Raw genomic sequence first — 121,896 nt, 5'->3', positions numbered from 1 at the left:
CAGCCTGACCTTGGCTCAAATTAGGACAGTTTGGGAGCTCTGCTGTGATACCTGCAACCTATGTTTTAAATGCTCTGTTAATCTCAAACTAGTATAAATAAAGACCAGTATGCTTTTAGCTATTCTTATGATGAGTTTGGACTCATGTTTGTTGATGTTTTAAACGACTTGCCTGAGGACAGAAAAATAAAATCAATGTTAGAAAAAAATTATTTTCCCAATCCTGTGCTTGGGGCACTAGCAGAATGATTTAGCTTTCTTTTCCACACTGTCAGGCTGGTTTCTGCAGACATTGCCAAATTTCCAAATACCTTGACTCAAGTTCATAAAAACTACTTCTCTTGGGAGAGAAAATTGTAGGGCAAGAGTTTTATTAGACCAGTTGGAAAAGCCTACAAGCTTTACAGCAAAGAGTCTCTCATTTCTCTTGCTTGTGGTTGTTGTCTTTTCCCTTCTTTTACAAGTACCTCTGCGAAAGGAGGCACTTAGCCGCAGTCAGTCATGCAGTGTAATGCTGGGAGCTGATTCCCAGCAAGTGCCACAAGGGGATACCTCAGCAATGGCATTTCTACCCGCTTGTATCTCCTCAGGTGTGGGGAAGAATTCATTCCCCTTCATTTGAATTTAACCCAATCTCAATGTTTTTACTTTTTACTGAGTGTATCTGTTCTGGCGCTGATGTTCCCTGAAGACGGATACCTTTTAACATATGTACCTGTAGGTATAAGTACTATTTTAAAATGGTTACTTATACTCCATATATATCTTTGCTAAGTTAATACACATGTAATTACAATTCTACCTGTCTGCCCATCTATCTATCTGTCACACAGGGCATACACAGTTTAAATGCTTTTTGTATATGTTTCACAGCAGATTTTCTTTACAGTAATTGCTATGTACTGCTCTTCGCAGCATTACTCACAGGTACCTGGTGATGCGTTTGTATGTAATGTATTTGTATGCATTTCTTGCAGGACTGAGAGGATCCTTACACAGATGGTTTCAAATGTTTCTATACTAATCAGACAAGGGGTGTCTGGTGCAGGAGTATTTTTAGGTAAGTGGTGTGTTCGAGGGAGACAGTCATGTTGTTGCTCTGGATGAAACCCAGTGTCACTGTCAGCTCCAAGCAATTTTTAAGATTTGTTTCTTACACAGCTTAACTAGCTCACTAGCTGAGGGCCAGCTTTCTTCTGGATAGTCACAGGTTGTTGTTTCAGCTGTACCATGTTCTTTCTTTCCTTACAGCTTTGGGAATTGGTGGGTGGAGTGTCTCCTACAACAAAGTACACTGGTTTGTATCAAAAGATGTCTATGTTTTTAGTAAATTTTCAATGCTTTATAGATCGTGTGCTTTTTTTCTTAAATATTTGTAATATGAACAAGAAGGTGCCATATTTTAATCAGTGCTTTAGTATATGAACCATGCTGCGCAATGGTGTGAGTGAGCAGTTGGCAAGATCATCTTCAGTAATGGTAGTAAGAGATTTTAAAAAGCAAAACACTTGCTTAATCTTTCTGTGCTTGGTTAGGTGAGTGCCTTCCTCAAGAAGAGAAGTGGTGGGATTGAGTTCAGCCATGCGAAGGTGGTAATCTGATGTTGCCCTGTGCTCCTGCCAGCAGAATTACTTCTAGTCCAAGGCTCAGATTTAGACTGTGTTTTCTTCATAAGTTTGGTCTCTTAATGATGCAAAAAATTTTTGGTGAAGTCATCAAAGTCTCTTAATATGAGTTTTGGGAATTGTACTACTCTGCCCACAAAGTGCTGCTTGTAACTGTACTAGGAAAGTTTTATTACATGAGTATTGTTCTTGGGATTATAAATAGCAGCAAGTTGAAAAAGGTTGGTTTTGTCACAGTATGTGTAGATCAAGTGTGTAGTTCTACAAAACCATTTGGATGGTATGTTTTAATGGAAAAATATCTGCTGGAGATTGGAAAGCAATAAGTCTGCTATTCCTGCACTTCTACTAGTCTAAACATGGGCAGTGTGATGGGGTGAGCAGTGCTGCTGAGTTCAGCTCCATTGCTGAAAGACAGGTTATCAGCACTCCCAGGTTTTGGTAAAGAGTCACAAGGACTTTGGGAATAAGGGCTTCAGAGCTGCTGAGGAGCAGCAGACTGACCTTCGAGCTGTGCAAAGAGAAGATCATTCAGTCCCACAGGAGATTTCAAGAACTCGAGTATTGTTTCCATTCCAGCTCTCAGCCTCCAAAATGTCATTTTTCTCCACAAAAGAAAATAAAGGCAGGGAGCAATCTGGGGTTAGCTCCAGAGCCGTGAAAGAGTGACATCCTGGCCAGGCTCTGCTGGCACAGGACACTCGCATGCCGGGCTGTGCAGGGGCTGTTCACCCTCCAAGGCCCCTGCAGCTCACCAGAAACACCAGTGAGTGTCAGCCCTTTTACCAGACCCACTATAACAAACCTCTGGCTTTTCTGAGGTACTGCAGTTTGTCCAAGTCACTAGATGATCCTGCTGCTTTGGCTTTTGGCTGAATTACTGGAATGATCTCAGCCGACCCCAAGTTTGAGTTCATTAGAGCCTGTTTTTCAGTTTTCTGTCTGTGCCTGTTTGCAGCAAGAGGAGCAGGGAGCTGGATAGAGGAAGGGAAGGTGTGCAGCTCTTACTGACAACAGCCTCTGAGGTGCACACATACTTCCAGCTCTCCTTCCCTCATGGCACCTGCATCCAAGCTGGCTGGGGAATCCTATTTCTGCTTGCTGTGCTGTACAGCATAGCATGCTGTATGGGGTATTCCATCATCCTTCCCTATATAACAATATCCCATGTTGTGTAGAGGCTTCTAAAATGTTATCAGTACCATCCTTCCCAAACTGAGACATGATGCAGTACTTTAAAGTGAGTATTTTCCATTATTTTGTATGAACACTTGTACTGTGCATGTTATAGGAAGCACTAGTTAGACTTCAGTGACCACTGTTGTGGTTGAAAGGCAGCAATTCTCCTACCAGATGTGTAATTCAATCATTCTTTCTGAGAGTGAAGGTGTTGTGTGAGCTGGTCATGTTGACATGATTGAAACTTTGTCTCAGGGTTTCTGTTATGTAAGAACAGAGTATACAGTCTTACAAGAAAATGAAGAAAAAAGCTAATTTTAAGAAACATCCTTCATTCCTTCTTTGTCCCTGCCCCCAGAAAACATAAACATATTCTTCCTAAGGATCCTTTAAGGATCCTAAGATTCCTAAGGATCCCTTCTTTAACACACAATTTTACGAAGGTTGCGTCCCCCCAGTTGAGTTCTGAGGTCACAACTTCGGCCTTGAGAGATATCGTGCACTTGCAATTTCTCTTTAAATTAATCCACATCCACTTGTAGGTGTTAGGAAATTTTTAAAAGAGAATCTAACCACCCACCATGTCGCCATTTTCTATTTTGTCATTCATCTGAGTTTGTACCTTTGAAGTTACTGCTATAATTGGAAGAAAAGTCAGGCTAATCTATTCCCTTTAAAAATTATTTTCATTTCACCAGTACCTAATTATTGTTTTTCTCTCATTTCTTATGATGTTTTAGGTGAAAGTAATTTTTGGTACTTATCATTTTTTAAGCGTTTTCTTTTCTAGAAATTGTTTTGTAGTTTGATGGATTCCTCACATCACAGTAGGTGGTGATATTCTGGAAGCCCCAGTGATACTTGTGAAATATTTTCATGCAAAAGCCTAAAAAGGAAGCATTGCCAATTTCCCTTATGTACTAGTTTGATTGGTTTTCATAGGATTAATGTCTAATTTCTGTTGAGTGCTAGGCTCTTTTTCGTTTAAACATGAACAAAACACGCTTCAAACAGCATAACTTCATTTTAAAACCTATTTCGCATGGCTCGAAGCTTTCAAGGGCCAATACGACTTCTTGTGGAGCATGACTTTCCCGTTTTGGGTGCTATGCTGTTTCTCCTTTCCATCTAGATTTGCAGGGGAGTGGGGATCATTCCTCCCGAAGCATCTTTCTGATCCCCGCTTTCCTGCCGCCATGGCGGTGGGGCTGGCGGTGCCCGGAGGGGGGGGTGGACGCCGCGGCCGTTACGAGCGCGTCGGGGACCGCGTGGCCGAGCGATGGTGGCACCGGGGACGGGGGTGCCAAGGGACGCGGGTGGGGGGTTGAGCTCTGCGACTCCCCATTTCCCACTGACAGAGCAAAAATATCTCTCCCGCCGGGGGCTCAGCCGCCCGCCCGCCCGCGGCACCCCGCTCTCACAGTAAGCGAAGAGGGGCCGCGAGCTGGGAAGTCGCGGCGTCCTCCCGCGGGCTTCTTCCACCGGAGTGAAAGCTTCCGCGGGGCCGGTGGGGCCCCCGCCAGCATCTTCCCCCGTCCGGAGGAGGGTTTTCTCCCGTCAAGGCGAGCTGCGAGCGCCTCCGCAGGAAGCCCCCGCGGGAGCCCGGCGGCCGCGGCGAGGGCACAGCAGGTGCTGCCGGCGCGACGGGGGCCCGGCCCGGCCCGGCTCGGCCCGACGGGCGGCGCGGGGAAACCGGGGGCGGCCGCCAGCGCCGGGCCGGGGCGGGGAGCGAACAAAGCGGCTGCCGAGGGCGCGCTGCCCCGACGGGGCCGGCCGGCACGGGGCCGCCCGCAGCGGGGGCGGGGTGACCGGGGCACCCGGCCCCCCCTCTCCGCGCACACACACGCGCAGCCAGACACTCACGGGCGGCAGACACGCACACGCCCGGGCGCAGGCAGAGCCACGGGCGGCCGCCGGTGCGCGGCGGGAGGATGCGGCGGCTGCGCCCCTGGGCGCTGGTGCTGGGCGGGCTGCTGTGGGCCGCCGCCGCCGCCGGGCCGCCGCCGCCGAGGTACCCGCACAGCGCGGTGCTGGACGGCGCGGCCGCGTACCGCCTGCGCTGGGGCCGCCGCGGCAGCGCCCTCGCCTTCCGCCTGGAGGTGCGCACCCGCGGCTACGTGGGCTTCGGGCTCTCGGCCAGCGGCGGCATGGCCTCAGCCGACATCGTGGTGGGGGGCGTGGAGAGGGGCCAGCCCTACCTGCAGGTAAGGCCCGGCTCCTTCCCTGCCCGCCGGCCGCGGCACCCCGCTCCCGGCATCCCGCCCCGCGCCCCGGGTCCTCTTTATCCGTCCGCCTTCCCCTGCCGTTTCTTTCTCGGGACGCCCCTCTTTCGCTGCTCCTCTTCCTTTTGCAGCCTCCTCGCCCCTCATCTCCGTACCTCTTTGCTTCTAACTTCCAGCTTTTGGGTTATCCCTATTGTTCTGCGTTCTTCTCCTCCCGGAGGAGCTCTTCCTTTTCGGTCCGCTCCCTGCCAGCCTCCTCTCTAAACTTCCCCATGGGTTTCGGCAAAGGTGTCAGGTTTCCTTCCTCCTTACCCAGAAAATGCAACAGCCCTTTTCTCTCTCCTCTCTCCCTGCCGGACCCCGAGCCTAGACCCGAGGGGGAGCGGGGAGGGATGGCGGAGTCCCCTCGTGGCGAGGTGCGGCACCTTTCCCCTCACCTGCCAACAAGTGACCGAGCTTGGCCGTCCTGGTGCCGCCCGAGCTTCCTCTTTGTCACCCCACTGCCGTGAGGGCACGATCCCACCAGCTGCCCAGCCTGCTGCCGCCCTCGCCTGCTGGGGCACAGCCGGTGCTGCTCCTGTCCTTGGTGTTCCTCCTCTCCTCACCTGGAGGAGTTTTGACCCAGATAGTTACAGAGTAACCACTGGGGCTCCTGGTGCTTCTCCTTGGTCTGGCAAAGCAACCTCAGAGGAGCCCGACCATACGGGTGTAGTTCTCTAGGTGTGTTCCTGTAGTTGTCTACAGCCGGGGCTACGGCTGGGAACAGGCGTGTGGGCCATAGGCTCCGCCGGTGCTTCCAGCCAAGGGTCCCCTCCAAGAGGCACCGGTGGCCGGTGGGGTAGGAGGAGACGTGAGAGGGGAAGGGACCCACACCTTCCGTCCCCACTCAGCGACCTGAGATCCAGCCTAGAGGAGCTGCTCTGGAGCTGGGGGAGTAGGGACAGCTCGTCCCACGGGTGAGTGAAAGGGGAATCAGGCCCGGCATCGCATCTTGTCACCCCCGGTTGTCTGAATAATAACTTTTAGAGAGGCAATTTAAGAGCAGAGTAACACCCAGTTGCTAAGAGCACAGTCTAGGAGTTGTTCGTCTTTTCTTCATTGTGTTAGAGCTAGTTGATCTTTGAAGCTGCTGCTTAAATTTTGAGAGCTTTTTCTTTAAGAATACAGATTTTTATTAACATTTCACCATAAGAAAACTAAATGCTTAATATGTTCTCCCTACTATTAAGATTTTATCAAATCAAAACTTTTCCAGAAATAGGGAGCTTTTAGCATAAAAATCCCTCCCCACCTTTTTTTTTTTTTCTTTCCCTTTTTTCCTGTTAGTTTTTCAATATGAAGTTCAGGCAAGTATTTGTCTTACCTAAGTTCAGACTGATGATTTTCAGGATATTTTTTCTTCGTATTTCAAAATTAAGATCAATTTTCTGAAAACCTCAGTCTAAATAAAACACTAATAATAAAAAACCCTATTCTGTTCATTGAGCAATGAGCTCTTAGCTCACAGAATGTGAGTCTTTCTGGAGCCTTACACTTCAGACAATAAAGAAATTCAAACTTTGTGCTTGGTTAGTTCATAGATCCTGTTAGGGTAAAGCAAGCCTTTTAGAAAGGCATCCAAATCTAGTGTAAAGACATCCAGTGATGGAGGATGCATCGCTTGATCGTTTGTGGCAATGGTGAGTCTGTGCTGTTCCTGATTTCCAGTATTAGTTTGGGCTCAGGTTCCAGCTATGTATTTTCTCTACTATATTAAAAACTCTACTCCCCCCACCATCCCACCTCCATAAAGTTATTTATATGCCGTAATCAAGTCACTCCTCAATTTTCTTTTTCATGAAATAAACGGATCGAGCTCTTTAAGCATCCTACTCAGGACATTTTCCCCAGCACTCAAAGCACTTTTGTGGCTCTTTTCAGTATCCCTCGCAGGTTTTCAGCATCTTTTAAAAGTGGCCCCATACAAATTCTATTCTTATTCCAAAGATTTTATTCACTGGCATCCCATGACAAATATAACTGAGATAGAAGAGGGAAGGACTGTAGCAAGTGCCTCCTGTTACAGAACACCTGATATTTTTCCTGAAACACTGATTTAGCACATAAACATCTGCTACGCTAAGTGCTATGAGTTATTTTGTTGCACTTTTGAGTAGGTAAGACACGGAATAAATACTTGCCTTAAACTGGCTTGTAACATGAGGTTTTCTCCATTCCAATTCCTTCTTCAGTTCCAGGCAGCAAGGTTTCTTTAAAACTGGACTGAGGTCTTTTAAGAAGTTGTTCTGTTAAAATATTTCCATACTTACACCAACAAGGAAAGGCCAGAAACAAAGACAATGAAGGAACAAAATTTGTCCAAAGGCTTTTTCTGGCCACTCAGCAGGAATTGCTATAAAATGTTCTAGAATGCTATTTCAATAATATCTAATTCTTCCCTTTACTGGACACAAAGTTAATATTTTAAAAACACATTCTGTGTTAAGTATATATCATCATCATTTACATTATTGACTACTGAAAAGGAATTTTTCATAGATAGTGTCCTTGAAAGTATGTGGTTTTATGCCTAGCTGCACTCTATAAAATATGTACACCCTATAATGAAAGAACTTACTTTTCTTTTTGGTTTTAGAAATATGTTTTTATTCCATGATCATCAGTTGGAAAATGTGCATCGTGGTCTAAACTCTTAGGAGGGTCATTTTTTGGTTTCTTTGAAAGTTTTGAGATGCTTGTTAGTGGCCTGATTTTCAGAAGATGTTCTGAAACACCTTTGTAGCCTTTCAAGTGGGCATTGAAATTGCTAGTCTCTTGGGAGATTTTAGCCTCTTTCCCCCCCTTAAATTCTCTCTCCTCTTTTAAAAATAGAAAGTGTTCTCAGAAGGGAAGAGTCCTCTTCTGGGAGCAAACATGTAAATGTAGTTAGACCACAGCCGTCAGTAAAGGTAAAAGCAGATACTCCTTAGTCTGTGGAAGATCCGTGTATCGAGGTAGAGGAAAACCTCCAGATAGTTTTCAGAGAAGAGAGAGAACATTTCCTCTGGCATTTATTCTTCATCCTCTCAGAGCAAGTAGATGCTTGCAGGCAGACAGTGCCTGCCTTGAAAAAATCTGGTGACTCAAAGTTCTGGATGTCTGAGATTGGGTTTTACTTTCTCAGTTTTTAGGTGTATCCTGAACTTGAGTTATTTGTTTTGGTTTGCTTTTCCATGTTTGAGCTGTATTTAAGTTAAAAGGCTGTCTGGTATAAGTAAAGACTAAAATGATTTGAAAGTCTGAGGTTTAGTTCTCTCTAAATATATCAAGGTGAAAAGTGTTACAATGTCATGAGAGAAGAACGAACCTTCATGGTATACCAGCGTAGTTTTCTGGAGAGCATTTGAATGATCGGAGAATTACATATTTACTATCCTAACATTTCAGAAGTTCAGTATTTGGAATGGGAACCTAGATGTATTTTCAGAGGATGTAGAGGACATAACATGAATACATATATACATACATAGATATTTATTGTTGTGAGGGAGGCACCTCTACAAAGCAGAAGGAGAAAAAGAGGAAGACGAGTGAACAAATTATTCCTTCATGTTACTGAGAGCCATGTGGTGACAGAGCGGCGTATTACATGGGGTTTGGGTGAGCATGTTTGAGAACAAGTAAAAGATACTAATGGGGGTTGATGTTGGAAAGCTGGAAGCTGCCTTTGTCTCTATAGGGAGGGGGTGGACTCAGAAGGAGAGTTCATAATTAGGAAAATGTTACCTTGAAATATTGTCATGGTCACTTGCAGCACGTGACACTCTTTGTGAAAGTTTTTGGGGCAGCCTTAGCTTTTGCATCTAGTTTTTTTCCTCTTTATTTATTTAATGTTTTTTAAATGCATCTCTTTTGTGCTTATGAATTGACACAGCATGCATTTTCATGCTAGACCCATGCCTTTTCCTTGGTCTCCACCCCTGTCTGGAATTGTGCATCCCCACCCACAGCACGTAGCTGCTGAGAGCCCCATTTTGGGGACAGTAATCCTCCTTGATGAATGCCTATTTTGTGCAAGTTATACAAGAGGGTTGCATTGTTAGAATCTTCTGTTGAACTTGCACAAAAATAGTCCCTGCTCAGGGTGAATAGGGACTGTGTGTCACTAAAAAGCACTTTATTATTCATTACAGCCTTGCTTGTTAACTGTCACCCAAACTAAAGAATATCTGTTATCAAATGTATCCCATAGAGTTAGCTTAATTGCTCATAGGGAAGTACTTGGAAGAGATTTTAAAGGACAGAAAACAGTGAGCATTCTCTGTACTTAACGATATGCTGCTTTTAAGTGCACTCATGCCAACAGCAACAAAAGAAGTGTTTAGAAAACAACTTGAAAGGCACCAAGAGAGAGATGCAAAGTGAGTGCCACACTGACATATCTCAGTTGGTGCTTTGTTGGAGGTATTTCATGCCTTTGGGCATTGGGGCAAAATCTCCAGATGACTAATGAGTCCCTCTTGGCTTCGGTGTGGGGCATAAAGAGACACTCCAGTGTACATCTCCACTGGCTGGGTGCTTTGTAGTTCCCTTTCAGAGGTACAATAGTTAGGACAAGGAAGCAACAGTTGGTGAACAAAAGATGAGAAGAATTCTGTAGCTCTTGTATTTTGCAGGCTTTGGGGGGCTGTTTTGCAAGAGCTTTTTGTTCTTTATGGTATTTTTCTTGTCCTTTGGATTTTGGAAACACCAAGAAAAGGAAATTTTCTTACAGCTCAACAAAAATAGGTACCTGGGGCAGCACGGAAATGTAGCCACCATGAGTGATGCAAAGGCTTAAAATAATGGGGGAATTATTTAATTCTCATTATAAACAAGTATCTTAGAAGTAGGAGAGGGAAGAGGTGAGATTTTCTAAGGCACATACAGAAATTTTGGGAACAAGTATCACTAATAGTGGTGCTTGAAAATCCCTTAAAACTTCCTCATAATTTAAGTAATTAAAGTAATTAAAACAAGAAAACTTGTACTGGTTAAATGTGGCTTCTGTGTAAGGAATGTTCCTTGTGATAAAGTGCAGTTGTAAGATTGGATTGTGCAGTATCTCCTACTTACAGATTTTCTTTCCCTTAAAATACTTTGCTACATGTTTTGTCTAGTCTGTTTGTGTTAGGACAGCCTTTAATCTAGCTTTATAGCTTCTGTATAACTGGGATATAACCTCTTAAATCAACATTTATTCTTGATGTAAAGACTCAGATAGGTCCTTGGGACTCTGCTGCTAAGTCAAATTATCCATGCCGATAAGCGATGTCGTATTTCAACTTCTAACTGCTTGTGCTCCTTACACCTTTGTGTGGTAAGTCAGAGTGCTTTCCACATTTCAGTGTTCTTCATTTGTGTGTGGAGAAAGTGATGTTTTCACAGCTCCCAGGAACACCACAGAAACCAAGGGGTGTCGCTGCTGGCTGTAGGCTACTGGGAAGCCGCCCTGGGCAAAATTTAACTAGATATAAGAAATACACTGAAGTGTATTCAAATGACTTATAATCTGAATGAGGAAAGACATGTCTCTAAGTAAATAATTGTGTTTCATGTATAAAAAATACACATCCTCTTTTTGCAAAGGAAATATATGTGTGTGTACACACACATACATGCATTATCTGTTTATGTAAATATACAAGTGGAAAATGTGTGTCTGTGTATATGTGTATGTCTGCATTTAAATTGCAGACACACCCACAATTATTTGTTACAGATAAAAGTTTTATATCCTTGTCAAAGTTAGTAGTACACCTGGAGTAAATAATCTGCATTTACTCCTGTGTAATTCAGCCAGTTTAATTGGAATTGTACCAGGAATTGTGTGCAGCTTCTTGAGACTGCCCGCATGAGTGAGATCCAGGCTTCCTATCAATGACTTCATGCTAAACTGCTGTGTAGGTAAAAAAAATAAATAAATTGGTAAATTAATTACAAACAGACTGCTCATAGGGCAGCAGCTGAACTTACTGATCCCAGCTACTTTAGGAACTTCTTGCAATCACTTGATTGCTGTCACTGTACCATTTCTGTGGATATTTTTTCATTTGGGGCCAGTCCCAAGACTGGATCAGTCAACTGGAATGCTCTCAAGGTGTTCTCATAAGGAGCAGTGATGCTTTCAGACTCCTGCTTTGTGTTAGTTTTCTGTGGGTGGGCTCTGGTTTTCCCTAACATAAGAGCATAGTGAGATCTTTGCCTGAAACTCAAGCTGAAATTTATTTGAGGTTGCAAAAAAGTTTGGTTTGCTTATTTGTAAACTCATGGTCTGTTTGCTTCTTGCCAAATACAATGTAAAACCAGCTTCTTTTTGGTGGTAACATCCAGTGTGCGCTGGAACCATGAGCAGCAGGATTCCATCTAAACTGAATGCAACAATAAAAAAGAGAAATGTTAACCACAGTTATTTTTTTGGAAACCCAGAAAGGCATAGCTTGGTGCTTATTTCAAACAAACATTTTGGTTCAGATCTTTTGCATACTGTAGCAATTTATCCATCTTATTTATACTCAGATAGATGCTCTCCTGCACCAACTTTCATCTTGGTTACAGCTTCCTGATTCCTTTGCCAAACTTGTCTTCAGCCCTGGTCTTAGACGTCAGTTTGGGTAGTTTGGGAATGTTCAAAACTCCATGGGTTGGCTACAGACCACAGGTGAGGACTAGTTTCAACATAGCTTGTTTTTCCCTCATTTCCCATTCCTGGCTTTTCCCTTTACTCAATTGTAAGTGTTAAATCGCTGCTGAAATGACAGCGATCTCCTGGTTAGAGAAGGACAGCATGTATAAATCACAGCGGCAGAGCTGCTCACAAGCCGAGCCCACAAGGCGATTGCTGGATGGGACCACAGTTTGAGAGTTATTTTAATATCCTTGAGGTTGAAAGGTGCTGTATATAATTTATGATGGGAAATGCATATCATAAACAAAACAATCTTGCACATTGTAAAGATGTGGGGAGAGAGTCCCATAAACACCTGTTCAAGTCTGCGATGACAGCTGGTGGTGCTTGTGGGGTCAGGCTTCCCTCTGCAGCTGTGCTTATGTTCTCAGAGGAGAAACGAGCCTCTTTTCACATCCTTAAGAAATTATTCTCCCTGACTGTTTGTAGAGCAGCAATCAGAAACCATATATGCTGCAGAACATTTGTTTTTTTAAGAAAGAGAGAGGTTAATGGATCTGAAAAACAGGATAACATGATTGGCTTCGCATCTGGAAAAGAACATAAAATAACTTGTACTGTCAGGAATATTTTTCATTTTCCATATGTTGTTTCAACTTCTAGGTAACATGAGGAAGGAGATACCTAATTATTTGATGGATCACACAACTTAGTCCAGAGTCTAAAATGCCATTTTATGCAATATTATCAAAGAGAGTGCAGGAACTTTCAATGTTTCACATGTAAACAGTTTACATAAACAAATTCTGAAATAAAAATAGCGTATTGATTATTATGTAGCATGAACAATAACACTTCTGAAACTTTGTTTTAAACATTTATTATTTAACCAAAAAAAGTTATTCATACTAGAAAAATATAGTCGTTTCAGCCTTATTTTCTCTTTCTGTAATGCTTACACTTCTGCAAAGCTGATGTGAAACTTGAAAACTTTATCTTCATTTAATATATGATATATACTTTTGTGTGTATAAAAAAACCCAAAGAATCTGTATGCGAGTGCTGAATCAGTACATAAATTCATGTTGTCAGGTTTGTGCTTGTGGGTGTTTCAGAAATTCAGTTTTAAGGACTTGATAATTATTGTAGAACTCTGTGGGACTCCATGAAATTCAGGGGGACTTGTATCAGTATAATCTATCCTACAAAAGACACAGGTTTTCTAGCTAACTGTATGGGATGGCAAAACCAAATCTGTGTAAAAGAGGTCACCATGTTAGAGCCTTCTCCTACCTGGTAGGAAGAATAAACTGGTTCAATACAAGACACATTTCAGACTATCTGTGATAGATATTGAAGCACTGTAATTCTGCTGATGAAAATGTCTCACTCCTTTCTCTACAGAATTAAATGAGTGAAACTTACGAATTTAGGTGAGTTTTGTGTTACAGTTGTTTGCCTCTGAGAGAGTTTTGAACTGTATTTAGATATCCTCAGTTCAGCTGAAGCCCAGATGCCGAACGTCCACTCTCTGCCATCTGGTGGATCCCTCCTCCATGCTGTCCTCTGGCCTTATAAGTCACTTTTCAAAGGCCTTCAGAGGTACCCAGCTTTCTCCTTTGACTAGATACAAGGACTTAGATGGAGTGGAGGCTGTCCAGATGTGGTGGTTTTGATTGATTGTGTTTGTACCATAGGAGCAGAACTTTAATTTATTCTTATTTTTCTACTCTGAAAGGAAGCATAGAAGATGTATAAAGATACAGACATATATCTATAAGGATATATCTACAACTAACTTTTTCTTACTTTCCCAAGATGCTGCTGAGATGGATGTGGCATCACAGTTTGACAGTGTGTCTTCATTTTTGATGACCTCATCTTGTTCATTACGTTTTATACACAAACACATGCCTTAAAGACTTTTAAGCTCTGATGAATAAATTGAGCACAGTATGTGCAGTTTGACTTAAAATCTCCTCTGTGAACAGAAAGAGATCAGTATGTTTCCTTGGAAATGTGGCCTTATTTTGTTTTAAAACTGGTAAACAAACTGTTTTCATGTGAGAGGCTGAGCAATGAAATTCTGAGCTGTTCAGAAATTTTTTTGTTACATTATTTGATTTTATTTTTGTGATGAACATCTGGATAATTTTCAACAAAGGAGATAAAAATAGTAATAGAGTCAGTTCTTTAACTCCTGGCAAGTGTACTCACACTTGATTCCTCCAGGGCAGTCCCACTGCACTCTGGAGTTGTAGGATTTAGGGAATAAATCGCCATCTTTGTCTTCATGGGCACCACATACATTTGCTTCTCAGATATTCTCAGCACCCCGATATTCAAGGCTGTTTCAAGGTGGCATGTATCAGGCAGAGGAAGTAAGTAGAGACAAGGAATTCATTACTTCACAGAAATTTTCACATGGGAAAGATTAACATTAGTTGGTCAGATTAGCATCTACCCACAAAATAATTTAAAGTGAGTCACTGAGCAAGATGTTGTTCAGTGTTTAACAGCAGGGCTAGGCAGCGAGCGTTCGGGCAGGCAGGTCTGCAAGTGCCCAACGCAGCTCTCCAACAATTCAGCTCTCCAACGCAGCTCTCCCCCCGTGGGGAGCTGCATGGTCCTATCCTGGGGCCTGGGCTTTGAGACCACCTTCCCCAAAGCATTTGCCAGCAGCCACGAAACAAGCCCCACACAGTGAGCCAGAGCTGTGACCTGTCTTTGACTGTCATCCAGGCGAGTGAAATAATTACACTGACAATCACATTATCGAGGCACATCTGAACTAATACCTTAATTACACAACTTCTTCTAGTTATTTTTGCATTTTCCCTGCAGGCTCATGGAAGTCAAGGCTATACCTCAAGAGGTCTTTTTGGTTACAGCTGTGTCCTCTAGAGACTTGCTAAGAAATGGGGAAGTTCACCAGCAAAATATTTAAGTGCACATCTAACTTTGTTTCTCATTTCTGAGCTTTCCTTCACAGCAGTTTCAGGCAAAGACTTTCAACCTGTTCACATGAGGAAAAGCTATTCTTGAATTTGTATTCCTCAATAATTCAATGTGTGGGTGCTTATTCTAATACAAGGGTACCTTCCTCCAATTTAATGTAACATTTCAGCAAATATATCACACTTCAGTAAAAAAGCATCTTTAACAAGATTAAGTTTCTCATCCAGACGAGCCCTTACTATTTTTAAGATGGAAACAGATTCCATAGAGGAGTGTTTTCAGAGCAGGGATGGTATCGCTTATAGATGTACAGTGCGTCTTTCCAAGCTCTGATGCAGGGTTAAAGTGGAGCATTTTGGTCCCATAAGTACCCATCTTCAAGTACCATCCCAGAACAGGCCCATTTTTTTCCTCTAAAAAGCAAATCCCAAATTCTTTCTCTGAACAAACAGAACTCATCAGTTCCCTTTCTTCCAGCATACAATTTCAGGTCCCAGAAACCTCTTTTGCTGTTTTTTGGTGATTATTTTTCCATGTGTGTATTCTTTAACATATGTACTCATTCATTTGTAGTCGTGAGAAGTGCTGACAGGAAAAGAAGGACTCTTTTCAGTACCTTTCAACATTTTTGAAATTTAGATTTGTTCCACAACTGAAAAAATCCAAACTGTTTCAGTAGTTTTGGCAAGACAATTAAATCTGAATATTTTCATACTGCTAAAAATCAGTCAACTTTTTACCCTTTTCTTCCTGGAAACTGCATCATGACAGATAATTTTATACAAATTTTCATCCAAATTAATATACTTTAATGAAATATTTGGGTGTGCAGTTATATGTAGATGTATAAAAGGCAGACCAGCTTGTGAATTCGGACTGGTATACATGTGCTCTCTTGCACACACACAGATTTCCAGGAGGTGGGTTAAGTTTAGGATTACAGATGCTAAATGATCCCTTAATGGATTAATAAAGTCTCTCTAAAAGTCAGTGAGGTCCAAAGAGCTACAGAAGTAAACGTCTTCCAGGAAGAGCCAGTGCTGCATTGTTTTGTGAAGGACACCACACAATTAATGGTGTCTGCCTGTAGCCTGTTCGGCATGAGAAATATAACTATTAGTTAAGATCCCTCCTCCCCATCCCAAACCCGGCAGAAATAGCCTAAAACTCAAAAGGAGGGCGACCAGAGGAGGTGCCTCTGGGGCGGTGGCCAGCCCTTTCCAGGTGGCCAGGGTGGGAGGAGAGGGAGGGCCGGGTCCCAGCTGCGCAGGGCCGCAGGAATTTGGGGTGAGGAGGTTAATGACCCGGCATTGCTGCAGCCGCTCCTCCATTGTACTGTGCCTCTGCTGAACCCCAGAGGGGGAGTGTCATTCTTACAAACAGCTCCACCCCGCCAAAACCCCAACCTAACCCCAACTCAGCACCTTTTGTAGGAACTGAGTACTTTTTGTGCTAGTTGAGCCGTAGTGTTTCTGGTTCCAGTCTATGTTCGTTCAAGAGATCTGCTTTTTGTGGGGAAGAAAAAAACAAAAAAGAAATTGGGAAAAGAGGGAACAACAATACCGTTGATGTGAATATTAAGTGACATTCGTTCTCTTTGTAATTTCTCCCGAAGTTCGCAAGAATTGTTATAAATTAGGCTTCCTGGTTTCTGCAGTTATGTACAGGCAGAGTGTTCTTAAAGTTGCTCAAGACACTCTTTAAGCTGCTTATCAAGGAGACTTGCTTTCTTGGAGATTTTTAATAAAAAAAAATTCAGTGCTGCCTCAAATTTTTCATTTCAAAGCTCTGATACTTCATTTGACATAAAGATGTCTTTTAAGCCTTTAGGGGGCTTCGGTATTGGACATAAAGTTTAATTTTTAATTTAGTATTAGATTTTCATAATGGGCCACCTTTTTTTTTTTTTTCAACAGGATTATTTTACAGATGAAAACAGAGTACTAAGAAAGGACCCTCAACAGGATTACCATCTGGAATATGCCATGGAAAACAGTACACATACAATATTGGCTTTTAGCAGAGAACTGCACACTTGTGATGCAAATGACAAGAGCATAACGGTGAGAGGCTCTGCCTATATGTAGAGAGATGAAGTAATTAATGCAGGCCAAATGTATACGTGGTTATGAAGCTGGTTATTAAAATCTCATTTTAGTAAAAGGACAAAATTAGAGAAATTCACTTTTTAAAACATCTGTTTGGTAAACTTAAATTAACCAGGTAAAGTACTTGTGTTAATTTTATTAAGCTCTTATATTTTAATTTCAGCTTTCTTTTTTGTTCTACTTTAATGCATTATGTTCTATAATTTCTAACACACCAAGTGAACACAGGATTGAAACAGGTACCTCTGGGCCATCAAGTCCTATCTCCCACAGTTACAATCACTCAAGAGTTGCCAACTTGAGAAAAACTTTTTAGATCTTACATTAACTTGTAATTGATCTTAAAGACAGACTTTTTTAAAATTTTGGACCAGATATATTAAAGTATATATTTGCTTTATTTCTTTATTCAAAATCAAGAAGTTGAAAAGTTTTATGATAAAACTCTTTCCGCGGTAAAATACTTTTAATGGTAAATTCTGTTACCCTGGGGACAGCTGTACTATTTCCTAAACATAATTTTAAATTATATGAAGTTCATTACTTCTATATTGGAAATGACAGATAGGTTAGAGACATTTGCAAGGCTTTCTATTCTTTGGCTTCTTTACTAGTCATTTCGGAAGAATTGCTGTATTAGTTCAACACGATTTTCATTATCTATGTTTTCACAATATACGTAATAATAACAACATGGGGAGCTGAAAGATGCAGGAAGCAAACCACAGCTGTATAAAACACCAGATTTCCAGGCAGTCAATGGACCTATGGTTTTCGCACCTGCTCCAAATTCTCAGTATAATTTAACATTCTGGGAAACTTCAGGATTTATTAGAGTACTTTGTCTCAAGAGAGATTATTGTAATCTGAGAATGGTTTACAGAGAACTGATCTATGCTGTGGCTGCAGATTGATTTTTAAGATGTAAATCTGTTCTGTAATTGAATGTCTGTCTTCTCTATCATGTAAGGACAGCAGTTCACAGAAGGTATCCACATCTTTACAGAGCTGAGCCTGGAAAATGTTTTGGGGGGAAACCTGCTGATTTCTGACCAAATAAAAGACATCTCTAGGAAATTTTTTTTTTCATGTATTTAGTTGGTTATCTCTTTGTGAGTTTGTTCTGTTATTTGCAGATATGATTTAAATTTATGACATTAATAAAGCAATCTATCAGGGAGAGATTCAACATCTGCGTATCGTCAATGGATATACCCTATGAGTATAAAACATTATTAATTTTAAAGGCAAAATTGTGTCAGTAGATGACTGCTCCTCTGGTGTACATTGTCATTGTTCAAATACAGCAACACTTACATCATATCTATTGTAGGAATTACGTGAACTATGTAAGGAAGATATTGTTCCTATTCCTTATGGACTATTTGGTTTTGGGTTTTTTTTGTTTTGTTTTTGGTTTTTTTTCTTTTTTTTTTTGTTTTTTTTTTTTTTTTTCTTTTTAGGAGAGCACAGTGCGGGTAATATGGGCCTACCACCACAAAGACATGGGAGAAGCAGGTCAAAATTACCATGGGTTGAATCGTGGTACAAAGAGTTTACGTTTACTGAATCCTGAGAAAGAAGAAGTCTTATCTGCCTCTTTGCCGTACTTTGACTTGAGAAACAAAGACGTAAGTTACTCTGGGTTTTGGGTTTATGTGAAGATGGGGATAAGGTGGTAGCCAAAGCTTTGGACTTACGCAACAGGGTAATGTGACTTTTATAATATTGTGTTCTTGCCCTTTTTATTAAGACAGGTGCCTGTACCAGACAAGGATACAACATATTGGTGCCAAATGTTTAAGATTCCTGTACAACATGAAAAGCATCATGTGACAAAGGTGAGTGATTCAGACTGAGCAAATTTAGAGGAGCTCAGATAATGATTACACTTCAAATCAATTCTTACACTTTCAAAATTTGTTTCATTACTTGCTGGAGTGAAAACAAGACCCTCTTGTCTGTCTTCACAAACATGGGTCAAGTGTATTGTGTACATGTGCCCAGGACCTGACTCTGGTGTGCCCTGATAACCAGCATGCACAGTGACAGAGCCCCATTCTTTCTCTTCTCCTGCATCCTCTCTCCCTTAAGAAAATGAGGTTTACAATTATTTCTGCCTGTAAACATTTCTGGCAAAGACTAAGTAAAATTCTCTAAAAGCATGCACCATCAAGTTTCTACTTTTATATGGGAATTTAATGAATTTCTTTTAACAAAGAGTAATTTTAGATTAAAAAGTAATGGAATGGTGAAGTTTGTTCAAATAAAGGGCCAGGTTCTTATTTGATTCCACTCACCTCTCTTGCAATGACCACAGTGCAGTTATGCCTTGTTACATCACGTGAACACAGACTCCATTATCTTCGGCTGTGTAAAAGCCAAATATTATGAAAAAAGAGATGGATGTTGTACTTTATTTAAAAATTAATGAAAATGTGTAAACATCCACGCAAGGTTCAGTGGGATCCAAGGTGATTTCAAAACCCACATGCATAAACGTGTTTATAACCCATTTGTTAACTTTTCTTTCAGTTTGGAAATGAAAACTTAAGAGTGCTGGGGGAAGATGGTTCTTACATTCCTTCTCAGGAGCAATGTACTGAAGATCTCCTAAAAGAATAGCTTATCATAATTGTTCTAAACTGCTTAAGATAGCACAGTGAGATAGCTCTGGCCTTCATTTTTATCTTTCTGTGAATCCATGAATACTTTTAAGTATACAGTTCTATTCCATTTTCTGGATTATTATCAGTCATATTTGTCACAGCATTCACTAAGACTGAAATTTTAAGTTAACTCGGAGAACTTAACATGTGATCTTCAGTGTAGGTCTGAGAAATACCTGTAGTTATTCTGAAATACTGTGGGTTTCTGTACTTTATCAGAATGAAGAATTGCAAGGTCCAAATTTCTGCCTTCAGGTACTTGATCTTTAATCACATTTGAAATTTTGACCGCTACTTTTACAGATTTGTATGAAAAGCAGAATTTGCTTGTAATACAGTATACAGGTCAGCTTTCTGCTTTCAAGTGAGAGCACTTCAAAATGGTAGTACTGGAATCATGCCTTCCATGTTAAATTTGGTGGAAATTGTAGATATCCTTTTTCTACTAAAAAGTTATCTGGGACTATTTATTATTTATATTTTCTGAATTTATTTTTTAAATGTTTTGCCTGACTGCATATAAGATTACTCTTTTTAAAAAAAAAAAATTGGTTGAAACTAAAACATTATTTTAGCTCATAAATGCACTAATTTGTCAAAATAGTTTTATATTCTTTATTTTTACAATTATGTATAAAGAACATTATAATTTAGAAATTATATTTTGAAATCAGCAATTTCTTTTTTTTTATAAAGTTAAAAATTAGACTAGCATCCTCAGCTATTTTCCACCTTCAAAAAAGCAAACAAATTTCATCTTGCCACTTAAAAAATGTTTAGAGAGAGAAAAATTATTACAGAAAAAGAGAAGAATTGTGTAGGAACCCTTCCATAGCATTTCTTTTCAGGGGCACAACTTATATTTTCATATACATGACTTTTCTAGATGGCACATAGAAGGTTGTGAAATTGTATCTATGCTTTCTTGCAAACTGATTAAACATTTCCCAAAGCCTACTGATACAAAAAGGATGGGGCTTATGGCTACTCAGGAGGATATTAGCTATGCAAACAAAGATTGAACTTCACAAAGGGGAGGACAGAGGAATTATTTGGCCTGATCAAACTGTCTGTGTTAGTTAAATGCTTACATAGATGTTGATTCTGTATTCCTTCTGTAGCACCATTTTCATACAAACCTACATATCTCATTTTTACAGACAGAAAAAAAAAAAAAGAGTTTAGAAGATGTTACACGTTCATCTCTGGTATAATTCAGTCTACTTAAGCAGTGTATACATGAGCTGACTGGCCATTTGTGTCTTCCTGTATGATTTTGTGGACCACTGAAGCGCAGTGCAGCTCTTGTTGGACAGTGTGTGCCACCAGCACCATGGAAGTGTGTGCTTAGCTGTGCGTATGTGTAAATCTGTTGGTGATTTGGAGTCTCAAGTAGGTGCAACAGCCACAATCAGAATTTTTTTCATACTGTTTTGCTATTCACTGTTGTTCCTTTCTTCTTGAAAATCGCTCTGAGAACTTTATAATCATGTATGTTTTAAAATATCACTTTCATCAGGAAAGCACAATATTTTCATGAAGGAAACTCTCTGTGAAAAAATTAGACCTATCATTAAAGGTAGAGGTCAAGACTTTTAATCACCTCTGGTTAATGAATGCCAGATTCTGAATCCAGATTCCAAATTAAAAAATATTTTTTAACTTCCATTGATCATGCATTATTTTAAAAAACAGTAACTATATGTTGTCGAGCAGAACATATTCAAAGCATTTACAAATGTATTTCATAAATACCATCTAGTGGTACAACAGCTGGGTAAGTGATAACTTGGTCCTGGAGTGTGTCTACAGCAGTGTTTTAGTTTGGATGAGAAGCACACTTCTGAAGTGAATCTTCAAGTTATTCTTGGTTATTTCGTCATGGTTACTGCCATGGAGCAGTCATGGAACTCATGAACTGAATGCCTTTGGGTGAAACTCAACAGGATGGTGTTCACAAGGAGCACGACAGAAGTCCCCCAGGTGGAAATGGGCCGTTGGTCCATGGGACCAGACCAGTGCTTGTACCAGTTAAACATTTCTGATGCTGGGTAATGAGTATGTCCAGAAGACATCTTTTTCCTCTTTCGTATTTTTTCTTCTCACGGAATAAAAAGTCCCCCAAGCTGAATGACTCTCTGGGCAATGAGCAGCTTTTTTTGCCAGTGTCCCAGTATGCTGCCTTTGCCTTCTGGGTAGCTCAGGCATGGTCCTCCACCTGATTGCTTATTGAGCAAGCTTTTGATTTGAACTGAATCAACGGGCTCGTTTGTGTTCTTCTGTTAGCACAAGATAAAGAAATAATTAGCATAAAAGATCTCAAAATCAGTTGAAGGTAAATTATGTAAGACTTTATGTCTTTTCTTTCTCTTTACATAATATTTAGGCTACTTTCCAAGAACCTCAGGGAGTGAGAAACAGCATATTTTCATTGACTGTTCTTGATCAAGCTGCACTGCATGACATGTAAATTGTGCAAGATTGTAATCTTGTGGCCATCTCATAGGTAGAAGAAAGTCATAGATAAGTAATTTCTCCTTATGCTGTATTTGCCAATGAAAAACAGAGGTTCACTGTGATAAGGGAGCACCCAGCCAGAGTTAAGACTTCTCTTTTTAGTCTTCTTTTCTTTCATATCTCTTGAAACTTATTCCCTAGGGAAAAGACTGTGTCTTCATACATGTCCCTACAATGCCTTCTGTTACAAGATCTCTGATGTCTCTGGGAACTCCTGGAGAAATAACTCATAATAACATTATGCCTGCTAAGAAGTAAAATAAAATAAGATTATTTCTCATAGCTGGGCATAATAATGATAAGAGTTACCCAGATTACAACCAATACCAGGCACCAAACTGGTTTTGTGACTCTGATGGAGTACATCACTCCTCAGCTTCAAGCTGCTTACCTGACTGGGTGGTGGCTGCTTGAAAATTTGTTAAACTTCTACAGGTTTTCCCTCCCATGTGTTTTTTGTTAGTGGAACCAATTACCAGGGTAATATGTCAATTTTGAAAATAACAATATGCAGAACAGATGAGAGGGATTGCCTGGAGGCAATAGCGGGCAACCATCTTTCTCCAAATCAGCTGTTTGCAGGATGGCTCCACAGTGGTCCTGGAGTGGTGGACCCTGGCTGCTCCTCATGTGAGAGAGCGCACATCACTGCCTAGATGCAAACTCCTCCTGCAGCTGTGTGTGCATTGACCTGTTTTGCTGCTTTGAGCTTCAGGCTATGATATATGCCTCAGGCTTACTGCCATAGGGATTTTTACTTTTCTCACATACGGAAGTTAGCCAGGAGCTTTCTCAGAAGGAGCTTTCTTAGAAAAAAAAAAAAAAAAAAAGGCATTCCATTTATTAGCCCAGACTTTCCAGAGATGGATTTAAGGTTATTTCTTGCTAGGATTTTTGCAGTTCTCTGTAAATATCATTACTCTGACTGGTCCTGAGTGTGCCTCTTAATTGCATCCCTAAAGTAAGTTCTCTGGTTTCACTGACTGGACCTGGGTAAGGACCTCTGCTCTGGCAGGACGTCTCAGAGGGAGGGAGGGAGGGATCCACTGGTAGAACAGGCACACAGGCATGTCCATGCACCGACCTCTGCATGGAAAGGTTTCTGTCTCCCGGGTGTGGAGAGCCCTTGCAGGCACAGTTACTGCCGTGCCAGGGTTGGGAGTGGGCACTTGTGGAGCCAGAGGTGCTTACCCAAAGGAGCACACACTGAGAAGAGGAGTCTCTGCAGCACCCTCCCTCTTGTAAATCACCTGTTTTAAAAGTCTCTTATTGCTCTTTTTTTTTTTTTTTTTTTTTTTTAAAATGATTCGGTGGCAGCACACTGGAGTTTCTGAAATCCTTTAATTCTTGTACTCTCAAGATGTCTGATTTTCATGATTTTCAGTGTGTGTGGATATGTGTGTGTTGACACGTCTCTCTACTTTGACAGAATGTAAGAGTATTTGTTGATGACTTTTTTTCTGCCTATTTTCTGAATTTATTTTTTGCTTACTGTGAGCTGGCATCATGCAGATGCTTACCAGTGGCATGAAAGTGAAAATTTGTTCCACGTTCATGCAGAACACCTCCTAGTATTTCAATAAATACAGCTTTTGCTTTATCTTCAAAGCTTGTTTTTACTGCTCTTTCTACTTATGTATCTTTCTACATATCTACCGATACAGCTCTTTTTTATTACTGTATTTAGTTTAAGTTTCAATACTCGAAGTCTTCTGTTAGTTTAATTCAATTATATTGCTAAGAATATAACTGCATCTCCTAAGGATTCATTACTTTGACTTCACATCAACCGCAGGTCTCCCATGTGCTCCACTGTTCTTTCTGCTGCAATTAAAAAACCTTAAGATACAGTATTTCCCCTACTTTCTAGATTTTCTGTAAATTCTCTATACCTGTGGTGTCCCACTACACCTTACAAATTGTTTAATGCTGTGTGTAAACTTTTGAAAATTTACAGTATATACTGGTGAAGGAATGGTATGTATATTCTACATGCCAGACGTGCCATAATCAAGCTTTTCAGCTTCAGTGTACAGCATGTCCATGCTAGTTTCAACTCTCTGTAAATTTTTCCTCTGTATTTTCTTAATTTCTTTGAAATATACTGTGTTTTCCTCAGGGAAAGTAGTTCCCTGGGCTTCAGTAGTAATAATCCCATAGACAAAAATATGTCAGACATTGAATTTCACTAATAAGAGCAGGAAAAACAGTTTATGTAAAATAACAAATACAATTAGGTAGTAGGGTCATTTAGCTGTATCTACATGTATTTTCTCTAAGAATTACTCATTTTCCTATACTTCCAAACTTTCTGGGGTTTTTGAAACTAGTATAGTCAGAGAAATACTGGCAGAGACTGTAATGTGGCTGTGCTCGAGAGCATAAAATACTTCAGATTCTGTAAGAGAACTTTTTAATGGGGCACCCAGTTTTGGAGGGCATTTGGTGTTGGAAGGGAGGATAGTAGGTTGCATTTTGTAAGCTTTTAAATGTTTGGATTCCTGTGTAAAGCACTCCTTTCATGTGCATTATTTGAACCTGCTTATGAGAATGGAGCGAGCAGGTTTAGCGCTGCTGAAATGGGGAAGAAGCCCCATGCTGGGGATTAGGCTATGTGGTCAAAATTCAGTATCTCTTAAGTACACCTCATGAATACTAAAGTAAACTCGGGCAACATATTAAAGACAGTAAATTTCCAACCACAAAGATGGGCTTCCTCTCATCTAACTTGATTTATCTACAGGTCTGAGCCAGCTGCTTGAATGACCTTACAGTGGCAAAAATAGCCATTTGTATTATACGAGAGGAGGTGTCTGAAATACATGAGCTCAAGCATCCCCTGTATGGTTCAGGCTCTCCCTCTCCATTGACAGAGGAGAGAACCCAGATAACCAGCCTGCATTAAATATATAGCTCTCAGATGGATGAATCAGGGGAGACATGTCCCACCAAAAATGGTCAGGGGAGAGAAGAGATTGTGATAGGAGCAAAAATTGCAAAGTAATACTTTTTTTTTTTTTTTTCTTTAATTTGCCTTTAGGAAAAATGGATTTTTCTCAATCACAACCCTGTGTAAGTTTTTGGCACTGAACTTAGGATGTGACTAATGAACACAGGCCAAGCATATCGCCAGAAAAAACTTAATTATTTAACGTTAGCTGAGAAGAGTTACATTGGGCATATTTTTATATAAGCACCAAAGTTTTCCACTGTTGATCTCCTTAGAAAAAGGGAGCCTCTTTTCAATTAAAGAAAGGCCTATATTAGAGCACACCAGCAGCTGCTAGTTAATCTTCATGTTCGGTTTCGGGGCAATCTCTGATAAGGAAGTAAAAACTCCAAAAAAACTTGTTGCCAAGGGTAACTCTGCGTTTGGACAGTGGAATGCTTTAGTAATACCAAAGACCCCAGTGTGAAAATACAAAGGGACTCCAGTTTAAGAGACTGACTGATTGAAAGCCAGAAGGGCAGCTTGTAGCCTTCAGTACCTAAATGGGGGCACTGATTTTTAACTTGAGTGATAGCAGACAGTAACTGCTTGTTGTTCTCTGGCTTGAATTTTTATGTTTTGCTCAATGTGATAACTCTAGCAAATTGCATCATGCAGCCTGACATAAATAAAGGTTCTGTATTCTCCTGTATGTTGCCCTGCAAAGCAGTTTACGCCTCAGTAAATTAGACTGGCAACAAAACGATCATCTTACGCTTGCAGAGCTTGTAAGCTATCTGCCCTTTGATCTGAAGGGCTGTCTCTCCAGCGCAAGCCTGAATTGGCCCATTAGGCTTTGCCATGTTAAAGAATCACATAACTGAACTGGCTGGAAATTAAAAGTTTCCCAAGCAACTGTCTCAGGAAATAATAGAAATACTGCCTTCTCTCATATTCTGCTAAATTATTTCATACATTATTTCATTCTGTGATCAAAGATGAAACTACATATGAGCACAGATTTTACTGGCACACCAAACTTTATATTTCTTAGTGGAACATATGATTTTGCGGTAGTCTTCTTTCGTTTCCCTTGCATATCTTTACAATAAGAATACTTAAACTATGCAGGTATTGCTGGATTATTTATTCCATACTTAGTATGCAAAAATAATCTACCTCATTTCTGTCATCAGCAAACTTGAACATCTCATTAATTTAATCCAATTTCTTTGATTTATCTTTTTTTAAATTTAAACAACATTCATCCATTATGGCAATGTATTGACTATGCCAGCACATGGTTGAAAAATATGTATTTTATGTGATTTTTCTAGTTAAATGGAAGTCAGAAGTTATGTAAATTCTAATTACATACAAGTGTTAGATGAAAGCAGCCTTAACTTAAAATATGACCAACAGTGAGCATGGAGAAGGGGAGGGCACAATTTTTGTGAAACTCTGAGTTTCACCTCCCAGTTCTGAGGTCTTTGTGGTGATCTTCAGGAGAGGATTACTATTGATTGAGCCCATTTTGTCTTGCCCCATGTATTTGTTTCTTCTGCCTCATCCTTAGCTTTGTGTATGGTTTTAGAGTAAGCCTGTGATTAGGTAGTGCACTGAAAAGATAAGAAAAACATATCTAGGAATTGTCTGCAGTTAACCAATCCACACTTCTTGTAGCAAGCAATAAAATATTTCAGAGTAGAATTGGGCCTTAAGTGAGCAATTATACGCCATCTTTTGTGCAAATACCAGAACAGCAGGTTCATGGGTAGTAAAATCTGACTTGATGGGACTTGCACAGTGTGAGACAAGTGTCTGGATGGATCACAGAACAAATCTACCTCGGTCCTACTGACTTCCTGGCATTGCTTCTTAAGATCAACTTTCTAATTCAGACAAGTCACATAGTAGCATCTTAAGCAACTTTTCTATAAGGCCACATTTAATTGCTCCAACATCATTTATATGGAGAAGAAATTTCATTTCCTATCTAACTGGTAAAAATATTTCTTTTCAATACCCACCTCTCACTCTGCAACCACAGCATTAGAGAATGATGTTATGATAGAAACCCTCTCCATCTCTGCTTCCACTTGCAATGCACAGTAGTTGCAGCTATATCCAGAGCATAGATTCATTGACTCCCAGGGGTAAAATAGAAGGAAAGAACATTAATAACAGTGGAAAAATACATAGACAACAGACAATATCACTCTACCACTTCCACACATAGCATACATGACATCAAAATTCACACAGATGACAACTGAACCATAGGTAGATGGTGAACAGTTTCTCTTTGCACCAAGATTGAAGTCAAGTTTTACCTTGTATGAAAATAATTTACATCTTGGAACTAACTAAAATACAAAAAAATACCCCCAACCCCAAAACCCCATAACCTGGGAAAACATAAGTATCTAAGCAAATTAATGCTCTTCAGTCTCCTTTGTCCATCCCCTCAGTTCAGTAACCCTTCCATTACTATTGCTAAAGTTGCTTGGACTGGAACTGTGTCTCTGTTTTACGAAGCGTCAATTACACTTTTGGTTTCTAGAGAATTAATACAGTATCATTTTAATACATTATTCTCAAGTGACTTCAAAAGAACCATGTTATCTAAAAATGGCCCTTGTTGTGTAACTTCGTGGATGCTGTTGAGGGGTGTTGGAGCCCTACACGAGGGTACCAGAATCTGGCTTGGGGTGAGAAAATGTGGAAATCATAGTATTAATGTAGGCATTACCTAATCACACTTATTTTGTAAACCATCTCATGTTTGTATATTAACCCTGTAAATATAAATTTTCAGAGGGTTATGAGCAACAGTTCCTGAGATTTGTTCTTCTGACTCAGGAGGCTGTGTCATGTCAAAATTGAGCCTTGTGCTTATTTATCCCATGCTTTCCCTTCAGCAAACTTTAGGTGTAGGAGAGTCCAGATTGGTGACTCCTGTAGAAGCTCAGTGTCCAAATGACTAAGGTATTTCTTGTGTGTGTTCCCTTTTGTAATTCTTCACAGAAATTTGCTTTTCCTTGTCACAAAACATTTTTCCTGACAGTATACCCCAGTATGTGTGAAAAAAAGAAACAGACACCTTGTAAATTCTCACACTCTCTGTCTTTGGGCAAAGCTGAGTGTTCACTCCCAAGCAGGAGGAAAAAAAGTATAATGTTATTAAGTGACATGATGGAAGGGAACGTTTCACAGTTATACAATAGACTTAAAATCTCTTCCATTGTCATCTCAAAGAAATTGATAGACATCGCTGTGCATGAATGGTGATTTCATGAACTAAAGAAAGTACCTTCATTGACTTTATTATTGCTACTATTCAAATTATATGTTCCTCTTGAATAAATATAAACTCTTTGTAGAGTACCCATTTTGGCTTTAGATCTGAAACATACTTGGTTACATAGGACTTTATTACAATATTGTTTTCACAAGAAGCTAATGATGTTGCTAATTAATTGCTGATTAATTCTGCTTGGAGTGTGTCAACTGTGCTGAGGGACTATGGCAGTACTGAATACCACAGCCATTCTGCCGGCGTTTCTGCTGCTTGGGAGTGCAGTGAGTGTATTGCCAGGAAGCGTAACTGAATGAAACATGTTTTTTCTTGACCTGAGCTTTTTATCAGATTGCTCCTCAGGGTTATACTTTTTAACTGTTACTATATGCATTATCTTAAATCTTCAGACATACCTCAGGCAGAAACAATGTTTTATGAATATTTTTTTGAGGTATACTTCTTTTGGATTTAGTCTAAATTACTGCATGCCTTTAAAGTCTGAAACTTTTTATGAGTGGCGGAGTTCCAGGTGATTAATTAGGAATGGACTTGATGGCAGAGAGAACAAGAAGCCCTAAACCCATTTCTAGTTCTCATTTTTAAATGTTTGGTTTTACTGGTTATTGTGTTGTTTGATTCCTCTTTCTTAATTAAAATATTTAAGTTGTTCTGCACACTGACCTATAGAAATTCTGGACGTATAGTGTAATCATTAGCAGCAGTATGTGGGGATAGAAGGGTTTGTGTGAATTTAGATATATAGCCTCTTCTCCAAGCTAACAACACAGCAACAGTAACTTTTACCTGACAGTACATATTCTTTTCCAATAAAAATTCTGCAGCTTAAAATGGAGGTATGATAATTACTTCTTAATGCGGTATACTAATAAAACTTAAATAAGAGCCTTCAGTGAACAACGTAGTCACTGAGTAAACAAATTCTTTCTTTACACCAAGAACAGGAAATATCTGTGCCTTGAATAAGGTTTTCCATTTATGTGGTAAGGACTTTTTCTCCACAGTGATGTTAGAATTTTTGTTATGCTTTTTAAAATATACCCAAAACCAGTTAAACCCAAATGCCAACAATATAGCTTAAATAAATAAATAAATAAATAAGCACTGTTATTTCAACTTGGGATTATGTTCTGTATTTGAATCTCACTTTGGAAAAAAAAAAACCTCCACACATATTAAGGACAAATCATGCGAATTTCAATGCCTTAAGTTGTATGCAACCTCTATTTTTGGTCTGGAAAATTTCCATCCTCCAAGGAAACCTTACCTAATCACATTATAAGATTGGGGGTGGGGATGGTTGCTGTTGCCTGGACCTTTTTCTCATCTCCATCTCTTTTTTATTAAAATACGAGAGTCAAGATATGTCACTAACTGCACAGGTTATATTTTTGTCCAGTGGGAAGATGTGAAAAATGTATATGAAAATAATTAGGGTGAACATTTTCATGTTTGAAGGACAATTCAAGTTAAGGAGTAATGCTGTCTGTTGTACATAGATGACCATCAGTGAATGGTGGCTTTGCTCTGCCTCCTGTAATTCACTCACCAAAATATACACCTTTCTAAGTAAGCGGCACAGTATAAACTCAGAAACACTTGGGACAGAGTGCAATTTAAAGGACTTCGTTAGTAATGATGACTGAATTTAGGACCTGGATGGTACAGTGAGGAATGGGCACTTAGCTGTGTACGTGCAAATGATACTGCTGATCTCAGGAAAGATTATGGCAGCTAGTCCATACTAGACTGCAGCCAGCTGAGCATTGGAGTATCTCTTTCAGCTCTAACTATTTGGTGGCATTAATTTAATGCTTTCTGACAGATGGGGTGGTGTGGGAGTGCTGGGAGTATGGTCCCTGCCTGACCTTGGGATGCCTGAACTCCAGGCTGAAAGTCTGCAGCAGATTAGTGTCCCAGATGTGACACTGGCCTAGGCAGGCTTTTGTACTGACATGAGAGAGCTGTTAGGATGTTAGGGTTAAAATCCTGGTCTGCCCTGGGGTCATAGACTTAAACACCTACCCAGCTCAGAGGCATATTTCCAGCTCTTGAGTTTCTGCGCAGCACACCTCTGGGTTGTTAGGCAGCAAATGACTGCTGTTTTTCTTTCAGAATATTTATATGAAAATAAACCCATATTATTTATTATTGAGTTCTTTCTGGAATACATGGAGTTTTTTGCTGAAAAAGACCCGGCTTTATTAAACCAAGTATCCTAAGTATTTACTTTTCTGAAGAAAAATCTAAAACCTTAAAAGAGATGTTTTAGATAAATATTTGTTCATTCCACAACTAGAGTTTTGAAAAGAAAAAAAAAAAAAATCTGAAAAAATCTTGATGATTCCTAGTAAGAATGCATCATGTCTACCTTTAAGAACATTTCTAAGTCAGACAAATATTTCAATATATGTACATGATACACATTTGTGAAAGAAGTACAAAGACCGGAGTAATCAGTAAAAAGGTAATAGTTCTTCCTGAGGATGAGTATAGAAGGCAGAGACCCTATAACTTGGTCTTCTGCTACAAGAATTCTCTCAGGTAAACTCAGCAAGTAGTTTTGCAACCATCACTTTTTAGTCTGAGTTAATCAGAGACATGGCAAGCTCATATAAATAAAATAACCAACCGCAGACTAAAAACTCTCTTAGATGCAGCAGTGACAGGACAAAAGTCTTGTGTCAAATTTTTACTCTCAATTTTGAGACTATAGAATAATGTTTTTTCCTGTGTCACCACCAGCTACATACACAAGGTGTTGTATAAGGCTGTGGCCTTATTCAGAGCCATTTATATGGTAATATACCATTCCACAGTGTCTAAAATGTAAGATTAAGTTGAAGCTACCTTTTGAGCTGGAAAAAATAGAATCATATTTTTCATTGACATTTTAGTGTAGAAGCATCACTGCAACAAGATCAAAAGCCTGTTGCCATTTTCATATATAAAAATAAAGTCAACTTTTTGTTTTCTGACATTCAGTGGGCTGTATTTTCTAACAGGGACACTATGGGGTCACTGTGGATATAGTTTACTAACTTTCATCATTCGCACAAGCAGGCATGAAGAACAAACCACAGCTGTTAACATCAAAGAAAGCAAAGCAAATAAAAAGGGAGAAAAACAGGAATAAGCAAGAAAGACTTCCAGGTTTCTGGAGATATTTTTCCCTTGTAGGGAATCTAACTTCTTGGACTGTTTAAGCTGTTTGCATTTTCATCCTGTTTAATATATCATATATTAGTATCTTGACTCTGCTTATCAGCAGCTTGAGATGCAAGGCTCTATTATGTTACAGTTTTTACTTGTTTTTTTAAGAAACAATGACATATGGTATGTTCAGTTTGTGCAGTAGGTAAAGGGATAATAGGAAATAGAGAAGAGAGGGAGAAAAATTGAAGTTGAGTAACCTGGCACTGGCAGATGTAAGCATTTTCTTTGTTCATGTGATGTCAGTCTGTTGACTAGACAGGGACTTTTGTTAAATTAACGGATGGAAAGCACAATTCTTATCTGTTTTAACTTGATAATAAATTGAAAATTTGTTATACTATATTCTTTGAAAGTCAGTATTTTCAGAAGTGCTAAGAGATTCAGTATAATGAAAGGAGGTCTGTAAAATCTCTCAACCTGCCTGATGAGTACAGGTCATGCTAACCAAACACCATAACTGTTACCCATACTTTTAGTTGCAGAAGTCAGTGTCTTCATTTTGTATTTGAATGTGGTGCATTTTAAATACCTCCTTCTTTGGAAACCCTGATTTGACATGGTAGTGAATTATAGTACATCTATTATTTTCTACCTTTATTAGTGGAAGTCAGGTTCATGTGTGTCGGTGTGCTCTGTTAGAAAGATCTTTCACCTAAGTTTTCAAGAAATATAGAGAGGTTTCAGAAAGCAAATCATCATGAATAATAAAACAGGAGCTTCTTTCTGCAGGTTTCATGAAAAGCAGGAGAGACTGTGTGTTGTTGCATGCACTTTTTTTTTACAGCCCCAAATGCTTTCGGCATTTTGATGTAGGATGGATATAGGCTTTTGTTCCTGAGCCTCTGGCAGTTGGGAAATGTCAAGCAGAAAATGCACTTTGCCTGCAGGGGAAGAAGTCACCGAGGTGCCCTGGTGGTGCAGTATCTCTGCAGGCTTATTCGCAACATGGCAAAGACATGAGCTCTGACAGCTGGGTCTTCTTTACATGTCAGCAACAGTGCAAGCGTCACAAATGAGCCTCAAAGAACGAGGTAAAAAGGAGAGAAATAGGTAGTTATAAGCCTATTCCCTTTCAGTCTCCTTTCAATCTCTTTCTTGACTCCCTTGTCTAACAAGAGGTGGGTAAGGATTAGCAAGGACAGGGGAAGAAACTACATTTTGAAGTCATAGGTTTCCTCATCATTCTTGAAAGTGAAAGGTGAATTCCCATTTTCACTGCAGCACATCAAAATTACTCAGTTATTGGTGGCTGAAAGTGTCATTTGAGAATCCCCTTCACTATGAGAACAGAGTAAACAAGGCTATCTATGAATAAGAATCCAAATAAAAATTAATCGTTACCTTAAGTCTACGGAATTTATTGACTATTGTGTACTATGCCTATTTTTCTTACTTTTTTTTTTTTCTGTATTTCACTGTTTGTCCTAATTTACCACAATAAATTATTATCTTTTCAAAAATATTCTAAAAGTTGCCCTATTTCCTGAGACAAATTAACAAGACAGTCATGGACAAATTAACAAGACAGAGTTGGTCCACTATTATTGTGTCTGGAGACCTGCAAAAGTAGACCTTAGCTTAGCTTTCTGTTGTGTGATTTGGGGATTAAAGACTATCAAAGAACCAAAACCTTTATGTTTTAAAGGTTACAAACACTGGAAACTTTGAATGTGTGCATTACACAGTCCACATTTTAAAAATGAATACCTATAGTTAGGGATCATGACTAATAAAGATCTGTATAAATAGGAATAACCTTATAGGAGATGAGCCCTGCAAATTGTGTTATCATTCATTGAGGCTGCAAGTACTCTGGAAACCAGGCCACCCTGATCTAGATATCTAATTGTAGATACCTGCTCTAGCAACTAATTTTACACCTGGGACTACTTATGTACACTTTTAAATGCATCAGTGATTTGCTGAGTTTGGCCTCATGTTTGAGAAACTTGGTCATTGTTCATCATTGTTTGTAAGGCTGGCCAGAAAACAAGAATTTTGTTTATTTGAAAAAAAAAAAAAAAAGAGGTTTTGGAATTTCTTTTCAGCTTGGAGCAAACTAAGCTGTACAGATGCTCTTTGTGGAGAGTGAGAGAGGAAGAGGGAGGCAGCCTAAATAACTGACTTAGTCTATAAACTAAACTAACAAATGGCTGAGTAAATAGGACAGCACTCACCTGGGATGTAGAATGGCATGTTTAAATCCATGCTCCAGTTAATCACTACAATAGAGAATGAGATACTATTTTTTAATTTTCTTTTCTGCTGAAGTTATTCTAGTAAGTAAATACAGTTAGCTATTCATTAGATCAGAGAAAGGGAACCTAAAGTTTCTAGGGAGACTGCACCTATTCCTTCTCTAAGTTCAATCGGAAATGATGCTGTGAGCCTTAGGGACATGGCCATTAAAATATTTCTATGCATTTCTGGGAAATGAACAATTTGTGATTAATGAGATTTTCCTAAGATTTTCCTAGATTTTTGACCACTCCTAATATTTTCTTCTTTTTTTTTCTCTCTTTGTTTAAAAGGGGAAAGAGAAAGGCATCACCTCTTTAACCAAGTTGTAATAAAAATGTGTAAAAAGTGTAACTTCGTTGCTGCTTTTCATTATTTATTTGTGCATCTGAAGAATATAAGTTGTTCTACAAGATGCATCGGAAAGATACTTAAGGGTTTGTTCTATGTTTTTTTTCTTTTTTTCACTAAAGAAAGCTGAACAAAACTGCTTTTTGAAGTGCTGTTATTGTTTAGGTAATGACACTAAAAACTGATGACAGGATGTGAGTTTCTAATTTTGGTGATGTCCCATTGTTTTAAAGGGAAGTTGGTTTTGAAGTAGCGATTGTAAGCACAGCAGGTGCTGGGATCTTGTAGCAGCAGGCAGAACTATCACATGTTGGGACAAAAAATACTCTTTTTTCTTGGTAGATATGGGGATAATATTCTCATAACCATTTCCCTGACTAACCTATACATTATGTAGAGCTTCAGAATTTTTGAGATATATACTGCTATTTAATGTATAAGCTGCCATGATATGAGTGTGTTTTGGTTCTGCAGTATTAGGATGCAGGTATATGACTGAGCAGAGGGAAGAATCAACAACAAGCTGAAATGGATTTCTGAATCTTTGTCAGCCAGTCTGATATATTTGGGAATAAATTCTTATCTGGTGGAAAAATGGACTCTTATCTCCTTCAAAAATACCTTTTACTTCCATAGTACAGTAATTCATGATGATGGTAACGCTAACTAAAATAGGGATTACTGAGAACAGTACAGAAGATCTCTTGTGAAGTACTTCATTCTTCCCATCAGAACAAAACTTTGGTGCATCCGTGTAAATTGGCATCCTTCCATTCACTTCTAAGTGCAGTGAAGTGGGTGGTTTTCGGTTGTGCACTTCTTGGACAGACATACAGGTACTCAGCAGCAGCTTGACTCCCTGAGAGCCCGATTTCAATGGTATTTTGCAGATTCATATCAATGAGGGTGGTCTTGATATGCACAGGCTCTGTTTGCTTTTTCCTGACCTTCCTCTTTTGTAATTGGTTTAGTGGCTTGAACAAAGTGCAGAGAGATAAATTTCTGGTAACAATATTGTGCTGACAATATTTTAATAATGTAATAAACTGTTCTTGCTTACCCTGTTCTGGTCCTCTGGTAGCTGGGGTTCATGTGCTTGCAAAACAAATGGATGCAAAGTTAGGATTTATATACATTTTTTGCCTCTTTCTCTTACCTAATATTAAAAGGTAATACTGCATGGCACCTACACCTTAAGAGTTCCATTTCCAAAGCTTTACTTTTCTTGTGAAAATATTAATGCTTATCTTATTCAACTTGAAGGTAGATACGATAGAATGGGACACAATCTTTGAAATCAAAACCAAGGGAAAAGCTACTTTCATTTTAATACTATCTTCTATATGCTGATATTTTGTGGAATATGATCTTTTTGAAAAGCAAAATAATTTTTCTCAGAAGTATTCATGTTTGCCCCAGGGATGTCATCTCTGACAGAGATGATTTAACATCATCCATCCAAATAGACAGTGTTATATGGGAATAAATCATTTCAGCCTACCCTGAAGTTCGGTAGTCAAATTATACTGGGGGCACTTGGGCACCCCTGACAGCCCCTCCAGCTCATCACTGCCATAAACAGGCTGGAGCACCCAACCTCTTAGGAACGACTTCATGTTAATAAAGTCTTTATAACTGAGCAGATTGTAAAATAATTCTGATTTCTTGTAGATGTCAAAAAAATTTCAAAGTCCTTCTTGAGCAGTTGAGGAATGTGGGTATACCTCCAGGCTCACCCTAGATGTACAGAATCTGTGGGCAGCTCTAGCTTGAAATAGTACAAAAGAGGCAGAAAAAGAGATGAAAAGTTATGAGTAGTTCAGACACCGAGCAGGTTTATCTGAACAGACTTTCAGCTGGTTTATATCCCCTTCATGCCAGAATGTGGTTAAACAAGTATTGGGCAGGGAGAAAGACAAGTGACAGTGCAAGATAGGGGTGGGAGAGAGAGACAAGACAAATGGCAACAGAGGTTTCATCAAGGCGTCATCTTCCTGCCCCCCATCGATGCACTTGGCAATGAAGTTTTCAATGCTTGGGGTTACAGAGTGCTGAAGTAACATCTCAACCTAACTACAATCTAATGTCAAGTTTCCTCTTTAAAAATAAATGCACCATATAATTTTGAGTTCTGTCTGCATACCTGCATTGAAATAGTCACATCTGAGATGTGTTTTCTTTCTTTTTCGTTTTAACATTGACAGGTTGAGCCATTGATCCAGAAAGGCCATGAGAACCTGGTGCACCATATCCTGCTCTACCAGTGCAGCAGCAATTTGAATGACAGTGTGCTGGACTACGGGCATGAATGTTACCACCCCAACATGCCAGACTCTTTTCTCACATGTGAGACGGTCATTTTTGCTTGGGCCATTGGAGGAGAGGTAGGATGAATGGCTCTCTAGCATCAATGGGACTTTAGGAGGGTGTGTATCATAATGAAGCTTCCTCCTAGTATATTAGTGATTATTGAATCTGTCTGTTTTTAAGGGTGCACAATCACAATCCAAAAATGTCTTATCACCAGTATCTCCTCAACTTCTTGTTGGTCTTTTAAGTATGAAATACAATGATCATCCTGAGTGACAAGCTAAAGTATTGAAAATAGTATAGAGAGAGTTGATGCCTTAGGGGAAGAAAGATGGCTTGGGAGCATGGAAGTCTGCTGCTGTATCAGCTTGTCCCATCTGGGATGGAAATACACTGCTGCCAGCAATGACCAGTGTCTGCTACCTGTGGAGAATGACAGAAAGAAAAGCATTCTCTGTAGGTAACTTCATAAAAAACACGGAGGCAAGACTTTGCAAATGAAGTTAGACAATAGATTTAATTTATTTTGTGCCTTACCAGGACCTGGTTACAGTGTTGTCCCATTCAGGCATACCATTCTGAAGTTTCCTACTAGATCCAAAGAGACATCATTTCAGTGTAGGAGTGATCCTGTGTCAGTGCAGAGCCAACACAAGGACCACTTTACTCATGGCAATGGGGCATACCTACAGAAAGCACAATCTGATGCCGTGTTGACCCCAGGCTGTGTTTTCAGCTTATTTCATATGTTAATTTAGGCTGCAGTTAATGTTTTCAGCTGACATAAGGCAGCATTACTGCCAAAAGAATCCCACCCCTTGTTTATGTCCTTGATTCACTGCGTGCCCACACAAATGATGCTGTGGGTGCAGAGAGACTAGGGTGGTGATAGTTTCTAGAGCCTTCGTTTGCCAGCCCACAGTCCAAAACCATCTTCGAGTGCTGTGGTGTGAGGAAGCCAGAGCTGCTACACAGGCTCATCAAAAGAAGTTTAATCCCCTATGAACATTATCCTTGATGTATGCTTTGTGCATTTTCGCCATCGGCTATGCTCTGACCTAGTATTTGTACTTTCAACTGTCTTAATCTAAGTGAAATAAAAAAACTCGTATAAATAAGTTATCATTTGACAAGCACTATGGAGGCTTTTGCAAGGATGATCCCCTTGGTAATGATCTATAGAGAGGAATCTGACAGATCTGTGTTACGTTCAGGTTTACTGGAGTACTCACTTCACTTACTTCAGTTTGCCCTTACATAGAACAGAGGTGAAAATATTTATTACTATATACTATGAATAGTTCATTAATGTCCATCAAGCATCAGAAAGTTGGGATCTCAAATTGGACATTTCAGAAAGTTAGAATCTCAAATTGCATATTAAAATATTAGCTATATACTATAAAATTATGCAGATTAATTCCTATAAGTGAATTTCATAGAGTTCACTTAGAAGATACTGGTATTTTGGTTTGTATCAGGAGTGGGCTTTTGAAGTAAATCTCCCAGTTATCCCCACTTATGAAGCTCTATTTATCATCATGAGTGTTTTGGGAACTTGCACAGCCTGCTTTGGGATGAAGTTAAACTGAATGTGCAGGGGTGAACCCAGCACCTCCCAGCAATAAATGGGGTTAGGTGTATGGCGTCTGACCAGAGCTTGTCCAAAGGAGCATTGTTTCGGGACAGTGGGTCCAGCACAATTTGTTGCACTGTACAGAGCTATTTCTTTTGCACTGCATGCCTTGCTAATGTAAATGTGGCCATGAAGACCGTCTTTATTGTTCAGATCATTTTACTTAGAATGCAGTCATTTGTGCAGGAAAACCAACCTAATTATGTACAAACTCAATATTCCCTGGAAATTGCTGCTTTTAGAAACTGGGAACATTTAAAATGTAGTTTCACTTTTTCATAAGGGTTTTATTGTTGGACTAACTACTTGATGATGCAGTGTTTATACATTTACAATGCAATTTTTCTTTTCCACTCAAGCAGTAAATACGAGATAAATAATCATAAGATCACAGAATCATGCAGGTTGGAAGAGACCTCAGGAAGTCTCTAGTCCAGCTTCCTACTCAAAGAAGGGTCAGTGATGAGGTCAGACCAGTTTGCTCAGGGCTTTATCCTCTAACAAGCACAGGATCTACTATTTTATATTGACATATTTAGTGCATTGAGTGTGTCATGTTCAGAAAGTTTTGAAAGAAGTTACTTTTGTAAATTTTCTCATTAATATGATTGCATCATTGCAAAAAAAAAAAAGTCAATCTATTTATAAAAAAAAAAGTAACTCTTAGTCATGGCAAAATACCTTAACTCTGTATGCATGTGTTGATTTCCAGGGCTTCACCTACCCTCCTCACGTTGGCTTATCCATTGGCACAGCAGCTGACCCTCTGTTCGTTCTTATGGAGGTGCATTATGACAATCCATCGTACACAGAAGGTTTGTATCCTTACACTCTTTAAAACATGCAAGATTGGAAAATGTTTTAGACACAAGTGCTTCTTATTGCATGCACAGCAAACAGAGCAAATACACAGCTGAGGCTTATTTTTCCCTGTTCAATAGTTTCTGGTTCCCAGTGTTTTTCTCACTGCACTCAAAAGCTTGACCTGAAGTCAGTGGGAGATTCAGATATACAAAGAATTGTGGACCAGGTGGATATAACTCCTTTTATCACTACATTTTTCATGTTATCTGTCTCTCCTTTCCTTTTGCTGGGAAATCCAATGACTGAGAGAGAGCAGCACAGTACCCAGACTGTGAGACACCAATAGAGGGAATGAGCCTTTTATTAATTTTTTTAAGACATCTACCTGAACTGTGGGCACTTTGTGTAGACTCGACCTGCTAGAACATTCACTGGGTAAAAGTTTACCTTAAAAGATAAGCTTTTAATTTATAACTGTGTTTTTCAATTTTTCTTTCTAAAATTCATTTATATATAGAGGAAGCAAAAGGAAGAAACCAGGGAGCCCCAGAATATCTAGGGAACTTTGAAGCTGATTTTTGGAAAGATACTTTTTGTTCTGAAACAAAAGGTTATTGAGCTACTGTACCTGAGAATATCCTGGTGATTTCTATATATGGACTGAATAAAATCCAGTGCAGTACAGTGTATTGGCCTTTCTTTACACCCCGATGTGTTAAAATAAAATCCTCTGTGTGGGTTATGATGTTCTGTCTTAATGTTATTCCCCCTCTTTGTGTTGTACTAGATGTATTATCTCGAAATTGTTTTATTTAATGACAGACTCCTTTCAGCATGTACATTTGCATGGGGTACAGTAAACTTCATTTGCATCCTTGACGTTGCACACTTTCCCATCAAATATTGCCTGAGAAGTTGCATGCAGAAAAACTGTTTCTGAATTTGTTGTGTCCCCAAATTCGCTATTTTATTTTAACCAACTGTGCTGTATGATACCATTGTTTTAGTTCAAGTGGCACATACAAAAACTGGGAATCAATAATGTTTCATTCCCTTTTCAAGCAACGGGGCCAATTTTGCCTTTCCTGGGACAGTCCCAGGTGAACACAGGGTCTCACCAAAGACCTGGGGAAATTCAGACAGCATAAGCAGAGCAGGGTGTCTGTAATCTAGGTCAAGTTTCTCTCCTCCCTGACAAAATACATGGTATAAGATTGTGCCAGGAGTGTGAGGGAGTAGACTGGGGTGCTCCATCTTCTTCAGGTGGCGGCATGTGAGTCCTCCTGACACAACAGCAAATCTACCACCGGGTCACCTTTGTTTTTGCGTTTTGGCATCTGCATTTTCCCAGCTGGTGTCTTACGGTTAAAGGCTGCATTGTTAGCCTCTTGTTGTGATCTGGGGCAGTGCTTTCCTAAGTGACTGAGCTTGGTAGTCAACGTAGGCTCCCAGTTAGAGTCAAAAATGTTTGAACTGCTCCTAACATGGCTGGTTTTGAGTGTTGCTGTTTCTGAAATCCTTAATATTCACTTTTCATTTGAAAGGTGGCCTCTTTTGAGGTTGTGTATCAAAAACTCTTACATATCATAAAAATTCCTGGCATTTAGATATTAGCAACAAGCTTCAAGGGAAACTACCACAAAGGAAAAGTTCAGGTTGATGAGATTGTACAAATAGCTTCAGAAAGGTAATGAGTATGGATTCCCAAACACTTTAAAGTTAGGATGTTGGAGACAGTATATATAACCTGAAATGTCATAATTTGTATATTGAAGAATGTCTTATAATCGGTTACCACTCTTAATTGGCTATACATAGTTCATATCCTTTGTCCTTAATAATTGTGTATTACTCTGTATTAGGTATTTTAGTGACTGGGTAACTTAGTCCCTGCTCTGTCCCTCTGTCACTTGCTTATCTTAAAATAGCCTGCTGATTTCATATTGATGTAAAAGTTGGTTTCAGGCACTGCTATGTCTGTTATGTTTTTTAGAAGACTAACATAGGTCACTAGGATGCCTCTTTCCTTCTCTGAGATACTTGGTATGTTTTTTGCATTTCTAATTTTCAAAATTGAAATTTGAAAATGGACAAGAAAGAAGGTAGCAGATGAACTAACAGAATGCAGGGCTTGTGCAACACAAATTAATCTTTGTTTTTTACTTATATCTTGCCTAATAAATCTGGCTAGTAGAGAAATAATTATAAGCATTTAGATGATGGAGGCAACATAAATTATGAATAGATACACAAGCAAACACATATGGCTAAACATGTAGGTACACAAAATAGATTCATATCATTTTGACCCTTAAAACCTCAACTTTTTCACAGCAGGCTTTGGTTCTTTAAACAGCTTTTTGAAATCAAGAGAAGTCTGAGAGTGAGTGCAGCATTAAAATCCTCTGTAGTTCTCCTGTCTACTTTACTCAAGGTGCTGGTATTATCTTCAAGTCTGTAATTTAGGAAGCCAATTTTCATGTTTAGTTGATGATCTTTTAATTGGGGCATTTGTAAAAGGCATGTATTTGGTCATCTGAGGTATGCTGTAATGTGACAGACAATCCAAAACAAAGGAAAAATATAATTAATGTTAGGGCTCAAGGTGAAAGAATCAATAAATTCACAAGTAGAAGACAACACATGGCTTGAAACCTTTACAGAAAAAAACCACAACTTTGAGCTGTGCTTTAAATATTTCATTTGAAAATCGTACAGGGAACCTTTTGAGGTCTTATATTTCCTTGTATAGTCTGCTCTGCCTGTGATCTAACTGCTTTTCTCTGATGTCCATGTAGGATAACTTAGCTGAAGGGACATGGCATCTACAGACAGCACACATTTTTCATTCACATCTGAACAGCACAGATATCAAGATACCATGTTTAACAACCCTCCTGTGGGCTGCCCCTATTTATTACTTCCTGCATATGGTTTGACTCATTTCCAGGATACTGAAGTTTGTCCTTGGTTTTCATGTAGAAAAATTAAGACAAGCCTTGAAAAATGTGAAACAATTGAATTTTTTTTTTTTTTTTCATTTAAAACAGCCATGCTAACTGTGTTCTTTTGTTGCAGGCTTGATAGATAACTCTGGTCTGAGGCTAATTTATACTCCAGTTTTAAGGAAATACGATGCTGGGGTTATTGAAGCCGGTCTTTGGGTCAGCCTCTTCCACAATATCCCACCAGGCATGCCTGAATTTGTGTCAGAGGGTCACTGCACGCTGGAATGTCTGGAAGAGGTATGTCTCCTGCCTGAATCTATTGGTTTTCATTCTTAGAAATAGTTTTGGACAGACACTTTAACTTCTTGGAAAGATTGATAGTTACTGGTTAAAGACATGTGAGCAAAGGCATCTGCTACATGCTGCCCTCCAGAATGTTGAGTCTTTTTGATCTGGGTATTTGGGGTGTTCAGTATTCAGGCTTCTTTCCTGCTATGAGTAGTACTGGATGACACAGTGCTTGTGATGTTTTAATTGTGTGTTCAATATATAAGCATGCATTGCTTTCGATGGCAAAGCTGTTAATAGACAGGAATAGCTAGCTGAGAAAAAATGTTGAGAGAGACTAATTAAGATCTGTGCATGTGCAAAGGGCTCCTAATGGTGAAGTGAAAGTCTGAAAGGTATTCTTAGACCAACAGAAACTAAAGACCTGAACAGACTTTTTTGTATGGCCCAAAGTAAAAAATTATGCATTTATTAAACACTTGGTTTCATTAAGGTAATTTAAATATCTCTACAGATAATGGAAGCATTGTCTAAAATCTGTGACTAATGTATCATGGGAGATTCTCGTATATTTTGTAATTTGTAGAGAATGTTTGAATCAATGCTTTTATGATGTGGTTTAGAGTGAATGGTAAATTAAATATGGAATTTAGATTTGATCTTGGTGGTGTTAAATGTTGCAAATTGTCATAGCATTTTTCAGCCTAAAAACACTTGCGTAATCTATTATCATGAAGTTTCTGACCTTAAGGCTGTACTTGAAAGGTATTGTGATAACAGTTTAGGTTCTAAACAACAATAAAAGTTTAGCATACCAAAAGTTTGGATCCATATATCGCAGCTGGAATGGGAGTGATGTCAGATTTGTGTCAATTTGGAAAAGTTAATTTTAAAATGTTTTTGACTTGGAAAAAAGTTTCAGATGTAAACTTACAATATTTCACTACCAGTTGACCTGAAGAAGGGAAGAAGAGCATATTATAATTACAGTCTCTTAATTCAAAGTGCTTCTTTTGGCACAATATTGATGATAACGTAATTCATAACTGCATAGAAATTCTTTTTCAGAATAAACATCCACATTCATATGTATCAACCATTAGCACTTAAATAATGTGTAGGTTTTTGTATAATTCCCTTGAAAGTCTTAATCTATTGAGAATTATTTGCAGTCTGGTTGATTTTCATAAAAACTGTTGCATTAGGAATAAAAACATGTTTTTATTTAAAAAAATCACAGAAAAAAACCTAGCCTTTTTTGTATATAAAACCTTAATTTCACATACAGATTTGCTTTTGCTCCAAACTGCATTTTGCTGTAAACTGAGGGAATATAAAATACACTCATTAATGTATTTCCACTCTGTACATTCTAATGTACATTACATTGAATTGCATCAGGGCACACTAATGGTGTGGGTTTCCCATGGCCAGGCTCTAGGTGCTGAGAGACCTGCTGGGATTCATGTGTTTGCAGTACTTCTTCATGCTCATCTTGCTGGAAGAGCTATCAGGATGCGCCACTTCCACAATGGCGAGGAGCAGAAGCTGCTTGCTTATGACGATGAGTTTGACTTCAACTTCCAGGAGTTTCAGTATCTGAAAGAAGAAAGAACCATCTTGCCCGTATGACACTCTTAATTCTTTCCCTGAAAGTGTTTAACAGATCGCGTGCCTAACATTTACTCACATTTAGGATTAATTTTGCTACAGAATTTCTTATCATAGAATCATAGAATTCTTAATGTTTTGTTAATTTTTCCACTTATCACAGAGTTACTAATGCATTAAAGTTGCAGTGTCTCAGGAGTGTCCACCCAATTCACTACAGAACTGGCTTGGCCCATCAATTCAAGCTATTCTTTAGCTGTGTTTGGTATTCACAATTATTTGATTTGAACTTTACTATCACAAATGTTTGAACAAAGCAGATTATAAAATCACACATGTGCCTGGTTGTGCCATCTTTGTGCATCCAGCCAGCTGAAGATTGGAAATGCCACCGCATGGCTTTATGGAGCCATTGAAACCAAGTAGCACATCCTGAGTATCTGCACACAGCAAGTATCCAGCCTTGCAAACATGTCTACAAATCAGCCAAGTCTTCTCTTGGTTTCACGTTTTTATTTGTTGTTGGTAGTAGAACTCCATGCTTATGTTCCACATGAGGTTTCACTAGTAAACAAAACTCTTTGGAAGAAGAAATCATGCAATTCTATCTGCTGTTCTTGTGAGAATAATGCAATATAACTTTTAGAAAAATCCCAACTACAATTATATCATAAAGCAGTAGATATCCATAGGTATTACATGAAAAGAGTCTGTATATTTTTGGATGAGTCACTCATTTAAAAATTATTCACTCATCTTTTGTTAGTTCCAGCCAGCATCTGGTTTTTAAGCTTTGGCCTGAGGACAGAAAATTTAGTGCTGCAAAGGTTGGGTGCTCCAGATCTAGCCAGCAAGGCAGCTGGAGATGTGTTTGTCCTGGAGCATGTGAACAAGCCCCTTACTTGATGGAATTGGTCAGATACAAAATATCAAGCAACTGGATTTTGTTTACGATTGGAGGGAAAGGGAAGCTGAAAAGACCATTGCAACAACTGAACTTCAAGTATAGTTAGGACCCCCATGGTTTAAACTTCCAGGCTTCTCTTGAAGTCCCCTTCTCTCTTACGTGTCTTCTCCCACACTGGGAGACTTTGATATTTGTCCTTTAAAGGCAAGAAGCTAAAATGCTGATGTTCTAATTTAATTTCTACAGCAAAACCTGGATGTTCAGGTGCTGCGTTTACTCTTTGAAGTCCAACTGCTTCTACTCCACAGGGACTTCAAAGACAAACTGGTGTTACCTCCTCCAGGAAAGAAGTGTTGACGGGTTTAGGAAGAGGGCTGGCAGAAGATGACAGGTTTGCAGAGAAAGCCTGTAATATTTTTAGGAAAATCCATGCAGATTATAGAGAAAGGCCTCTTAAAATTCAAGAACAAAAGGGAGTAGACAGCAGAAAGACTAAAAGAGGTATTTGATAGTATCAGCAACTTTAAAAAGACAGCTCAAGTAGAAGCTGGAATTCTTTCTCTGAAGTGAGACTTTTTCATGCCTTTTATTGTTTTCATTTTATGTAAAATTACCAGTGCATCATCTGGTGTAATTTGGACCACAGTCTAATCAATTAATTAATAATATTAAAAATTTTCATATCAATTATTGTTATTCCCGCCTTCTGCAAGCTCCTCCAAGGGTGTATCCTTCTATTCAGCTTATGGAGTCCAGGTTATTTGTTTTCTTTGTGTACTAGCACTCTCTTCTGAATTTGGAAGCAAAAGATCTAATCTCAGAGAAGGAACACTTCTAATGAATGTTATCCAGTCCATAAGCCACAAGAGCTGGAGACCTTGCTGGTGGAAACCAGCATATTCCCACTGGGAGCAGTGAAGCTGTGCCAGTCCACTCTGCTTCAGAAACCTCCGTCTCCATTTGGCTGACATGAAGTTGATGCACCTTCTTCCAGCAGCCTGGAGTACAGTTAGTGCTAGCACTGATGTGGCAATGAGACAGCCTTTGAAGAATGATCTGATTTTTTCAGGGAAGATTAATACAATGGGTGATAAGGGAAGATGATGGTACAAAAAAATGAACCAAAGCAAATAAACCTCTGGCATCCTTGTGATATGAAGTTACCCAAAAATATCAGATTTTTGACATCTGGCTATGTTCTTCAATATTTTAATTTCCACTTGATTATCATGGTGGTTTTGAGATTTGTATTTGATTAGGTACAGTGAATAAAGGTACTACAAAACTGTAGACCAGTTTGTCAAGACAGCAAAAAGTTAATTGTATGTACTTGAGAAGGTAAGTATTCAGCCTTTCTCATACATATCTGTCAATGTGGTTAAGTCTTTGCCTGCCACTCCTCTACTCCCAGGCTTGGCAGATAAATAGTTGTTATTGTGATGTGGAAAATCTTCTTTTCCTCATTTGGCAAGTATTTCTATTGAAGTTGGCAGGATAAATTAGCCTGGAGAAAGCTATCCAGCACTGGATGAATTTTGGAGCAAGAATCGTGTGTATACATCGTCCACATATATATAATCTTCCTGAAAATAGGATTATAGATGGGCACCTCCATTGCTATTTTAATAAAACAGACAAGACTCTTAATAAGACTCTGTTTAAATCCATGGGGGATCCCTGAGGATCTGAGATAATATGAACGCTAAGTGCCAAGGCCTTAACATACACCAGTTAATTAATCTTCTGCTCTTTCAAAAAGTTGTATCCACTGCTCTGATCTTTGTTTCTTAAGTGTTTGCTGTCATCTGTGGTTACCTGAAGCTGGTGTTGATAAACTTCAGAACTGTGAACTTCCTAAATCTTGTGTTTCAGGGGGATAATTTAATCACAGAATGTCACTACAGTACTGTGGACCGAATTCGCATGACATGGGTAAGAAGAATTTGAATGGATCAAAATAAGTACAAAGATAATATTGGGGACTAAATTCTTTTTCATAAAAAGTTATTAAAAAATGTGCTAATGCCTGTGTGCATGTAATTATGTATTATCTTTCCTCTCAGAGATTCTTAGGTTTTGAAGTCATTCAGGACTATTGTGGTCATAGTCTGATCTCTTACATAAGACATTCATAGGACTAGTTTATAAAAATAAGAAAGCCAGCTCATAAAAAATCTTTAAAAATCAGACTTTGCTAGTATAAGGAGTGCTTCCTTCATAACATGTATTAACATGCAAATTCAGCATATTTTAATGAATTTTTTTATGAGCTTGTTATGCATTTTCCCCTGAAGTTGTAGTTGCCAGTTCTTACATATTGATTTTTACTTATGCTGTGACCAAGATGGGACCACTTGCTTTCATGCCTTATATAGAACCCAGGCAGAATGCAGGTCCTTTGGGCTGGGAGGAGGAGGCTGGGTGCAGTGAGCCTCTGTGTGTTACCTTTCTCACAGGGTGGATTTTCCAGTGTCAGGGACCCTCCTGGACAGCTGCTGCCCCCGGGGTGGTGCAGGAGGAGCCTGCATCGTACCTGTGCACCCTTGCAACTGAGGCACAAGGAACAGCTGTGTTGCAGCCCTGGGTGCATGTCCACAACAGCGGACAAGACAGGGCCACAGCCAGGGAGTAGGCATCCCTTCCAGGGTCGAGGCGGTACGGCTCAGGTTTAGCACATGGCAGTGCGCAGTCTCCCAGTTGCAGCTTTTTAAGTTAACAGAGACCAGGCACCGACCATTGCAATGTGGCCGCTTGGTTATGGAGGTGAAGCAAATTCGGTTGTTGGGACATGAGCTGGACTGTGCCAGCTGGCTGTGAAACCAGAGAGTGATGCCAGACCCACTGTGTTTATGGGAGGGATGTAGCTGCCGGCACCCAGCTTTTGCCAGGGACTGAGCCCGCTTCCTTGGGAGGGGCTGGATCCAGACCTCCAGGAGGTGAGACCTGAGGGGTTTCTCTTCGGCAAGAAAGACCTGGTCCTGGCATCCAGAGAGCACAAGGATACCTCTCCCTGAATCATGACTTGCATGTAGGCACATGCAGTAGGTATATAAAGAAAAGCAAAAGAGTGAGAATGACGGCTTTTTATTTTTCGTCCTATTTTCCTGTGTGGTGACCACACTAGCTCTTGGCCCTTGGTTCGTGTGTTTTGTCTTCTCCATTCTTATTCTTGTGGTTCTGTGAGATTCATGGAAATGTTCCCACATGGGATTTAGGAACGTGCATCTCATAATCTTGTCCATATTTACCAAGATTAATTTTAAATGAGTTGTTTGCCCCATGGCTTTCAATGGAAGACTGTTTAAGAGTCTGTTTCTTCTGCTAGCTAACAATCTTACTCTGATTAATCATTTTATAGTTAGTGCTCATTTGTTCTTGAGTCAACATTATCTGTTAACTTAAATAACTTTTCTTTCTTACTCTTTATATCTGTATGTACTTACAAGGAGAGTCCATGGAGTTGCATATTCCATCTGACCTCCATTTTACTAGGCAAAGTTCATGTAATTTCTTACTAAATGCACTAATTATCTTGGCAGATTTTTTCTACATCTGCTCCTCTTTGAAGCCCCTTTTCTGAAACATCGCAGATATAAGTACCTTGGAGACAGCTGAATATAAACCTGAACTTCTCAGATAGTACTCTTCAACATAAGTCTTATTTTCTTGATAGTTGTTCTTTCTGACTTCTTTTAAGCTTGGGAGCTATTGCTTGAGTTTGCAGTGTATTTCATAATTAATTATATATTAACTTCTTGCTACTTGATAGCCTAATGTGCAAGATAAACCTGTTGAATTAGGCCTCTTGATACACATTTCATTAGCATATAAATGCTAATCAGTGTTTTTATCTGTGGGATTCCAATGTTATCTTGATTAAAAGAAAAATCCCATTTTCAGGGTGGTCTGAGCACCAGGAATGAAATGTGCCTGTCATATCTGCTCTATTATCCAAGAATCAACCTCACCCGATGTGCAAGTATTCCAGACATAATGGAACAGCTCCAGTTCATTGGTGTTAAGGAAATCTATAGACCAGTCAGGCAAGTAAAATGTTTATGAATATGTGTGGCACTTCTCTTTCTGTCTGTGGAATTACAAGGTCATTTTTGTACGGCCTTTGTTTCTTTCTGGTAGTGCAACATATTGCAGGGTCACTCATGCAGCTTCTTTTTGGTCACTACACTGCTGATACTTATTTCTCCTTTTCTCCTGCCAAATTATTTTGCATCTTTTTTTTTTTTTTTTTGTAATAAAAAAGCAGCTCCTTCTTTTAAAAAAATTATATTTGTCACAGCAGTTTTTTTTTCACTACAGCCATCTGTAAAAAGACTATGCATCAATGTCATATCAATGTTTCAAATTATCAGTTTATTAAAACATATGTGTTTCACATATATAGAGATATTTTTGAAAAAGGAGTTTGGGAGCATGGGTATCAAATTACCCTGGGTAGATCTGTTGTCAGTAATTCTGCTGCAGTCAATTGGTGCAACCAGATCCTAGAACTGTTGCTCACATATAGAGCTTAACACTGACTCGGTGACACTGAGAAAAATTCACAAAAGAGGAAGAAGTTGTAAGTTAGAAAGGAAATGGAGGGACTGAGAGAATATTAAATTGTTCATAGTAAAAGATAAATGGTAGATATGCACCATGATGGAGAAATGAGAGAATGGAGGCTTTGGAAGAATAACAAATCAGAGGATAATGTGCAAGGTAAGTAGAGAGTAAAACATGGAACCGGTGGTAGGAATCTAGCCAAGAGGAAGTGTCGTGGTTTGAGCCCAGAGGGAAACTGAGCATCATGCAGCCGTTCACTCACCCCTTCCCCTCCAGCGCTGGGAAGGAATCAAAAGGCTGAGGAATCGAGATAAGGACAGGGAGGTATGATTCACCCATTAAAGTCACAAGCGAAAGACAGACTCATTAGGGGAAATAAAAAACCCACCACTTTAATTCAAAACACTAACAACAATATTTAACAGACAGAATGGGACAGTAAGAAGCATTACCACATCTTAAAAATACCTCCCCCACCCCTCCATTCTTCCCAGGCTCAGTTTTGTTCCCCATATCTCTACCTCCTTTTCCCAGTGGTACAGCGGCAGGGGATGGGGAGTTTTTGGTCGGTCCACGGCTCATTCCTCCAAGGTAGGGGGAGGGACTCCCCCGCTCGACATGGCGTCCACCTCACAGGAGACAGTCCTCCACAAACTTTCTCTGCCATGAATCCTCCCCACAAGATGCATTCTTCTCAAGATGCCGCGGCGTGGGTCACCTCCATGTGTTGCAGTCCTCCCAGCGCCAAACTACAACAGTGGGTGCTTATTCTTCCCACAGAGTCCTGGGGGTCATCCACAGGTTGCAGGCGAATCTCTGCTCCTCTGGTGACCTCCATGGGTGGCAGGGGGGTGGCCCTGCCATCTAACCACAGGATACAGGGGGACTCACTGCTCCGGTGCACCTCCCCCCTTCCTCCTCCTTCCTTCCAGTGACCTTGGTGTTCACATAGGTGGCCTTCTCATAACTCATTCTCAAAGTCCCCACCCCCTCTCAGGTTCCCCTTCTTAAATATGTTGTTTATCTCAGAGGTGTAGGCATTGTCATTAATTGGCTCTGGCCTTGGCCAGAGGCGGGTCCGACTTGGAGCTGGGGGAGCTTCAAGAAGTTTCTTACAGGGGTCAACTGCTGTAGCCCCCTCCCCCCCTACCAAAAACCCTGCCACACAAACCCAGAACAGGAAGAAAAGAGCTTTTTAGGTGAACTGTTGGCTGCAGGGGTTTGCAATTCTGTGCAAAGACACTGTCTCCTGAGTCTTGGACTCCTACTGTTCAGAGACGCAGGACACTGAACATTTTTGAGATGTACATCCATGTCAGAACGAAAAACCCCTAGCTCATTCATCAATTTTTCTTCCTAAGACAAATAACCCACAAGAATCTGAATATTGACCTGCTGCTCAGCTCAAAAGGGGTAATGTCATTTTGTTGTAAGATCTGTCTACTTCAGTGCTTCACAAATATTAAATATCCCCTCTGTGAATGGTGGGGGGTGGGGAGCTGTTACCATTTAGACAATTCAGGATCTATAATAACCACCATGAATGTCCATGCAATTCAGCTGGCATCTGACCACTGGGGTAAACCACAGGCTGGTGAATTTTAAACAAGGCATTACAGTTTCTCTGGTAAGTCAGCAGAAATCTTCCTGTCCTTCATCATGAGAGTCCTCAACAAGAACAAAAATGCTTCCCAGTGTGTGGTTGGATCTGGCTTTTCTGTCCTTTAGTGTCAATGGGATGACCTGCACAATGATAGAGCTCACTAAGAGCAAGAGTGATTTCCAGAATCCAACATAAAATTTAAATTTCAGTAGGAGATGGGAGGAAGCCCACGATAGACAGAATAAATGTGTGCAAATATATAAAAAAATCAATAAATAGCATATTTCAGTTTTTAAGTGTTCCTTACAGTGCTTAAAATTAAAGTATCTCAATAGCAGATCAGCAGTAGAAGTGATTGTAGAGTGAGAATAGCTTAAAGAGGAAAGTTCCTAAATGAATGAAATGCAGAAAAATAATCAAACAATAGAAAGTAGAATGCACTTTTAGTGGTGAAAAGTGAAAGGCATTTGTATTGCTAGTTGCACTAAACTAAGGTAAAAGTAAGACTTTAAAATAAAATGGATAGACTAATAGCGTGTCATCACATTTACAGTTTAAAAGTTGTCTTTCTTTATACAGTTCATCTTAACAAAACCATATTATTGCAAAGTAATTTGATGTACAGGCTTACTGGTCTTACTTCTGAAATTTATATCCAAGACAGAAGAGTCTGAAGAAAATCACAATGCAACCAATGTCTACTTCATTTGCCACACTATTTCTATTTACAATCTTTTAATACAGGGAGAACAGTTTCTAAATTAGTCCTAGCTAAAAGAGTCTTTCTGAGCTTAGAAAGAAAATATTCTAACAAATGTATGCTCTCTTGAGTGTTCATTCATGATAACTGTACTTAAGGAAAAAATGCACATTTGGCCTGGGGAAATAAAGATGTTTTGAATAGAGTAAGTATGCAGACTGTCTGCCGCAAATGGAATAGTAATTAGAAGAAGAGATTATTAATGCCTCTAGTATTTATGACCTAATCCACAATTCTTGTTTCATTAAACTCTGTCAGCCTAAGGGTATGTGACCTGATACTCATCTCTCTTGTGTCAGTCTTACACTGAAATTGCTTCACTGACTCCTGTAAAGTTTCTCTTGTCTTACACATGAAGGCAAACTGGAAGCAGGATCAAGGCACTGTGGCTCACTTTAAAACTCTTTTTCCTCAGTCTGGTGGCACAGACAGTGGTATAAATCATGAGTAACGGAGATGAAAGCAATTGGGACACAATAGTGTAAAATAAATGCTTGATTAAAATGATGTCCTTTGTGCCTAGATGTTGAGTAGAGCAGAACTTTGACATAGGCAGCACTTAACCCAAAGTAAGTGGGAGACAGCCTACTGCAAGATAACACAGGTCTGACTAAAGTGCTTTGAAAAGATAACTCATGCTCGAACCAAAGTATTAATTAGGTTCCTTAAATAAAGTTTTAGCTGCTTTCATTCTTCCACTAGCTGTACTGGACTTTTCATTTTTAAAAAACTTGACCCATTTACCATGTTATTTCCATTCATCCCAGTAGAGTCAAACAAGGAGGAAGCAAGAACAGTAGAAAACATTTTCTTTAGCTGTTTGGGTTGTTGTTGGTTTGGTTTTTTTTTGTTGTGGGTTTTTATTTATTTATTTATTTATTTATTTTTATTTTCCTTCATTATTTTCTCTGAGTTTTCTTGAAAAAAATTAAAAGAAATCTCATTCCTTCCCTTTCCACATCTTTGACTGGTGGGGAATGGGATTGGCCCCACTTGTTCATGGGGAGGATTACCACATGTGGGCACATAGTCAGATCTCTCACAGTTGCACAGCAGGTCTCTATCCCACCCCTTACCAAAAATCTCCTTGCTGCCGGCATGTAGGGACATGACAAAAGGCAATGTCCACAAGACCAGTTATTCTCATTTGATCTTTTGGCACTGCTGCCAACCAATGCATGTTAGAGCAACTCCTGTGCTAGGCTGAGTTTTGATCTATTATTTGAGTTACGACCAGAGCTTGGCAGAGCCATCTGGAAGTAGCTTTCTAATGGCAAACGTTTCTTTGCAACACTGTCTGCCAAGCCTAGTAGAGGGTGTGGCTTTTTGTTTTGTTTTTTGAGAAGTTACAGCAGATCTGTTTTGTATTGCTTGTGTATTCACTTTGTAGATCAGAGAAGAGCAATATAATTCTTTTTCTTAACTTAAAGTCCTTCATTTCTAAAAGCATCTAGCAGCAAGTCCTAAACTACTGATGAACTTTCATATAAGTTTGTCAAAATCAATGAAACTACATCAGTTTTCAGTAACAGAGAACTTAGCTGAGAATGTGAGTTTGGCATAATATACATATTAATAGTACATTTGTTTTTCTGAGTAGATTCACCAAAAGCTTTTCCTCATCAGTTCGAACTTGATGATATTTATCTATTTTTAAAAATATATTTATTTATTTTTCTTTAGGACTTGGCCTTTTATTATCAAGAGTCCTAAACAATATAAAAACCTGTCTTTTATGGATGCAATGAACAAATTCCAGTGGTCCAGATCGAAGGGTCTCTCCTATAATGAACTTGTGCTTAAACTACCAGTGAACGTGAGATGTTCAAAAACAGATAATGCAGAATGGTCGGTAAGTCTAAGTGTTGAAAAGGAGTAAACAATGCCATGAAACAAATGTGATTTACTGTGCTTCATTGTGTATGAATAAGTACCTGGCTATACGTCTTTAGACTGTTTACATGGCTATATTACGTTTACATACAATAACAAAGGTTGAGAATGTTTTAGCAATGCTTTCACCTAACTGGAATTCTAGAAGTATTTAAAAGAATAGAAAAGTTGGTGCACTTGAGATCAGTAATATGGAGTCTTTCAGTGTGTCTGGGACTGATCAGGGAGTAACCATATGTGTCCAGATCAGGTGACCAAGTTAGAAAGCTCCTTTCCCTTGACTGCCTCCACTGGCAATGACTTATGTCAGGGTCTTGCAATAGATGATTCAAAATCCCTAAACCAGGTTTCTTCTCTGAGTCACTCTGTAGGAGGAAGCTTATTGACTGCATAAGAAAGCCTCAAGAATCTAACTTCTTGACTCTGGCATCTAGACTACCTAAAGTTATATGAGTACTCTTCCAATATCTTTTGCTTTTTTGTTCGTCTTGTGTCTTAGAGATATCTATAGTATTGGGCCAAAAAAAGTACATTTGGGTTGTTTGTTTTCTTTGTGCACCTTTGGAAGATTTTTTCTTCTATAGTTTTCCTTTCCCAATTCTCTTGATGAATAAATCTGTGAGATAAAAAATAATTCCCTTGTAAGTTATTTATTATAAATGTCTACTGGTATTTTAACAGGGCTGCTGGGAAAAGCTGTCATCTTTAGTATTGATGTGTGTTTATAAAGAACTACTAGTGCATGTAGTATCATCCCTGAAGGAGATGCTGAAAAGTATATACCGCTCCTTGAACTCCTTTAGAGAGTCCAAATTCAAGACTCCATTTTACTTTTTTGAGCTTTTCTGCTCAGAAGGGGAGATTGTCTCATTGTACTGGCTTATCTCCTACCATGATTTTAGGCCAGGCTAACAGAGCTGATACGATATACTACCTATGAAATGCTTCCTAGAAAAGGACCTTTGCCTCATTCTCATCACCCCACAGAACAGCCCATGCTGCCTTGTAGCGGGTCACACAGTGCTTTCAGGTTGTGGAGAAATTGCCCTTCCTGCAGCTGCGTTCTCAAGTCTTTCCAACATCAATCAGACTGTTTTGCCCATGACATGTCAAAGAAACACTGTGTACTATAAGTAATCAGAGAGTTTCTGGGTTTTTTTCTGTTATTTGTCCTACTGCAGACCTGTGAAAAGTAGTTATTGACAGTACATGCGACTATTCACCAGTTTTGGTTAAACTTCTTGACCTTTGCAACTGCTGGTCGGTAGCAGCTGTGTAGCCACTCTTTCACTGACTATTTGTCAGAGGACAAGTTAAGATGATGAAAAGCACACAGAAATTTTATCAAGAGGGGATAGGCTTCTCTTTTTTTTTTTAAAAAAATGCTATGCTTTCTGGAAAATGCTGTTCCCCTTTATCTTACAGGATGAAGGAACAATACTTACAACTTAAGGAATGTAGTCGAAGGGTGAGCTCACTGGAACTGGGAGTGCTTAGATCTTCCTTTTAATCATAGTTTCCTATTTCAAATGACTAGGGCATATTCATCAAAACTAAGATTAGGACTCTTTCCTTTCCCCTCCCTTATTAGTGATATTACATTAAATTGGCCATCCTCATCAAAACAAGAACAGATTTAACCTAAATGGTCAAACAATCAGTGAGTTGTAACAAGAAGGAATAAATTTGAAGCAGAGGAATTGAGCTGAAAATACCTTCATCCTTCTGTAGGAATGGTTCCTTGATGAGTTTTCACTTTGTGTTGTGTTTGCTAGGGTTAAGTCAATATTTAGATTTTTTTTTTTTTTCTGCGGTGCAGGATAATTGCAACATGGGAAAAAAACAAAGCAATAACATGATGTGCAGGTGGGCATTTAAACTTTCAAAAATGTTTGTGCCCAGGAGCTTGCTTTTTTACAGATCTTCTTTTCATGTAGGGAGTACATTTAGGAAAAACATAGCCAAGCAGTCTACCCAAATAGTTATGTCCAACTCCATAAAAGTTGCACTGAGTTCTAAGGGAAGAGTAAAAAATGCTCAATGTATAGAAATATGACAGTGCTGTAGGTGACTTTGCTTCAGCAGGGACATTGGAACAGGTGACCTCCAGAGATCTCTGCTAACTTCAACCATTCTGTGATTCTGTGAAATCATGAATACACAATTAACTGCCTTGTACATGCAAGTGTAAGCCTTGTGTATATACAAATGAATGTGTTCAAATATCATCCTATATCCCTATAGCACTGGTTTACAAGGTTAACTTCCATCTTTATCTGCCAGAAAGATGAAAACAAAAAACAAGCCAACTGAACAAAGCAAAATAATGTCATACCAATCAACCAATGGAAGCCTAACCTTGCTTTACTGGAGAGGATGCCAGTGTGCACAGCTGCTTCCAAGCTGAGAACAATGGATGTGCACACTGGCTTATCATCTGGCGTGCAATATATTAATGTTTTTACTGAGCTTGATGTCTCCACAGTAAGAGTCACAACCCCACTACAAAACTAACAGTAGATTGTCATTGAAGCTGCCAACTAGTTAGAGAGCAAAATACAGATTTCTAATCTTATGTGACAAAACTCTAATAATTTTTTATTATTTTAATTGCAGATCCAAGGCATGACAGCTTTACCCCCTGAAATAGAGAGACCGTACAAGACAGAACCAGTAATATGCAGCTCATCTTCCCCTTTACATTGCAGTTTATTCCTCACCCTGTTGTTTATTGTACATGTCACAGCCAGTACCGTAGGAAACATTGGGCCCTTTGTATAATAATTTTTATTCATTTCTGTTCTGTGTGCCATGCAAGTTCTGATGTGTTTGCACTGTTGCTATTGTAGATTTATTTTTTTACATATTAATAAACTAAATTTGCCAGTTCAAAATAAAATGTGTACTTCCTCTGAAAACTGTGGCGATTTTAGTTTTCATTGTAAAGTATGTATAAAACACAGTAGATACACTGGCACATTGCATATTGCATATTAAAATCTTTTCCCGTACCATTTTGTAACACTTTGTCCTGGCTCTTTCACGTGGTGTTTTCAAAATCAACTATGTATATGGGTAAAATTAATAAACTAAAAGCAACTTAGTTAACCACATTCAACCTGGTGTGTGCTGTATTATTTTGTCTCAGTTCTTGACATCTGCATGTTATGAAATTATTGCTGTATGTCTTGCAAACATGTGTTTGGGCATGTCTTACTGACATGTGGCATAAAGCTACAGGAAGGATTCATTCAGGGAGGACATTTCTGAGAGCAGCACATTGCAAACTGTCTCAAGTCCTAAGAGAAGTGGATGCTATGGGTGTGAAAGGGATGAAAATGCAGGTGGAACCCCAAATCTTCCCATAGTGATTCCTGTACGAGCACTTTAACTTGGTAGGGATTTCTTTTCCCCAGTCCCTGGCAATTCAGTGCGTTTCTTTTGTCTTAAGGTGTTTGTACAGTGAATAAAGTTTTGGTGAGGTATAGGCACACCTTTGCTAGATATGATCTGGACAGCAGTAGCAATAAAGATCTATCTCACAGCCAGGCTCTGGCACGCAGAGGGAACCAGCATATAAGCCTGCCAGGAGCTATTGTTAGCACATGCCAAGCATCATGATAGGCCAAACTGTTAATTAAGTGGTTATTTTTGTGTCTAGTATTCAATTTTTTATTTATTTGTTTATTTATTTGGAAATCTGCAACTTTTTACTCAGATGGTATTGGGCAGGGAAGGTTCCCAAAAGATGCCTAATTTATTGCTCCCCAATTAAATTATGCAACACAGTAGAAAAGGACTTTGAACATCAAAAAAACCCCTTATTTTCATAGCCAGAGTGCAGTTACAGTAAACTATAATTTTTTCCACAGTGCTGCATAAACTTTACTGGAGTGTGGCTATAAAAATAGTCTGTTTTGCATGTTGAGAGTGTTTCCCTGACCAGTGCAACAATTGCACTACAACTAACCTCTGTAGACTTAGTTACATATGTACATTTTATGTCATTGAGCACTCTTGTGCAGTGTGGTGAGTCCAGAGCAGATCAAGAACCTGATTGAGCTGAGATAAACTGATTTTCTGAACATTTTTGTTCATTGACTGTTAACGACTGATACCTATCTGTGCAGTTGCACCTCTTAATGGGGGCAGGTTGTTCTGATGCAAAGAAATATCACATAAGAAGGAAAATAAAGAGAGGATTTGGGAACTGTTCTCACTGTATTTGAGAAGTGAGTAGGAAAGCATGGCAAAGCTGGTAAGGCTCCTTTGTGGGTAGCCAAAGTGACAATGTGTGTGACAATTGACACAGAAGAGAGGCATTGAAGCAGCTAACGCCTTAAGTAGAGATGAGAGAATTAATCAAGTATAGGCTAATTTTCCAGGAGCTATAACAATCTCACTACAAAATTTATGCATAAAGGGAGTTTAAAATGAGCCATGAAGACAGAGGTTCACAGGGCCTACTAAATCCTCCTGATGCTGCAGTCTGTACTTAGGGTAAAAACAACTCCCACCAAATCCTAGGAAATCTCTTTGCTGTTGCTGGGCAGCTGCTTGTTCTAAACGTACCTGGACAGTGGTATGTTCCACTGTCCTTCCTACTGGTGCTGGATAAGGTAAAGAAAAGGTGTATGCCAAATAATATGAATTTTTTTATGTCACCCCCCTGAAGTTTCAATAAAGAAATGTAACTATTTAGGTGTCTTGTTCCTGCCAGCAGAACAATTATGCTTTTCTGTTTCATGTTCCTGAGTAGAACTGGTTGAAAAATGAAAAATAACAGTCACAGTGAATTATAGGCAGAAAAATCTTCAGAGTGTTTATTTGTACAGATCTGTTCTGAATGTGAAAAGCTAGGGCAGCCTCCAGCTAAGATATTACAGAGTCCAGGGTGCATCTTGTTGTAAAAGCAGTCAGCGGGAGCCTTGTCCTTTCTTACACTTAAACCCTTCCCTGAAGTGGACACATTTGAACAGCTTTTTGTCAGGGACCGAGGGGAAAAATAATAGGGAATGAAATGAGAAAAGATCATTTGTGTTGGACAGGGGAGCCCTTTCACATACAATGCCCTCTCTCATTTGCTAATAGACATGGGCTACTGGCATCAGTCCTATGATGATTTGGTTTGCAACAAGGTCTAGGGTTATTTTCCATCCACTTGGCTGTTTTCTGATTTGATGCAGTTTCTTATCTATGGGGATTTCCTTTCCATGGGCACCCATCCTATGAACATGTGAAGAGATGGGTGTTTGTTGTTACCATCCAGTATGCCACAAGATGATGTAAAGCAAAGCCAGCTCAGAAAGGATGTCTGTGAGACGTAATTGCCAGTATATCAGGAAGACCTGCTGTATACACTAAAAGTTCATTTTGTTTAACCTGCAACAGTGTTTTATGACTTCTGGAGGAATGGAAAGGAAAATTTGGTTTCACAGGTAAATAAAAAGAGACACTGGTGATACAGTTCTGGGATACTTCCAACTAAAAGGAACGAAAACAAATGCAAGCACATTACATTATTAAAGAAACTTAAGAAAATAAATGAAGAAAGTCTGAAATTGTTGAAAATTCAAAGAAAAGGTAAAGGTGACAAATGCCACAAACTATGCCACTGAAGCAAAAATATGTGGGGTAAACAGATACCTGGTCACATTGCACACGAAAAAGCTCTCAGGCGCAGATTTCTGTGGTTTTCTTTCAATACTGTGCTATGCTAAAACATATACTTTTGCATTGTATTGCAACCCAAAGCTTTCATAATAGCTATAGTTAAAAGTATATACAGTGAATACTGTTTTCAAGCAAACAATGGTAAAGGAGAAGATGTTGAGTATATACTAGGAAATCAATGAGTTAGGGATGATGAACACGAAATGACTAAACGTAATACCTCCTTTTAACAATTTTGCCATTCAAAGCTTTTCAACATGAAAAAATGTGTTAAGAGTTTCTAGTGAGAAGCTAAATATATAAATATTTTAGTGGGATAAGGAGTTGCATTCTGGAACAGCAGAAAATCCCATTCTCCTTAAATCAGATTCCCCATGCAATGGTGACTGTCACCTGTAGACTAGATATACTATTAATACTACCTAATCCCTTTTGGTTTCATTATTTTTTCTTTATGAAGCTTCCATTTAATGAACATATGGCTCTCCTCAAATATTCATGTTATCTGAATCAACAACCATTTGGGATTTTGCCCATGTGTCTTAAAAGCAGGACTCAGGAAGACTGGGAAAGGAGCATTGAAGTTTGTGTAGCTCTTTGATTTGCCCCTACAGAGGAGGTTGATATTCTCTGTTTGCATACCCCATCCACAAGGTCCATCCTACAGCCCCATGTCAGCCCAACTGTGCTGGGCTTAAGCCCTTTCTCTGAGGAGGTCTGGCTTGGTAACAGAACTGGCTGGTTAAAAAGAGGGAGTGTATGGCCACGTTATCCCAGATGCTGAAGAGGCACAAATTTAATAAATAAAACCCAGCAGAAACACTGGCCTCATTCTCCTCTTTGCTCCCTTCATGCAGAAAGTGACTATTTTTAGACCAATTATTACTTCTGGAATGTTTAAGAATTTCCACTCCTTCTACTTTCTGCCTCTTATTTGTGACTTTTGGTACATCCCTGTCTTTGCATGAGAGAGAGAGATAGCAAACTATCCCAGACCTTTTAGCAGAGGGGAAACCTGGGAGAAGAAAATGACAGCTGTGGCACAGAGAGCTCTTATGGGCTGCTTCCTCCATCCCCACGGAGGTTTCCTTGTGCCATGGGTACACCCAGAAGCTTAAGACCCCTAGAGACCACCACCCTATGGGCGCAGTGAGCCTGACACAGGCTGACCAAAGGGGTGGGGGCAACCATACAGTTTTCTTTCTTCAGCCCCTGTAAAGTGCTTGTGGTGCAGGTGCCTGCCCCTGGCTACCAAAACCTAAAGCCTGGTACTTAGTGTGCTCACCTAGGATAAAGGTATAAACATAATTTATGTTTACACATCAAAATTAGCAAAATAGAATATTTTCCCAGACTGAATTTTTACTTTTGTGGTAAGTACAGTTTGCAAGAAAACTATAAGTTATCAGGTGAACATAAGATGATTTAGGATGTCTTAAACTGTGACTTATAGTCTGCTTCTGAGATCTGGCGATTTTAGAATGAGTTACTGCATCCTGCTCAAACAAAGGCATGCTGAAATTCAGTACAAGCTCTTCCAAACTACTGACCAAGAATCACACCTATCATCACTTGAACAATCCCACATAATCAGATGTGGCTCTTCCTGTTATCCAATTGGTTTGCATTGTATCCACAGAATTCAAGGTTGAAAAGCATTTTCAACAGGTACAGTTACACTGCAATTTTTTACGGCTACGAATGTGTTTCTCTGCTAAATTTGTGACTGCTTCTCCTACTCATCCTGCTCTTCTTCAAGGTAAGATGAATATTACCTAGATGAAGTAATGCTCATGGAGGAGCATTTTCTTCTGCGTAGTGTGTAAATGCCAACATTAAATGGTGCAAAATGATTTTTAAGTGCTGTCATTAGGATAATTGTTGTAAAATCTACTTTACCCTGGTTTGTGTAACTGCAGAAGGCAGAGGAGAACAGTAACTCCTGCTTCCAGTACCTACACTAAATCTGACTACCTTCAAGACAACCTGTAAACACTTTAAAGACTACATGTACCACAGCTGTAAAAATATGCAGAGAACAGGAAGCTTTTCCCAGACAACTGTGGTGAGTGAACCACTGAACCCAGCAACACTTGTTTGCTCCATGTCCTGCCTTTCCAGTCTTTGTAGCACTGGTGGTGACCTGTCATTTATGACTTCAGAGGCGACTTCTCTGCTGGCTGTGCGTGGAGAAGTTCAGGGGCTCTGCTGCTCTTTACCCCTTGGCCATGGTGAGGAGGGCTAGAACTGACTGTGGCCCCCGGGTTTGTCATGGCTGCCCTGAAAATTGCCTTGGGTCTGAATGAAACTGATAAGGAGTAGGTGAAATATATTTCCTTGTTTTTAAAATACACTCACAAAACTGGGTAAGACTGTATTTTAATATGTGACACAAACTGTGAACTGAAGAAACCACATAGTCAGATTATATATATACTACATGGATTTTAAATATTCATGGATGCTGAATATAAAGGTATAAAGAAACTGGGACTTTTTTAATGGTGCAAAGGAGGGCAATTGCTCTGATATATAGGGAAAATATTTAGTACCCTTCAAATAACTGCCTTAAAAGCAAAATCTTCATTATAATATAACCATCGTTCATGGTTAGGAAGGTTGATGAATGGTGTAGAGGTGTCTGATTAAATACTTGTTGGAGTGTTCTTTTGAAATTAATGAAGTTTAAATGTTTTTTTTTTTTTTAAGACGGTCTTTCGAATTAAATATCCACCCTTTTACTTAAATGCAAAGAAACCTTAAAAGTGTAAATAAATTACTTCAGAAAGAGGAAGGGTGATATGCTGGGAGTGTGCAAGTGATAACATTACAGGCTCAGATGGTAGTAACTGCCTTATCACCACTTGCTGAGAATAGAACCATTGTGCAATTCTTTGCTTGCTCCCTTGACTAGAAGAGTCCAAGATGGACAGAGTACAGCTTGTGTTAGCTAGGACAGGCAAAAGCTTTCATCTCTCAGACTTACTAGGATTAAATTATTTCTATTTAATTTTATTTGAGTTAAACTATTTCTACTGTTTTTAATTATTAAGATCATACTGCAGGAATAAACTTTTATTATGTCATAGGCAGCATATAGACAACTAACTAAATAGATATGTATTGCAGCAGTTCTTACCTTGCAGAGCATGCTTTTTGGAAGAGGGTTGACTGTCTGTCTGAAATGTCACAACCTCTTAATAATTGAAAAGATACAGAATATGCAATGGGACATATTTCCCATTCAACTTAGACCTTTTCCTTGTCTTTTAAGCCTTAGTTGATAAAAGTATATGTAGGTTGTTTTTTTTTTTTTTTTTGTACTTACTGTACGAAAGACAGCCCTTTTTTCCTATGTGCCGTGCATCCCTACATACTGTTGATTTTACCTGGGAGTTCCTTAAATGACATCAAGTGTTATTCCCTCTACCTAGCTTCAAGCCAGTTGACTCCTCTAGTTGCTCTTTTTAGCAGAGGAGGATGGTGCAGAATATGGGTCTTCCTGGGACAACTTTCCCCTGGCAGTATTTCATGTGAAGGAATGCTTTGCACAAGATCATATGAACAAAATATTTACTTTAAGTGAATGTCTTTTTACACTTGCTACTCTGTATGTCACAGACTCATGTAACAGCGAATCTGAGGCATCACATCTTATCTAGGACAACATACTGCAATTTCACTATCAATACAACTAACACTGTGGTGTTGAGGTGACCTCTGAGGCACAGAAAACAGACTGTATAAATACTCCTGGAGACTCAGAGTTACTGGCAAAGTAAATTGCCTTTTGTGAGGCTGTTCTCTCCTTTCCTATGTATGCCTCCCATGGGTTACACATACATCACCTTGTAAATATTTTCAGCTTCTTGCATCTTAGTGAGCAAGAAACCAGCTGGGAGCTGAATGTTCTCTTACTAATTAACCACCAGGCAGCCTCATTACAAGTGGTTTACAATTCCCTTATGAAACAGTGTCAAAGCAAAAAAAAATTACTCCATCCTTTAGCTTTACAGGCCTGAGCAACCCTCTCCTCAGCTCATTGTCATTATTTGAACATGATTTAACTTTCCTGTTTGCAGTGATTTTTAAGAAAGATAACAGTATTTTTTCACTGGAAATTTCTAATCTCTTGAAAGGAAACCTGGCAAAAGCCAAGCTGCTAACTCCTTCCCCTGCTCTAACCTAGTGACCAGGGAATAAAAGGTTCTTACAGCTTGACAGAATACTGCTTTATGAAGGAACAAAAATAATATGATAATCTCAAATGGCTTTCAGGTTTATTTAAGCATATGTTATCAGTACCATAGAAAATACATTAAAAATGCCTACTTAATCAAGGCAAACAGCATTTCTGTGGATCTCCTGTTGGTTTTACAAAAAATTTCTGCTCTCAGGACTAAAAGAGGATGTTACGTAGTATATTTTTCTTTTTCATTGGTTGTCTTAAGATTATACGACTGGCTTGTCATCAGAGGATGTCTTAAGATATTTGAGGGATAGGGTTTGAAAACTTCTTTATAACCTGTGCAAAACCTGCAAGGCGTTTCTGGGGAATACAGAAAACTTCTATAAATATCTATGTCTTTTAGACATCAAGTTACAAGTCTGCAATATGCTGTGAAAGCCATAAAAGCTGCTCAAGTGTTGGCCATTATTTGTGGCATCATGTAATAAATCTGACAGAAGCTACTCTCAGATTGTGGCTCTCTAGGGAGACTGTAATTGAAATACTGAACCTGGACACATTTTTAGGTTGGATTCACTGCTGATGGAAGGTGACACAAATCCATTATAGAGCTATATGAGTCTACCTCATCCTTCAACAGCAAAGGATTTGGTCCTTCAAGGCTGTCAACATTTAGAAAAGCAGGTCAGAAAGTTGAGGAAGGCACCACAGAAACCTGACAGCAGGAAAAGGAATGTAAAGATAAATATGTCCAGCTGAACATACCTCTAGAGGTTAGAGCTTTTTAGCTAGGGTGGGAAAGAACTGAGCTGTAGAGAAAAGAGATCCCTATATATGACATCTGTGGGTATTTTTGAAAGGCGTGATGGAAGGAACAACTGGCTTCAGAGGTACCCACAGTCTGGTGAAATCCTTTAATACCAAGCCTAGGAGTCCGGGGCTCAGTAGTCTACCCATGCCATCACCAGAAATATTCGTGCAGCTAAACCAAGACACACTCCAAACCAGGCGATGGTGCATAAATCTGAAAATGTGCTGAAAACATACAGGGAGTGTATTGGTACAGAAGAGGAGAAGGAATTATTAAAGGAAAATTGGGACAATTAGGCAAGCTATAGTTATGGAAGGCTGGATAAGACTATTAGCCAAGACTTCCTGATCATTAAATCTCTCCAATTGCTTGTTCATCTCCTATGTGAAGGCCTGTGTCTTTATTGTCTGGGAAAGATAATCTTAGATTTGACAAAAACTGTCTGCTTTACAGTACATTCCTGTGTTGGCAGAAGATAGTCTGGTAACCAGATAAGAACTTTCCCTTGTAAATAGAAAGATAAAACATGCTTTTTCCAAGCACCTCCTTTTTCTGTAGATATATTTTTGCATGTATCATGTTCATAACCAAAACTCTGTTAAAGGACTAATAATAAATTGCCAAAATTGATACTCAGAAATGGTTCTTTTCTGGGTTTTGTTTTGTAAATACAGTTTCACAGAGTGTGTCTCTATATATTTGTTTTTAAAAAGTGTTTGTATGACATTGGAAGAGGTTAAAAATTTTGGAAATTGCAAGTTGAGGAGAAGATTTCATATCAGAAGAATATACATATTAAATTCACTAGTCAGTCTCAACTGCAACATGGACAGAAAGATAGATCTATCTATACAGTGTCCTCTTCAAAGTTTAATTTTCACTGAAAACTCTCAGTTTTCAAATTCTGCACTAACAAGCCAAATAGGGCTGTTCCCTTTCAATTATTGCTTGCTGGACTAGAGGTTATTTTCATTTATTTGGGTTTAGATCCCAACTGGTTTACTACTATAATTTCCTTATTCTGGCTTCCCTCCCTTTATTCCTATTCCACAACCCTAGGTAGAAATTTTGTATTACTTCACTATCTCATCCCTGCTGATCTTGCTTTTACTACCAAGGTTTTAATTTTTCTTTTGTCTCCTAAGAGGAAAAGCCACATACTTTACTCTGGCTGGCATAAAGAAGTAGTTATTTTGTTTGTTCAGCTCTGAGGACTACCAGAACAGGGTGCTGCTCCTGCCTGCAGAGCAGGGTAACAGCAGAGGAGGAATTTTAAAGGGCTGAATTCTGGACTTGGTAGCAGGCAATTGTCACATTCCCACACTATGCTATGGATCTGTCCCCTTATGCCCACCCGCTAGTCTTTAAGCAATGTGCGACTGAGATACCCAGACAAGAAAAATGGACTTGCGAAGCACACACAGAGCAAGATGTAGGGCCTGTACAAGACAAGCTGTTTTCATCTTTTTATTGTCCCATACCAGCTGGTATTTAGTACACCATTTAATTTTCAGGATGGAGGATGGAGGACTCTTTCCTATGAGCAGTCAAGTACTTCTTTTTCCTCTTTCATGTCTTCCTCTTTGATTTTGCATTAAAACTTGACAAAAAAAGAACCAGACTGAAAAAATAACTGCTTATTGAACAGCACTCTCTGCTGTCTCCTGAGAGATTTGCATGTGGTATCTGTTCAGCTTTTCAAGGCTAAGACACTTCATAGGATGGGAGAAATGCCGTCTTCTGACAAGGAGCTAGACGGGATGGTGTTAAACAGTCTTTGATGCCAATCCTAAACCCTGCCTTCTGCCCTCTCAGGCAAGGGGAAGAGCTCAGTAGTAATGAAAGAAAGGAAAGGAAGGTGTGGGTGCTCAGTGTACACGTATCCATTAAAACCCATCCTCAGTCCCCATCTGGATAATCTCCTACTGATGTAGGTGTAGGAGGGAAGGAGCTGATATCCAGGCAACGCCAGCAACGGGCTCTGTCAGTGCAGTTGAGAAAATACCTTTACAACAGCAAAAAAACCCCAACCCAGAGACCTGCCTTCTTCAAATAATAATCTTTTTACTAAGGTCTTGGCCAGGGACAGAAGCTGAGGCATTTTATGTGTAAACTATTACATCTTCTGTAATTTATACCGGTATAAAAATATTTGCAGTGGCTTGTCTACTCCCAGAAGAAAAAGGAAATAAATGCCACCAAAAAGGAGCCAAAAAAGGTGCACTTACACCAAGTTATACTGGTAAAGCAGTGTCACTTTTTAAAGTGTTTAACCTACCCCAGAGCTAAAGCAAAATTGCTATACAGACAAAACCTCATCACTAAACAGCATCATTTCAACGCCTCGTTTAAGTTTAATGATATAAATAGCAGTAGCGGAGAGTGTCAGAGAGCCCCAAAATGAAAGGTAATTGAAAAAAGCAGAATAAAGAAAATACAAATATGGAACAGATATTTAAAATTAAGGCACTGCCACCTTGTGGAACCAAGGGAGAATGACTCTAGTGCTGCAGCAGGCACGGGCAGCCCCGGCACCCCGCGGTGCAGGGGGATTTTTCAGTCCCAGCCCTTGCTCAGAGCATCGCTGGGGTGCGGGGTGCCCGGCCCGGCCCGGACCAAAATCAGGCTGCTCTTGGGGTGCTGCCCCCGCTGCGGCGACATCCCCCTCAGCCCTGACCCATGTGTTCCAACAGACCAGCAACCACCGGTGTTCAAAGAAATGACAGGCCATGGGAGAGGCAGGGGTTTAAACACAGCAGCATTTCAATTCTCACTTAATGGGAACTATTAAAAGGCTTTTATCAGTTTTACCTGCCTATTTTATTTGTCCATTTCACCTTCATGTTTCCATTAGCACACAAGGTGCTGACTCTACATTCAGAAACACCCTATCTCAGGGGTTCTCAACCTTTCTGTGGTGGTTTGACCTTGGTTAAATGTCAGGTACCCATCAAGTCGCTCTATCACTTCCGCCCCTTCCCCTTTTTTCTCAACAGGGCAAAGAGGGGAAAGAATATAAGATAGTCAACCCTTGTGGGTAAAACAAAAGCAGTTTTAATATAAGCAAAGCAAAACAAATGTCCGCGCGCAGAAGAAAAAAAAAGAAAGCAGATTTATTCTCTACTTCCCATGAACAGGCGATGTCGGGCCTTCTCAGGAAGCAGGGCTACAATACGCGTAGTGGTTGCCTCGGAGGACCAAGGGTGACCCCACCCCCTTCCTCCTTTCTCCCAGCTTTATACTGAGCAGACGTCATATGGTATGGAATATCCCTTTGGTCAGTTCGGGTCAGCTGTCCTGGTTGTGTCCCCTCCCAAGATCTTGCCCACCCCATCCCACTGGGAGGGGAAATGTCAGAAAGAGCCTTGGTGCTGTGTAAGCACTACTCAGCAGTAGCCACACCACCAGTGTGCTATCAACACCCTGCTGGCTCCCAACATAAAACACAGCACCATGAGGGCTGCTACAGGGGAAAACCAATTCTGGCTCAGCCAGACCCAGTACAGAAACACCCTATGTCAGGGGTTCTCAACCTTTCCTTCACCGCCTGAGAAAAACTGCCTAGTTAAAGTGGGTCCCACCAACCATACTAGCACGAAACTACAACCACATGGAACCATTAATACCACATACACATGCAAAAGTCACATGAAAATGAAAGCTAGAAAGCCTTTGTGGACCCCCTGTGATGACATTGTGACCCCCCATGGGTCTGTGGACCACAGGTTAAGAACCACTGCCATATCTATTTGGATTTGCTGAATCCAGCATCCCAACAGAGGTGAGGCTGCCACCACTGCATATCCTCAGGTCCGGCCAGTGACAAGTCTGAGTGTGTACCCCTTACAGACACACACACACACACACACAAACATATATGCAATATACATATACACATGCCTGGACTCACAAAGTAATACCAACAGTGACACACATGCACAGACAGCACAAACAGACTAATCCTGTTCCCTTCCCTGACAGTTCATGATGAAGGTCCATCAGTGGGAAATACGTAAGTATATTTAATGTGAATTCCTCCAGTAGCTGGCCCCTGGACTTACGAACCCCCAAGGCCCAATGCCCTGCTCCATGAGCTGGTGCCAAGATACATAATAATGCAGAAACACACACAGAGACCCCACACACACTCACAAGCCCCTTGCTCTGCTCACCAGCCAGTCCAGTGAGATGCTGGCTGTCAGTCACACACTCACACACTCCACCCCACCCACTGCAGGTGCTGTCACCTGGACACGTGGCCTTGTGACCTATGGTCCTGGTCCAGCTGCTAGCACTTAGACACCCATATGCATGCATGCAGAGGAAAATAATTAGAAATTGAGTTGAGTGAGAAGCCAGGACAAGCTGCACTGATGCAGTGCAGGGCATGGCCGGGCAAACACACTGACCAGCAGCCTGCTTATATGTGACTGACCCCTTTTATTCCCTTAGCCCTGTGTTTTCCTATCCTTGTTCTTGCCCAGCCACCTTGATCACTCTGCCTCCCTGCCTTTGGTTCTTGCCATAAACATCCTATAATAAACCGCAAAATGCTTTTCTCCTGCATCCCATACTGAGTCTCATACCCCTAGACACAGTCCTCCTCAATCCATGGAGTGCTCCAGAAAGCCTCTCCCCTTAACTCTTGTGGCGCCTGTCACCCCCAGTCACTCCCCATGGGGCCAATTGCTCCCCTTGTGATGTGCTGGGAGGGTCCAGGCAGTGTCCCTTTTCTCTGATGGATTATTGGGGTTCCCTCACCATCACCATGCCTCTGTGCTCCCCCTGTGTATGGAGATGAGCCATATAACAATGCACCTTTTCCTAGGCTGAATAAGTAGATTCTGTATTACTTAAAACCTGCCAGCCAATTTCACTATTCACACTATTCACTATTTCCCACTATTTATTCTCTACAACTGATGAGGCAGAGATCTTGTACAAACCACAGCACATGATGAAAAGGCACAGATGGGGGAGAGCCAATCTGTCACTGCCTGACTTTGCAACCTGTGAGATGTTCTTCAAAAAGTTTTTTCTGCAATTTCATCTTTAAAAATAACAAGAAAAGAAAATCAGAGAGATACCCCTAGGTGTTACCCATGGAAATGCCAACTGCTCTTCCCAAATGTCGACAACTCAGCAGCCAAATGCCTACAGTTCAGTTCCTCCTGGACAAGGAGAGAGAAGCATCTGTAATTTTTGGCCATGATGGTTTGCACCTGCTGAGGAGTGGTCCGGGCAGAGAGCCCACAGCTCTCTGGTTCATGTAGACTGCTGCACAGGATTTTCACAGTAGTGGCAGCTAGCAAAGAGAGGGAAAAAGATGCATGACCCAACAACAGATTTGACAGACATCTTCTGGCAGCAGCCCAGTGAGGAGACACTACTGGACTTGCTGGTTTACTACCTATACATCAGAGTGTGCTCTAAGCCCACTCATACTGCCTGAGCACCTTTGTGCCAAGTTGTCAGCCTTCGTGCCAAGCCCAGTTTCTACTCCAGGTTTCAAATGAGAGGGGTGCTTCAGTGACTCCAGGGAAAAGCAACCAGAACATTTTTACTGTGTGAAAAACAATGTATTTTTAACTAACCTTTTACTTGGAAACCAGTGAATCATTTTGGCTGAATTTTTCCACAAATAAAGCAGCCTAAAGCAGACACTAGACATGGAAAATTTTGTCCAAATGAAGAATTCAAAAACGTTATACACAACGGCTAATAGGACCTGCAAATGGGAAATGATGGGGAAACCTTGGTAGTAACTGATTCTGATAAGCAGTTTTACAATAATCCTACTGGAAATCTGAATATTTCTACAAAGTTGAAAAAATTAAATGAAAACAGATTCAATCTTTTTTACTCTTTTTCACCTTTCTGCTTCAACACGGGTTTTTACCTCCCTTCTAACTCATCTCCTATGTTTATAGCAGTACCCGAGACAGTTTATTGCACTTTGGCATCTCCCTTCAGAAGCTAATATAAAATATTACTACTCACTGTGATCATCCTTTTCTTCAGCATTTTTGTCACATGTAGAAGGATGAGCATGATTTTTCTGATTTGTGATTATTAGAAGTGAGAATTACTAAAAACTCAAAATTTAATATTTTTCTCAGGTTTCTTACAGACTTAGCCAGACTGTACCACACATGTTCATTCTTAGTTGTGAGTTTTATGGTAAACAAGTCCCATGCTAGTTTTGTGTTATGAAAAAGCAGACTCTGAAATATAAATCACCTGGAAAATGATGCATCACTAGCAGTTACAGTTTGCCTCCCTTTCTTTTCTGCTCTATTCTCAAGTAATTTTACTGTAGAACAGGGTAAATGCCAATAACATATTATTAACTTATTTTTTAAGATAGTAGTTGAGGGAAAAGTTACTCAGAAAATGTTGCTTATTGTTTCTACTGTATCATCCCTTCCTTGGAAAGGTTCATGCTTGCCCAAATAACATCAAAGTAGTGGAAAATAAAGACATTTTGAGGTGTGCATGATATACCTAAATCCACCCCGCTACTGCCTGCCCTGGACAGCGCGTCCCTCAGCTCCTCTGCCAGCGTGGGGTAAGGGTAGTTGGCTGCTGGCCTTCTCCCACAGACCAGAGGCTGGATCACAAAAACAAAGCCAGCTTGTTATTGCCTCTAAAGCTGAGACAGCAGGTCCAAAGGTAAGAAGGACTTTTTATCCAGTTCTGTAACTTTATTCAGCTCATTCGGGCTGGGATTTGGACTGCTTTCTATTCATCTTCCTTTTCTGTTCTCAGCCCATGCCCCAGTGGGTAGATGACTGGACACACAGGCTCTCTCATCTCCCTGTGCCTGTTACCATGCTGCTGGCAGTCAGGGAAGAAGTGCAAGTGGGCATTGCATTGAGGGTAGAATCGAGCTCATGACATCAGACGATCATAGGAACAAAATCCCTATTCAGGGTGAAAAAGAGGGGCAATGTGTAGCCTTGACTTCCACACAGAGTCCAGCTGAGAACTATTTTAATCAAATACAATAAAACTAATAAAGATTTATGCTACAGCTGTCAGTAGTGAAAAGACTCCATTCTCCTTCCTCCCACAACAGATCTCTGGTAGTAACTGGAGCTCACCAACCAGCATGCATTAAACTAACTCTCCTCTTCCAGGGCTTGTTTAGCAGAGCTTTAATACTCCCACACAGAGAATTTCAGAAAGCATCTAGCTAGTTGTACTGTTTAAAAGAAAAATGTAAACCTGAAAATGCAAGACAGAGTAATTCAATGCAGTGACAGATGGTTAAACAGCAGACAGACTGGATGACAGCATGTAATCATTTCGCTTACTGTTTTGACTCTCCGATTCTCAGTATTTTCTTTTGGTGAATGTGAGCTTAATGTATCTCTGCCCACCCCAGAGTCGCTGCAGATGAGAGGCATCATTATAGTGGTAAGGGTCTGCCAGGACGCTCTCTTCCATGCAGCAGCTCTCCCAGAAAGCGTAACAGTCGCTGACACCCATCCTTTCTGTAACAGCAGCCTTGATGCAAGACATGCTTGTATCTTTAAGCTGAAAGCAAAACTGACAAGTGTAGCAAAAGTTACATTCAAGGGAATTTGTTATGAACTGGACTTAGGTGCTTACTAAACATTTATACATCAGCTTTCAGACGATCTAATTCTCAGGCAATTAATCACCCTCCCTGAAGACAATTATGCCCTTTTGGCTGTAATATTTTCCCCTCTTTAAACTCACATTTTTTCCTTTCTTTAGACGGGCCAAGAAATGTCATTTTCCATTGGAACCAGTGAATTAATTAAGCTCATGTCTGTTAATTCATTCTTTCTTCAGTCGACCTGGAAAAGGTTGTTTCCTAGGAGTTGTAGAGGCTCACAGGGCTTGTTTTGGAGCCTTGTGTTTTCACACTTCTCACTTACTGACACCATGTTCTTCTCCAGAGCTCTGTGGAGATAGTCACCCTCCAAGTCAATAACACAGTTTGCCCCATGACTATAGAGTTTGTCAAGAAAAATAGCTGAGTAAGGTACACTAGCTGCTGCTGATCAGCTGTGTTTATCTAGACTGAGTTAATAAATATGACCGAGTCAAGATGGTGAGTCTACTGTCTGTGGCAGCTGGCCAGGAACTCCTGGGCAAAGAGAGAAACTCAGTGACACAGGAAGGCAAAAGGCGAATGTTTGCTGTTGGTACACAACTGCTAAAACAACTTACGCAGATCACAGTGAGCTGAACAATCAGCAAGGTTGATATGATGACCTAGGAAGAGGCTGGCATCCTGGTATGATATCTGGAAAAATAGAGGGATTTTTTTCTTCCTGTTTTCTTCAAGCTGCAGTTTGGAAAAAACCTGCAAAAGCAGTCTGATGGGGAAAATATTTTCTCTGTACAGGGGCTGTCCTGATAGTAAAGATTAATCTATAGTAAATGCTATCTTCCGTCTCTGTCTTTTCCTTCTCTCTTCCACTCTCTTCATAACACCCATACTCTATTTTCCTCTATGTACACACACACACACATGTTGTTGAGGAACTGATAATCTTCATTATCTGCAAGATGCTGTTTCTCTCACCACATATCACAATGCAGTACTAAATGGTTTACTGTAAGTAGGACAGCAGCACACAGGTAGTGCTGCCAGCTAAGGCCCTGAGCTGGAAGTTAGAGTTTTGCTGAGAGATAGAGAAAGAGAGAACTGGATATCTTGCAGACTTCGGCTAGCCGTCAGCCTGAAACACTCATTGGTTCCTTGAAGTTTCTTGGACTTTTCTTATGCACCTGGGTGCAGACCAAGTCAAGATGTTCTGTTTGCATCTGAGCTTACCCAGACGATCTGTGATCCTCAAATTAGTTTAAACCAATTTTAAATAAGAGCTTTAGCCACCCTCTTCTGTTTGTCTATATGAGATTTGGAGAAAAATTTATTTTAAAGCATGTGAAAATGCACTTCATTTAACCTCACTGAAATTAATTTATGACCACATCTTTAGTAAGACAGAAGTTTTTTAAAGAACAATCTTAAAACTATACAAGAAGCATTTATATTATCCAATACTAAGTCTCAAGAGTGTCTTTAGAAGGTAAATTTTGATCTTTTTCAAGACAGATAATCTGAGGCATCCATAATTAACAACAACAACAAAAACAACAATTAAAAACAGCAGCAAAAACATCTCAAGAATTTGGCTTTCTGAAATTTCACATGACAGTTTCAGGTGATTTTCCTATTGATTGTCTAATGAAATGAGTAACTGGTCCATTCACTCCATTTCCTTGAAAGGAATTTTGATGCCCTGGACTTCTGACAAACATGTGTTACTTGTCCCAAACTGGGTGCTCAAAGGCACTAACAAGGTGAACCAGTAATAATTTTTGAAAAATTTCTCATACCTTCATATATATTCAGAAGCAACAATTCTGACTCAGTCTCATGAGGGCTACTAACACATACAATCTTTAAAAAAACCTACAGGCTCTAAATATAATTTCTTATTCACATTTATTGCAGCATTCCTGACTTTGTAAATCTCTATCATTCTCTCATTCTACCTATCTACTCACTCACTTCTCATTTGGAGCCCCCTGCATATCTCTAATCACTTATGACAGCTTGATGATGCTCAGTTCTTCAGAGGAGTCTCATGTATTTTGAAGCATGTTGTTTCCTGCCATTCATGCACAAGTTTACTAGATCTGTTCTCTACCATAGTTCCTTCCAATTCATGGCAATGAGACATCTTGGCCTGTACCTCCCTGGCTTGCTCATGGAAACTTTTAAAATTTCTCATTTAAAGATTCAGAGAAACCTATTTTAAAACCTTCTTTCCATTCTTCTGGTTGTAAGGATTCTTTTAAATGATACATCATATACTATAGGCATAATAATTCAGTAAGTCCATGGTTGAATTCCCTTTGACTAATATCATTTGGACCTGACCTTGTACTGAAGGGGTTAGTACTATCTCTGAAACTTAAAACAAAGCACAGGTTGCAGAGTGAAAATATTTGGAGCAATCACCAGAATATGACTTTGTATACGTTTATCTAGAATGTTAGATGCAACTGTACCCTTTCAGTAGTCAGATTTTTAATAAACAACAAGTTTGCATTTTAAGGACACAAAATTCCCTTGTCTTCTGTCCCACTGCCCAGATGACAGACCTTGCAGAGTACCTGGGCAGGCCTGTAGGAAGTGCTGGCAATGACTCTAGAGCTGTGGTCCTTTTGTGTACCATTCCTACAGCAAAGGGCAGGAGAGAAGTTACAGACCCAAAGGTTTAAGCTGTTGAAAGCAAGGACTTCTACAGTAGCATCTTTGAACTACCTCCTGGATGAAGAAAAGAGGTGCAAAACAGAAGAGAGGGGGATTACTGGAAGGACAATGGTTTCCAGTTCATCAGGTGTTTGATATGGTCTATATATAAGGGAAACTGGTGCAGAAGGAATGAACTTCATCCAAACCAAGCTGCCTGCCCCAAAAAGCAAGGTTGTAGATCAGCTTTTAAACTGATGAGCATGGAAAAACTGTTAGGTATGGGAGAGCATGTGGTTCAGGATGGTGTTTCCCCTGCCATAGACACATGAATTACCTGTCCTCAATGAAGGATCTGTAAGAGGATGAAACACACCAAACATGAAGTGGAAAGCACAGTGCCGTTGAAATAGAGTGCTAAAAAAACAACCAGAGCAATGATACTCATATTTTTACACAAGTATAAGATGACTAAGAAGTGGGATGAAGAATTTGTTGTGTTTAGCTGTCAATGAAGACACGGTTTTAGTGGGAAATCTGTGGTAGGAACACAATTGATCAGGCACTGTAGTACACAGAATACACAGAAAATATAGAACAAAACATGCTGGTAGTAAAGTAGCACTGTTTTTCACAGACAACCTAGAATCAGCTCAAATGAACAAACTAACCCCACACCAAATAACTCATTTGATCTGTGTGGATTTAAATTCAGACCCAATAGGAAGGATATAGCTCAAGGCCTATATTACTGCCCTCCTGAACTGGGAGGTAGTGGGAAATCGGAGACTCAACAAGGACACAGCACACAATTGTAGTGGGATACTCCAGTTACCATAAAAGTTGGGCAAATGTTGCACTGGGACATGAAGTGTGACACATATTTTTAGATATTATTCGTGATTATTTCATGGGAGAGTGATATAACTGCTGGTATGAGCCACAGCTCTGTACTTAGCTTCAGAATCTCTACAGGTCAAAAAAGATTATAATACCCAGAGATCTGTGTCAGCTTTTCAAAACAGAAATTTAGCCCTGTGGTCAGCATATCCAGAAATGCTCTGGAAAGGGCCTGGGAAGTGAAGTGCCAAAATTTGCTGATAATATCAAGTTATTTAAGGTAGTAAAGGTGAGAGTAGACAATGAAGAGCTTCATAAGTCTATCAGATTTCCTCTACAGTCAATAGGAAGAGGGTATTCAAAAGGTTACTCAGATCCCAGATATGCTGGATGGTCTTCTGAGCTTACTACCTCCCTTTATCACTGAGAGCTTAAGGGAGCCAGATCCTGACTCATCCTTATATTAATGGGCATTAATCCAAGTTTTAGTACCAATGTCTCATAGAAGATCTCATTTCATCATGCCATTCCTCTCATCAAGGAACAACACTAGCTTCTTTTTATTCTGTCAGTTCACAGGGTCTTAGGAGTGTAAGCAATGAGTAGGAGTTTGATGAATTCCTTCTTTGGGCTTTCAGCACAAGCAGGGGAATAGAGAGCCAGGGTCTGGTCCTCGGTTAAGGCCTCTCAGCGTGCCTGCATAAACACCAACAGTCTTCAGTTTCCCCAAAATATTCCCTCTGAGGATTTCCCACATCCATTATAAAGTGAGCACAATTGGTCTTTTAACACCTTACTCTACCTCTCCTGAGATTCACAACATGCAGATGAGAAAGGCTGGTTTGTTCCTGGTCAATTCTAGGTAATAGAAGAATTTAGTATCATTAATGGGAGACTGCAAGTTAGAGCAGCTCATAAATTTGCCCTAATTTGTGCTGTGGGTACCACCACTGCAGCCAAGAATGAAAATGGTTAACAAATAGTATTGAGTCAGAGACAGTGATCTGGTGAGCTATGGCAGACCATGAAAAACTGAAAAATTTGTACATGGCTGGTTCAGAAGAGGTGAGGGGAACTTGATCTGTGGAAAACAAAATCACAAACAGTTCCTCTGTTATGTTGTATTGTAACACAAAGAGTGATTTGTAGCTATCCCTGTGCAATAATTTAAGAAAAAAGATTGTCAATTTTTTTGGTAGTAATTTTGTGCAATTCATGACATACATTTTTAAAGAGTCCAATGCACACTTGGGTTTAAAGTTGTTAAATAACATTTTTCGAAGACTAAGGAGTGTTTTGGTTCATCTTATAAAATAGGTGCCTCTTACAGTCACAGAATTAATGTTTTTCTGTTACCTGATACTGCAAAGGGATGGTTCAAAGCGTTGTGCTGTGGGTGGAGAAGCATTGCCTCTAATTACTGGAAAAAAAGAGTAAACTAATTAGGTTTAGTATGGCATTAGATGGGGTGTGCTCCTGTGTATCTCAAATTTTTTTAGAGATAGCACTTGATGTTCTCCCCCAGTGTGGAAATATCTCTGGGGACATGCAAGTCTACAAATTCCTCATGCCTGTCAATTGAGACCTCCAGGTGACATCTCAAATATCAGACTTTTCAGTGGAGAAACAAGTGTGGTCCCTGCCAAGATTTCTGTCTTTTCTTCCCTGAAAGATATGTGTGTATATCTCTTCCTCTGCTGACAGCTTACTACTGACCAGGAGTTACCTCCTCCCAGCAGCAGAAACCTGTCCAGTTCCCCTCCCATTCACGAGTACCCACTTGAGTCCTTCTGTCCTAGCTGTGGAAAAACACCCGATCCTTGGCCAAGAACACCCAGCTCTCTTGGACTGTCCAGACAGAGCTGACTCCAGGGCTGGCTGTGAATGCGAGGAATGGACCGTAAACAGTACAATACTGATGGGATTGGCCCACGGTCAAGGTACTCAGAACTCTCGAGCAGGCTGCTGGTGGATACACCTATACTTACATCTGGATTATCGTCAAAATACAAAGCCTTATTATTCCTTGCCTACCCTGGAACTCAGTACAAAGTGCACCCTAGGTGATCGATTTCTGAGAAAAGTAACATTGGATCTGTGATAATGAGCTACAGGCAACATACAAAATATTTATGTTCCACCGCAGGGTCCAAATTTGTGAAATAAATATTTGCTCTCTTGTATGTCTGTGGGATCCTGCCATAGAGAACACTATGTACTATAATGTGTTTCAGAGCCGCCCATGGCAGGACTTGGACAGATCTTTCACTGCTTGTTTAGTGTGGCATATTCTTCAAACTCTCTTCCCATTTTGTCCACTTCTTTGGAAAAGCACTTTATAATGTATTTCTGTTAATGTATCATGTATTATATAAACTATAAATTGTATATTGAATAGGGTATAATATATTTCTTTTAAAGGTTGGAATCCTATTGTGCTGAAATGTACTCAGACACATCAGACAGGATCTCAGTCCAGAGTCAATAAAATCCAAGCGATATTTAGGAACTGAAGCGATGGAGAAAAGAGAGATTGGAGTACAGACAGGAATGTACCACATTGACTAGACCATTTAGGAAGTTTTACATTGTTGAGAAAATATATCATTAGTGTTGTTTGGTTAGATATATAATCCTTATTGTTTGTCATTAAAAGATATCAAAGAAGTACATATCCCCAGATTTCCTCGTATCGAATGATCAGCATGTGTTCACTAATAGCATTTTAAAAGTTAGTGGTTGAGTGTTCTTGCCAAGAAACCATTGTGTTCTTGTTTAAGCATCACCATATTTTTTACTTTTACGAAATTTATGTTGCTGAGTGTGAAAATTTGTTGAGGTAAGTTATTAAGAAGCAATTCAGGCCATGGGAAATGTACAGAGGGGGAAACCATAGCACTAGGAAATATTGTTCCCAGCTTGAATTTTATATGTATCTCCTCACTTGAAAATGTCATCTTCCTGTTTGGCCTTCAGACAGCTATACCTTTTCTTTCTGCAATGTGTGAAATCACCCATCCTACCAAAAAGTTTCTACCTAGGATAAACACTGTCTCATACAATTCCTTGGATTGCTATCATAAAACTGGAGTTTTTAATTTGTTTAAAACTTACCATTTGTCATTTGTAATGGTAATAATGGATAAAAACAATATTTTATTAAGGGTAAACATTACATGAAGTTTTGCTGTTCAATTAATATTTCATCCTTTCAGTCTTTTTTTTTTTTTAATTTTAATATACTGGCTTGTTCCTGAATTCAGTGTATGTATCTGTAAAATAATGTAATTTTGGTATGTTGAGGCTTTTGAACAATATTACTTTACAGTGAAAAACTAAGAGATAGATCTTCATACCACAAGAATTTTAAATAAGCCATCCTTTACATCTTTGTATTTGGCTTATTTCTCTTTCCAGGACTTTCACTTATCACAGAAAGAGACAGGAAGAGGTGGGACAGTCAATAGCATCCACAGACTAAAGACATTAAAAGAGATAGTAAGAAACCCAGTATCTAGATCATTACACATTTAGTGTTCAGCCCAGAGCGATGTACCTGCAAGAAGTAGATACAGGGCTCTGTCTTAACTTATTTATAGAACTGATTTGGGAACACTGTAGTGTTGTGTCCCCAGAGGCATCATCTGGGATCATCTAATGGAGGATCACAGTACGGAGCAATCAGAAGGTAGATTTGCTCCTTTGTCAAGAAGAAATAAGGGGTGGGGGGGGGGGCGGGCAAAAGAAGAGGAACCATGTCCCAGGTTTGCATATTACACTAGGGTAGTTCTTGTGTTGGGTATCAGGGAAAGCCTAAACACTGGCCCAGCTCAAGTGACTCTTGCTAGGCATGGCTGGATCCCTGACAGGCCTCACCAGGATCCTAACCTTCACAAGATACAGATGCTAAGGAACAGGGAATGAAGTTTTTAGCCATCCTCTGACAAAGAGAAAGCTGCAGAGTTTGATTCCCCATTTATTTCAGATAGATGCCCTCTGCAAAAGGACCTGATTCTTCAGTTCTATTGATGCTGCTTTAAGTGTGTTGTTTGTTGTCTGCTGAGGGTTGGGGGAGGAGGAAAACTTCATTTATATTCCATCATGGGCACAAAAATGCTTTGCTTTGGATCTGCTTGCAGTGTTTTTTCTTTTTTCTCCCTGCTTCTACAAATTTAAATTTTGAGATTTGATGATGTTCAAGTATCTCATAGATGATGGCTCTTTGCTAGAGACAGCTGGAGCAACACTTCAGTCTCATTAACAGTGACTACAACCAAGACTTGTAGTTCTCAGAGGTGCTTCTGAAAATTTCTTTTGTCAAATTAGATTTTGTGAATAAATTATCCCTAAAATTTTATTCCCTGTCTTACATTATGCATACATACACATATGCCAAACACACTATTTTAATCCCTGAAATAAGTTACAAACTCTATGTGAGCATAGTCTTTGAATTTATTTACAAAAACTGCATACACCTGAACACTTAATTATTTTTTTTTAACAAGTATTTCACCATTTGAAATGTGTTATTCTTGGTGGTTTATTATTTACTAGATTACCATGTTACTAACTAAATAGCAGCAAGACATGAAGAGAAAAGGGTATCAGTAGTGAGAGCAAAATTTATAGCTAGTAATAAGGATGCTTTGGAGTCCAATAGCATGACTTTTGCTACCTCAGGCAGGCTTCCCAGTGCCACACACTGAATTGTCACAACCAGTAGAGCTGTTTCACAGCTATGTTGTCAAACCTCTTCTGTATTTTAGCATCTCTTGAGTGAACTATGATGGCTTTGCTATTTGTGAAAATTCTGGAAAATGCCCGACTTCCTCAGCATGAGTTTCTGGTTAAGCTGGTACAAGCCAATTACATACTTTCCAAATGAAATTCAGATCAGAAAAGCGTGGAAACTCTTGCAACTGCTACCGGGAAATGGTGAAACCACAGCAAGACCTGACCTTGACTTGTGTGATCTGTGTTCTCAGCTGAGCTATATTCATATTTTCCACGTTTTCAGTAAAAGATACATGCTCGGAGTGAAAGTTTCTGCCCTGGCCCAGCCCCTCTTCACACCCTGAAAGGAAAGGTCCTGTAAGGGACCCAGTTGCCATGCAAGTGCTTCTCCCCTGAGCAGAGCCGGGGAGAGGAGACTTTCCCCTGCCCTGTGGCCATCAACAGGGCCCTGCTGTCAGCTGTTCATCCAGGTGTTGGAAGGGGAAAGACATCCAGCCACTCATGTTAGCATGGAAGAAACCCTATGAGGTCTTCCCAGGCTTGATATTTCATTTATTACTAGGAGCACAGACACAAGATTATGTGATCTGTCAGCTCAGCACTCATTAGACCACATGTAGGTGCTGCCTTCAGGTGGGACCTTCACATGGGAAAGACATGGACAGACTGGAGTGAGCCCAGGGGAGGCCTCTGAAGGGGTCAGGGCAGAGCACTCTTCGCATGTGGGGAGGCCGAAGGACAGGGCTGGTTCAGCCTGGGGGAGAGAGGGTGCAGAGGTAGTTGAGAAGGCGCAGCCAGGATCTTCACTGTGCTGCATGGTGGGAGGCTGAGAGATGATGGGCGTGAGTTGAAATGAGAGGTTCAGATTGGGTGTAAGGAAAAGTTTTTTCATGCTGAGGACAACTGGATCCCTCAGGCATTTTCCACACCCAAGGGGACACAGCTCTGAGCAGCCTGGTCTGACTGTACAGTTGGCCCTGCTGTGTGCAGGAGGTTGGAATAGAGACCTCCTGAGCTTCTGCTCCACCTAAATGACCCTCTGGCTCAATCCTTTGATTCTATTTTATATAAATAAATACTTACATAATAAATGAGAATTGTTCTTTAGAAATGACTGCATGTTCTAATGAGTATTTGACTTTTAAAATTGTAAATCTCTCCCTCTACTCATCAGAGTGGAAAAAACTCTGTAAATAGTGAGTACTGTAATGTCTTTGAGTATCTTTTTCTTTCTGCAAAAGAAATTACCGAAGTTTACCATTGGAGGGAGATAGTGATGAATCTTTTGCTCTCAAAGTAAAGTCCTTTCTGTACGTGCAGAGAGGAAAGACAAGAAAGAAATGCTTCTAGGCCAGGTGGTAAACTTTATATTTAAATTGATACTAAGTTGCTGAATGCCACTTCATTCACTGTTACTGTAAACTCTAGGAATAGATACTGCTCTGCAGCCAGATGAAATAGCTGGTCCCTGCCCTGGCAGGACTGTGACCTAAGGCTGCAGGGTTAAACTTTAAAAAAGCACCTAGACTGATGTGAATCAATGGGAATTAGACTCCTAGAAGACTGATGCTCAGTATGGGATCTTCAGTGTTGTACTGGAGCTTTACTCTTTTAGATGTCTTAATCAACTACACTTCTTAAAAGGTAAGAATGCTACCCTCCTTTCACAATATGCAGAGAGACCTAAATCCTTATCAGCTGCCTCTGCAAAAGCCAGTATGGTTATAAATAAACCAGAGGAAATATTATGTGAAATTACATTTCTTCTCAGTCTCCAAACTGCAGGTAATTGGTGATTTTTTTATCAGAATTAGCAATTCTGATTTTTTTATCAGAATTTTCTATCATGTCCAGCTGCCTGTGCTGTGCTAAAGTCACACAGATTACAGCCATGGTGAACTTTCTGAAGCAGTAAGGGGGCTAGCAGAAACAGGACCAGAGAAGAGAAGAATGTGAGATTTAATTCCTTTTCTTTGCCATTAAACTACACAAGCATTGGATGTTCTGAGACAGCCTATGGCAAAAAGCAGTATTTTACAGAGTTTGGTAGAGCTGTGATCCAAAGAAGAGGGATTCCTCTCCCAGAGGTAAACCTTTCATGCTACATAGTCAAGCAGTCAAGAACTACAGCAGGTCAGATGCTTCCCTGGCTGTGGAAACACCTGACCCAAGGGTCTGTGAAATTGTTCATTCTCTCTGACCTGACATGGTTTTTCACTGCAATTTGTTATTCAAATCATTAAAGACGATCTCAGAGTAATTTACAGCCTGGGATTTATGGTGTTCACCTCTAAATGCTTGGGGCATGCAAAGGCCTTTCAGAAGAGGATAGAATTGAGCCTGATCCTCTCACATTGCAGTTCAGACCTTTTCTTGCAGTTCAGTGGGTAGAGGAGGATGGAGTTGAATATGATCTGAGGCGAAAAGGTGGAAGCACTTCTACTATGTGATACTTCATTAATAGAAGTGCTCCAAAACCACCTACCAGATCAGAAGAGAGAAGCAGACCAGTACTATATTGAGAAATGTTGTGATAATGTTGAGAATTCTGACGAAATTCTCCTCTCCAGTCAATGGAAGTGCTTGCAGTAAATGGAAGTGCTTGCAGGGCTTGAAAGCAGCTGAGTAAAGGCCAAGAGGGATCACATTTGGAAATTAGGCACTTCCAAAACAATTAGGCTGGAGTTATCGTAAATGCATCTGTAAATCCAGCCCAAATGCTCACATAGTCAGAAACTGAATGACATTTTTTAAGAAGATGACAAGTGTCAGCTAAGATATGGTCACTAGCCACATATGCATGCCTAGTGCATTGTAAATATGAAGCAAAATTAGATGTTTTGTCTCACATTCCAGATATCTTTTTGGCATATTAGGTTGGGACATGCGTGACCAATGATTGTGTCTCAGCTGAGGAGATTGCTTACTGAATCAAGGTCCTAGACTTCAGCTTAGCAAGTACTAATATATGTATTTAACTTAATTCCTGCTAACCCCACTAGTTGCTTGAATCAGGCAACTTACAGTTCAAGCATGTATATAAACAATTGCAACATAGAGTTAAGCCATAATACATCTTGGTTCAAATTTATCCATAGCTAACTTTCCATTCAGGGACTTGTCTGATTCACTGGTGCTGAACTGATTTGAGCCAATTAGTACTGAAAAAGAAAACACTTAAAAGTGGGAAAGATGTCCATTCCAGCTTCACTCTCTCCATCTGAACTTCATGGATCCAGCAAAGCCTGGGTGTTTGCTTTTCAAATCCAGACACTGGTAGGTAGAAAGTCAGGCCACTGTCCTCCTATTCATGTAACAACACTTGCTTTTCTAGCAAGGGAGAACAGTATCAGAAACATGGTCAGGTTCCTCAGCTAGGAAGAGCTCACTTAACACTGGTCCAAATGTGTCTGCTTTAAACATGGTCTGCATGGACTTGCACAGTATCCCAGCACAGGATTAGTGCACTGAAACAGGGGATAGCAATGATGAGTCAAGGTATGAGGGAGAGATGAGGGGGAAGACTGGCAAGAACATCATGATGCTTTGCATATTTTTCCAGAATCAAGCAGTCCCTGAGATGACAGGTCCCTGATAACAGACATCACTTTGGTTGATCTATAATGGTAGTAACTGATTATTACATTTATATATGTGTGGGTGCAGATGCATATGTGTTCATACACACATGCACACAATGCAAGTATATGCATGCATATGTACACATACAAAAATTTGGTGAAGGGGGATCCAATGAAATGCAAATTTCAAACAAATGGTTAGGTTAAATTCTGTACTGAATAAAAGTATATTGGGCTGAACAGACTTTCAGATGGGGTTTGACTGTCGGATGATGTCATACAGCAAGTAGAGTGAGAACAGGTTTGGGCGTAGGGGACAGGAGGACCTGGCTGATGTCAGGGTACACATCATCTTAGTTCCTTCCAGATTTCAGCCAAAACAGCTTTCCTCACGAGACCTCTGCAGACAGCATAAATGAGGAAAGACAGGTTACTGCTCCCTCATCTCTCCAGACACTATGAGACACAGGCTGATCTGGGTCTGGGGAAGAGATAAAAGCAGTTCACAGCTGCTTTTCACTTCTATTATACTCAGGTGCTTGATGTATGAACTTTGTGCACAGAGGATCCGTTTCTGCACCACTGACTTCCCTAGCATATGGAAAGGAGATTAGGAAAGGACAGCTGGAAAGTGAGATACTGTAATATCTACAGCTTTGCCTGTAAAAATGAGTGTGCTATGGTATATTGTACATAGTTTTGATGTAATGGAAAAGACTAAGTGTGTGCAGGTACATGCAGAGAGTTTACTTATTTTTTTTTTATATATCTTCTATTATTCAGAGCTTCACCCTCCCCATTCTCTGTCTCTGTTCCTTGTAAGGTCAGGAGCCTCTACTACGCTGAAGTGTGCACTGTTTGCATTGTACTCACTGCACTGTGCTCCACAGCATTTTACAGCCACCACACTGACTGCACACTGAACTTGGACAAGGTGACTGGTATGGCTAAACACAGTTTGGTATCCATTAACAAGCCCATTCAAACCTAGAAACCACCAAGTTCTGAGCTCTGCCTCACTCTCATGAAACTTTTGAGTAGAAAGCACAAAAGCATCTTAAAGGTTTCCATCCCTGACAGTGGGGCAGTTCCACCTCTAAATAGACTGTGAAAGATCTGGTAAAATCAATGAAGAGGTAAAATGTCATTGCATTATTCAGAGATGGCTGTTAGCTACTGTAAGTAGGTTTTTTTATGACTAAACATAATGTCTGAAAGATCTTACATATATCTGAAAGACAACAGATGCCGAAGTGGTTGACACACCTTTTAGATTTAGAAATTAGAAACTGATTTGCATTTTACAGGAACAACAGGTTTCTGTTCTGGAAAAAAAAAAAAAAAATCATGTACCTGGAAGAAATTTAACCATGACTACACTAGGCCAAGATCTTGTCACAGTCATCCAAAAGACTATAATTGTGCTGCTGTAAAATCTAGTCTGCTTGAGTATTCTTACAGTTTTTGTAGCATTTTAAAATAAGTGAGGCAATATTTAGAGTTTGCCTTTCCAAATGGGCTTTATTTCCTTGCATTCCGTTGCACAGACTGAAAGATTAACACAAATGTACTTAGAAGTAGGTTTCTTAGCCCTCATGCAAGGATATAAATGGTTTTATTTTCCCAAAATTTGGGTATCTTAGAGTTGCCTTTGGAATGACTAAGTCAACAGGAGATGCCTGGATTCCCAGTGCTTATGAAATTCAATCTATTTCTTTAGGTGCATATGTAAGAATTTAGGGCTCAGACACATGATATAATTATGTGGTTTAGCAAGTTGACAATCATCTTATGATGTGTGATAAGCTGTCCTTTCATTTAACGCAGTTCAAGTCAGCCTGAGAACTCAAAATTATTTCTGTCACAGACGTAAATGACAAAGGTTCCCCTGTCTTGAGTGGAATAAGTTCACTACAAGCTCAAGATGTTTTCCTTCAAACTGCATACACGTTGACATGCCTATATGACATTTATTCTGGGTTTCTCATCTCCTCTCTTGCAGGTGGTGTTTTTGCAAGCCTATGGATGGATGCTCTTTTCCAGCTGCAGCTGTGCCAACAAAAAGGTGAGTGCTCCAGTCTCCTCCCCACTCTGCTACTGGAAGTTATCATCCCCTCTGATCTGCTGGCGAGGGTCCTCATGGGACTTCTCATAACTTGTTTCAGTCAAAATAAGCTGCTGTGAGAGTGGCCCCTTCTTTAAATTCTTAAAATTGACTTATCTCTTTTTGATGGATGTTGGCTAGGGGCCACAGAGCAAAGGTGATGAGCACGTGGCGATGAGGTGCTGCTTCAATAACCTTCTCAGCTGGTGCAGCTACAGCCCAAGAAGGTGCGTGTCCACAGCCCAAGGGTAATTATTAATTCCCTGTTGCCAAGAAAACCTATAGTCTGGGAACAAGCTTTCTGATACAAAACTGTTTACAGGGGCCAAGGAATTCCTGTAGACGAATGATCAAACTAATGAATATGTTAATACTGGTCCATTTAGATTTCTAAAAATTAAGTAAAAGAAAGCCATTAAATAAATGGCTTAAATTAAATAAAGTTAAATAAAAGAAATCCAGGATGTCATTTGGGGCGGTGAAGCAGAACAGAAGAGCACAGAAAAAGAAGGGGTTGCTGTAGAGCAAGAGGTGTCTACCGGACAAACAGTTGTGTTTATCTTTGAGGTATTTTTTAATTTTTGTGTTTCATTCACACTTGTATGAAGTCAGCATCAGTCATATTTGTCTTTGTTTCTGGTGACTATTATTGTAAACTAACTGTGTATATTGGAACATACAAAGAGGACTTAGCACAGACAGTTTTACCAAGCTGATGACTAATTTTACTTCTGGTTCCTTTCCGGATGACTTTTTGTGATAACTCAACTCTTAAACACCTCCAGGGATGGGGACTCCACCACCTCCCTGGGCAGCCCATTCCAACGCCTAACAACCTGTTCTGTAAAGAAATGCTTCCTAATATCCAGTCTAAACCTTCCCTGGTGCAACTCGAGGCCATTACCTCTTGTTCTGTCGCTTGTTACTTGGTTAAAGAGGCTCATCCCCAGCTCTCTGCAACCTCCTTTCAGGTAGCTGTAGAGGGCGATGAGGTCTCCCCTCAGCCTCCTCTTCTCCAGACTAAACAACCCCAGTTCCCTCAGCCGCTCCTCGTACGACATGTGCTCCAGACCCTTCACCAGCTTCCTTGCCCTTCTTTGGACACGCTCGAGTAATTCAATGTCCTTTTTGTAGTGAGGGGCCCAAAACTGAACACAGTAATCGAGGTGCGGCCTCACCAGTGCCGAGTACAGGGGTAAGATCACCTCCCTGTCCCTGATGGCCATGCTATTTCTGATACAAGCCAGGATGCCATTGGCCTTCTTGGCCACCTGGGCACACTGCTGGCTCATGTTCAGCCGGCTGTCAATCAACACCCCCAGGTCCCTCTCTGACTGGCAGCTCTCCAGCCACTCCTCCCCAAGCCTGTAGCGCTGCTGAGGGTTGTTGTGGCCCAAGTGCAGCACCCGGCATTTGGCCTTATTGAATCTCCTAAGGTTGGCCTTAGCCCAGCAATCCAGCCTGTCTAGATCTCTTTTTTCCTTCACTTCTCATTAGCCCATGAGACAGGCTTCTTGGAATTGTAAACTTGGTGAAATTCATTGTATTAATAAATCCTAGCACTAACAAGCAACCAGTGATAATCTTGGATTCACAGCAACGCATGAAGCAGAAAGTCAAGAGGTTACTTTGCACACTGCAGCTTGGGGAGAACAAGATTGAAGTAAATACAGAAATCATCCTTCCACATGGAAAATCTTTCCTAGGAAAGAAGGGAGGCCCAAAACACCTAGTTTTGAAGAGGGAGAAGGTGAAGACTGGGTCTCTCTTAGGACCAGGAGACAGGACAGTGTCCCATCAATAAGACTTTTTTCTATCTCTTCTACCTAATAGTAATCATCAGTGAGGGGGAGTCTACAACTGTGTGGGGCAGATAAAGGGTAGAAACGGGAGATTACTGCCATAGATCACTGTTATACATCATTATATTATGGATACATATTATTATTATATATGAGTATACTGTATTATGGGTATGTAATTTTATATATGTACCCTTTCTACACTTGGCAGCCAGAGATAATCTGAGGCTAGAAATGGGATTCCTGTCTAGGTGATAAATTATACTAATTAGAGGTCAGCTAAGTCATAGAGACCCAAAAGGTAGTGCAGAAGCAGAGAAATGACAATGCATTTGGCAGTTCTGGTGCAAAGAATGGTGCAAAGAAAACCTGAAATGGATCAGTCTGTTATTGCCTTGGATTATCAAGACTGGTTAACATTACACAGCAGCCCTGACAAATCAAAAACCCTGAGGCAGTTTTTGTTGTTTTTCAGACTGAGTCATAATTATGTATGGCACACTTTCCAGTAAGAGGTTATCTTTCCTCTTCACAGACAGCTTACACATGGGTTGTCATTCAACAAGGAATTTGGGGTTATTGTGAACAAAGATGAACTGAAAGGCAATATACCAAAGTAATTTTCAGTGTGGATTTAGTGAGTAAAACAATAACTGACTGGTGAAGCAGTTAGCCCTGATAATTTCAAAGAAATGGATTGAAATGAATATTGGAAGTAATTTTCAAGTCAAGGGCTATAATCTCATTCCTGAAACTGATGTAAAAAATATGATCCACTTAGTTCTCATTCACCAACTGAAGCAAGACAGTGATGTTTCCCAGCAGTCAAAAGCGCACAGAACCTGGCTCAAGATACTGTCCATTTTTGCTGAAGTTATGCAATTTTTTCAAATCTCATTGCCACAGGGGGACAAAGACATAACTGAGCCACTGTGGTCAAATTCTGCTTTTATGTCAGAGGATGGTTGACACGGCGGGATAAAAATTTGACACTGATTCTTTTGGGTTTTGCACATTTATTTTGCTCTAAAAACAGCTCAAAGGGTTTTTTTTGTTTGTTTCTATTATATGATTTTTTTTAACTTATGTCATGAGCTCATTAAGTTAAATTTTCTTCATCTGGGGAGAGATTTAAGCTGAAGCTCACTTCAGCTTAAATAAGCCAGCCTCCTTGAGCTTGCTAGAGAGCCACTGGGGAGAGAGAGGATCCTCCCCAACTTGCTCTGTAGAAGGCATTCTAGGGAGATTAGTTTTTCTAGATTAATATTAACAATTGCATAAAAATATCTGTTGGACTGGGCATGTCAGGGGGAAACATCCCTCCCCATTCCCAATGGTGTCTTTTTTGGACCTATTTGGCCTTATTTTGTCTAATCCTGTTTTGAACCTGGATGTTTGCTCTGACTCCTCACCATAGCTCCTGTGGCAATGTGTTTCAGAAGTGCACTGCCTGCTCTGTAAAGTCACTTCTACCTCTTTTAAATTGAGCCCTGTTCTACTAGCGGAGAATTTGGGTGAACACCTTCCCCCTCACCTTCTCCACTGCCTTCCTTGTACAAACCTCAGTCAAAGTCTCTCTTATCTCCCAGCTGAGCCATCCTAGCTTTCTGCACCTCATAGCCATCTCATCCCCTAAAACGACCTGCAGACATCCTCAGCCTATCCCTTAGGGTTTTAATGGACAAAGTACAAAACTCTTCTGCAGTATAAAACAGAGGTTTTGGAGAAAAAGTTTATGCCAGAGTAACAGCCTGAAGACCAATGGGTACCTAAGGCTACTGTGCCTGGGTTTGTAGTACTGAGCTGGCTGAAAGTCACCATGGGAAACTGATCCACAGTTTGCCACAGCACTGCATAAATACACACCTTGTTGGCCACTGGATGTTTTGAGGTATTTTGTTTTGGAAGAATTTAGATCTGGTGGTGAAATCAGGGAGCTCAAGTCCATGATTCTCCATGGTATTATTATGTTTCCCCTTTTTCAGGAAAAAATGGGCACTCAAAACAGCCAGCTGAAAACAGCCTCCCCCACACAGCTAAGTAAACCATCATTGTCAGGAATGTGGGCACACTCTGTTTTGTGCCAGTCTGTGTGTGCGCTCCCTGCTGAAGCATTTCCTTTAGCAAAATAAGCGCCACAACGACATATACTACAACAATCAGTCAATTGATGGACTAAAATTCTCCTTTGCCATCATGCAGTGAATCTCTGCATGAAAAACACAGGGCCTGGAGAATTGCTTTTCCTGCATCTTATATCAGCCCTGTAATTTTTCCAGACCTGACATGCATTGCTTCTTAAAACTCAGAGAACAGGGAGATTATTATGATAACTCAGTATAATACTATGTTTAAATCTGCTCTCATTTGTCCTCTTTTGCATGATGTGAATCAAGTATACCATTGGTTTGTCCTTGTAGCAGTATGGTCCTATCTGAAGAAGACAGCAGAGTATGTGCTCTGATGGTTCTTCTAACACTTTAGAGAATAGGAGTATCTCGAACAGAGCTGGCTGTCTTGGAATAAAACAGAGATTTCAGGTGATGAACCATTGTCACACAGTTCCTATCACTCACTTTGAATTCACACCTGAAGTGTCATAAAGCACAGGGATATTTTGACTCTCTTAAAAATAACACCTATAGTAATAGTACTCTCCCTAAGTGCACAAATGCAAGCAAAAGTGCATTTGTACTTTTTTCCCTCTAAATAAGCAGCAGTGGCTGTGTGGTCATTTGGTCATCTACTGTTTAAAAAATACAGTACATTCCTTACTTCCAGCCACCTTGACCACTAGCTGTTGTGTTTCCTACATCAGAGGAGATGAGATCATTAATACCACCAGTAATGATGTCTGCAGAAGCTCCTCTTTTTGTCAACTCATAGGACCAGTTTGGATGAACTATGAAAGGGATCTATGATCCATTTAAATTCTCACTGTTTAAACTGGCTATTAGAGATATGCCTTCACTGTCATCCCTTGGCTTCTTCCTGATAACAGAAAAGATGACTCTGCTGAGCTATCTTGGTTGAGGAAAAGTGCATGAAAACAGAATTTTGTAAAAAATCATTGAAGAGGGAGGCAAGGAGAAAAAGAAGAAGAGAAGAAGCGAAAGAAGAAAGAGAAGGAAGAAGACAAGGAGAAAACTGAAAGAAGAAGAAAGAAAGAAAGAAAGAAAGAAAAGAAAGAAAGAAAGAAAGAAAGAAAGAAAGAAAGGAAAGAAAGAAAGAAGAAGAAAGAAAAAGAAAGGGAAAAGACAAGAGAAGGGGGGAAAGAAATGAAAAAGAAAAAAGAAAGAAAGAAAGAAAGAAAGAAAGAAAGAAAGAAAGAAAGAAAGAAAGAAAGAAAGAAAGAAAGAAAGAAAGAAAGAAAGAAAGAAAGAAAGAAAGAAAGAAAGAAAGAAAGAGAAAGAAAGAAAGAAAGAAAGAAAGAAAGAAAGAAAGAAAGAAAGAAAGAAAGAAAGAAAGAAAGAAAGAAAGAAAGAAAGAAAGAAAGAAAGAAAGAAAGAAAGAAAGAAAGAAAGAAAGAAAGAAAGAAAGAAAGAAAGAAAGAAAGAAAGAAAGAAAGAAAGAAAGAAAGAAAGAAAAAGGGGAAAAATAAAATAGAAATATGAGGGAAGAGAAATAGAATCGTAGCCCTGCAAACATAAGGTCAGTGGAACACAATTGTGGTGAGATTATATCTTGTCATGTCTTTATCATCTTCAACAGAGATGTGACCATGTTCAAATATTGCTGAAATAAAAGGGGGTGATAAGGTCATTATGTGATCTAAGTGCTGGAAACTGGCTTTGTCATAAAGGCATACACCAATAAATCAGGTTTGTTCATATTTTACTGACCTTTATCCATAACAAATAAAGAAACCAGAGAACACAGACAAAACCACCAATTTATAGATAGCACAAGAAACACCTAGTTCATTCTACTGTGCAGTGCAGGAGTTGTTTGCTTTAAAATGACTAATGACGTGGCTGTCTTTGAAAAGCAGCTTTCAAGGCTGATATTTAACTCTTCTTCCTGAAAGAGGCAATTCAGATCATGGAACAAGAGAACCGGCTGAATCCCAAGGGGATGGCTCCTGGCTGTCTTCTTGGAGGTGCTCTACTGGAGTTTGTGGGCATGATTCTTCAGATGACCCATGATCTCCTGAAAAGAGCTGCTGCATCCTTGCAAGTAGGAGACAAAGGATGAATTATTCTTCCACTTGCTGATGCCAGAGAGCAGAGTCACAGCCAACAAGCTTCTACAAAGTAGAGTGCGTAATGAGAGACTTGATATTTTAATTATGCCCGACCTCAGTCCTCCAGCTCAAAGAAGGATGAGTGTATTTAGGAATAACTGACAGGACTTTTGCTGCTGAGTGTGTGTGTCTGTGAGGAAATTGCCTGGCAAAGTGAGGGCCAGTTGCTGCCTGCATCCAGCAGGCGTGAAGAGGGTTTGCAAACTTTGCAGGATTAGACATGGTGAGAAATCTTCTGAAGCAGACTGCAATATGGATTTATTTCTGTTGTTGTTTTCATTAATATGCTTCTTCATTTGCTGTTCAGTTTACACATGGACTGTGACATCCTAGAGGAATACAGAGACTCTCTGGGAGCTTACACCAGCACTATAGATATAGTGCATGGTTTTTTGGCACAGTGCTCCAGGACACACAGAAAAAAGCGGGCAACAAAATGGTATTTTCTGAACTCAGCCTTCCCACCTTCTGCATTCACCAACACTCAATAGGCTGGTGTAGACTAGATGTAATCTAGCCAGGAACCAAGTACTTCAACAGATTCAGTTGCAAGACTTCATTTACCATCCAAACACACAGGTTGTTTGAAACTTTCTTTTCCTTACACACTTTCTATAAAATAAAACCTACAGCAGCAATAGTTAGTTGGATATTCTTACAAGCTTTTCATAGAGTTGAAATTATTCTTTTGTTGATTTTGCAATGCATTGACTTTTGATACTAATGTGATTTTTTTTTAAAAGGAACATAACATGTATCATCCACACCTCTGAAGTGCTGAGTGTTTTAAGGTCCCATTGGCTAAAATCTCACAAGTTTTGTTTATGTGAATGTACAGCTTTCCTTCTGTGAATGTGGCCAGCTGTCTTCAGTTCAGGGTCCAAAATACCATTCAAAATCTCATTCATAATGAAAATTTTCTTTGTTGATAGCTGGATTTTTTTAAAATGATTCTTATCAGACAAACTCCTGTCTCTTGTACAGCTTTTAAAATATCAAAGTGCATAAAAAATACAACTTGTTTACTCTTTTTTCCTGTATTTGCCAAAAACATCTGACTGGGGAGCCTAGGAACAAAGCACAAATGATAGTGGAGTGATATTGAGAATGATAAACAACAGTAATATAAAAATCCTCATACTGCTCAGGTGTCAGCCAATGCAGAACTAATAATCTGACATCTGGGCAGTAAGTCCTCTGTGTACCACTTTGTTGTTTCCTAGTACAGACAAAAGGGTTCACAGGGAACTATACACCACTTAATTAGTGATGTGGTCCTACCATTAATTTCAAGAGCACATGAATGCAAGCAAAATTTGGTCTGAAAAGTATATAATAAAATTTGAAATATACCAAACCAAGAATGTTTCTAGAATACTTACTCCCGTAGTTGCTTTTTCAGTTGCAGAGATTATTGGTTTATTATGAGATACCTATAAAAGTAAGAGAGTTTACTAGCTTCATAGAAAGCTATAAATCCCAATGAATTATCAAATGGAAGTGGTTCACAGTCTGCCACTGGGTTGGTGGTGATAAACAGGACTGCATTTAATGATAAAATTCTGTTACTACCCAAAGCTCAGTCAAAATGATTTCTTGACAGAAGATTTTTCTTCAGACAATGGGAAACTGTATTTGATGTAACCAGTACTAAAGCACATTGCTCTCTTTCTGGTAACCATCAAATGCTTTGGTTTCTTAACTTGGAAATAAACAAGCCTCGAGGAATTTGAGGTTTTATACATCTCACATACTGTTTTGGTTTTTTTTCAAACCTAGATAAATTTGCAAATATTTTAAAACTTGTGAAATAACTTTCCACTCTGGTAAAGAAGAATAAAAAGAAGATTCATTTTTTCATAGACTTTAAACAGTTCTCCAGCTCATATTAAATACTTGGGTACAAACAGCTGCCACTGCTGCTTTGGAGGAACACAGAACTTTTCAAAAATATTTTATTGCCTTCAGAATGTGACAATAGAGAAATAATTTTAAAGGCTTGTATATGTTATTTAAACTTCTTATTTTGCCCGCCTTTAATCTCACTAAGACTATCTGAATTGCTGCTTTGCAATTTGTAATTTGTGATTCAGTTTTATCACTGTTTTCCTGTACAATGTCACCTAGCTTCACTTGTGTATCTGGAGGGATGACCTGGCTCTCTGTTAAGGATGGAGATTGTGTGACCAGCTCCAGTAGGATAATGCAGGCAGGCTCTAGATATACAAGATATACAAGATATAACTATATCTAGATATACAAGATTATCCATGTGCTAGAGGAATATTTTAGAATGACAGAGCTCTAAATTATACTTCTGTGGAGCCAACTGCATGAGACTGATAGTGAGGTGAGAAGTATGTCAAAACCTACAGGAATATGCCTGGAAATGTCCTGGCAATTTAGAAGATGTCTCTCAACATCTCCACTGAGGATATGAAACCAACATGCAGTCCATCATTCGAAAATAACAAAGTTAGTCTCAGACTGTCGACCTTTGAGACATGCTGCAAGGGTAGTGTGAGGGGCCTTGATGTAAAGGTTGGCCTGGGATACATGAGCTGCTATGGGAGAGTGCCAGTACAGGTTGATCCTGTTTTCATCAGTAGCTGAGAAAGAGAGCGAGAGAGCTAACTACTTTACTGATAAAGATTATATACAAGTTTACAACTCTGCAGTGCACTCTGACTATATTGACAACCACAGATATTAACCTTCAAGGTGCTTGTCTGTATCTATAACAATGTTCTAACATCTTTGAAATCCCATCTGGCTTCTCAATAGGCTGTTACCTAAACAGGAAGATGTATACACTAATGTCAAGTCAGTTTACAAAACCCTGTGTGGTTTGGGTCCCAAAAAACATCAGGACTCATCGTTCTCACTATGTGCCACCATATTTTCTGAACCACTTTTGTTAACAGTGTTCAGTTTTAAGTTCTGGAAGGATGGAGTTAGGTTATTTCCAGCAGCGACATTTCAGTTTGGTCATCCGTTTCAACATTTAAATGAACCTCAAGTCTGTTGACTTGAAAAATATGCTGAAAAGGCTTCATATCTGCAGGAACTTTTTGTGGGCATGCTGGGTGTCACACAGCAGGATGACTTTTTTAGCAAGAAATGCAAACAATTTTGGCATTGACTTCTACTACCTTTGGTGTATATAGTTCTGTGTATTGATTGTAGATGGTCATTAGAGACTAAAAAAGTCATATTGTCTGATAATCCACGACAGGAATGTTTAAGTGCAAGTATGAGCTAAACCAGTGTTACTGATGGATTTTTTAAGAAGTATGTGGAATTATTTTTCATCTGCTTTAAAAAATCTGATTTTAACTGTGTTAGCAATGATAACTGTTTGGTAATAGCTGTGACTTTAAACAAGAATTATCTGAATGAAACTGTGTCTCCTCCTCAGAGTGTTTTGTCCTTATTATACTTACCTGAATGTTTCATGTTTGTTGAGGATATATATAAAAACATAATTCAGCAAAGAAGTGTGCTGAGACACTCGATACAGCTGTATCAATTGCTTAATGAATACATCCATCTTTCCAATAATGGGTAGATTTATAAATTACGCATAGACAAAAGATAGTTTTGTTTTTAAGGCACACAACTATTAAGTAAGAGTAAAGTTTAGGCTTGAATAAATGTGCTTTCAGATTATAGTGGGAACTGTGCACAATATATTATGGTGTGTTTTTTTTTTCCCCTCCTGGCCTTATCTTTGACTTCCTTTGTAACACTCGGACAAGCTACTTTACATATATGTGCCCTGGTTTCCACACTGGAAATTGGGGACTGTGCAGGAAATTAGCCCACAAAGAGTTCAGATCCCAACTTAATTAGAGGTTGCAGAGGTAATTTTGTGCCTCAGAGAAGAGACTGGTTTTATTACAAACTATTATTGTGGTAATTATCGTTTACTGTTGCTACTAGGGTCTATTTGCTTCCCCTAGTTTTATGCCAGTGTAAATAAGGTAACATCCATGAAGCTTTCCTTCATTTAAAGCAAGGCTGTTGAGTATATATCAGTCACTAAGTGTCCTGGACAAGCTGTCACTCGGGCACTTCTCAGCTTTTGAGAGGTATTGTGAGTCTCCAGTAGTGAGTTTTATTTCTGCTCAGTTTACACAAGCTCCTTGTGTCCATTTAGAGAGGCCTGCAAGTGGTCCTGATAGTAATCAAGAGGAATGGCAGAAAATACGGTCCTTCTCGATGTTATAGGAAACACAAGACTTGTAACTGGGAAACGTGAGATATTTTACTGTGCAGGAATGCAAGTAATGGAGAAGAAAGAGCCTCTGTGTTTTACCTTTCTCCTGGGGCTAAACAACATGTCCCCTCAGTAAAGGATATCAAAGGCAGCTGAAGGATATCTTATTAGAGCTCAACTGCCAAGGAAGGCCAGCAGGAGTGACCAGAGAAAGCTGTGGGTTTGGATTCCTGCAGAATAACAAACTCCTGACTTCCTGCACTGCTCTTTCTCTGGGGGAGGTTTTGGTAACCCGCCAGCCCCAGCCTGGTGGCAGTTTAAAGGAGGGTGGCCAAGTGAATAGCCCTGGTGATATGAATAATGATTAAAAGGTTAAAGAAACCCCATGTGACTAGCTGGAATCAAGGGAACTTGAGTAGACCTGGTACTCTAATAAGCAAACAGTGGCACACTTACTTCAGCAATTAGATCTATACACAGTGTATAGGCATTTTTCTTATTTACTGCTTCAGTGTGCTTATCCCTAGCTGCTGAGACATTCTTTCATCAACGTAAGTAAAAATGTTATTTGCTTGAACTGGGTGAAATAAAATAAATCCCAGTCCCAGACTAGGAAGTTTTTCTCCAGATTGTTTCCACCTTCTTTGGCAGCTTTAATGTGTGACCCTTGCCACCCACCACCTCCTTTTCAGCCAGCCCTCCCTGGAATAACCTCCGAATAAAACGATGGTCCTCAGGACCAAAGAGGAGGCTGTGGTTTCCATAGATGGCTGCCCACTGCAGGTAATGCTTACTTGTGGTGTTTATTTCAGTCCCTCCTAGCTACAGTGCCTGGAGTTGGAAGGGTCAATCCGCCGTTTGAATTGGCATATTTTTAAGGTCTCTTCTATTATGAAATATTTATGAGAGGAAACAAGGTTGGACATTCCTGCAGCCAGTCCAGTGTAGGAACGTTATGTGCCTTCCTCCCCCAAACATGTAAATGCAGTCATTTAATGGAAGACTCACATACCTTGTTCCTTTACATTTCAAGTGAGCTGTCAGAGGAATGTAAACATTTATTCGGAGCAAGCCCTCAGGTAAAGGATTACCATATGCCGCAGAAGGAAATTCCAGCATGCCCACCAAAATTTATGCTGTGGAGAGAGCTATGAATAGAAAGTTTGTACACTGTTATGAATATGGATAAAATACATCACTCATGGCCTGGCTATGGGACGCAAAATTGAAAAACACATATTTTGGATCACACAATATTTTTGAAAATATATTTAAAAGAAAATAAACACGGGACCTTGTGTGTTCATTTACTGCTTGAAGTACCTTCGGGGAAGAGAGACATCAACAATTTTTCTTCCAGACCACTCACTTCTCTTGATAACAGGGCATTCTTTGGGAGAAAGGCAGCAGTTTCATTCCCTGCATCTCTTTGTTTCCTTAGCCAGTGCCCATTTATTGGGAGTTTATGTTCTGTTCAGAGCTAGCAAAAGCAAACGCGTTCAGAGGACTATGTTCAGTCTTAAAGGTCAGAATTCCTCATTTTCAGCCACCTCACAAGGTGACCTTTTCATGAGTGTTACATGACCCTTGTTCACCTTGCAAATGAGTGTAATTAGCATTTTTATTATTATTATTCTACAGCCAGCCAGTCATCGTTGATCTTTTAGTGTGGTCAGCATCAGTTTCTTTTGAAGTGAAAGGACTTCTGCTAAATGTGTTAAAAAGAAATCTAAACTTGTTTCTGTGAGAAGGACAGCTCCACCATGCAAACCAATGGCCTTTGAACACCTCAGCAGCTCTGGGCTGTGCAATGTCATGGTGCTGTCAATGCTCCAGAGCTTGCTATGATGACCCAAGGCCAAGTAGAGCTTCCATACTGCACACCCCTACATCAGTCCCATCTAACTGTATTTACAGCAGTGCTGCACAAGCTCCTTTAGGTGGGGGGGACTCACGAGGGGTGGTCTGCCCTTCCCCTGGGTGTATGCATTTAGGCCAACTCATGAATTTGTTCTGCAACATCTATTTCCATTGCAGAGTTTCTTTCTGCATATGTGTGGAAGTGACAGGACAACAATACTATGCTTAAATGAGATCAAGTAAAACAACCTTATTATTAGTGAAAGAGGAGTGTGAGACAGTGAAGGAAAACAGTATTTGACAGCAGGAACACTTAGAGTGGCAACAGGTCCAAGCTGTCCAGAGTATGTTGACGCAGAGGAAGGGACGAGTTTGATGTGGGATAGCAAGCTGCTTTGATTATCTTCCACTGTTATCCCAAAACCAAGTTTGTTTTAATTGGACATTGCACCCGACGACTGAATGAGAAACTTATTGAAATAAAAAATTACTGATTTGAAGTCTCAAGATTCATCCTGCCTAAGAAATGACAGCCCAAACCATGCTCAGTGGTAGCTGTGGCAACCATGTCCAAGCTGAATATCACTGAGCTCCCCAGGAACAACACCACCCCCCCCACATCCCACACCACCCCCCCCTTCTCTCCAGGCTGTTCATATCCAGGACAATTTGAGCCACAAGTTTCCTACACCCATCTGTCCCTGTTGTTCTTCAGCCCCCCGATCCAGCCCAGTGCCCAGTACTGATTACAGGGATATGGTACGACACTCCCCCCATGGGAGGCTCTGAGTGCAAAGTGGTACCTAGAGTTATTGTCAGTGAGAGACAAGAAGGAGGTGTGTTTAGTGATGAAACAACAAGGCACAGCTAAAGTGATATAACTTCTCTCTCCCTACATTTAAGAAAAAATGGTAGCTTATTTCGTTAATTTAGAATCAATTAGGACTTGATAATTAGAGAAACAACCATTGAGTAAGAGCTTTACTGCAATGTAGGTGAGCTTCCAGGTGAGGCTGAAGGGAACAATCAATCTCAGTCTTTTTGCCTTCAATCATGTCTTTTAGAACAGGGGTAGGAATAAAAATTCTGAAATTATGGTGATGAAAAGATTATTAAGAGTAAATATCTGGAAGCTGCAGAGTGAAGACATGGCTTTTGTGATTCTTACATTAATAGACTGTTTCCTTTCAGCATCAAATGCCTTGGTTGTTAATTCTTAATCTGATGTAGCATCTGTGTACACTCTGACATTACTGTAAAAGAAAAACTAAGTACCACTCACTTCAGGCTACTATCACTGAGATTAAAAAATTCTGATGCTTGGGTGAGTATTGGTTCTTAAGGCAGCAAAAGGTGACACTGGAATGAAATATAGCATCATAACAATATAATGGCTTCAGACTATTCAGCGTCATGATACTGTGTATGTCACATTTGATTCAGTGAATGATGAAGGTGTTATTGCTCTTTTCTAGCTAAGGAAACTTAGACAAGAAGCTTTCAATGGTGGTGGCACAGAAAGAAATTAAACTCTAATGTCCTCACTTGCAGGCTTCTTCCTGAGGTGCAGATCATTTGAAACCACTTTGAACTTTCAACATCTGATGAATCTTTAAACATGAAGTGCTACATGAAATATCTCAGTCTGGAAAACAGGCTACCCAGTTTGATCCTAAAGTGCATCAATCATGTCATTGTAGGTGCTGAAAAGTGCCATCAGAGTCCAGCACCCACATTTGAAGGCTGAGTGTGGGAGCAGGGGAGGGCAGGGAATAAAGAGACTTTCTATCCTTGTGCCCACTTGCACAAACATCACAGCAGGTCTGAGCCTCTGCACTCTTGCTGTGCGCCTCTGTGGGTGTAAATCACATCAAAGAGATTCTTGGAAACACTACCCCAAGAAAGGTTGCAGCCTGCCCACAGTTCCTGGGTGGTGGGCCCCTGGGCAAGGCACCGCCCTTTTAATTATGTCCCGTTAGGATTCTCAGGGTGGACCCAAAGTTAAATACCACAGTTTGCATGGAAAACACGCTAGGATGTAACTGAACCAGCACACTCGTTCTGTGGACTGGAGGCTGCAATTTGATAGGAGACTCAGTTCGTGGTGTGACAACCCATGAACATCCACGTCCCACTGCAGGTAACCTGCTCAGCAAGGGAGAAACAGAACAGACTGTCCCAAAGGGCTCCTGACCGCCTGACCAGATGTTGACCAGCAGACCTTTCACACCAAACCTGGCCAGAATTTGGGCCTGGGTTTTTGTGGAAATTGTTTCTAGAAGAAAGATGTATGATATAGTAATTTACTGGCAAGCCTGAATCCCCCAGGCCATGGTTATTTCACCTGCAGCAATATTTATTGGGCACAGCCTGAACTTGGTGCCCACTGTTGATTTTTACAAAAAGTTCTTGTGTCCTTGAAGTTGACTAAGAGTAATAGTATCTTACAGTAGTAAGGTAAGTAAGTAAAGAGTAATAACTATCTTACAGTCAGCTACTCTGTTTGTACATGGAGTCAAGTTCCCAGCACATAAGTAACAGCACTAACAGAGGCAGCACTGAGAAACAATCATGGTTTTAAAGGCAACTTATGTCCGGGTCATATCATTTGCTATGGGTTGTTTGCATCCTGTTGATTGCTCTCTGATTGTACATCTACATGAACACTTTACCTTGAAAACTAAAGCCCTCAGAGGGATTTTCCTTAAGTGTTATCCAACTTGTGGCCTGAGAAGAACCTGGACTCTTTTGAGGTCCATTAGAACAACTGCTGTAACAAGAAAACCTGTGTTTGATTAGCAACAAATAACTGGCAGTTCTGATTTGCAAGGTGGAGACTGGAAGTAGACCTACTTCCCTGGGGGGCTGCTGAGGGCATGTGGCTGGATAAGGAGTATGCTGGAGGGAGCTGCCACACTAGCTCAGGCCTTACAGGGGATACAAAACTCAGGCAAAGTCCCTAAAACTCTCCAGTGCCATGCTTAAACTCCCTAAGGATTTTTTTCTTTATTTTTTTTTGAAAGAAAACATCTGGATTCTTTAATCAATTTTATGATTTGGTGGTAGGAATGGGGGTTTCACTCATATTTTGGTAATGTTTACAATATCATATTTACTGTTATTTTATGGATTTGTTTAATCCTCTCATTTGATAGTTCTCAATGGCAAATTCCATGTACACCTGTAAATCATATGGTGTTGTTTCTTCTTGTTTGTGTAAACATAACTGTTCTTTCAAACTCAAAAAAAAAGGAGCTCAGAAGCAACATACAAAATAAACATATGTACAAAATTTTATACATGGGAATGTCAGATATTTCCAAGATCATGCAAACAGATGCCAATTAAGAAGTACCATAAGTTTATACAGCAAAAGTGTTGAATAGTAATAGATCAGATTTACTTGTTCTGTTGTTCTCATTGATTGCTTTCAACTTTTATTTAACTCTAGTTATAAGTAACAAACACATTGATTAAAGATGGCTTAGTTTAACATTAGCACATGGTTCAGAGTGTAAGCAGTGAGAGAAAGATACCTTGCAGTAAGTAATTTTTAAGATAACACAATCTGTGTCTTTTATGGGAATATTGGTTTCTGTGGTATTTCCAGCACAGTTTTGTAAATGAATCAAGTTCAGCTGGTTTTGTTACAGAGATAAGATAAGCATCCAGATTTTAGTTTTTCACAACATTTGACATCTTTAAAGCTTCATGTTATTACTGTGAATGTCCATGTTGATTATCACTAGATGTGTAAGAGACATATTTGGACATACAGCCCTTTCAATACTAAATTGAAGGCTTGAGGTTAATTTATGAATAATGAGATCATAGATGCCATATGCTTTTGTAAAAAAATTGAATTCCTTCCAAGTAACATCTTTATTGTGAATATGATGCAATTATTGTAGCGTTATTATGACTGCCACTTTTCTGGGTTGAGAGTATGTTCAAATGTAAAATATTCTTTGTCACTACTGGTCACATGCATTTGTGGTGGGTTTTTTTCTCACAAGTAAAGGAAAATTTTTCTTACTTTTGTTAGTAATAGTGGCTGTACTGATTCAAGGAATTGACTTTGAAATGTGTAATTGTATTTGAGTTCCTATAATTATATACATAATTTACATACACAAAAGTCAGTTAATTGCAAAGAAGACAATTTAAAAATACAGAAAGGCTTTTTTTTCATATATGCTGCCATGCTGATGATGCAGACATTTTGTGGTGAAATTCTTCCACCAGGCCTGGCATGTGAGCCTGGTGTGCTGTAAACAGAAAGGTGGCCTTTCCCTGTTCTTTGCAGTCACTGCATTTTAAACAGGGAAATGAAAAATAGATCCTAGTTTGACTCAAGATGATGTACAGATAGAGAATGTATTCTTCCACAGGCATTTTGCTCTTCCCTGAACCTGGGTGTCTTCAAAAGGAGTTAAAGATCTCACGTACTTTGCACCCTCCTAGTTATAGTCTCCTTTCTGGTCTCAGTGTGTCAGGGAGGGATTCATTGCTGACTTACTGCCTCGGTTCATCAGCGTGTGCCTGCCCTCCCCGCCTCGCATGCAGTGCAGACAGACAGCAGTACAGTTGCCCACAACATACCAATTAAAAGTGGTAATACTAATCTCATGAGGGTAGTTTCATAAAAGCGCAGACAGTTCACAGGAAACCTGACAATCTGCTTGTTTTACTACAGAGGATAAAGCCCTAATTGTTACTTAACTCAGCATTTTCTCAGTTTCAGTTAATGAAAGAGCCAACTTAATTGTTTGTGGATGTGTTGTTCTTTTCGATTCCTAGACTCTTATGATTTTGTTAACTGAAGTAGACTGCTCCAAACATGAAAAGATTTATTTCCTATAAGGCGCATCATAAATTTCCTGGCAAAGCTCGTCCAGTGTTGCTCAAAGTGTTTGTGGAATATGACTGCGGTCACAGGCTCCAGCAGAAAAGTTTTACAGAGGGTGGAGATGTCAGGAGAGGTCTGGAATAAGCTCCCTGGATCATCATAGATCGTTTACCACCTGAAAGACTGAGCACCAAATATCATCAGTCAGCAGACACCCCTGAGAATTCATCTCTTCTCCTGAAGTCATTGAGGAAATGCCAGCTCTGAGAAGAAGAGCTGAAAAGTATCCCTGATTTCTGTAGATGTTCCACACTTACTCAGTGGCTCAGTATACTGTTCATTAGCAAGGAAATGCTGACAAAGAAAAAGTTCACTATTTTTTCCAGATAGATTTCTATCTTCCTTTTTAGTTCAAGTTCAGTTAACTGGAAATAAAGAAGGAAATGCTTAAATTTAGCTTCACAGGTCTGCATCACCCAGAGAAAGCAACCAGTGACTGAAATCCATTTGCTCCTTTGCCATAAAGAGGATGTGACATTGATGGCCTCCTAAAAAAAAAAAGTCTATGTAAGAGTGAACGGCACACTTAAGATTACATTTTGCAGGAAGTCTAGTGTGATCTTATTCCCAGGATAAAATATTTGATAAGCTTTGGACAGGTAGTCTTCCAGGTTGTGGAGTGTGATTTTTGTTGTTGTTGTTGTTGCTACTGCTGGCTTTTAGTCTAATGTAGTCATCACTGATGTCACTTTTCCCTGATGTGTAGCAAAATATCTAGTACATGAGAATGTCTGATAGGCCAAAAAAACATCCCTAAATAAAAAATGGCTTGAAAAAATGTTCTGATAAAAAGCAGATTGAATTTTACAGATTTGCATAACTAGTAGTTTTCCCTATTGTACATAAATAAATGCCGTTGTCTAGATGATAACTTTGATTCCACTTTGATACTGAGATTGTGTAGAGATTTGTTTTGAAAATTGTGTTGGGTCTGTGTGTGTAGTGGGGGAGGAGTCTACAGCCGTGGCCCCTGTGAGAAGCTTCTCGAAGCTCCCCTGGCTCCCACTCAGACCCACCTCTGGCCAAAGCCGAGCCAATTAGCGATGGTGGCCATGCCTCTGTGATAACATATTTAAGAAGGGGAACCTGGGAGGAAGAGTTGTGAAGGAGACATCTATGCAAACACTGAGGTCAGTGGAAGAAAAGACGAGGAAGGGGGGGGAGGTGCACCAGAGCAGAGAGCCCACCTGCAGCCTATGGTGGCAGGGCCACCCTTCTGCTGCCCATGAGGGTCACCAGTGGAGAGCAGAGACACACCTGCAGCCTGTGGAGGACCCTACACTGGAACAGGTGACTGCACCCAAAGAAGACCGGGACTCTGTGGGAAGAAGAAGCCATTGCTGTTGTAGTTCAGTGCTGGGAGGACTGCAACATGTGGCAGAGACCCACCCTGGAGCAACTCGTCAAGAGTTTGCAGCCCATGGGAGGAATTCATGTCAGAGAAAGTTCATGGAGGACTGTCTCCCATGAGAAAGACTCCATGCTGGAGCAGAGGAAGAACATGAGGAGTCCTCCCCTGAGGAGGAAGGAGCAGCAGGACTGACTGCACCCCCCAATTCCCTGCAGGGGAGGAGGTAGGAAATCAAGAGCAGAGCTGAGCCCAGGAAGAAGGGAGGGGTGGGAGAAGGTGTTTTTAAGATGTGGTAATACCTCTCACTGTCCTACTCTGTCTGTTAAGTGTTGTTGTTTTTAGTGTTTGAATTAAATTGACATTCTTTTTCTTCCCCTAATAAGTCTGTCTTTTGCCCATGACCATAATGGGTGAATCATCCCTCTCTGTCCTTATCTCAATTCCCAAGCCTTATACTTTCTTTTTTCCTTCCCATTCCTGAGGGGGAAGGGGTGAGTGAGCAGTTCTGTGGAGCTCTTTTCCTCTGGGCTCAAATCACGACAAAAATCTATTCTATTCAGAAATGTGCATCTACTCAGGAAGGCAAATTATAGAAGGAGCAGACAAATATTAAGTTTTCCAGCTTTTCTTAGTTTTTAAGAAAATGCATTTTAAGCAGAGACCTGGGTCACCCCACAAGTTCTTGTCACCTGCTGTGGGGATTATGTCAGGAACACAGTTACCTTGCAGAGAATGAAGACAGATGGGCTTGTCCAGAAGATGGCTCCTGGGTGGCCTGAGTCACTTTCTAGAGCCACCTCCTTTCATCATCTATAGATGTAATCAGTGGCAACCATGCTCCTAGCCAAGAAGTCCCAGCTGGGTGCTGGAAGCCAGAGGGATGAAACTGAGCCATAGGCCTGCCTAGTTGGCTGACTGGCTGGACAGATGGAGGTTTACAACGACCTGACAAAACAGCCAGATTCAGCTGGAAACCATTTGCAGAATGAAGTAAGTTACTGCAAAGTTTAATACTTGTAAGTTCTGTACAGATGGGAGTCCCCCTACAGCACTATAATATCCTTTACAGCAGTACATGATGTTAAGAAGTAAATATCACCTGCTTAAATGGAACAAGGGCAGCCATGACTCCCTTGCAGACAGCAGTGAGGAATATATGAAGGACCAGAGCCCAGAACTGAAACTGAGTCTGCCTTCAACACTTTAGAATCCAGTTTACCTTGATTATCTGCCCCTGCACAACTTTTCTTTGGTCTCCCAGGGTGGTAAATTTTTTATTTCTTAGATATTTGGAAGAGAAAGAGAGACAATGAAAAGGAGAAATTGATATAAGGCAGAAAGTCTCAATATCTGCTAGTATCAGAATACCACCAGGTGGTCTATGATGAGGTTGATCATAATTCAGACTACTGCTCATTCTTTATACAGCTTCCAGAGACAGAAATTATAAACTTTTCAAACTTGGACTGTATTTACATAAATTTGCTCTCACTTTGCTTATTAACACTGGAATGATATACTCCTGCTTCAGTCAAATTCCACATTCCTCCTACCTGTAAAAAACATTCTTCAGCTTTGTGTGAAATTTCTCCTTGATGGATGCACTTTTACAAGGATCAGACTAGAAGGGTACCAGCAAAGCAAATGTAGGTAGCAGATAGAGATAAGCAGTGTGAAAAGGCTTTTTGACAGCCACAGCCTTTCTACTATGGTTATGTTTTGAACTCCGTAAGTCTGCTGCTCCCAAATTCCTAAACTATCATTCACTGAAACATTGTGGCACACCGAAATGGTTTGTTACATAGAATAATGCATTAGTTTAAGTATTCTGTGGGATTGTAATTTGTTCCATTTAGTCCAAGTTAAATTATAACCTTGCCCATACTTTCTACACATTTGTGAAGCATGTTTGCATGTACATTCCTATAGCTTTATAAATAATTATGTTCCGTGTGTGATAGAAAATTTCCAGGGAAAGCACGAGTATTCTTATTGAAAAAATCTTGGAAAGGATTAAGAATAAATTAATTGGGTCTGATTTACAAATATTTGCTTGTATTTTTATAAGCTCTGTGGAGGTATAGGGAGTATGCTAGGTATGTCTAGTACTGCAAATACAGAGTGCTTTCACTGTATTATTTTTGCCACTTAGTGGTGAGAGGTGACATTAAAATGATTTAGTAAAATTTAGAAACTTGCAGAATCTCAGTTAATGAGATCTCTGTTCATTATTCTTGGCCCAGGCTCAGTTTACTATATGATGTGCCTTGTATCATGAGACTATGATCTAATTATTGAAGTCACTGGGCATCAATTTCAGTTTGGCCTGATCTCTTTTTTTTTTTTTTTTTTTTTTTTCCGGAAGATGGACTCTGAATTAATAGATCTTTGCTTAGTTTGTTTGCTGTCCTAACCTCTACACCTATAGCAGAAGATTGGTGCTGTACCTAATAGTCTAGTGAGTGTTTCCTCTGCAATAAACCCCGGTACTTTTTTATGTTTTTGTACTTGCAAATGTAATTATTAATTAATCTTAATAATGACTAATTTTGCAGATCTCACAGTAAGCCTTACAAAAGCTCTACCAGCCTTTTCCTTTTCCCCTTGAAGTCACACCCCAGCTTCAAAGAGGGAAGAAAACAGGATTTTATGCCTTTGGAATAGTTAATACCACAGGACTGGATTAACACAGAAGCTAGCGCAGATATCTGAAAAATATGGAGGGATCCTCTTTCTATGAATATGCACTAATCACTGATGTAGCTATTAATTTCTACATCTATCAACTGTATACCTTCTATCTCTCTCCTTTTTGAAATTATTCATCTAGTAGGCTTCTGCAGCAAGAAGTGGGCAAGGATGAAAATATCCAACTGGGTATTAACAGCTATGCTCTGCTTCAAAAGATGTCAAGATGGTGCTATAAATTGGAAAACTTGTAGGTCCAGCTGCTTTATGAAAAATCAGATCCTCCCAAATATTATTAATTCTGTAATATTTTCACAACACTGTTTAATTTATTACTGAAGGAAGGAATGTGATATTTTACTAGCATTTACTTAAAACAGCATGATTTTTTTAATGACAACAGCTGGAATATAGTAAGTAACAGCCTTTTATCATGCTTTTCAACAACCCAGTGCTGGCTTTATACCAAAGAGTTTTGAAAGTACACTGTGTATATCATACTTAGGTGTCTAGCTTTAGCTGTTCCTTCTATGTTATGCTACACAGGTTCAAGAGAAGTTGGGGTATGAAAGCTGACACTGGGACCAAAGGAAGGTGAGCCAGATCCCATGTATAAAATAGATCAGTGTCTGTGCTTAATTTTATCCAGTTTCTAAGAGGCACAATGAACCTCTCAATTTTACCCAAACTCAGAGATGCTTTTGAACACAACACCTGTCCTGGGGAGTGGAAGGAGATAGTATAGTATCATATGATATAGTATTGTATGGTATAGTATAGTCTGGTGTGGTATGGTATAGTGCAATAAAATACAGTAGTTCTGCTATCCTCTAGGGTTTAAGTCCGCTATAGTAAATCTTCTATGGGTTAAATTCTGCTTTCTGGATACTTCATGTCAAACATAACCAGAGCTGGGTATTGAACATAAATAAATAACATCAACATGCTTCAGTGAATATCTGCTCAACTGAGCATAATGTAACAGTAGTTTTACTTTAAACTAACTCCAGTTCATCTGCAGTGGTTACACTGAGCAGATGAAAAGTCTCTAACGAGGCAGCTAGAAGACACTTCAGGAATATTCTCCAGTACCTAATGAAAACATGTAGAAAACGTAGCAGTGTGATTTTTTTTTTCCCCCCCCCCTGTTCCTTGCTCTAGGGAATTGGAAGATGATATAACAGACGTTTTTATTCCCTGCCCCCAAAAGCAGGAATTCTTAAAATGTATTATCAGCAATTAGTTTACCAAAGAGTGAGAAAATGTGCTTCTCTGATTTTTTCTTTTTTTTTGTTTTTGTTTATGCTTCCTGTGACAGGAAGATGGTGGTGCACCTGGCAAATTACCAAGCCAGCAGTCTACCCTATGACAAGTCAGTACCATACAGACCTGTATTGCATTGAGTTGCATGTGTCACTATGCTCGTGTATGGTTCTAGAGCTCTTCTGAGAAAGCAGTAGCCTTTCAGCTAAATAGTCTAAACATCACATGTTTTTTCAAGTCATTCTCCAAAGACAGATTTTTTTTCAAAACTTGGATTTGCTCTTCTTGCTTGTCTCATTATCCCAAGAAATCATGAGCTGTTCCCAGCAATGATGGATATGTACACGTTCAGCTGACAGAAACTCAAAACAGGTCCCTCCCTGAAAAAAAAACAAATGAAAACACTCGTATAAATCTCAGGCAAACCATATAACTGATACAAGAACACACATCAAGACCTCATGAATATCTTTTGAACACCACAAAACCCACATCAAGCGCCTGTACATAGCATGAGGGATGTCACACAAGGGGCAGAGGGGTTTTGAGCCACAGTTATATGGTGTCAGTGTAGACATCCAGAGGTCAGTAATGAAGCAGAGAAGTTTAGTCATGTAAACTATATATTTATGAATTCCTTTAAGGTAATGTTTTAAAACTCCCCTCAGCATATTTATTTATCTTAATATTTAGAAAAGATTTTATTGACTACTAATAAGAAAAGTATGGATTTCCAAGCAAAACACAACAGAAATAATGATTAATTTTTAAACACATTTACTACTGGGACATAATTCAGGAAAGAGCTTAAATGGGTTACCCACATATATGCTTTTTATCTGTAAAATAATGTTATCTGTGCTTCAGCTGCTGAGGGATGTCACAATAAGTTAACACCATAAAACCTATTAAATGCTTGAGACTAGAGTCTAAAGCTCTTTAGTAGAGAAAAGAGGAGTATTAATGCAGGATTAGGTATGATTCCCACTTTAGGGAACTGTACATAACAACAGCAATTTCAGTGCTTATAACACAAATACCATTACCCATCCCTGCCCTACTGGAATCTAATAGGGTGCCAGCAGTCCTAATACATGCTATCCAGAAGGATTTGTCTTGGGATTTCTGCCATGATATTCAGGGAAAAGCACAATAAGAGTTGAAACCCTGTTTCAAATATTGTCTTCTTGTTTCCTTGTGTGCTATTGTCTGTCCATTTCCTTAGAATATAAATAGGAGCAGGAACACTCTTTCCACTCTATTTGCATTGCACTTACCACAGGGACACAACACTCTGGACAGGTAAACGTTCTTACTATTTTTATTCTTATTCTTTTTTTTTTTTTCTTATTCTTATTTTTATTTTTATTCTTTTTCATTTTTCTTGTTGTTGCTTATTAAAACAACTATTACAAAGTAGAAATGGCTGCATTTTGATTTGTTCCTATACAGAAAAGACCAGAAAACAAATCTTCCATCTGTTCCATTGACAGAGCCCATATGTAGCTGCTCTGATAGTCCATTATCAGTTAGAGAAATGCCATCTCTTTTTGTTAAAATGTTAAAAGGCCTCTTTAATGCAGGACTTCTCAGTTTGATTGGTGGCCTAGCAACTCTTTTAGTTTTTCCATTAAACTGTTTATTCATATATTCTTAGGGATGGCTGGAAAGCTGTCGCTACATACGTGTGACTACATTTACTATCCTCCTCCTCCCATTTAACAAAAATAGAAGCATTGTAAATGTCATATCAAATATAAACATTGTTCTGCTTCATGAGGAGTCGACCATTAATGTGGGAAAACATAGTCATGCAACTGAGTGGGCTTGATAGGCTTAAACATGAGCTGAGACCCCAGCAAACTCCTATGCCTGAGTCTATAGGGTGAGGAGCCCTGGCGACTACTTACTTGACAAAATAAGACACTGTAGGAATAGAATAAGGCTATTTCTGTGCTCCTCAGCACCTGGACTACATTGCTTTGACACAGTACTGCAGGATCATATGGGCATTTTGTCAGTGCTGGGCAGGAACAAGGGGAAGGTGAGAGGGCAACTGAAGAGCAGGTCATCTGTTTTGCTGCGGGCAAGTGAAGATGGAATCCAGGGCAAGGGCAACTGGAGCAAGAAGAGAAGGTGGGGAGAGGGAGAGAATTGTTCCTTCTTGCTGGGCTTAAAATTCCAGCTTGGTTTTAGCAACCACAGGGATTTACAGCCCTTTCAGTTGGTGGGATGAAACCCAGTGGGTGTCCTCTGGTGACCCACTTTTGGGTCATGCCCCAGTGCTTGTAAGCTGTTGGTCTGACAGATCTCAGCAATAGGAAGTTTATTCTGATGTGGTTCTTGAATGGTTTAGGAGATGTTTTGGAGGGAGGTTTGATGTAGGTCATGGAGCACTGATGTGGTCTGTCTGTATTTTTCCATCTGTTTTTGTTCAGGGAGGGACCTAGTTTGAGTTCCTTTCACCACATGGCAAGTTCCTCATTGCACAGATTTTTGCATGATCCCCCTGCATTTTAGGAATGTCTAAAAGCCAGACTTGACAAAGTGTAGGAAGTGTCTGATCCTGAAGAGCTGCTGGAAAAATCTCACCCAAGATTGCATGCCACCACCAACAACATTGGCACACCAGTGGCTAGATTTCAGAAGGTGTTGTGTAACTGAATTTTTCCTTGGGTTTTCAGAAATACTTAAGCATTTGACCTGTTTCAGTATGTTTGAAATTTCTATTGGTTGCTTTTTGGGCACCACTGAAGTGAAATTCAGTGCATCAAAGCCAAGACCCTGCTCTGTTAGCTTGGAGAAGGCATAGCTGGCCAGCAGGCATAGCTAGCCAGCATAGCTGGATGCCAGCTGGTCAGAGTACCTACCATTTTCTTCTGAAAGCAGACTGGCTTCCTGAACAGGAAATGGGGAGGGAGCGCTGAAAGGAATCTGTGTGGGTACTCTACCTGCAAATGCATCTGTCTCCAGCAACTGAATAAAGAAGATGAGCATCTCGACTTAATCTCCCCAGATCCTTTTGAAAATCTGACCTTAGTTCACTAAAGAACAATTGAACTTTCTATTTCCTTCAGTCTAAGATTCATTGATCTCTGTAGAAGAAACATTTTTAAAGGATTTCTTTTTAACTTTTCTCCTAGTTTCCCCTCTTCTATTTGTGTTCCTGAAAATGAAAAAACACAGTCTATCCTAACTTAGAAAATTTCACATTAGTGTAAAATACAGCACAAGAGACACTTCTGGTATACTGACAGGAAACCCATTTGTCAGGTTCACTTTAGAGATGAAGTCTACAAAATGTTGTGTCCCATAATAACAAACAGGAGACAAAAATAAAGTTACAAAGCACAGACAGTAAGCTTTTCTTAACTTCTTTGACAGCAGTTGTTGTCCTCTTAGTGGGGCTGTGAAACTAGGAGAGGAGGTAGATAGGGTAGTATATGGTAGCAGGAGAAAGGGATGAAGTAACTAAGATAATTATGATATCCCATTTCCTTGGTGGATGACTCAAGAACTCATGACTCGTGCTTTCCATGATGAGCCAAACAGCATGTACTGAATTTTCCTAAAGTTATGCGTAGGCACACAAAGCAAAATGATGGGATTCTTGTGTTTTTTATTTCCACTTGTACCTGTGTATACAATCACATTGCCTACTGTTCCATAGACCACATAATTGACCTATGGCTAACACCAGCTGTGGTAGATGTCCCATAGATTGTGTGGTAGCAGAATAAAGAGCTGGAGAGAAAAGACAAAAAATCTAATGATAGCTTGCCAACCAGATCAGTAGTTCAAATGATAATTCAGCCTCTTCCTTGTAGTACATCAGTGACATTTCAGTGGAAAGGAAAAACGATAGTACCAAGAAGAAATATTAGCAGATAGGCAGGGATTTTCCTTTCCAGGGTCTGGAGATCTTAAAACTGTGTTGGAATTTTGCTACAGCTTAGTGTGTTTGGGGATGGAGGACTGAACAGGGTAACTGAGGAGTTCCTTGATCTATGTGGATAAAAAAGCATCATATGCTGTGGAAGTGACAGCTTAGTGTAGATGGTGTAAATTTAAGACTAACATTATTATTTCTCTACCCTACATTGCCATTTCTCTACTAGAAATTACTAGATTCATGCAGCACAAAAAAATAAATCCCTAAATACCAAAATAATCCAAGAAAATCTTGGACATTTTGGCATGTTTACACAGAAGGCTTTTGGCACATTTGTGGTGTCACCAGTCTTAAAGACCTTGTAGACTAGAAAAGAAAAAGTTTTAACATGAGAGACTTGAGGTTTTGCAGGTAATTACTGTTGTAAATCACCAAATGAACAACAGTTGCTTGCTGAGCCAGTATGAACTGTGCAAAGCTATACTTGGATGTTGTTGTACACGGGCACAATAACAGTAAACAGAAAGCAATACTCAGAAGCCATTTACCTGGCTGCAGAATCAGTACAATGTGTGACAGGAAAGAATGGCTTGGCAACCAGATCTGAACCATCTTTCAAGAGCAAAATTGAGACCAACAATGCTTCCAAATGATTACTGTATAGAGGCTTTTTTTGAAAACAAAGTATTTATATTACAAATAATTTTCTGCTGATCCCTCTTCTCTTATGCAAGATGATGTTTAAAATTGAATTAAAAAAAAAGCAAGTTTACAAAAACAAGCTGATAGAAAAGTGTTCCTGACTTTGTTACCCACTGCTTAGAACAGTCCTTGTCATGACACACAGTGTAATTGCTACTATAGGTAGTAATACTGAGGTTTTAGTTTCACAAACTATTTTTGAGTGAGGTAGGGAACTAGATTTAACAGAAATTTTCCCTTTCCAACTCAGATGTTTTCTGCATTAGTATGGGAGAAAAACCCATCAAGGGATGATATATATATATACAAAGATGACATTTTTGATTCAAGAAGTACCTGACCACAAACTGTTACAGGGAGGCAAATTTTTCTGGAAAATACCTCTATTTTCTTCCTCTTCTTTTATACTTCCCTCTGTTTATCTGCGTTGACCACTGCCGGAGAAGGACACTGGCTGTATGGACCTTTGGTTTGACTCACACGTGTCTCCTTATGTTCTGTCCTAGTTCTGTTACAGAAAGTGCAGTAGTAAGAGACATGATGCAAGACATTGTTGCTTTAGCTTTCACAAACTGAAACACTGATAGTACTTATATCTTTTCAAGTATATAATAAAACTGAATTTTTCTAACCTCAGAGAAATACAAAATGTGTATCATAGCTGTGGAAAACAGGGCCAAAATACTGTTGATAGGCTGGAAGAAATGGTGAAGTGATACCTTTTAACCAATAAATGTTCACATCTGACCAGAGCAACAGGTCTTTCCTTTCATAAAGCTGATCAAAATGAGAGATGGTTATTAGTTATCCAGTAATCTTATGAAGTAAGTGGTATTTCTTACCAACATCTGACAATAGAGGGGGCATGCACAGTGGCCCTATTGTTTGGATTTGGGTTAAATCGTGGGAAAGCCACATGTAGAAACAGTTTAACATTCTGTACTGTGACAGTTTCATCTTTGTTACTACATAATCTTCACCTAGTTTATGAGCATTTTTAACCTATGAGAAAAAGGATTTGGTAGCGAACTTTCATCCCCAGCTACTGTTATGTTTCCCTAAGGGGCTAGTAAGTTCACATACATTAGGTGAAAACACTTTTCTGACACTACGTGTTGTTTTGTTATTATTCATATCCGATTTCTGCTCCAGCAGGGTGCAGAGGTCTGTCATGCGCACCGGTCTAACGCCCACCTGTGGAGGAAAAGCACACATTGAAACTGCTCTTCCCTGAAAAACTATGACCATTTTGAGTGTCATTCTCTTTAACAGAAGAAGGGAGAAATGCTAGTTTAAAACCAGGTAAAACAATTGTGTATGGTGAGCAGTTGTATGATCATGACCTTACACTGTGTTAAAGTGTGTAAGCTTCAAATATTGAAAAATGAGTGATGGCAACCCCTCTGACTACACTACCTTTTTAAAAAAAAATTTGCCAATTTTTCTTCCTTCTTAAAAAAATAACTACCTTTTTTTTCCCCCTCTGTATTATTTCATAATTCCTAGGAAAGTAGCATTCATAGAACATTGCAGAATAGGTAGAAAATGGAGAAGGAGGAATAAGTGAAGTGAAGGACAAAATGGGGAAAGAAGTGTTGTGAACTGAGGTGAGGAAAGTAAGTAATATCTGAGAACTTCAGCAAAAATATTTCCTAGCCACAGTGGGAGGTCTCAGAGAGCCTTGCATGCCTGATGGAGGTTGCAGGAAAGACATATTTTCACTCCAAAAAGAGATGTTAAATCCTGTAGGTTAAAACAATGTTGAACTGCGCATGCTAGCAGACTACCTAAATCTCAGGGCAGTGGAAAAACCAAGAGAAACATCAGGGAGTCTGTACCTTTTTAGGGAAAAGCCTTTAGAATATAATGAAGTACCACAAGAATGATGTAGGGATTTCCATAATTCACTGTTAAATCCTGGAAGGGTAGTCTGAATATCTGGTAGAGATCGTATTTTCAGTTACATTCTGAAGTCTTCAAGTTCAGAAGCAGGGAGGATCAAGCAACTCTCTATGAGAGACAATGCAGCAAGAAATTCAACTCCTATGGACATTTCCAAGCTGACAGCGTGTGTGCTCCATTGCTATGTATTTCCACCCATTTGATAGGCTGCTCAAGGTAAACATACAATATTTTGAACAAGTTTCTGCTTCCTCCATCAGCACTTAATGGGTAAATCAAATTTAGGCTAATAGGAATACAATTAACAACATCTGAGGTACTACTCCAGCTAGGACTTGATTATGACTGATTATGTTGCACACGTCAAGATCACTGCTAATCTTTGGCATGAGGAACTGATTAAAAGGGATTTTTTTTACATCAATTATATTTTTCTTTAAAATCTTCCCACAAGCAATCTGTTGGCATCACAAAATGTTTTCTAATCATTAATGGAGGTTGGGCTGAAGCAAACATTTTGAGTGAAAAGATGTCAGAATTTTTCCTAAGTATGATAACGTTCAGGTAAGTATATGCGATCTTCTTTTCCAGTTTGTAAGAAAGATAGGTAATGACATGTCAAAACACCCACCCATATGCTCTTTGCACTTTTCTAGAAAGATGATCATACTCACACTTGCTCTCACAGTCCTAAAGATGCTGAATTTATTTCAAAGGAAAAAAAATTAACAGGAAAATTGGCAACTCCTCTGCTGTTGTTTGCTTCGGAAGTGGATTGTCATAAGGCAGATCCAGATTTGTTACAAGGCAACCTTGCTTTTCCCTGTCCCTTGGTCACCCTTGAAGCTATCATTTTGCGGCTCACAGATGGAGCCTGGCCCAAGACTCAGGGATAGTTTTGCAAGCCACCATGTCACTCACCTTATGTAGATTTAACACTGGTAGTTGGAAGTTCTCAGCCTTCAGGGATAGGCTTTTGTACTACTTTTGCATAACAGAAAAGAGAGCATCTATGGTCTGAACCTCATGGCAAGAAAGGGAATGAATGAGAGCAGTGACATCTTGTTGTTGCTGTAGGAACACAAAGATGTCGTGAAGGCTCAGGCACAGCTCTAGATACGTCCTATCATTTTTTGGTAGAACCATGCCACTAAAAAGAAATTATTCTGAAGTGAAAAATATAAGTGAAGTCTGTTGGTTTTGCTCCTACCTTTGAGGTTTCTGACCACCTTTGTAGGCTTCCTCTCTGCTTTGTCTAAGCCACCTGCTGTAGTCTGAATAAATTGTTGATAAATGTATGTCGCAGACTTACTTGGGAGACTCCCTGCCACAGCATGTAATGAGTCCAATGTCTCTTTTATGACAAGTGGTTTTTTCACTGAATTAAATGATCATCACAGAGCTACAGGGTTCACCTGAATATGAGTGTGAACATTGTCATACATATGCATGTTTATTTCTAATTTAACTTTTTAGGATTTTACAGTTTCTCCAGCTCCAATATACTAAACTTAATTGAACTTCTCTTTGAAAAAATGCTGATTTAATGCCACAGTTCAGTTTTGCAGTTACCTTTCTTTTGCCAATTTATTCCTGCTAGGGAAGGAAGAAAGACTTCTTAAAAAAGTTTCTTTAAAAAAATTAATTTCATTAAGAAACTAAACAAGACTTAAAAGTACTCAAATACTTGAACATGGAGTAGTTTTTTCTTTATAAAACGTTTGAAATATTTTATTTGACTTACCATGAACTTTATTTACCCTTTTTTTGTTAAATGTTTGACACTGATATTTTTTAATTTTGGTTTTACTCAAAAAATATTTTTGTTTATATTTTATTCCAAAGGACTGACAAATCAATTATGCATGACATATTGGAACTAATAAATCATACAATCTGTTTAGTGCCTTCACTACTAAAATAAACACAGCTAATTAGATACAGATGATAACAGCAATTCTTTTAAAGCTAAATATTAATCCATTGAAAAGGATGGTTTTGTGATATCACCACTTGGTCAGTGGTGTTTAAATCTGAGTTTAATTCCTAGTTTTGCTAGGCATGTCATCTCATATAAGTTATTTCATCCCACTTAAGCTCATCACCCTGGCACAAATAAACACCTTCAAAGTTGAGTCATCTTGTGCCAGATGCCTGTCTAGGATAAGACTCCAGTGGGTGGCTATTCCTCTGTACTGACTACAAAACTACTGAGATGATTCCCTTTTTTTCTGGCTCAGGCAGGTCCTTTATAGTTGAGAGAAGGGAGCCTTTGGACAAAGATCTATTTTTTCATCATCAACTTCCAAAGTTGGCTAAGGTAGTCTGCTCCCAGTTCGCTACTATAATTTGCAAAAGGCAATGGTTTAGGTTAGTGCCAAAGGTTATCAGTGTCATTATGATGGAATGGCCTATCCATCTAAAGAATGAAGATACAAGTCTCAAAAAATTTTTCTAACGAAGATAGAAAACACCATTATTAATATGTTCCTTGCTATTTCCCCTCTTATGTTCAAAATAATGTGGCTACTGTGGCCAGAAGCATGTCTGCCTAGACTGTAGGACTCAGCTTCCTTGTCCATTTTTTTCAGATGCCTTGGTTAAATCCTTGTATGGCCTAGGCAGTTAGCATGAGCAATTGTAATTGATAGGAAGATCTGCACTTCAGGTATGGAAGACATGTCTTTGGGAGCTATACACACAGTAACAATGAAATTGCACCAAAAAAAAATCATATGCAGTTAACTACAGTGCCAATGTTGGGACACCCAGCACTGATAAACACAGATATTTTGGGGGGGTTCATCCCATGGGGATATTGTGCACCTGTGGTCTCTCATGAGAAGGAAGCAGGCAACATCTCGTGGGACTGGAAGAGATCACAGCCCCATTTTACTAGATACAGCCTGCCTGTTTATCAGCTCACCTCCTCAGCCTTTCCCAGGGACAAGGGCCAAATATCAGCAAGAAGCAAGTCTGTACTTCTGGATTATAACCTTCAGGACCACAGCATGTAAGAGCAATTATTCTTCCATCATCCAACGCCAAAGGATTTAACACAGACAGAAATAAAACCGCAGTCTCTGCACAGGTTCTGGAGTAAATACTCAGTATCCTCTCCTGGGAGATGGAAAAGGAGAATTTGTCTCCCCTGACTTTAGTCAGGATACTTAAAAGATAAATATCCTATCTAGTTTAGTTGTCTAGGTGCTGCTGAGTGGAGAATGATTGACACCTACAAGGATAATGTGTCATATCCTAAAATAATTGTCACCAAGAAGTCTTTCATACAAGCTAAATATAGGCTTGTCTCTCTTCATTGATGACAGAGAGAACATAAATGACCAGTTTAGACTAAATAAGTTCCTTAAAGATGGCTGAAGTTAGGTGAGATGCATCTTACTTCCAACAGTCTCAACCCACACACAAAGTCTCCACTTTATTCTCTGTAGTTACAAAATGCAGTTTCAAGACATTCTTCTAAAATGTCCTCCCTCAAAAATGCTCTTGGTTTCAACATTTCAAGCTGTTGCTGCCCAGGGCTCATTAGTCTGGGAAAAGCGATCCTAGTAGTATTCATAGATCTGGGCAGAATTCCCAGAGATCATCGTCCTTTCCAGTCATTTCATGAGCTGCTTTTGAGTCAGAGTCTGCCTTCATATATCACACATAAGCTTTTTCAGAGTCTCTTGCCTGTATTACAGGGTAGAAGAGTTACCATGAAAGTAGTAAAAGCCATATGCAACATACTTAAGTACTAAATAGATTAATGATTTGTGGCATCATTACTGATTAAGAGAAATTCTGGATTTGGGAAGAGGTTTGTAATTTGGCATTTCCCTACTTAAGTCCTAAAATCCTAGCTAACCCATGGCGGTTATATGGTATCCTTAGTACTCAAGGAATTGGAACTTCATTTTATTCAGAATGACATCTGTCTGAAGAGGGTCTACATAAATTGTCACAATACTGAATTAGTACACAATATTGAATTGAATTAGTACACTGAATGTAGGTGTAATTGAAGGAAGAGGCATTGTGAGATTCCCAGTACTCAAACTGCTCAAAACTAACCGCTACCTTTGTTCCCATGTTTGCTGTTATCATTGTTCACATCCAAAACCACATGAAGCATCTCTTCCTCTAGAACAATTTTCTTGACAGCTTCAGCAAAGAAGCTGAGAGTTGAATTGCCACAGAAACTGGACTGTCTTCTCATAGCTAAGGATGTTTCCACAAGAACAGACTGGAGGTATGTTGGTAATATGAGAAAGCATTGCCACTGCAGGTGCTTTTACTATTCTGGGAATCTATAAAGTACTTAATGCCTACCACTTCAGTCCTATTCCTGAGCACAACATTCACTTTAAATTATGTGTATACCCACAAGTATGTATTTACCCACAAGTATGTATTTGCCTACTCAACAGAACTATTGTTATTGCTTAGAAAGGGGTAACGTAGTTCAGCAAAAATAAGAATTGCTCCAAAGCGCAAACATTTTGAAGTATAGAAGATGTATATAAATGCACAACTAATACCAGTTGTTGTAGTATGCTGCATCCATCTGTCTGTTGTCAATCAGTTACATGAATATTGAAACACTCCAGTGACTCTTTTTGTACCATTTCTGAGCTGACTGAGACAGAAGATCCCTGGAATATGTTCAGGAAATCCAGATCTGATGAAAATGTTTGCCTGTTTCCAAACCAGGGAGGCTTGTAAATGCATCCAAGCTTTTGGATGCTTAACCAAAACTGAACTTCTTTTGCAGTATGCCCATTAATGATTGGTACCATGTGAAACTGTCATTGTGAAATTCAGAAATATGAAAAATTCATCTGGTTTTACTATAAAGCTTAAACTCAGCCCTTGTACATTGAAAAACTTATGTTCACATTCTTGTTTACCCCTATGACCAAGGGGAATTTATGCCTCCTGACATATATAACACCAACTAAGAGAGTTCCTCATCAAGGTGAAAATGTTCCAGCAAAGTCTGTTTCAAAATCTAAACACAAAGTCTTTTTTTTTTTTTTTTTTTTTTTTTTCCAGAGGAATAGCAAGGTAGACAGATGGGAACAGTGGATAAAAAATAAGGTTCACATGAAATGCAGAACGCTGAATATTGCTATCCCAGTGCCTCTCTTCTTCCTACAGACAGCTTTAACCTATTTTGACTTGCTGACATTTTCAACATCAGCAGTGCTTGCAGTATTTGCATGATCATGGGTGGTCTTTGTCTTGTTCTCATTAACTGGAGGTCAGCAAGTACTTGGTGGAGATTATAATTGAGATGAGTCCTCAGAATAAGGGAGAATCTGTCGAGCATTAGAGAAGAGAGTATGAACAAAAGAGAACAAATTCTCAAATAAAACAAGGAATGTGAAATAGTGTTGTTTCCTGGAGGCTTGCACTAATGCTGCTTCTAAGCTGGAATTGGAGTTCCTTGCACTCCCACATCTTTTTCAGGAGCATCCTGTGCACTACTTCCTCATACCCCAGCACTTCAGGAACTCCCTGAAGGTCTGATAGGTTCCCACAGGTCAGACAATGTGTTCATCTTAGACTCCTTCTCCCTGCTGAGGTCCTCTCTGTTTTTTTCTTCTCTGGTCTCCATCATGAGAAGCAGCCTGGGTCCCTCACACTTTTACACCCCTCAGCATCCTTTGTGTGTCAATGGGTTAACATGTTTTGGGAAGACAGTCAGATGTGAGATGGGAAAACTGAAATGTGTGAACATGTTAGCAGCTTCTGTAAGACAATACTAAGCCATTGGAAGCTTGTACCAGTACTAACTGCATGCAGGAGCTCCATGACTTCCTTGATTGCCTCTCTTTCAACAAAATTATCTGGGTTCATCCCACTGACATTCAGATTATTATTGGAGATTTTGGAATTGTTTCCTCTTACTGAAATATAGAAGAGCTAAGAAATGGGGGTTAGGGCTTGTTTGCCTTCAGCCAGTAATTATTTCAGCATTTATAGAACTAACAGAGACTTCATGAAGACTAAGACCATGGCTCCCACAAAGGCTCTTAATATACTCTGTTATATATTGAGCTTGCAGGATCTTTATTCTACCTCATATTTAAAAGCTAAGAATGTATATTTATATCAATTCTGGATTTCTCAGAATGATGTCTCTGTGGCTAACAGCTCAGCTTAGTCTCAGTGGTACCTCTTCAGTAGTGGCTCCAGGCTGGGCCTCATTCCAGCTGGGCAGCCTGAAGGTCCCTCCAGGGCCCTAAAAATGCTTTGAAGGGACTCATTCTCTTCCCAAAAGTGCCTGTGTGGCCTACTACCCCCTTCAAGTTCTGCTTCTATCAGTGCAAAATGGTTATCTTTCATTTTGTACACAGGTTTCTCTTCTTATAAATGATCGGCCAAGATGCACAGCAAAAAGCTGGGCCTCTGGAGTGGAGGATTACCTTGGTGGTAGTCTGTCCCTGGTTTCAATTCAGATGCCCTCAAATCACCCAGAAGGTTTTGGAGGAAAATTATCTTGGTTTCACAACCCATGGAGGGTGTGATATTTCTCTTCTTTACAGTCACGTTGTGAGGCAAGTTGAGTAACTCTTATCCAGTAGTTCGGAAGTTACAGTGGAAAGTATTCCTATAAATGTTTCCACGATATTTTCTTTAATTAAACATTTTACTTGTCATACCAAGAAATTTCCTCAGCATTAAACAATAGAAAGAGCCTGAATGTAACTTCGGTCATGGGCAGAAGAATACTGTAAAAATGACAAGACTTTCTAACCTTTTTATGTCACTTCCCACTCTTTTAGCACAAGACAAAGGTGAGAGTGCTGAATGCCCCGACAGCTCACCAGCAGGTTTATGTGTCAGCTGCTACCTCTGACTGTGGCAAACACGTAATTCTGACATCTCATGGGTGAGAAGGATCACATTTTAGTGAGCAAGTGTTTCCCCTTTCCCTTCTCCATTTGTGGTTTCCTTGGTGGGGCAGCCAAGTACAAATACAGATGGATGAACGCTAGATGGAGACAGATGCTCCTGCCACTGGGTGTAGAAGATTTCCTGTGGCGAGCTGACATTTCCTATCAAACAAAGAGCTAAGGCTAATGAGGTGCTGACTGTTCTGAAGCAGCAGGAGGATTTAAGCATTAGAGAGGTTTTACTCCCTTCACGTCATCTCAGACCTCAGCAAGCAGCTTTTTAAGGGCTAAATTTGAGCTTTGCTGTCATGTGAATGTCGTATTAGTTCATAGCAGAGATTCAGGTTATATGGGACATTGCATAAATCATGTGGTTTCAAAGCGGTGAATCCAAAGAAAGGGTAACTTTCATTAATCTCTTTCTACTTTGTCTATGCCTGCGATTGGAGGTCTTTGCTAAAACCAGAATTGTATTTGTCTTTTGTGATCTACCTTCACTTTTTCATAATATGTCCTGAAGATACACACTCATTTCAGTGCTGGAAATGAACTATATAAAAGAAGAGGTGGTTGAAATGTTTGCAGTTGGGATAAGATAAACATCTGGAAGTTTAGAGCTTTTTCAGGCTGTATCAAACTATCCACCTACCTGAAGCTTTCAGCAGTGTTGTGGCAAAAACCCTATGTA

General features: G+C 39.7%; 1 protein-coding gene across 3 annotated transcripts; it reads left to right on the top strand.

Moving 5' to 3' along the window:
• The first annotated feature begins 996 nt into the window (after nt 1–996).
• On the top strand, nt 997–56,413 carry MOXD1 (monooxygenase DBH like 1). Of its 3 annotated transcripts, none has more exons than XM_074864775.1 (12): nt 997–1,060; nt 16,547–16,693; nt 18,202–18,369; nt 18,496–18,579; nt 36,182–36,361; nt 38,636–38,738; nt 41,806–41,972; nt 43,398–43,589; nt 46,354–46,413; nt 48,382–48,524; nt 53,091–53,259; nt 55,917–56,413. In XM_074864775.1, exons 2-12 carry the CDS (start codon nt 16,616–16,618, stop codon nt 56,079–56,081), a joined length of 1,509 nt encoding a protein of 502 aa, XP_074720876.1. In that variant the 5' UTR covers nt 997–1,060; nt 16,547–16,615; the 3' UTR covers nt 56,082–56,413. The 3 variants fall into 3 exon arrangements, with proteins under 3 accessions (XP_074720876.1, XP_074720873.1, XP_074720874.1); XM_074864772.1 differs by lacking the exon at nt 997–1,060 and adding an exon at nt 4,666–5,008; XM_074864773.1 differs by lacking the exon at nt 997–1,060 and adding an exon at nt 11,643–11,705.
• The last annotated feature ends 65,483 nt before the right edge of the window (nt 56,414–121,896 follow it).

The sequence above is a fragment of the Strix uralensis genome, chromosome 3 (assembly GCF_047716275.1).
Source record: "Strix uralensis isolate ZFMK-TIS-50842 chromosome 3, bStrUra1, whole genome shotgun sequence".
Classification (NCBI taxonomy): Eukaryota; Metazoa; Chordata; class Aves; order Strigiformes; family Strigidae; genus Strix; species Strix uralensis.
This window is presented reverse-complemented; position numbering and strand designations above follow the sequence as displayed.

What these genes read in the sequence shown, in the direction of transcription:
- MOXD1 (XM_074864772.1), top strand. Translation starts at nt 4,736, where the DNA reads ATGCGGCGGCTGCGCCCCTGGGCGCTGGTGCTGGGCGGGCTGCTGTGG. An exon ending in TTGACTTGAGAAACAAAGAC is followed by an intron (nt 18,370 to 18,495) that starts GTAAGTTACTCT and finishes TTATTAAGACAG; the next exon opens with GTGCCTGTACCAGACAAGGA. An exon ending in CTTGGGCCATTGGAGGAGAG is followed by an intron (nt 36,362 to 38,635) that starts GTAGGATGAATG and finishes GTTGATTTCCAG; the next exon opens with GGCTTCACCTACCCTCCTCA.